This window comes from Astyanax mexicanus, chromosome 6, assembly GCF_023375975.1.
Source record: "Astyanax mexicanus isolate ESR-SI-001 chromosome 6, AstMex3_surface, whole genome shotgun sequence".
Classification (NCBI taxonomy): Eukaryota; Metazoa; Chordata; class Actinopteri; order Characiformes; family Acestrorhamphidae; genus Astyanax; species Astyanax mexicanus.
Genome location: NC_064413.1, coordinates 56,334,352 through 56,452,500, shown reverse-complemented (window position 1 = coordinate 56,452,500; position 118,149 = coordinate 56,334,352). Strand labels below are relative to the sequence as shown.

Sequence of the window (118,149 nt, the reverse complement as noted above, 5' to 3'; positions counted from 1 at the left end):
AGCTAGTGGGTATAACCAGGTCCCTGTGGCAGAGAAGGACCAGGCTAAGACTGCATTTTGTACTCCATTTGGTCTATTCCAATTTCGACGTATGCCCTTTGGGTTGTGTAATGCCCCAGGAACGTTCCAGTGGCTAATGGGGTCTCTGCTTCAGGGGTGTCAACTAATACATAAAAAAATCACTGCTGTCACTGAGTGGGAGGTACCATCTACACTAACACAACTTTGTTCATTTCTAGGCTATGCCTCTTACTATAGACGTTTTGTTGAAGGGTTCGCTAAAAGTGCAGCCCCTCTGCATCATTTGGTGCAAAATTACAACCAAAGAAGAATAGACCAATGTGTCTTACAGGACCATTGGGACGAACTTTGTGACCAAGCCTTTAAAACCTAAAAGGCTAAGCTTGTTTTGGCCACCGTGCTGGGGTATGCAGATTTCTTGAAGCCATTTATTTTGGAGGTAGATGCTAGGTCTTCGGGTTTAGGTGCTGTATTGTCACAGGAACACGAGAAGGGTAGGAAACCAACTGCTTATGCCAGCTGAGGGTTGAGGCCTCTTGAAAGGAATATGACCAATGTTCAGGCCTTGTTTCTGTAGGTCAGATGTATAGGACTGCTAAGTTAGTATATATGGATTTTTTTATTTAATTCCATATTAGTTAAATGTTGAGCTGGGTTTAGTCCCAGTGTAGATAGGTCACTTGTAAATGAGGGGGAAGCATGTTAGTAGTCCCATAGTTTGTCCTAGGAGGAAAAGTAATTACTATTAGCTGAATATGTGGATATGTGGTGTCAGCTAATTTATTTAAAGGGTTGTGATTTTGCTCTGTTCTAGTGACTAGAACCGAATTCTCATGCCAGGAGCTGGCAGATAGCCGGACCAGAAAGAGGGTATTGCGTTGCCTTGGCTACAGAGGTCTGCACATGTCCTGGTTAGCAAGGTACAGGCAGGTAAAAGTGTGTGTGTGTGTGTGTGTGTGCAAGGATGTGATCCATTCAGTGTGCAGACTGACCAAATTGTGACTGTTATCTGTTATGTGTTGCAGGTCATCTGTGGCTGTATCAGCCACTGTTTTTCCCATATTATAAAATTTGTATAAAAATCTCTTCAACTACATCATCGGCTCTTATTAGCGCTGAATATTCCTACATACGCTGTTTAAAGCAGTAGCCCTTAGTGCAGTTAAGAAAGGGTTGGATTTGTTTATGGTGTTTTAGTATTTGAATTTTAAATACCATAAATAATTGTGGAGTGAATTGTCCATAGTTTTGTCCGTAGCATTAACAATTATTTGTTTTCAATTTAGTTTAGTTTGTTTTTCTTTTTGTCTTATTTTTTATTGTTATTGTTATTATTAGTGTTATCATATTTTGTCTTTTTTTTTTCTTTTGCATTGTCACCTTAACTACGTTGAGAATCACTGGGCCAAAGAAGTGTGAGAGTGTAGTGCAGTGATTTGTTAGCATTTTTGAGTGGTTATTTTGAAGTATTATCAATATGTTTTTTTTTTTCTATTTCTTTGATTTCTTTGCTGTAAAGAGTACTATAATATTTGACCTAGAGCATGGGTTAAATGACTCCGGTTAAATGCTTGTTTGATTGTTTGTTTAATTTGTTTTCTTTTTTATTTATTTATTTATTTTTTGCTAAGTAAATTTAATGATATTGTTTGCTAGATATCCTACATTTAGGAGAAACTTTTTAAATCTTGTTGTTTTTCTAAATAAATTGTACCTGGTGTTACTACTTACATGCTTTGGCAGGGAAACTCCTGTAGTTGTGGTGTTGGTTGGTTAAGGGGGGGGGGGGGCAGCGTTGAGCACCCGCTACATATGTAAAACAGCTTTGAGTTTAAATATCGTCTAATCCAGATCTACTGTAGTTATACTCACCTTGTTCATTTAGAGTCTCTTCTGCTGCTGAAGGACCTTCCACTTTTACTTCTTTTAGTCCCTGTTCCAGTTGCTCTTCCGGTGTCTGATTTTTCTCTCTTGTATTGAGTTCACTTTTATTAAAGAGGTATTTTATACTTTTAAACCGACCAAACGAACGCCTTGCCTTTGTTTGCTCCAGAATCTTTTCTCTCTTTTCTACACTAATATCTTCTCTCTCCAGGTTGTTCTGTGATGTACTTGCCTTTTTTCTCCAGACTCTTTTCTCTTTCTTTTCCAAACTAATATCTTTTTTCTCCAGACTCTTCTTCTCTGACAGTTCCTCTTTTCTCTCCAGACTCCTCTCTCTCTTCGCTAAACTAATATCTTTTCTCTCCAGACGTTTTTCTCGCTCTTCCAGTCGAATCTCTCTTTCATCCACTCGTTTCTGTCTCTCCTCCAATCGAGTCTCTCGTCCATCCAGACATTTTTCCTTTTCAAACAAATGAAGCTCTTTCTGATCCAGGTGTTTTTCTCTATCCACTAAACGCTTCTCTCTCTCCTCCATTGTATACAGATGTGTTATCTTGGATATGCCATCTCCATCAGTCTGTACCAACAGAGAAAATAGCTCATCAGTCTGATTCCAGAACACTTTTCCACAGAATATTTTACCCACAATTTAAAGCCCTGGTTTAAAGTAAGTCTACACTAAAATACATTATGTTATTCTGCATATATTTCACTAAATCTATTATTGATTTGGAAATTAAATTCGGTAAACCCCTATTAAACAAATGATAAAGTCCTCGATTAACATCAAAAAATGCTGATATTAGTAAGTTTAAGTTGCAGCTGCGTAGCGTTCCTAATGAATTGGCTGAATTCAGCTTCAGATTATGGCTAACTAAATAACTAAACCTTTTTAAAGCAAGCAGGAGTGAATTCTCTGTGATGAGTTCAGTTGCAGCCTGAACTCATTCATTGTGAAAAGGATGAAACTGAAACTAAATATAATAATAAAATAAAAAAGCGCTGCTGTAACACAGAGCAGATCATGGGTGTTTCTAAGCCCCTAAAAAAGAAAGCAAATAAGTTGTACTTTTGATGTTTTTCTGATAAGCTTAAACAAACATACAGACCTTAGAAAATGTATAATTAAACAGAATTTTCAGAGTGACAATCTTTGTTTTTAGATCATTTGAGAGTTGTTTTGATGAGCCCATGATGCCACTCTTCAGAGGAGACTCAAATAGGAGAACAACTTGCAATTGGCCACCTTAAATACCTTTTCTCATGATTGGATACACCTGGCTATGAAGTTCAAAGCTCAATGAGGTTACCAAACCAATTTTGTGCTTCAGTAAGTCAGTAAAAAGTAGTTAGGAGTATTCAAATCAATAAAATGATAAGGGTGCCCATACTTTTGCACCGGTCACATTTTGGTTTAATGGATATTGCACATTTTCTGTTAGTACAATAAACCTCATTTCAATCCTGAAATATTACTGTGTCCATCAGTTATTAGATATATCAAACTGAAATGGCTGTTCCAAACACCCAAATATTTACAACTAAAAATGATTAAGATTAATAGGGGTGCTCAAACTTTTTCATATGACTGTAGTTTATATCACACAATCAGTCAGCCTGCATCAGTAAAAGGTTTATTTCCTTTATTCGTGACTGGAATTTATTACTGTATTTATGTTCCTTCAGTTACAAAAAACGATCTATAAGGCAAAATCTGGACACTGTATTATCTAACTGTAACACTAGTATGGAGCTAAATTAGTGCCAAAACTACGCAAATAAAGAAAACGTATTCTGTAAATATGATACTACTTGCAAACAAACACAACACGTTTTACAAATACAAAACTCGACTATCTAACACACACGGTGTGTTTTACAAACACAAAACCTGATGGTTGTAAATATATACGTAAACTTCAAATAAATACACAGCTGTTTTCTAATACATTGCTCTTTACAAACAAATATAACACGTTTTACAAATGCAAAAAGCAATAAATAAAACAAGTAAAACATTATTTTCAAACATTACCGTGTCATGATTCACGAACACGCACAGCCCATTTGTAAATCATGTGACTTTTGGCACAGTTTTAGCAGAGTCGCAAACTCGTGTTGAGATTTTCTCACAAATGCACCCAACCCTCGTACAAATGCATCGCCCCAGAACAGCAGGTGGCGCTGTGGGACACTTTACGAGAGGTGGCTGCACAGCAAAGCAAGCTCTCCTATCCAGCGCTCCCCAGAGCATTAATTTACACTGATTAAATTGTTTAATACATCTTTAATAATCACAACTCTACCATTTTATACCCGATTTACACACGGTTTGGTTTGTTACAAACAGCAGAGATGTAATTATGATATAGGACGCGGTTACACATCACAAATATGAGCTTTCATGCTGAAATACTTTGTATTATGCTCTTTAAAAAAGAAAGAAAAAAATATTAATTGGTGTTTCAATTATATAGATAGATAGATAGATAGATAGATAGATAGATAGATAGAGCATAATACAAAGTATTTCAGCATATTGTCAGTAAATTTGCAGCATTTATTTGCAGAAAATGAGAAATGGCTGAAATAACAAAAAAGATGCATAAGCTATTGGACCTCAAATAATGCAAAGAATTGTAGATTAGTTTCCAGAGGTTTTCAATTTGGTAAAATCAATGTTTTGTTTTTTTTTACAATTTTTAGGTGGTCTTTCCTTTTGTCCAGATCTATCTATCTATCTATCTATCTATCTATCTATCTATCTATCTATCTATCTATCTATCTATCTATCTATCTATCTATATTACAATTGAAACACCAATTAATATTTTTTTCTTTCTTTTTTAAAGAGCATAATACAAAGTATTTCAGCATGAAAGCTCATATTTGTGATGTGTAACAGCGTCCTATATCATAATTACATCTCTGCTGTTTGTAACAAACCAAACCGTGTGTAAATCGGGTTTAAAATGGTAGAGTTGTGATTATTAAAGGTGTATTAAACACCTTAATCAGTGTAAATTAATGCTCTGGGGAGCGCTGGATAGGAGAGCTTGTTTTGCTGTGCAGCCACCTCTCGTAAAGTGTCCCACAGCGCCACCTGCTGTTCTGGGGCGATGCATTTGTACAAGGGTTGGGTGTATTTGTGAGAAAATCTCAACACGAGTTTGCGACTCTGCTAAAACTGTGCCAAAAGTCACGTGATTTACAAATGGGCTGTGCGTGTTCGTGAATCATGACACGGTAATGTTTGAAAATCATGTTTTGCTTGTTTTATTTATTGCTTTTTGCATTTGTAAAACGTGTTATATTTGTTTGTAAAGAGCAATGTATTAGAAAACAGCTGTGTATTTATTTGAAGTTTACGTATATATTTACAACCATCAGGTTTTGTGTTTGTAAAACACACCGTGTGTGATAGATAGTGGAGTTTTGTATTTGTAAAACGCGTTGTGTTTGTTTGCAAGTAGTATCATATTTACAGAATACGTTTTCTTTATTTGCGTAGTTTTGGCACTAATTTAGCTCCATACACTAGACTAGAGCATTAATAATAAGCAGCAGGTAATACATGTAAATAACTGATGGGAATCACAGCAACTCTGTAACAGATTATGAGTGGAAAATGCTCCTTTCCCTCCCTCTGTGCTCTGCTCTTAAACTGCAGCCCAAGGAGTAAGAACTACATTTTCCTCAAAATACTACAACTTTAATCTTGTAATATTATGACTTTATTTAGTAATACTACAACCATAATACCACAACTGTTTTTATTTTTTTATATATAAGTGGCTATTGGTTGTTTTTTGTATAGATTTTTTTTCAATAAATACAATAAATACAATATGTTTACAATATGTTTCTGTCACCTGTAAGTAATAGTACATAATAATCTAATTTGAATCTAACTTATTCTATTTTATATGATATGACAAATCACTCCTTGGATCATATAGATAGTGGTTTTGCATCTGTAGTTTTGTTGTGTTGTTGCTAAAAAAAGAAAGCTGTGTGGCTGCTTAACAGCACCCCTAAAATCACTTCTGCAGACAATTCAGACAGATGTTATATTTGTTTAGAAAATCAGATTTGGGCCACTTTTACCTGCTGTGTGAATGTAGCCTTAGTTTTACTTTAGATTGCAGCTGAAGACTCTGCCTAGCGTGAACTTAAGGGACTCAGAAGTAGCAGTTTAACTACTGAAAAAACACCTTTCCCAAGAATCTTACTGAGAAAAGTAGTTAAGCTGTTAACATGGATATTGCGCAACACTATTCCGTACATAAAAGCCAACACCTGCAGGGTGTGTCATAATGTGCTGTGAAAGTTACCTTTGTAATGCAAGTTACCTTTTCTACCTGCTGTAAGATCTGCCAAGCTGATCCGGAACTTCAGAGTAAAATTCACTCAAAAAAGCAAGAAAAAAACCCCAACAAAAAACAAAACAAAACTGAAAAACTGCAGAGAATGAGAGAAGCATTCAAACAGGATGGAATCTGTTCCTGGTCCCGACAGGTAAACACACTTCCTGTAGTGACGGGTAAAGGGCGAAGTAAAACTAGTTCAGCCTGTTTCATGTAACTCTACTGAAAGTAATTTGAACATCTTAAATAAAACCATAATATCTAGTAATAAAATTATATCAAGAACTGAGATTCAATCATAGACAATACAGAAGTGGAAATGGCGAGCAACCAAACTGAAAGTGTTGTATTTAGAAAATAAGTTATTGAAGCCTGCTCAGCGTATTGGCTTCTAAATTAAAAATTTCATTCCACCTTAAATGCTGCAGTCGCTAATACTAGTTATGAAACCAGCTAAAATTGGTTTCTAATTTACAATTTTCATTCCACCTTAAATGCTGCAGTCAGTAATTACCGGTTAGGAAACTAGCTAGCGTTAGCTAATGTTGGCTTCTAATTTGAGCTTCTCAGCCCCCCTTAAATGCTAAGGGAGTTAGCATTAGCCAGCTAAAAATAGATACAAAGAATAACAGGATATAGGTAAAATTTACATCAAAAGTTACATCACATTAGTTTTCTTTCAAAGCACTCTGTGAAGCTATTTGGGCTGCATATATATGTTTTCAATTGATTAAATTGATTCAATTAAATCTGCTAATCAGAACAATAGTCAGTCGCTAACTGGTAGGTTATTTAACTAGCTAAAGTGGACTTCTAATTTAGATCTCATTCCACCTTAAATGCTTCATTTGCATACCATTGACATCTGCTAAAGTTGGCTTGTAATTTTAAAATTTCATTCCGCCTTAAATGCTGCAGTCGCTAATACTAGTTATGAAAACAGCTAAAGCTGGTTTCTAATTTACAATTTTCATTCCACCTTAATTTCAGCAGTCACTAATTCTAGTTATAAAACCAGCTAAAGTTGGCTTCTAATTTAAACATTTTTATTCCACCTTAAATGCTGCAGTCAGTAATTACCGGTTAGGAAACTAGCTAGCGTTAGATAAAGTCTGCTTCTAATTTGAGCTTCTCGGCCCACCTTAAATGCTAAGGGAGTTAGCATTAGCCAGCTAAAAATAGATACACAGAATAACAGGATATAGGTAAGATTTACATCAAATGATAAATATGTTTAAAATATGTACTATATTTCGAGAGGAAAACTGCATAACTGTAGTATTTTTAAAATACTTAGAATTTCATGATTTTACTTTTATTGCAACATTATAGCATCTTTCATGGTAATTTGCATTATTTTTTAGTTTTTTTTTGTTTTCTTTCAAAGCACTCTGTGAAGCTCTTTGGGCTGCATATATAAGTTATCAATTGATTAAATTGATTCAATTAAATCTGCTAATCAGAACAGTATTCAGTTGCTAACTGCTAGGTTATATAACTAGCTAAAGTGGACTTCTAATTTAGTTCTCATTCCACCTTAAATGCTTCGTTCGCATACCATTGACATCTGCTAAAGTGGGCTTGTAATTTTAAAATTTCATTCCGCCTTAAATGCTGCAGTCGCTAATACTAGTTTTGAAACCAGCTAAAATTGGTTTCTAATTAAAAATTTTCATTCCACCTTAATTTCTGCAGTCACTAATTCTAGTTATAAAACCAGCTAAAGTTGGCTTCTAATTTAAAATTTTCATTCCACCTTAAATGCTGCAGTCAGTAATTACTGGTTAGGAAACTAGCTAGTGTTAGCTAATGTTGGCTTCTAATTTGAGCTTCTCGGCCCACCTTAAATGCTAAGGGAGTTAGCACGATTAGCCAGCTAAAAAGAGATACACAGACTAACAGGATATAGGTTAGATTAACTTTAAAAACCTGACAAATATAACCCAACAATTTACTCCCTATAAAAGATTGAGGTCTGTAGCCTATAGTTTAAAAACAGTGATGGTTTGACAACCGCTAACTACCGCTAACTACCGCTAACTAATTAACGTTGGTAGTTAGCAGGCTAACTAGTGTAGTTAAGTAGCTAGATAACATCTGCTAACCAATGACAGCTTAGTTAAGTTATCTGTTCATAAACAGAAAGACTTCTGACGTATCAAACTAACTTAGATGCCATAAAAGACCATTTCCAATGTCAAATTCAAGCATTTTTCAAGCTCTTTCAATGTCAATTTTTTGAGCTTTTACCTGCAGTAAATTATATTTATTTATGCAAATACATATATACTCATAATAATTAGCGCTTTGCTGTACAATATATATTTGATATACCGTGAAACCGTCAGAATCTTGCAAAATACTGTGATTTGCATTAGTATTTAGTGTTTAGTCAAATAGCTGTTTGTTGTAAAAGACAGACAGCATTGTTTTCAAGTATTTCCTTTTGCACTTAATCCAAAATTTCAGCACTTTTTAGACCTGGATTTTTTTTTCAAGCACCCGTATGAACCCTGCCCCTAAACATGGAAACAACAGAAGAAAATACCCTAAAAACAACTTAAAACTGTCAAAAAGCAAAAAACGTCCACCGTGACTTTAGCATCACGTTTAGCATCACATTTATCATTATCAAACTGGAAACTAACTGGAGAAGATTCAACAACGCTTCACAATAAAAAAGGAAAAAGTTTCACAATTTTAAACAAACATAATAGATTTTTAAATATTTATTTGATGTGCGTACAGGTTGTAAATATGACCACAGGTAAAAAAAAAAAAGTAATAAACATTTTTTACATGCAATTGTACAAAAAAAAGAACAAAAATCATCTTAATAAGTCTGATGATAATTGACATTGAAAATAGTGACCATACTTCCTGTTACTCTGTAGTGACGGAGAGTAGTGAAGTTGATGTACTTCACCACTGGTTACTGTGTACACTAAACTACCTATTTAAGTATCTATACTTTAAAGTATTTCTGTTTATTTGCTAACGGATTTTTTTTTTAATACCATGATATTATATAAAACATGTAAAAGAAAAGGAAAGTTAAACGGCTGTTTAGCCGTGTACCGGTGAAACCTTCTCATTTTGTACGCTTTTCATAAGATATGCATTTTTACAGTTAATACTTTATGTATGTCAACACCATAAGGCACAATAAAAAGCTAATTATTAACTATTAAGCTAACTATATTATTCATATAAATTTTCGTGTCTAATATGTATTTAACGTTTCATTATTTGGCATATATGCTGTTAAATATTAAATGCTCACTTTTGTTTATTTTTTATACTGTCTGATGTATGTTCTTTTAAAAGATAAGAGAACTTTTACTTTAAGCTTAAATTTTTGACCATTGCACAAGGTTTAGGAGTGTGTTTATGGGAGTATTTATAACAGATTCCCGAACGGAGAAATGTGATTGGTCACTGCAGAGAACTCGTCTCCATTGCTTTAGTGTCTAGGTTCAGTTTTAGTCTCTGTTTTAGTGATGGCTGCCAGCTTAGTTTTAGTCTCAGCTGCAGGTTTAGTTTTAGTCTCGGCTGCAGGTTCAGTTTCAGTCTCAGCTGCAGGTTCAGTTTTAGTCTCAGCTACAGGGTTCAGTTTTAGTCTCAGCTACAGGGTTCAGTTTTAGTCTCAGCTACAGGGTTCAGTTTTAGTCTCAGCTACAGGGTTCAGTTTTAGTCTCAGCTACAGGGTTCAGTTTTAGTCTCAGCTACAGGGTTCAGTTTTAGTATCAGCTGCAGGTTCAGTTTTAGTCTCTGTTTTAGTGATGGCTGCCAGCTTAGTTTTATTCTCAGCTGTGGGTTTAGTTTTAGTCTCAACTGCAGTTTCAGTTTAATCTCGACTGCAGGTTAAATTTTAGTCTCAGCTGCAGGTTCAGTTTTAGTCTCAGCTGCAGGTTCAGTTTTAGTCTCAGCTGCAGGTTCAGTTTTAGTCTCAGCTGCAGGTTCAGTTTTAGTCTCAGCTGCAGGTTCAGTTTTAGTCTCAGCTGCAGGTTCAGTTTTAGTCTCAGCTACAGGTTCAGTTTTAGTCTCAGCTACAGGTTCAGTTTCAGCCTCAGCTGCAGGTTCAGTTTTAGTCTCAGCTTCAGGTTCAGTTTTAGTCTCAGCTGCAGGTTCAGTTTTAGTCTCAGCTTCAGGTTCAGTTTTAGTCTCAGCTGCAGGAATAGTTTTTGTCTCAGTTGTAGGTTCAGTTTTTGGTTCGGTTTTAATCTTAGTTGAGTTTTAATGTCCATTTTAGGGATGGCTGCAAGCTTAGTTTTATTCTCGGCTGCACGGTCAGTTTTAGTCTCAGCTGAGGGTTCACTTTAAGACTCAGCTGTGGGTTTAGATTTAGTCTCAGATGAGGGATCACTCACTGCAGGTTGAGTTTTAGTCTCGGCTGTGGGTTTAGTTTTAGTCTCGACTGCAATTTCAGTTTTAGTCTCAGCTGTAGGGTCAGTTTTAGTCTCGGCTGAGGGTTCAGTTTTAGTCTTGGCTGTAGGTTTAGTTTTAGTCTTGTCTCTAGGTTCGGTTTTAGTCTCAGCTTTAGGTTGAGGTTGTTCTGGATGTGTTGTTCTCTTTTCTCCTTTAACTGCAAAAAAACAAAACAAAAAAAAAAACATATCTCAGTTAGTGTTTAAACTTTCACCTTTCAAGACTAAACAGATCTACATGTGTGGATAATCTGATTCACATATCAGCAGATCTACAAAGCCAGACTACTTTAATTAATCTGCATTAAAACTCAGAATTAATGTGACTAAGCAGCAGCTTACCTGTTTGTGTGTTTTACATTGTATTCACACTATAAGGTGAACTTAAAATCATATAATTTTCCCAAAAATCATCAGAGCTCCTTATAATCCGGTGCTCCTTATGTATAAATTCTATCAGTCAGGTATTAAGGAGCAGTAAAGACACTCCACTGAAGTACAGAGTTATACAGGAGATTCAGTTTAGTTCTCCAACATCAGGACTGGAGCAGAGTTAGCATTAGCCGCTAACTGCACTAAGCGCTAGCTCTTTCACCGTTCAGAGGTGAGTATATCGGACTGTAGTCTGCCTGTTTACCATGTTAAAACAAACTATGTCGAACGATCCACTAGCTTATATCTCCTCGGCTTACCAGAATACTCAGGGTTCCTCGGTGTAGCGCTGTGGGGTGGCATTAGCTGCTAACCATGGCTAGCACTAGCGGTTAGCTGCCAATGCTAATGCTGCTGCACCCAGCCTTAGTGGAAATCTGGAAATCTAAGCTCACTGTAAATAAACGGAAGCGCTTTACTCACCCAAATAAACATTTTTTTTTGAGAAAAGTCTGTGTAGCAATTTTTTTTTAAGGAATACGGTTTTGTTTACTTATCTTAGCTTTACATAACTTAGTTAGCTACCCACCACCAACACCCAGAGCTGAGATCTGCTGAATAAGAAGGGCAACATGGTGACACCCTTGTTCCTTACTAGTTTCGCATAATGCACCTTATAATCCAGAGTGCCTTATGTATGAAAATAGACCAGAAAATAGATGTTTATTGACATTGCGCTTATAATCTGGTGTGAAAAATACAGTAGTTTCGGTTTCACAATGCAGTTAAGTGACTAAGCTCATTAAACAGCTTTACTGCATCATCATGGGTGGAGTCTCCCTATAGTTCACACTGATTGCTCTGTTGAATCGACAAAAGGGTGTATTGTCAATTCAGTGAGTTATCTTTCTAGGTGTTGTCCTCAATTCTGTCTCCCTGCCAGAATGTGTCTCTATCCTTCAAGTGCAGGTTTCAGGTCCAAAGTGTTTCTTTTTTATGATGAGAACATGTTCAGACATTGATCCAAATCACGTATCAAATATGCTCCTCATGCTTGAGCTAAATGGCTGTTCAGGTGCAGTTTAATCTGATTTATTACCCAGATAATAATTATAACAGCTATTAACTAATGCTAATCTGATCCAGCTCCATACTAAACTGTTTTCACACTAAACGCTGTCTGTGCAAAAAAAATACTACTTGTGCCCACGCATCTTCGTTTACTATAGGGACGTTTCATTAAAAATACTGTGTTTGGAAGTGAAGCAGCGACATTTTTTAGCATTCAGTGTTAAAGAAGCTTCACACTGCACAGATATACGCGCTTCTCTAGTTGCTACATTTAATTTCTTGCATGCATGGTTTGTTTATGTAATTTTTTGGTGCGTTTAGGTTTGTGCCTGTGTGAAAACAAACCAAACCAAGAGGAAAACACTCAAAATATACAAGCTCATTAACAGATGCAAAGCAGAGAAACAAATTACAGGTAAGCGCTCTTAAATGCAGTGTAAATTCATAACTAACCAGACAAAATGTTTACAATGTAACAAACACATCCATATTGGTTTCTTAAACTGTCACCAATCTCGTCTCTCTAAAGACACGCCCCCAAAATATTCGTTTATTAGCTTCAAACATCAATTATTAAGCAAAATAAACATGTTTGCTATCTATTAACGGATAAACCTATTTAACTATTTAATCTAAATTGAATGCTTCTATTCACTAAATAGTTTCTGCTTGTGTAGCCAGCTAGTCTCAGTTTTTAAACAACTGGTTATTTACAGTGGTGTAAAAAAGTATTTTCCTCCGTAGAGATTTATTTGGTATTTGCTTTTCTATCATACATTTTTTCCAGATTACCAAACAAACATTAATATCAGACAAATATAACCTGAGTACATATAAACAGCACCTTTTAAATTATGATTTCATTTATTAAAGGAAAAAAAGCTATCCAAACCAAAAAAAGTATTTAAATTTACTGTGATTAATCAAAGTTCAATTTCACTACTAACCACAACCAGGCCTGATTACTGCCAGACCTGTAGAATCAAGAAATCACTTGTATAATAGAAACTGTCTGACAACATGAAGCAGATAAAAGATCTCAAAAACAACAACATATTATTATTATTATTCTTACCCATCTGAAGAAATTCAACAACAGATGACTAAACAAACTCATTGATCATCTATCAGTCTGGAAAAGATTATAAAGTCATTTCTAAATCTTTGAGATTCTAAAGAACCACAGTGATTCACTAATATTATATTTACTAATGGAGAAAAAACATGGAACACTGGTGAACCTTCCCAGGAGTGACCGGCCGACTGAACAAAATTACTCCAAAAGGGCATAAACAAATGATGCTAATGATTAGGCTGAATAGTAATGAACTTACAGTCTGGGGGACTGTCGATGCTTTTTCTTCTTCTTAATTGGTATTTTAAAGGTGGAAAAGGTGGAAAAAACTTTTCTTCTGGAGGAAAAACAGTAGAATTAAAATCACAATAAGATATACAGCATGCTCTCTGCAGCCTGTAGCTCTAACTCTTTGCTCCAGTGAGTATTTATATACAATGTGAGATTACAACGGTATTCAGAGGAAAGATAATGATAGATTTAATGATAATTTTAGACTGATATGGGTTATATTTATTTATCTACACATACAGTAGTAGTGTGTAACACATGTGTAACGCTGCAACATGCCAGACGTCTCAGCATGTAGAGAGTTGTAGAGGTTCCTAATGTTCCTCCTCTGTTAATCCATCCCATAATAACTCCAGTGTTCTCTGTACACAGTAGCTGCAGATTGTGAGGTAGAGGTATAGGAGTGTTGATAGAGCGTCAAATAGAAACACATCCCACACATTTTCTATAATCAGGGATTATAGATCTGGAGATACAGCAGCTAGAGATGGTGTAGAATACATACATGCATTTACTTGTGTTATGATTTAGTGCTATATTATCCTGTTTACTGAAGAAAAAGCCTATAGTAGTTCTCTCAGTGTTTTATTAATGTCATCAACAACTGAAAGACTGAAAAATCATACTGTACAATATATGGAGAAATGTTTGCTGAACCGAAATATCAGCTTTAAAAAAAAAAAACAGCAGTTTTGTTTTATTTAATATTATTACTGTTAGTGTGTTTAATAAATGTAGTATTTTAATCTCTTTTCCTGGTGCGCACCATCTGAATCAGCCTTTCTCTCTTTATTCTCCGACTGCTGCTGAAGCACTGTGTACTTCTCCTGTGTGGCTCCGCCCTCTCGCATCTGCACAGATCTGATTGGCAGAGGAGAGCGTTGGGTGATCCTACAGCACGCGTGATTGGTCTGGGAGTTTACTGCAGTGCAATAAAGCACGAAAACCATAAAGACAATAAAAGCTTTAAATGAACACAGTCAGAATTAAACCCTCTCCTCCTATTAGTGACCTCTACACTAGAATATAAGAAATATATGCTTTACTGGAGCAAATGAGTATGTGTGTGTGTGTGTGTGTGTGTGCGTGTGTGTGTGATTATAAATAAATTCACTATTCTGGGACTGTTTACCTTATACGGACATATCGGTACTCACCAGGTGGAATATAAGTATGTCTATATGATGAACAACTTTTTATCATTTCCAGTTCTTTTGCTTTCCTTTCCAGTTCCTGCTCTTTCAGCTTTTCCACCTGAGACACCGGTTCTCTCAATTCTGCATGCCTCTTTCTCATGTCCACAAGTTTTTCTTTAATCGCCAATAAATTCTCTTGTTCATCCAGGTGTTTTTCCTTCTCAATCAAACTGCTCTGTTTTTTATCCAGGTGTTTTTCTTTCTTAATAACACTGTTCTGTCTTTGATCCAGGTGTTTTTCTTTCTTAATAACACTGTTCTGTCTTTGATCCAGGTGTTTTTCTCTTCCCTCTAAATGCTTCTCTCTCTTATCCAAACTAATCTCTCTTTCATCCAGGTGCTTCCATCTCTCCTCCGATCGAGTCTCTCGTTCATCCAGATGTTTTTCCTTTTCAATTAAATGCAGTTCTCTCTGATCCAGGTGTTTTTCTCTTTCTGCTAAACGCTTTTCTCTCTCCTCCATTTTTCAGATCGGGATATCTCACAGACAGGACACTCTAAACCCGGCCAATCTGTACGAATAAAACAGAAAAAAAAGACACAAATAAAAATCACATGTATAATCTTTACAAGAATTTGGTGTTTATCTCTATCCACTGCTGCTAATTTGGGATTGGCTAATGTAGTGGTTCAGATACATCTTTTCAAACCTGTTTTGTATTTTTATTTATTTTTACAGTTAAGGGAATAGAGGCGATTAAACCCTCGTTTTTGTTTATTTACTTATTTATCTATCTATCTATGTATCGTATTAACTTATTTTTTACAGTTAATGGAATAGCAGTGATTACAACCCGTTTTTATTTATTTATTTATTTATTGTAGTTAAGGGAACAGAGGAGATAAAAACCTGTTTTTATTTATTTATGTATTTTAGTTAAGGGAACAGTGGAGATAAAAAACAGTTTTTATTTATTTATTTTAGTTATGGGAACAGAGGAGATAAACACGTTTTTATTTATTTATTTATTTATTATGGTTAAGGGAACAGAGGAGATAAAAACCCGGTTTTATATATTTTATTTAAGGGAACAGAGGAGATAAAAACAGTTTTATTTATTTATTTTAGTTATGGGAACAGAGGAGATAAAAACAGTTTTATTTATTTATTTATCTAGTTATTATAGTTACGGGTACAGATAGATAAAAACACGTTTTTATTTATTTATTTATTTATTATAGTTAAGGGAAAAGAGGAGATAAAAACAGTTTTATTTATTTATTTATTTATTTATTTTAGTTAAGGGAACAGAGGAGATAAAAACACGTTTTTATTTATTTATTTATTTATTATAGTTAAGGGAAAAGAGGAGATAAAAACACGTTTTTATTTATTTATTTATTTATTTATTATAGTTAAGGGAACAGAGGAGATAAAACAGTTTTTATTTATGTATTTATTTTTTTTAGTTATGGGAACAGAGGAGATAAAAACACGTATATATTTATTTATTTATTTATTTGTTTGTTGTATTCAAAGGAATAGAGGTGATTAAACTCTCGTTTTTGTATTTATTTATTTATCTATTTACTTATTTTTACAGTTAAAAGGATAGGAGTGATTAGAGCTCGTTTTGTATTTGTCTTTATTGTATTTACCTTACTTTTATTTTTATCTTTCACGTGCACATTTAAAACAAATAATGAAAAGGTGCTCCGCGCATGCGCACTGGTGGGAAGAAGCACATATCGGTGGGTTGCACACTTCGGCAGAACACCGGATCAGAACCAGAACCAGCGCTGAAGCGGCGTGATTTATCTGTTACAGTTTCTCTTTTTTATTTATCATCCACAGAGAGAGAGAATAAGAGTAGTGAGTGTTTATTTTATTAATACAGTGTGTCTGAGTTACAGTTAGAACATCATCAGAACCGAACCTAAATGTTCTTTTAGATTAAAGATCCTTTCAGCAGCTCAGAACCAGAACCAGAACTCATTTACCCACCTTCCTCCTTCCTTTCAGAACCGGACAGACTGATCCAGCACTCAGAACCAGAACCAGAACCCGGATACTTTTTATATACAAAACAACCGAACCAAGCTAAAGACTAACAGCTCCTGCAGCAGAACTCAGCCCAGAACGCCTGCCGCACCCAGCACAGAATTTACTTTCACTTTCTCATTACAAAATAAGAGTCCCCTACCTGATTCAGGTATTTCTAAATGGAGAGTAGATTCTACACAGTGATCCAATGAGTTTTTTTTTCCCAACTTGGATTCAGATTCCCACAAAGTTCAGTACAAAACGTAGAAACTATATAAGATACACTATGGACTCCGGACAGATGTTCCCAAGGTATGTGTCCAGATGAATAAAGACATGAATTAAGATTAAACACATGTAGCTCTGGATTTTGTTTACAAAATAATAGTGACAAAATGAATTTCAAAAGTAGGGGCACATTGCTTTTTTTATTTTTATTTTTTTAAGATAACCAGCTGTGTGATTTTCCTTTATAAATTATTGGTTGTTTGGATTAGCAATTTCAGGTAAATATATCATATAGCAGATGAACACAGGGATATTTTTGAGAAGTGAAATTAAGTTTATAGGATTTACAGAAAGTGTGCAATAATTCTTTAAACAAAAAAAAAATAGTCAGGTGCATCAATTTGGGCTCCAACAGAAAAATGACATAAATATTTATTAGCTCCTCTTTTTGCAGGGATAACAGCCTCTAAACTCTTCCTGTAGCTTCCAATGAGAGTCTGGTTGAAGCTTCTGGTTGAAGGTATTTTGGATCATTCTTCTTTACTAATCATCTCCAGTTCAGTCAGGTTTGATTCAGGTTTCTGATCATGAACAACCACTTTAAATCACACCAAAGATTTTCAGTAATATTCAGTTCTGGGGACGGAGATGATCTGAGATGATCATTCCAGAATGCTGTACTTGTTCCTCTGCATGAATGCTTTACTGCTTTAGTAGATTTTGAGCAGTGTTTAGTGATTAGGATCGTTGTCTTGTTAAAGTATCCGCTTAACTTCAACTTTCTCACTGATTCTTCAACATTGTTCTGAAGAATCTGCTGATTTTGACTGGAATCCATGAGACCCTCAACTTTAACAAGATTCCCAGTACCTGCACTGATCACACCGCCCCACAGCATGATGGAACTGGCACTAATTTTACTGTGGGGAGCAGTAAAGTGTTTGTGTTGGAATGCTGTGTTCTTTTAACACCATGCATAAATAACGCCCTACAAATAACTCTATAATTTTAGTTTCATTAGTCCACAGAACCTTTTTCCAAAAATTCCAAAAGCTGCTCGTCCCAATGTGCTTTAGCTTTAGCATACCTGAAGCGATGCAGAAGCGGTGCAGAAAAGGCTTCTTCCTCTGCATTTCTCTCCCATACAGCCTCTCCTCGTGCGAATTGCGCTAAATATTGAATAGTGAACGATGCACAGTGACATTATTATCTGCAGTAAGATGTAGGTGTTTGCAGCTCTGGAGGTCTGTAGGTTGACTATAACTGTTCTCTTCATCCTTCTCCTCTGATTATCTGAGATTTTTCTTGTTCTGCAACTTATTTAGAACTGTAGATCTGTGGTTCTTCCATTTCCTCACTCTGTTCCTCACAGTGGAAACTGATGACTGACTCCGCCTCTTTATGAGCTGCTGCTGATGCTGTAGCATTGTCGAGTAGCATCACAGCGCTAACGCTCGGAGGAAAGCACAGCGACTCGGTTATGATACATCAGCTCACAGACGCAGCCGTGTGCTGATCCACATCACCTTAAAAGTGATGAGGGGAAAGAGAGAGCACCATCTATTGTACCCACCCAGAGAGAGCAAGAACAACTGTGCTCTCTCAGGGCTCCGGCAGCTGATGGCAAGCTGCATGACCGAGATTCGAACCAGCGATCTCCCGATCATAGTGGCAGCGCAATAGATTGCTTGACCAGCTCAGTTTAGTAAAGATCATTATATCTAATGATATATTATATCATTATGTGATGATATATTATATCTTATGTTTAACAAGGCTGAAGTTCAGATTCGTTTGGCTCCTTTTTTGCAGTTATAATTTGTAATTTATTCACTTCTTAAGTAGCACATATCCTAAATAAAGCTCCGACTTCAAGGAAAACTGGGAATAAACCTGGCCCAGATGAAGAGTTTTTTTAGTCTCCTTTTGTAAGGAAAACCTGGAATTAGCCTGGCCTAAGGTTTGGCTTCTTGGTTTGCCATGTTGCCAATTAATTTTATTATAAGTAAAAGTACAGCTTAGGACAAAATGAAGAGAGCACTTCAGTTTCTGAATCAGTTTCTCTGATTTTGCTATTTATAGGTTTATATTTGAGTAAAATGAACATTGTTGTTTTATTCTATAAACTACAGACAACATTTCTCCCAAATTCCAAATAAAAATATAAATAATATATATGTATTATTTAGAGCATTTATTTACAGAAAATGAGAAATGGCTGAAATAACAAAAGATGCAGAGCTTTCAGACCTCAAATAATGCAAAGAAAACAAGTTCATATTCATAAAGATTTTTTAATCACAGTTTTTGGCATCACGTTCTCCTCCACCAGTCTTACACACTGCTTTTGGATAACTTTATGCTGCTTTACTCCTGGTGTAAAAATTCAAGCAGTTCAGTTTGGTGGTTTGATGGTTTGTGATCATCCATCTTCCTCTTGATTATATTCCAGAGGTTTTTAATTTGGTAAAATCAAAGAAACTCATCATTTTTAAATGCTCTCTTATTTTTTTTTCCAGAGCTGTATATCTGGAGACAATAAGAGATGGAACATTGTGTATATACAATCAAATTTAATTATATATATATATATATATTTACAATGTTAGTAAACAGCTGTACTTCAACAAAAGCAGGTTAAACTTTTTAAAAACCTTTAATTTTAGATGAAGCAGTTGTTCCAATACTTTTGTTTGTCCATATAGTGTATGAACCTTTTAATTTACACTATTCTGTTTAGTTCAGTCTATGTGGTTTATTTCTACAGGGAGATACATCCGTCAGTTAATGCTGATGACTTTATTTTACCCCAGTTACAGAATGCTGCTTAACCTGTTTTTTACACACACACACACACACACACACACACACACACACACACACACACACACACACACACACACACACACACACTCCCAGAAACCAAGGTATCTGCTTCCTGTTGGGCCTCTCAGGATTATGGTATTACAGTTTTTCTCAATAGTTTCGGTGCATTTCCTGAAATTATGTTGAAATATATAATAATTCTCTTACTCATACTTGTATTATAGAAAAAATAATAGAATAAATTAGAATTAGTTTAGTGTAATTATATCAGGTATTATGGAATTAATGCGCAATACTCTACAGTAAAACAAACAAACAACGTAAAACAATTCACAAAAATAAAATATTTTGTATCTACAAAAATGAAAAAAAAAAAAACAATAAAAAGTGGCATAAAAATAAAATAAATACCTTTTATCACCCCTAATAATTTTATACTATGTAGCACAATCAAATATATTACCACCACAGAATGGTATGGTGTTTTTACCCCAGCACTATTTAGTCCAGTTTAATCAGATTCTGGTTTGTTGGCGCTCCTAATACAGTTTCGGCAGGTGTGAACTAAAAAAAAAACAGAAAAGAGAAAGTGATTTGATAGCATTTACATATCACATGTACTCCTCATGTTTGAGTTAAACAGCTGTTCAGATGCAGTTTAACCTGATTTATTACCCAGATAATAATTATTAAATCTATTAACTAATGCTAATCTCTGCTGCTGCTCCATATTGAACTACACCTGAATAAACTGGAACTAGTCTAGAACACAGAACCTTCTTCTTGTATTTACTGTATTAACCCCGCGCTAGCTCTAGCTCTGACCAATCAACAGACAGAACACATTTTGTTGCATTCAGACTTTTTGTGTGCAAACAAACCGAATTCAACCAAAACAAGCCATAGCAATCAAAGACAAACTAAATTTAAATGATGTAATTAAATGATCAGGAGAATGAGAAGATAAGGAACCTGCAGGTGGAATAAACAGTAAATATCTTATATAATTATTAGCTACTTTCAGATGGAGTTAATTTACTAATAGTTTTGAGTCTGAACTCAATATATATATTGTTGGCCAAACTGAGATTCAGGAGTAACAATGCTAGTTAGGAGAACTTTTATCTAAACTGAGGTGATTTAATTCAGACTCCTCTCTGAATCTGAATTACAGGACAGCGCTGATCAGACACACCTGAGCTCTTTATACAGCAGCAGGGTGATCAGTACAGGCATTTAGACGGGCGTCTGTCTCTACTGAAAAGAAAAGAGAAAAAGAAAAGAGAGCTGAAAAGAAAAGAGAAAACAAAAGAGCATTAAAATAAGAAAAGAGAAACGAGAGCAGAAAACAGAAGATAAACCTGTTAGAGAGGAAGAGACCTAAAGTTCAGGATTTTCTCCTTCCAGTAAAATCCACTGCTTCAGATCAGAGAGACAGACATAGAGAGAGACATACAGACAGAGAAACTCAATATGTATTGAGACAGACAGACAGAGAGAAAAAGAGAGACAGATATACAGAGAGACAGAGTGAGAGACAGACATAGATATACAGACATATAGAGAGACTCAATATGTATTGAGATAGACAGAGAGACAGACATACAGATAGATAGAGAGAAACAGACATACAGAGAGAGAGACAGAGTGAGAGAGACAGAGACAGACAGAGAGAGAGATAGACAGACCGAGACATACAGACATACAGAGAGACTCAATATGTATTGAGATAGACAGAGAGACAGACAGACATACAGATAGATAGGGAGAAACAGACATACAGACAGAGACAGACAGAGAGACAAATAGATAGATAGATAGATAGATAGATAGATAGATAGATAGATAGATAGATAGATAGATAGATAGATAGATAGATAGATAGAGATGGTAAATAACTGATCAGATCTCAGGGTCTGCTGAAATATAGTTATTAATAAATGTGTTTTAGTTACATCACTGCTGCCCCGCCCCCTCCACCAGTCGTGTTACTGGAATAACAGGTGTGGATCAACAGCAGTAGAGTATTTACACAGGTGAGATACCTCCAGCCTCCAAGCCCCACCCCTCCAGGAAACACCTTCATAATCCCCTGAGAGAACACCTGAGAACCTGCTGGAGCTCGTCACTCTACAGCCTGAGATAACGCTTCACCTGTACTACAGAGTTTATACTCATACCCACCGGCTCTACCTGTGAAAAACGACCAATCACCTTCATCTTCACACTCCACCTCTCTCTCAGGTAAGACCACTTCACCTGTTATCATTACATTCATACAGGTATCATTACTTTCTAATCAGAATACTGTAATCAAACTTTAAATTAAATTATAAATATCTATTTAAAATGAAAAGTAACCCTAAAAGTTAAAAGTTACACTGTATATCCAAAGATTTTTGAAGACCTCTTCTAATAAATTTAAGTTATTCAATTTAAGTTGCAACTATTGCTGACACAGACATGCAATGGCACACACACAGCTCGTCTATAGTTCCTGTAGAAATACAAATACTGCCAAAAGAATAGGACTCTCTGGAGCAGATGCAATAACATGAAACTGTTAGTACCAGATTAACTAACGCCAGTAGTGGCCTGGAAATATCCCAACAAATTATATAAACGTTTAGTAAGGAACACTGAAAAAATGATGAGTAAAATTTATTTTAAAAAAGTTTCGCAACTTTCTGCATTCGCTTTTTTAAGTAAACTTAATTTCAGATAAATTTAAGTAACTTCAACTCAATAAGTGAACTGAACTTCAGTCAATTCTTTCTTTTAGTAAACTTTACTTCATTTATTTTTACTGAATCAATCCTTTCTTTTAGTAAACTTTACTTCATTTATTTTTACTGAATCAATCCTTTCTTTTAGTAAACTTTACTTTACTTTTTAATTACCTAATTACAATTACTTAATTTATACAATATTACTCAAGTAATGTATGATACATAATATATTATAATTCCTGAAATTTAAATACTTTTATTAAAAAAACACATATTACATTGTCTCAGCACATGGATGGCATGAAATACATTCTTTTTAATATACTAAAAAGAATGTATTACATGCATCCATGTGTTGAGACAGTGAGTCTTGGTCTGTTTACAAAATAAATCTTTGAGATTATGTAAATATTTTAATGTGTGTTTTAACTAAAAATATTTAAATTTAAATGTTACCAGGAAGAGAAGTAAAGCTAGTGACGGGCTAGCTAACCTTAGCCACAATCTAGCTAACCTTAGCGAGGAGCTAGCTAGCCTTAGCGAAGAGCTAGCTAACACACTAATGTTATCGGGAAGAGAAGTAAAGCTAGCAATTAGCTAGCGATGAGCTAGCTAACTCTAGTGATGAGCTAGCTAACTCTAGTGATGAGCTAGCTAACCTGAGCAATGAGCTAGCTAACACACTAATTTTATCGAGAAGAGAACCAAAGCTAGCAACAAGCTAGCTAACCTTAGCGATGAGTTAGCTAACACACTAATGTTATCGGGAAGAGAAATAAAGCTAGCAATTAGCTAGCGATGAGCTAGCTAACTCTAGTGATGAGCTAGCTAACCTTAGCAATGAGCTAGCTAACACACTAATGTTATCGAGAAGAGAACCAAAGCTAGCAACAAGCTAGCTAACCTTAGCGATGAGCTAGCTAACTCTAGTGATGAGCTAGCTAACATACTAATGTTACCGGGGAGAGATCTAAAGCTAGGGAGTGATTAGCCCTAATTGAGTAATGTTATAATCGTATTGTTCTAACCTTCTAATTGTCCAAAATTCTAGTAGAAACTCTTCTCTGAACAGTAGAGACAGGTACTCCAACAAAAAAACAGGAGAAACTCTTTTTAATACTCTTGATTTCAGAAGAAACAGCAGAATAATCGAGCAGTTGTCTGATACTTTTTCCTGTATATTGTTTTTCCTGCACTCTTATATTACCTTATGTTCTGGGTACATTTCTCAGAGATGTGTAATAACTCTGTAATAAAGCTGGGAAATCTGATCTTGAGAAACAGACTGATTCTTGTCTTAGAACAGCACACACACACACACACACACACTTGATCCAGACGATGTTAGGACACACTGGGTGTAGTCTGAGCTTGTTCTGTGGTCTGGAGTCATTATAGAAATAATGAAGTCATTCCTATTGTCTGAACAGTCAGATCACAGAACCAGCAGAACAATGCAGACTTACATTAACGATTAACAAACCATTTAATACGTTTAATTACATTACATTATATTACTGTATTTTTCAGACTATAAGCTGCACTTTTACAATCCTTTAATTTTCCCAAAAATCATCAGAGCTCCTTATAATCCGGTGCTCCTTATGTATGAATTCTATCAGTCAGGTATTAAGGAGCAGTAAAGACACTCCACTGAAGTACAGAGTTATACAGGAGTTTCAGTTTAGTTCTACAGCACCCAGACTGGAGCAGTTTTAGCATTAGCCGCTAACCATGCTAAGGCTTTCATATTAGCAGCCTTTAGTCTGTGTGTTTACCATATTAAAACAAGATATGTGGGACAAACCACTAGCTAATATCAGTTAATATCAGCTAATATCAATTACAGTTTTGTCTACTTAACCTAGCTTAACTACCCAGCAGTGAGACCTGCAGAATTTAGAAGGGAAATATGGCGACACCCCTGTTCCTTACTAGTGTCACATAATGCGCCTTTTAATCTGGTGTGCCTTATATTTTGAAAAATATGGTACATTACATTACATTATATTACAATGCGACTTAAATATAATTAAGTACATTTAGCAACATAGGACGTAGAAGTTCAAGGCAAAAGGTAAAGATATTACTCAGGTCCTAAAGGAGGTCCATCATCACTGGTGTGCCTGTGTTTCCGAGATAGCGATGAACGTCTGACTGTTGGTGTCTGTCTAGGTTGTATTCAGTCAGTGGAGCTCCTGTGTTTTCTGTTACCAAGATAAACAAGAAAAACTCCAGAAATGTACCTGAACACACCTCATTTCATAACCAGAACACCACGCCCATCAGTGTAGATATATTCAGAAGCTCTGCTTTTACTGTTGGCAGGGTGTAAGATAGCAATGAGCATCTCAGCACTCCCATTGACTAGTCTATTCATAGTTAAGAAGTTTATTTAATGATGAATTATTTGTGTGTGTACAGATCAGGCCCGGGGTGAAGATGCCTCCTCCTGTCCCCGCTGTGAGGAGGATGAGCGCTGTCGGATCTCGGCTGAACCCGGAGAAGTTTCTGGGACAGGACTTTCAGCAGCTTCATAAAGACTTCTGCTCAAACAGAGCCCGGTACCTGGACAGCACCTTTCCCCCCAACGAGAGCTCCATCGGCCCGGGACTGCTGAGCCCCGAGGACATGAAGAAAGTGGAGTGGATAAGGCCAACGGTACGCTAGCAATTAGCTTAGCTTTAGCGCCATTAGACACACCCACTTAGAGACAAACTACCTAACATTCTAATGTTACTGGGGAGAGAACTAAAGCTAGCGATGAGCTATCTAACCTTTTTGATGTGCTAGCTAACACACCAATGTTAGCAAAGAGCTAGCTAACCTTAGCGAGGAGCTAGCTAACACACTAATGTTACCGGGGACCTACTGTATTTCACAAACAACAAGGACGAGGATTTTAGCGGAAGGATATCTTTAAAAGAACTGGGAAATATATTAACTGTATTAAAATGGTTTATCCTACTGTCCCTGCCATCCATAAAAAAGACTTTCTACTAGATTCTGAGAAGATTTTAATTCATTCAGAAAAAGAGCTCAGGTTAGTGAGGTCAGGATGTTTCATAGGATTCTTAGTCCAGTTTATGAGCTTTCAGGTTTGGGTTCCTCCATGTTTTGTAGACCTTGTTTCTGCGTACAGTAATACTCAGCCTGGACTAAACCCCTCCCTGATCTCCTCATGAGCTTCAGCTGATGCTTATTTTTTCCTATTTTCAGAAAATGATGAGCGACCCTTATCTCATTGTAGACGGGGAGTCCAGGTTTGACTTTGCTCAGGGAGACTTGGGTAAGATCCAGATCCAAAGCGTGTGATCAAATGATGCAGCATTTATAGATTTATTATTTATACAGTTATAAAATAAAGGTTTTTATTATTAAGGGAGAAAAAAATGTTCCTGTGCAAAAAAGTGTTTGCTTTCTAAATCTAGTAACTGGCGGGGCCATACTTCTTACTTATCTTTACAGAATTGTTGTAATTCGGACACATTAAAGGATTTTTTCGCATCTCAACAGGATTCAGGTTAAGAACTTTGACTAGGTCACTCCAAAGTCTTCACTTTGTTTTGTGTATTGGGTCATTGTCCTGCTGTAGAACCCAAGTTCATTGAGGTCAGCTAGCAGATGAACAGATAACCAGACATTCTCCTTCAGTACTTTTTGGTCTTCCAAGTCATGAAGCAGCAAAACAGCTCCAGACCATCTCAAAACTACCACCACCATGTTTTACTGTAGGTATAATGTTCTTTTTTTTTAAATGCGGTGTTACTTTCACACCACACACCTTTCAATAAAGTTCAACTTTTGTCTCGTCAGTCCACAGAGTATTCTCCTAAAAGTCTTGAGGATCATTAAGATGTTTTCTGGTAAAGTTGAGACGAGCTTTAATGTTCTTTTTGCTCAGCAGTGGTTTCTAGTCTCGGAACTTTGTCATGCAGGTTCATTTCACCCAGTCTCTTTCTTAAGGTGGAGTCATGAACTCTGATCTTAACTGAGGCTTTAGTGAGATCCTGCAGTTCTTTAAATGTTGTTCTGGGTTCTTTTGGGATCTCCTGGATGAGTTCTTCATGCCCTTTTGGAGTCATTTTGTTCGGCCAGTCACTCCTGGGAAGGTTCACCAGTGTTCCATGTTTTCTCCATTAGTGAATAATGGTGAATCGCTGTGGTTCTCTGGAGTCTCAAAGCTTTAGAAATGACTTTATAACCTTTTCCAGACTGATAGGTGATCAATTTATTTTGATATGGCAGGTTCTATTTAAGTAATTACCTGATTGAGAACAGGTGTGTCAGAAATCAGGTGTGGGTGTGGTTAGAGAAATTGAATTCAGGTGTGATAAAACACAGTTAAGTTATGTTTTAACTGGGGAGAAAACACTTTTTCACACAGGATCATGTAGGTTTGGATTTTGTTTATTCTTTAATAATAAAGGAATTAATTTAAAAACTGTATTTTATGTTTACTTGTGTTGTCTTTGACTAATATTTAAAATTTAAACATTTAAAAGTGACAAACGTGCAAAAAAATAAGAAATACACCACTGTATATGCAGTTTCTTGATGGTGGTGGATGTTTTTGGTGTTTAGGGAACTGCTGGTTTCTGTGTGCGATCGGAGCGATTACGTCTCAATCAGAAATCATGGATCAGATCATTCCTGCAGGCCAGTCCTTCACGAAGGATTACGCAGGAATATTCCACTTCAGGGTAAGTACATCCATCCCATAATATATATATATATATATATGGGCCATTCCACTGAATAATGTGCACACAAAATAACTTGAAAAACACATTTTATTATTAAGCGTAGTCTTAACCTAATTGTAAAAGTAAGATATGTAATTTAAAACATTAATAAAAGCTACTTTGAACACTGAAAAAATAGCATTAGTTAACAACTCTCCCCACTCTCTAACTATAAACTTTACCATGAAATATATAATTATAAAAATCCTTCAGAGATGTAATTTATTTTTTGCATTGTTGTGTGACTCCAAATCCCATCTATGCTTTAAAAATATATTAATTTTAAAATAAATCCATAATATTTAAGTTTTAAAAACACACATTTTAGTTTTAGTGTCCCTGTGTCACTCAGTCCTGTTACTGTAACACATTACCCTGATGATCTGAAACATCTGGAACATTCTACAACAGGAAGTCACATCTACAACAGGAAGTGACATCAGCTGGTTCTTTTGAAGATCATGGGAAGACCAAAATTCCCAAAAGTTCCCTCATTAGTTTTTTTCTGTATATTTGATCTTATTGTAACGATAACTGAGGAGCTCAATCTCAACACTCAGTCCTGTTACCTACATTAATTCTTACATCTTATTGGTTTATTTTTAAAATACAAATTTTAGGAAAATTACTAGAATGTGATCAGTGTCCTCTTGTTATTAGCATAGCTGCTATTTAGCTGTTTCTCATGTTTTTTGCTAATTCCGTGCTAAAAACTAATTCCTGTTACTTTCATTCCTGTTGCTCAAAACATAAAAAGTAACAGGAATGAGTTTCAGTAACAGGAGTGAGTTTCAGTAACAGGAGTGAGTTTTTGGTCATAAATATCAGTTATTTGAACATGCAGTTGAACATTTCTTTAAAATAAAGACTTTCTTGAGAGAAAATTAAAGGAATTAGTGGACTTGCCTTTAAACATGAATTTTAAATGTGACATGAGTTTTGTAAACATCTTTAGATTAGAAACCTTAGCCACTGTTGTTTTTTTTGGTTTGAGCTATTCTGTGCTCTGATTGGTTGATGGTAATTGTGATAATGTTCTCTCTCGCAGTTCTGGAGGTTTGGGAAGTGGATCGATGTTGTGATTGATGATAAACTGCCAACGATTGATGGAGATCTGATTTTTGTTCACTGTAAAACCCGGAATGAGTTCTGGCCGGCACTGCTGGAGAAAGCGTACGCCAAGTAGGTCCATATTTATGCTTAAATTAAATTAACTATACATATTTAAATACACTAACTACTGTATAATAAAGCCCTGTTTGGACGGGATTAGTATCTCAGGGGGTTTTGGGGTAATTTTCTCTTTTTCTATTTTTTTTATCCTCTGTGATTTTATTCCTGTCCAGAACGATCATGTAGGTGTTTTTCTCAGACGTCCTCTGAGAAAATTACAGGCTGAATTATCTACTGTTTTTCTCTGAACTCCGTGCTCCTCCGGTAATTTTAGTCCCGTCCGGACGCACATCTCTGAGTTTCGTCTCCTCGCCTTTAATAAAATAGCTATTAGATCATCACTACACACCTCCAAACTTCATGTAGGACTCTGTTTTTAAGTGTGTGATGTGTTTGTGTGTTGATTTTATAGTGTGTAATGTGTTTGTGTGTTGATTTTATAGTGTGTAATATGTTTGTGTGTTGATTTTATAGTGTGTAATGTGTTTGTGTGTTGATTTTAGAGTGTGTGATGTATGTGTGTGTTGATTTTAGAGTGTGTGATGTATTTGTGTGTTGATTTTAGAGTGTGTGATGTATGTGTGTGTTGATTTTAGAGTGTGTGATGTATGTGTGTGTTGATTTTAGAGTGTGTGATGTGTTTGTGTGTTGATTTTAGAGTGTGTGATGTATGTGTGTGTTGATTTTAGAGTGTGTGATGTATGTGTGTTGATTTTAGAGTGTGTGATGTATGTGTGTGTTGATTTTAGAGTGTGTGATGTATGTGTGTGTTGATTTTAGAGTGTGTGATGTATGTGTGTGTTGATTTTAGAGTGTGTGATGTATTTGTGTGTTGATTTTAGAGTGTGTGATGTATGTGTGTGTTGATTTTAGAGTGTATGATGTATTTGTTTGTTTTTACATAGTGTGTGAGATGTTTGTGTATGTGTGTGTTGATTTTAGAGTGTGTGATGTATGTGTGTGTTGATTTTAGAGTGTGTGATGTGTTTGTGTGTTGATTTTAGAGTGTGTGATGTATTTGTGTGTTGCTTTTAGTGTGTGTTGTATTTTTGTGTTGATTTTAGAGTGTGTGATGTATGTGTGTGTTGATTTTAGAGTGTGTGATGTATGTGTGTGTTGATTTTAGAGTGTGTGATGTATGTGTGTGTTGATTTTAGAGTGTGTGATGTATTTGTGTGTTGATTTTAGAGTATGTGATGTATGTGTGTGTTGATTTTAGAGTGTGTGATGTATTTGCGTGTTGATTTTAGAGTGTGTGATGTATTTGTGTGTTGATTTTAGAGTGTGTGATGTATGTGTGTGTTGATTTTAGAGTGTATGATGTATTTGTTTGTTTTTACATAGTGTGTGAGATGTTTGTGTGTGTGTGTGTTGATTTTAGAGTGTGTGGCTCGTATGCTGATATGGGTGGGGGTTTTGTGTCGGAGGCTCTGGCGGATTTCACCGGTGGGGTTCACATGACGCTGTTCCCGGAGTACGAGGAGCTGCCGGAGATGTGGAGGCTGATGTACGGGGCATCGCAGTACAGCTCTATTATGGGATGTGGAACTCCACAGGGGGTCTGTTTTAATCTAATCTAATATATTTTATACTGATTTTTATATTTTATATTTTAATTTTGATACCACTCACACGGCCCACTGCTGTGTTTTTTATAGGAGACCTCTGCTAACACAGTGTTACCCAATGGTATAGTGGAAGGCCACGCCTACACCGTTACCAAAGTTACCAAGGTAAGTCTTTACCAGATGATGTCATTTACCTGCAGCACTTATACTTATACTGATTTATTTATTTGGCTAGAAATTGTAAGCACTAGGTATGGATGTTTCTAATAAAGAGGCTATTCTGACTTTATCATAAAACTCTGTTTTCTTTACAGCTGAAAGTCAGAGGTCAGAAAGTGAGACTGGTGAGGGTCCTGAACCCGTGGGGTCGAGGAGAGTGGGTCGGAGACTGGAGCGACAAGTAAGAGTTTTAGCAGAGTAGGAGTTGGGTTGGCTAGCCGTGGTTGAGTAGCACTGCTAACCAGAGCTGAGTAACGCTAATCGTGGTTGGGTAACCCAGCTAACCACGGCTGGCTGTGCTGTTAACAGTTGTTATCCGCTGTTAATAGCGCTAGTAACAAGAGCTAAATAGCGCTGCTAACCATGGCTGACTACGCTGCCAACTGGGGCTGGCTACTATGCTAACCGCGGCTGAGTAGTGCTGCTAACCACAGCTGGTTAGCACTGCTAAGCGCAGCTGGCTATGCTGCTAACTGCGGCTGGCTAACGCTGTTAAACAAGGCTGGCTATGCTGCTAACCAGGGTTAGTGCTAACCCATGGACAAAATACTGTAAATCTGAGCTTACTGTAAATAAACAGAAGTGCTTTACTCATCCAAATAAAGAGTACACAGAAATCTGTGTAGATTAACATCCAGCACTCTTTTAACTTTGAAATAAAATGTTTTTTTTTAAATAACTATAGTTTTGTTTACTTACTCCCTATTAGAAGGGAAACATGATGACTCCCTTACTCAGTTTGAGTTCAGCATCCTTACTAATGTCGCTTAATGCGCCTTATAATCCGGTGTGCTTTTTGTATGAAAATAGACCAGAAATTAGATATTTATTGATAGTGCGATGTATAATCTGAAATATAAGGTACAGTATGAGTTTAGTACAGTAAAAGCTTTGGCACAGTAGGAGTATTAGTACAGTAGGAGTATTAGTACAGTAGGAGTTTTAGTACATTAAGGGTTTTAGTACAGTAAAAGCTTTAGTACAGTAGGAGTATTAGTACAGTAGGAGTATTAGTACAGTAGGAGTTTTAGTACAGTAGGAGTATTATTACAGTAGGAGTTTTAGTACATTAAGGGTTTTAGTACTGTAAAAGCTTTAGTACAGTAGGAGTATTAGTACAGTAGGAGTTTTAGTACAGTAGGAGTATTAGTACAGTAGGAGTATTAATACAGTAGGAGTTTTAGTACAGTAGGAGTTTTAGTACAGTAGGAGTATTAGTACAGTAGGAGTTTTAGTACAGTAGGAGTTTTAGTACAGTAGGAGTATTAGTACAGTAGGAGTTTTAGTACAGTAGGAGTATTAGTACAGTAGGAGTATTAGTACAGTAGGAGTTTTAGTACAGTAGGAGTATTAGTACAGTAGGAGTATTAGTACAGTAGGAGTATTAGTACAGTAGGAGTTTTAGTACAGTAGGAGTATTAGTACAGTAGGAGTATTAGTACAGTAGGAGTATTAATACAGTAGGAGTTTTAGTACAGTAGGAGTATTAGTACAGTAGGAGTTTTAGTACAGTAGGAGTATTAGTACAGTAGGAGTTTTAGTACAGTAGGAGTATTAGTACAGTAGGAGTATTAGTACAGTAGGAGTATTAATACAGTAGGAGTTTTAGTACATTAAGGGTTTTAGTACAGTTAAAGCTTTAGTACAGTACGAGTATTAGTACAGTACGAGTTTTAGTACAGTAGGAGTATTAGTACAGTAGGAGTTATAGTACAGTAGAAGTTTTAGTACGGTAGGAGTTTTAGTACAGTTTTAGTATATTAAAAGCAGAGTTAATGTGTGAGGGGATGTTCTGGTTTATCCTGCTGTCCTGCAGTTTCTTGGTCGCAGGTATTGAGCTGTGTAATGAATGGGAATGCTTTGTTATTACGCGCTTTATTCAGCAGTCTGGCGTTTACGTAACAGTAACGTAAAACCCTCAGGCAGCTCAGGACGTTCCACTAGTTCCAGTCTTTCTTCTGCATTGTGTAACAGCTGAAACACCACACACACACCTTCTATACACCTGAACCATACACCCTGTTCTCAACAACACATTTTTACATCATCAGTACATCTGTTTAAACCCAGAAGACACTCTGCACCCCCGCCACGAAAAGCACCCCCTCTCGGGAGAGCGTTTCTAATTAAAGTTAGCTAAAGCACTTATCTTTGCTTTTATCTACACTCTGCAGAGAGAGGGTGCTTATCATGGCGGGGGTGCAGATTTAGGCACTACTGTTATGCCGAATTCAGCAGCCCCACCATGAAAAGCACCCCTTCTCGGGAGAGGCTGCAGGTGACTTTTTTATTTATTTATCTTATTAGTCAGCATAGTTAATAACAGTATTGGGTATCTTAGGGGTATTTCCATTTTCTAAGTAAAGTTAAAGCCAAGAAGACGTGGGTGCGTGCTCCCGAGAGAGGGTGCTTTTCTTGGCGGGGGTGCTGAATTCAGAACAACACCAGATTTACACGCGAGGTCAGTGATGAGAGCAATGAATGTGTTTATATAAACTGCTGCCAAAAATCTCTATAAAACGTAAAATTACATTCTTTTACTAAAGAACACCACCATAAAAAGTGCTTTTAGAAAAAAAAAAATAGGACAAAACGCTACATTTTTTTTCAAAGAGTGGAGAAAATGTAAATATACAGCAGAATTGACATGCCAATACATAATAATAATAATAATAATAATAATAATAATAATAATAATAATAATAATCTCTTGTTATAAATCTGTCTATAGTTTTTGCAAGAAGCTGGCCTATACCACCAACCAGAGTTGAAGAGCTTGTGGATCTGGGAAAATAAAACACTCCAAGTCCAAGAATCCCTAGCAGTAATCTGCACTGACCAGACTCTGTTAAACCTCAGTTCTCTGTTGCACCTTTGTAGAGGTGTAGAGTGGTAATAATAATAATAATAATAATAATAATAATAATAATAATAATAATAATAACCAAATATTATATTATTTTAAATATTAGGTGATAACTGATCAGTTTTTGTCATATATGTATTTAATTCAGACATTACACGTGTAATGTGGAGTAACATGTTTAGGTTATAAAGTCACTTTTTTGTGGGTTTAACTAATAATAAACAGAAGTACAGAAAAAAATTATTTAGTTTTTTCTGATTAACTGTAATTAACTGTAATTGTTTTTCTAAGCCACTATAGGGGGGGCTTTGATTCATTTTAGCAAATGTACCCCCCCCCCCCCCCCAATATCAAACGCACTACTACATCTTTGGCCACACCAATAAGAGTCCTTGTGCTAGACTCCTAACTCTATACTGGTCCACCTCCATAATAGAAATAACCTTGTAAATCACTCTGGATAAGAGCATCAGCCAAATGCTGTAAATGTAATGTAATGTAATATAGTGTAATGTAATGTAGTGTAATGCAGTGTAATATAAATGTAATGTAATATAATGTAATGCAATGTACAGCTCTGGTTTATCTGGGGATCTTCTGTAGAAGTGAGTGAAGGCATGGTGTGAGAAGTTCCTCCAGGGGATGAATACAGTAATCCAATCCTCCTCCGCCTTATTACTGCTGTCAGTCAGTGTGGGTAGAGTGTGTGAGACGGTGTTTAGGAGTGTGTTGAGGAAGTGTGTGTGTGTGTGAGTGTGTGGAATGAGGACGGGTGAGCTGGCATGACTTTACACGCTGAGCTGAAACGTGTGAAAGGTGACTTTTTGTTGCTTTTAGTTATGTTTTTATTGGAGATCTGAAAAAAAAAAACATTGTTCTGACGCAAATGTGTGTGTACGTGTGTGTGTATGCGTGTGTGTGTGTGTGCTTGTGTATGTTTGTTTTACATGTTCTTCAGCTCCCCTCTGTGGAAGTCAGTCAGTCCAGAAGATCGCGCCAAGTGGCTGGGGAGTAAAAACGATGGAGAATTCTGGTAGGTGCTTTTTTTATTTTTATTTTTTGTAGTTAACATGTAGTTTTTGTAAGAAGCTGGTCTATACCACTAACCACCAGCAGAGGGCCCGGATTTGAAGAGCTGGTGGATAAAAAAACTCCAAGTCCCAGAATCCCCAGCGGTAATCTGCTCTGACCAGGCTCAGCTGTTAAACCTCAGTTCTCTGTCGCACCTTTGTAGAGGTGTAGAGCGGTGACTGGTAACAGGGTGTAACAAGAAAATAATTTTTTAAAAAGTGAAAAGAGGGCGTCGATTGGTCCAGCTGTCTAATGCGCTGCCACTATGAGCAGGATGTTGCTGGTTCGAATCCCGTTCATTTAGCTCTGCCATCAGCTGCCGGCGCCCAGAGGGAGCACAATTGGCCCTGCTCCCTCCGGGTGGGTAGATGGCGCTCTCTCTCCATAACACTTAAAGGTGGCGCAGGGTGGCACAAGTAATGGGGACACACAAAGGGGTGGAACAATTGGATAGCCAAATTGGAAGACAATTGGAAATAATTTGAAATAAATGTATATACAAAAAGTGAAAAGATAGAAAAAGAGATCTTAAAAGAAAGCTAAAAACAAGATCTAAAAAAAGGAAGCTCTCAAAAGAAAGCAAATTGATCTCAAAAGAGAAGAGAAGTCTCTTTCTTAGTCCTTGGTTTACCTTTCCCGCCTTTGTTCCACCTGCCACTTTTAAGACCTTAAATAATGACATATACAATAATCCCATATACAACAATATATATTCGCAAATACATGCAAATAAAACCAAAATAGAGTCCACCTTCCCACTACATCATAAATATTTTTAGCTAAACCTGCTGAACAATCCCATTTAATATTGAATAATGGGAGAGATATTAAGTGGATAGCCTCCCCATAAACCGGCTCTGCTATCGACACCCGTTGAACAATAGAAGAAAAAAAAGAGAAGTTGTGCTGAAATTCGACTCAATCCCTTGGTGATGTCTGCAGCACAAGGCTGCGTCTGTGAGCTGATGTATCAGAACCGAGTTGCTGCGCTGCTTTTCTCCGAGCGTTAGCGCTGTAATGCTACTCGGTAATGCTAAAGCATCAGCAACAGTTCTAAAAGAGGCGGAGTCTGACTTCACATGTTTCGGAGGAGGCGTGTGCTAGTCTTCACCCTCCTGGCGTTGAAGCATCACTAGTGATAGAGGAAGTCCTAGTGAGTGGTTTTATTTCACTGCTTTTTTCTATTTTTTTTATCCTATTTTCTCCAAATTACCAAAAAACCAAACATCTCATATTAACTCAGATTACATTTATTGTAAAAAACAATGTTTTATTGGAGCATTGCTGTAATTGTGAGCGTGATGAGTTCTGGTTCTGTGTTCAGGATGTCGTTGGAGGATTTCTGCAGTAGTTTTGTGAGTGTGGACGTCTGCTGTCTCACCCCTGCGTTCCTGGACGGCTCATCTCCAGAAAGCTGGACCACAAATAAGTATGAAGGCTGCTGGGATGAAAGAACAGCCGGGGGATCCATGGAAAACAAACGTAGGCAACTTATAATTATCTATTACAGTCAATATTGTTGTCGATTCATTATTAATTACTATTGTTATAATTAATTACATTAAAAAATACACTGCATCCAGATATCAATCATTTAAACAGTGTCTCAGACTTAATGTAGCTTCAGATTAGCTCAAGAACAGTAATCTGCTCTGACCAGGCTTAACTGTCAAACCTCAGTTCTCTGTCGCACCTTTGTAGTGGGTAACAAGAAAAGAATACAACAAAAAAGATGAAAAGAGAGAAAATAGATCCTAAAAGAAAGACAAAAACAAGATAATTTTGCCTTAATCTTCAAATAAGTTTAGTTTAATTTAAGTTTATAGTTACTAATAATAATAATTTGGACTTTTTATTTCGGTTGTGGCATAATTAAACAGTATTTTATTTATATAAATTGTGGATTGAGTTTAGTCATTCAGAATTCAGCAGAATTCAGCACAATACAGAATTCAGCACAACACCTGGACTAGCACCTCGACAAAATTAACAACATTCTATAAACCAATCAGTGTGAAGTATAGAGAGTCTCCGCCCATGTACGTGATGATGACAGGATGTAGTAAAGCAGTGGAGATGAGGGAGGAATTTCATTTCGCTTCTAGGTTCGCTGATTGCCAAAAAAACAGTTGTCTGATTGCATTGTGCAAAGTGTAAAGTTTGGTAGAGGGGGGATCATTATGATTATGCTGTGGGAGGTTGTTTTACAGGAGTTGGGCTCGGCCAATTAGTTTCAGTGAAAGGAACTCTTAATGCTTCCACAGATCAAGATACTTTGGACAATTTAACGCTCCCAACTTTGAGGGAACAGGCAGTTGGAACAAACAAAACCCCGGGTTTTTACTTTTAACTAGTATAAACAGAACTGTTCTACACATCTAAACACCTACCTATCTCAATTGTACTTGGCTGGTGGTGTTTTTCCTCCATAGACTAATTCTAACCATTTGTTTCTTAGCTCTGAATTACTGGGTAAAGTATATAAACACTGATGTGTTATTCGCACAAATAACACAGGAATGAACTGCATGCTGTTCCTAGCGCTGTTAGCTCCTATCTGACGAGACGACGTCGCTGCCCGGCTTCAACTCTGTCTGTGGGCGGTCCCGAGCCAAGGTGGGCGGGGCCATGAATACTAATTGACGGGTTGATGTAGACACGGTGCTTTTCCTGATCGAATCGTTTTGTTTTTCTGAATATTTTCTTTTACTAGCTGCTGCAGAGAATGGAGGTTGATCAGAAGGAGAGTGGAGACTGAAAGCCAAAACACACTCCTAAACCTTGTGTAAAGCCTTCCTAGAAGATTTAAAGCTGTTATATGTGTAAAAATTGGTCTGACATCAGTTTTTCTCCGCTGTAGAGAGTTTCTGGATGAATCCTCAGTATCAGGTGAAGATCCCGGCGCTGCAGGAGGAGGAGGAGGAGGAGCCGAGGCCGAATCTGCAGGTTTCTCTGATGCAAAAACCCGATAATAGACACCGACGCCTCGTCCGGCATTGCCACATCGGATTCTGTGTGTTCACGGTCAGTGAACCCCCCCAACCCCCCCCCCCCCCCCCCACCCTGAAAAAGTCATTTGAAAATAGTAATTTCCAGGCCTGAATAAGTTTTGAAAAAAAATTAAATATCCAGAAAGATTTGGAAAAGTCATGGAAATTTGTCTACAAATCTTTGTGATTCAGTTTATTGATGGAGAAAATTTATTTTGAGCTATGAAATACTTTAGCTCAGAGATAATTCAGTAATTTAGCTCTGCACACATTTTATTATTAAAGATTGTGTGTCAGATTCATTTTAGACCTACTATAATCAATTGTAATTATAGTTTTAGTTGATTTTTTAGGCTTATTGTCCATGTCTGCACTGATGTTTTAAAAATCGTATGGTCATGAAAGTTTGCTTGGAAAAATAATGGAAATGTATTGGTTAAAAGAGTATGAACCCTGACAATCAAACGTATAAAAAGTCTGTTCACTTTCTAAATTCATAAACTTCTATAAGCAACATAAGGAAATACTGATATATCAGAGTATTGTGATATTTTATTTTGTGGAACTGCAATGATTTTCAGAAAGATAAAGTATAAGTGTTTAATGATTAGTTTAGATGTAAATATTGGTGTCAGAAGTGGTAAAACCCACTAGACAGCAGTATAGCACTCGGCCTGTAATCGGTTAGGAAAGTTAAAAATATGTTACATACAACCAAAACAACATTAATCAGATTCTACCACATATAAACATTTCCTGTATCATTTACATCCCACACTAAACCACACCTCCTTCAGTTTTTATCACTCTTTCTTTAATCAATTAATAAAGTGTTAGAAATGAAACTGACTGTATCTTTATTCTCTCATTTCTTACAGATCCCACCCGAGGTACGTACAATTAACTTCACCTCGTTAGGACTATCAGAGTTCAGTATTAGAACCTTTATTAGTGTTAATTAATGTGAAATGAGAAATATATCTGCTGTTTGGGTCAGATTAACGTTTATCAGTTCAGGATTCTACATTTAAAAAATGGGTTTAAAACTTTCCAAAATTTCAGGAAAAAGGTAAAAATTATTTATGATTTTATATTTTATTATTATTATTTTTTTTTATCTTATAAAAAAGTGTAATGGTAAAATCAATCATCACTTTAAGCTGAAAACCTGTTTATTCTTTGCTAAACAGAAAGCTGAACAGAAAAGTGTAATTTTGTTTTACTCAATTTTATGGTACAGAATAACATTTATCAGTTCAGTTTTTAAATACAAAATTGGGTTTAAAACTAAAAAAATATATAAAAATATATATTTATCTTTTGATTTTCTGATTTTTCCATTTTTTCATCTTATAACAACAATCTAATGGTATGATTGATCTTACTTTTGTTCCAAGATTTGAAAATGTTATATAGTTATATAATATTTATAATATTATTATATTATTTTTTAAAAATGGTAAAAAAAATATTAAAAAGTATTTTTCTAATATTTTTTTTTCTTAAATTTTCTGTTAATGAATTTAACCTCAAATGGTGTAATTTTTTTTTTTACTTACCGTAACTGAGGACAGTGAGGCCTGCAGTTCTTTTAATGTGGGTGTGGGGTCTTTTGTGACCTCTTGGATGAGTTATTGCTGTACTCTTGGGTTAATTTTGGTCGGCCTGCCACTGCTCCACATTTTTGCCATTAGTGAATAATGGCTCTGACTGTGGCTCTTCCCTGGAGTCCAAAAGCTTTAGAAATGACTTTATAACCTTTTCTAGACTGATAGATCTTAATGACTTCCTCCTCATTTGTTGCTGAATTACTTTGTATATTATGGGTATGATGTTCAAATTTTGGGGATCTTTAGGTCTACTTGGCTTTATCAGGCAGGTTCTATTTAAGTGATTTCTTGATTAAAGCTGATGTCTGTAAGTTTTTAGGATTTAGGGGATTTAGCGCCTCTCTGGTGAGAGTGGGTAATTGCACTGAGCATGCGGAAGAATCATTTTAAACTGGGTGGGTGTGATGCGGTTGTAGCAGGTCCAAACGGATCAGGAACCCCGCCATCGTTTCTCTGCGTTGTGTTGTGTGTGGTAGGAAGAAATATACGAGACCTCTGTTGTTGGGACCAATCCGGGAATATTTTATTGTATACCTGGATGTACAAGATAGATAGAAGACATGTGAGAAATAGCATCCAGCCTCGTGTCTGCCTGCACAACCCACTCTCTCCAGCAGAGCTCTCAGCCAACTGACATAGTATATATTATTTCAGAGAATTAAGAGAATTTTACAGTATTAATTTGCAGTATAGTGACATATACAATTATCACGTATCAATAAAATAAGAAAATGTACAAAAATGACAGACATAGCCAATAGAAAAATATATAAAATAATTTCATCCACAGTATATAGGACATTTTAGTATGAAAATGACTACTTATAATACACATTCGACAAATTCACTTCATAGACACACTAAGACAAGATACTGATATAAAAATATAGAAATACACTGGGATATGTGCAATATTACTTATTTATCTTTTAACTTATTTTTTAACTTAACCTTTTATATAATATTTTTAATTAATTCCATTTTTAATACCAACTTTTTAATGTATTTTAACGTAAAACATATTTAAAACCATAAAAAACGATCAAAAGAGCTGAGTATTTTAGACTTATGAAACAATAAAAAGCATACCTGGATATTCAAGATAGAAGAAATGTGAGACATAGCATCCAGCCTCGTGTCTGCCTGCACAACCCACTGCATGATCCCCAAAACCACACAAAATGGAGGGGGTAAACAAAATAAAACCCGTTACACGGTCTCCTTTCAGAGTGGATGAATCCGATTCCAGGTTATGTTCAGTCAGAGAGAGCTCAGTCAGAAACTTCACTCCCCTTCTGAAGTCTCCATTGCTCCATCAGCCGCTCACGTTTAGTAAAACTCTTTTAGAGGCTGTATGCGTGACTTAAGTGCTATTAGTACCGTAAATACAACTGGTTCCATTAAACACTATATATTATCCATATTCTTCTCCACTCAGAAATGCTTCTGCTTTCAGTTTAGAAACTAAATAACAGAGAAATTGATAAACCACAGCTACGTTTTAGGTGTCTCTGTAGAGTAAGTGAAAGTGTGAACTCTCCTGCTGATGTTTGATATGTTGCTTGTTATTGTTCTTCAGATGAAAGATCAGAAAGTGTTTCCAGCCTCGTTCTTCAGCTCTAACGCTCCGGTCACTCGGAGCCAGCGCTCCTCCGACACCAGAGAGGTGATGCAGTCCTTCAGGATGAAGCCTGGAAGATACCTGATCGTCCCCTTCACCAGCACACCTAAAGACACCACCTCCTTCATCCTGACTGTTTACTTAAAGAGAGAATAAATAAAGCTCAGAACTGATCCTTCACTCAGGTAGCGATACAGATTACCTTCACTACCTGCTCACACCTCAGAACTACAGCTTAAATAACCAATACAAGGGGGCGCAAAGCGTTCCAGGGGCCTAAAGCACTGCCGCTATGATTGTTAGGTTTGATCGCTGGTTTGAATCCCGGTCATGTAGCTTGCATGCATCAGCTGCCGGAGCCCCAAAAGAGCACAGTTGGTCTTGCTCTTTCTGGGTGGGTACAGTAGATGGCGCTCTCTCTTTCCCCTTATCACTCCTAGGGTGATGTGGATCAGCACAAGGCTGCGTCTGTGAGCTGATGTATCAGAACCGAGTCGCTGTGCTTTCCTCCGAGCGTTAGCGCTGTGATGCTTCTCGACAATGCTACAGCATCAGCAGCAGTTAAAAAGGAGGCGGAGTCTGAATTCACATGTGTCGGAGGAGGCGTGTGCTAGTCTTCCTAACCCTCCTGATGTTGGAGCATCACTAGTGATAGGGGGATATACAGCGGAGTATTAGATAAATAGACTAAATCGATATATAAGACCACACCCAAGACTGATTTTGGGCTGATTTGGGGGAGGGGCGTATTATCTCTGGTTTGTTTTCACACCGTTTTCTTTCCGAACTGCGGATTGATTACACAATTCTATGCTTTACTTTTATGTGTGTAGTTTTGATAAAGCTTTTTTTCATTTACTGCTTTTTATTGGATATAAACACTCAAACGTTGAGAAACAGAGTTTCTTGTACTGTGCATGAGCTCCTCCTCCAAACCAGCAGCAGAAGTTTGGACACACCTTAAATTTAGTGTTTTTCATTATTTTAAAATGTTCTGCATTGTAGACTAATACTAAACATTGGGATTATTTACTCAACAAAAAAACTGTTAAACAAATCAGAATATGTTTTATATTTTAGATTCTTAGATGATGAGTTTTGAACATCTCTGCTGGATTTTCTCAGTCAGTTTTATGAGGTAGAGTCACCTGGAATTCAGGCTTTCAGTTAACAGCTGTGCTGAACTCATCAAGAGTTAATTACTTGAATTTCTTGTCTCTTAATAAAGTGTTTGAGAGCATCAGTTAAAGTAAAGTAGTGAAGAGGTAGAGTTACAGGTATACAGTGAATAGTGAATATTTGAGTAATGTTCTAATCCAGGTTATGAGAAGAAACAACTACTCAACTAAATAAAGAATTAAAAAATATTTTAAGAAAAAATGAAGATCAGTCAATCTAAAAAGAAGAATTTCAAGAACTTTGAAAGTATCCTCAAGTGTAGTCGCAAAAAAAGACCATCAATAACATTAGGATGATGAAACTGGCACTCATCAGGACCACTCCAGGAAACCACAAGTTAATAAACAGCTCCCCAGATAAGAGCGTCTAAAAGCTTCTTCACAGAGTATTTTAGTTTGTTTAACTCTGTTTTTAAGTTATGTAATTGAATAAAAACAAATTGATAAGAAGGTGTGTCCAAACTTTACTGATACTTGTCATATAACATATAACATGTACACAGTTATATATTAATGTAATAAAAACTGTATTTTGTATGTTTTTACAGGAATAAACAGGAAAACTGAGGGACCACACTGACTGTAGACCACTCCCCGTACACAGCTCTATTCCAGTATATCCAGAATAATGTGCAGGAATTATAATAGTCATTATAATTATTATAATAAGACATTTCTCTGAATGTTATAACTGTTATTAATGTGCAGAATTGAGTGTAGTTTTATTTTTGTTTTTTTATATTTTATACTCTTTTACAACTATTATGGTACATTTAATGTTAGAATAGTTATTTCTGGTGCCTAGCTAACAATTTTTATAAGTAGAAAATTCTTAGAATGTTTAATCTGTGAAGTTTTCTGGATGTTGTTTTTTATTTAATGTTTCACATGCTCTGGTAATGTTGTTGCAGCATCACTCATGTCAATGTTTTAATTTTTAGTTTGAGTACTCAGATTATACACATTTCTGGAGAATTCTTCAGGAATTAAGGATTTTATATGTGAAATATTGTGTTAAACTCAAAGAAGGAGTTGGAACAAAAAAAATCAGAACTAATTCATCATTAAAGAGAAAATCTGAAGAAACTGGGCTGTGAGTTCTGATATGTGAATATGTTATTTTATGATATGTTATTTTTATTAAAAAAAAAATAACTTAAATGAGTTGGAGAATGCATAAAAATGGTGGATTGTATCCAGATTCTTTCAGATATGCCCCCCAACCCCCCCCCTCCGAAAAAAATCGCCAAATTATGAAAGGCTATAAGCTATTACCTTTTTGTGTAATTTTGGGCCACTCATGTAAAATAACACAAAAGAGCAAGAAAATGTATAACTTTTTTTTATATTTATAAGTATTTAATCTAGATATTATTGAGACATTTTTTTTCACCAAAACACCAAATAATGTAAACCAATACTGATACATTTGTGCGCAATTTTGAACCATTAATTAAACTCAGTCTTTTCCATGAAAAATAACTCAAATAAGTAGAAAAAAAGCATAGACATGGTGGATTGTATCCAGACGCATTAATATTTGCCACACACAAAAAAGTTTAATTTTTCACCCAAATCACCAAATTATGTAAGCCTATACTGACACATTTTTGAGTAAATTTGAACCATTAATCAAACTGTTAGGGCTCAGCCAGTTCCCGCAGCGGCCACCAGAGGCCGCCATAAACCGGCTGAGAGTTCATTAACACAGAGTTCATTAAGGCCACCTGAAGGAAGGAAGGAAGGAAGGAAGGAAGGAAGGAAGGAAGAGAAAATAAAAGAAAAGAAATAAAAGAAGGCCACCTGAAGGAAGGAAGGAAGGAAGGAAGAGAAAATAAAAGAAAGCTTGCAAGGCTGAGAAGAAAAGAAAATCATTTTATTTTCTTGATTTCTGTTTCTACTGTCTTTATTTTATTTCAAACAGAGGCATTATTTATTTAGCTTTTTCAGGCTGAAAGGGCGTTCTCTTGATTATTTTACCCTTTGTCCTTTATGCACACACTCCCTTACTTAATAAAGAAAAAGGATCCAAAAATGATAGTAAAACCCTTTTGGTTATATCTCTCCCACACTCCTACCATGACACAAACAAAGTCTTTTTCATAGAAAAATAACTCAGATGAGGTGGAAAATGCATTGGGATGATGTATTTTATCAACTTTTATTCAGATATGCCACAAAAAAAACGCTTTTTATTTTTTACTAAATATAATGTAACATTATTTAACATTTATTTAACAGCTTTGATGTTTTTTTTTTTTTGTTTTGTTTTTTTTTTTGTTTTTTTTTTCCCCCACTGATAAAACATTTTAGTGATGAAACTCAGCTGTTATTCTTGTGAGCTTCAGTGGTTCAGTGGTAGAATTGATGCTGCTGAGATCAGTAGGTTGCTGGTTCTAGTCCTGGTTCAGGTGCTGCTGTTTGATTGGCTGCAGTATCAGTGTAAAGTTGGAGCACTGAGGTCTAAACTGATCTGAGTGAGATGTAGTTTGTTGTGGGTAGAAGAAACGTATTTATTAAATCAGGATTAGTTAGTTTAATCAGAGTTTGGATCAGGGATTAAAACTAGTCATAGACTGTAGTTTTATTTCAGTGGAAAAAGATTTAAAAATTCAGTTTAGTCCAAATTTAGGCTTAATCCCTGTTTATAAAACTCCAACAGTGGATCTAATTTTAATTAATTTATATAAAAAGGTCAACAGAACGTTTCTATTGGTCAAATCTTAAATATCATTTGAGCTACTTTTAAGTGAGTTTGACATTCATTGATATTTTTACATATTTTCTATTTTATCTAAAAAAACACATATGAAATATAACTTGGTGAAACTCTTCCCTTCTAAATCAGAACAGATGGTGGGTTTATGTTCTGCACACCATCACTGAACAACTGGAGAAGTCAAAGGCAAAAAAAACAAGGTTTTCTGTGATTCTGTGTTTTTTTTCCTTGACGTCGACAAAAACAGGCTGAAATCAGAGTTGCTGTGTTTGTGGAAAATATTTCAGGAACTTCTCAAACCAGACAAAAACTGAGGATTTTCACACTGCAGACCAACCAGATCATTGGTTTCTGAAAGCCTGAGTTTGTATTTGAGAGGTTTGAGTTGTGTATCTGCTGTATAAGAAGTCGGAGTCTGAGGAACATGCTTTCCTAAAGTTGTTCTTCTATAAAAATGCTCAAAGAACCTTAAATAAAGTTCTAGCAGAAGTCTGACTGGGTGGCTCAGTGGTTTGAGCTGTGGTCCAGTAACCAGTAGGTTGTTGGTTCAAACCCAGTTCAGGTCAGCAGGTTGAAGTTTTGCACAGCTCTGCCCGAAATCGAAGGTCAAGTTTTAAAAAAAAAAGTATGGTAGGTGTGAGATCCTGTGGCTCAATGGTAGATGCTACGCCTCCCGGTCAGGAGGTCATCGGTTCAAGACCGATCAGGAACTCCAGATCACGGTCGAGGACAAGGTTCAGGAAGACCTGCGGGCAGACCCCGAGGACGAGGGGACGTCAGAGGGAGACCCAAGAACGGGGGTGGAAATGATCCGGGCTCCCCCCGGGGCCTCTGGAGAGAAGAAAGCAGGGGGTTATGGAGAAAATAACTACATTTTAAATATAAACAGCATCATTTAAAAAACTACCACCCACCCATTTTTTTCCTCCTCTTCTTCTTCTTCTTCTTCTTCTTGGCCTCCTCTCTGGCCATCCAGCTGTCTCCATCCAACCTCAACCCATCACCACCTGAGACCAGACCAGATTTGAACCAGCAACCTCTTGATTACGAGGCAAGGCTTTTCCTCACAAAGCCACCAAGTCTCACATGAGAGTAATGCTTTTTTTTGGGGGTTTGTCCTTTAATTTAGGGTGGGGGAAGGGGGGGGGGGGGAGAAAGAGAGTGAGTGGACGAGCAAGAGAGAGAGAGAAAGAGAGATTAGTTGACTAGAGAAGAATCTGGAGAGTTGGGGAACTGGTAGACCTTATTGGGTTTTGATGAACACCAGTCTTTCAGTCTCCTCTAACTCAAGAGACTTTAATTTCAGATGATCCTGAACACTCTATCAAGTCTTAGTTGAAGGAAAGTGAGAAGTTGACTTGACTCTAGCGAAGAAACTGGAGAGCTGGTTTCTTGGACTTTTGGTTCTAAGTTGTTAATCTAGTAGACTCTACCTTACAGGATATGACCAACATCAAGGTTTTAGTCACCTGAGACCAGACTTCGTTCAGAAACCTGATACTTTGATTTCAGATGCTCCTAAACACTATCAAGTCTTGGTTGAGGGAAAGTGAGAAGTTGACTTTTGGTAGAGTGTGCCGTAGGGGTTTTGGTCAACATCAGATTTTCAGTCACCTCTAACTCAAATGCCTCTGGTGTCTGATGCCCCTAAACACTAGCATGTCTTAGTTGAGGAAAAGTGAGCAATTGATTATAGTTGACTCTAGAGAAGAAGTTGGAAAACTTGTTTCTTGGATTTTTGGTTCTAAATTCTTGAGCTCATAGACTCTAACTTAAGACTCTTAATCAACTTCAGTCCTTCAGTCACCTCTAACTCAAGTGACTTTGATTTCAGAAGCTCCTAAACACTCTATCAAGTCTTAGTTGAGGGAAAGTGAGTAATTGACTTTAGTTGACTCTAGAGAAGAAGCTGGAGAGATTTTGGTTTCTTGGGCGTTTGGTTCTCAGTAGTTGAGCTGGTAGACTCTACCACCTGTAAGAGGAAGAGGAAGAGCATGTACTGAATGATTTATTGTGGGAGATGATCAGTGGATGAGTTGAATGGAGCTGAATGGAGATACAGTTCCTCACAGATACCCAACACTAACACATTTAGTTTAATGTAGATTTAGGTGCTACAAAGAGATCTTTGAGAACGATTCCACAGACGTGTTCACTCTTCTCTGTGAAGAACTGATGGAGCTGTAGGTTTTTGTTCCAGATAAACAGAAGATCATGTGATCAGTAGTTTAAGACCATCTGATTGGCCAGTTGATTAAACTGGCATAACCCTGAATGCACTCTTTATAGATAAGATCAGTTCAGCTACTGAAGAAAATCCACTTTTCCCACCAAACACCACACTGTAAAACATTTCAAGTTGTTTAAACTCAGCAACATAAGTTCCCCTGCTGCCTTAAAAATTTGAGTTAACTCAACTTGATAAAAACATTTGTATCAACTCAAGATGTTAAGTTTAACAAGTTTTTAAAAATGATCTGTTTAGTCAAATAAACTAACAATTCATCTTTATTTTAACACACATACTCAAGTTAATAAAACATTAGCAATATTTAGATAACGTATCATTTTAAGTTAACCATAGGTATTCTCAACATATTTAGTATATTATTATTTAACTGCCAATACTGACAGTATAATAATGGAGCAGTACAGGAGTAAACTCAGCAAAGAGTGAACTCTGTAGCTCAAAGCCAGCATACTGTGATCACTAGAAACACAGAATAAAGATACTGTAACTTGCTCTTACAACCTACAACACTGAGGCCTGGCAATGAACACATATACTTTAAAGACTGCACGCCCAGGATAAGGTAGCTTTGGGCAACAGACAACACAAAGACGGTAAGTAAGGGAGAGGCCACACCCAATATGCAAATATATGGTGACAGGAGCCTATAGGAAAGCTGCATGAGCCAACACTGTAGAAAGAGCATTGTAGACACGTGTAGTGACAAAAAATTGGTTGAAATCACATTTTGTTTTTTATTGGCTCAACAAACATTTTTCTCTGAACTCATTTTATTGAGTTTTACTGACTGATAAATTCACTCAAATTAATAATAATATTAGTTCTCCTGATTAAAACACAGACTTTTTAGAGTGTTGGTGACTCACACCACACTCATGACTTTTAGTCATATATTTATTAAATACAGGTAATATAGACTATCAAAAAGTTTGATTCGTCAAGCTCAGGCATCAAAGCAGTTTTTTAAATTAGATTATGTAATATATTTGGTAACTTACAGTAACAGGGTTGTGAGTAACAGGGTTGCGAGTAACAGGGTTGCAAATCTAGGCTAAGTTGTGGTTTACCCCAGGAACAGATGCTAACTGTAAAATTTAGCTATGTATACAAGATCAAGCACAAACATGGTTATATAAGTATATAAAGTAAATTATGACTCTACTCATTATTAGTCTTACAATATGAGTAACAGGGTTGAGTTCACTGAGAGACACACACAACCTGGACAAACATATTTGGAAAAAAAACTTGTTATAAAATTGTTAGAGCACTTACTCTTGGTCTTGCCATGTGGGCAGAAAATGTCCTTGTGATGTCACTTCCTTTGTGTCAGTAGACTAGAATATTTTAACTCTTTCTCTGCAGGTAAAATTCCTTATGGTAACAGGGTTGAGCGCATGTTGTGGGACACGACTTAATAGCATAAAAAAACTGTAACATGCAAAACAGTGTAGACCAAAGAAATTGTTTTCATAAGTAAAGGAGATGCAGATCAACAATATACAAGAGGAAGTCATTTATTTAGAGATTATTTTAATTGTTAAATTTGCCAAAGGAGTTGGTCACCCAATGAGTGGGACAAGAGAAAACGGCCATTTTTTGAGGTGCTCCAAAGGTATTCGGTCTTTTGAATAATATCTAAGGAGCTTATTTTTCCACCATATTTTACAGTTTGTCTTATAACAAGTACATTTTTCACAAAAAATAGTCATTTAGTTTTTTTTTTTACCAATAACTTAAAAACTCAAGTTAAATAAACTTGGGCAAATTTGAATAACTCACAGGAAGTTAAGACAATATGTTATTTTAAGTTATTTTTATATAAAATGAAGGAACTTGGGTTCAACATCCTAAACTTGTCATGTCAACTGGAATGTAAAAGAACAAACGAGTTCACATAACTTAAATATTTCTGCACTGTAAAACATTACAGCCACATTATTTTAATTAATTGATTATATTTTGGGCTAAATCTGGTCATTTCTTTCCTTCTTTTTTGTATGGTCTAAATTTATCTCAGGATAAACAGCTGTTTCAGATCACATTAATCTCAAACTCAATTCCACAGAGATTTTTGTTTTTTTTAACTAAATTACCGAAAGTATTTACTTACCCTCTAAATCTCTGAACTCAGGTGTTTCTGAATCTCCTCATGATCTACAGGTGAGCCTCGAACCCACAACCTCCTGAATACAATACTAATCCCTTCACCACTAAACCACCAGAACTCAGACACTGCTGCACTTTTATACAGGATTAATCATGAAGATTCAGCACAAGCTTAACGAATCCTGAACACACTAATTTAGTTAATATTTCAGGCTTTAATAGGGAATGTAATTAAAAGTAGATTTCACTGCATTAATATTAGAGCTTGTGGAAACAAATATACTTAATTTATGCTGAAATAAATCTGTACTTAAGTTGTTTTACCTCAAAACCACTAATTTGTACTTAATTTCTGCTTGTTTAATTAAAATTATATTAGATTTTATAAGTTGCACTAAATTTATACTGAGTATACTATTTATATGTTATTTTTAACCACTATTTAATATACCTTAAGTATATGTGGGTGAGCTGTCCAACAGAACATTAAAAACATATTGAAAAAAAAGTGTGATTAAAGTATAGATTTAACATCTAAAGTAAACTTTAATCCTTCTTTTCAATCAATCAATCAATTAATTAATTAAACTCAGGAATACATTGAGGGTGACCCCCATTTACAATGTCGCCGAGCATTTATAGTATATAAAAGGGATTAAAAACATTTATTAAGAAATTAAGTAAAAAAAAAAGACAAATAAATAAAATTAAACCTAATTTTAAGTAGACATTTAATATAGATGAATAAAATATATATGTAAAAAGAGTAAAAAAAGAAAGAAAAAAGACAATAAAAACAAATTGACACATATAAAGTAAATAATTCATAAAATATAAAATAAAGTAAAATAATAATAATGATTAGAAATGATAAAATGAATAATAATGAATTAAGAACATAGATATAAAAAACATAAAATAAAAAATAGTAATAAATAAATAAATAAATAAATAAATATAAAACAAATGATAAATTAAAATATTAAATATTTAAATAATTAAAATTAAAAGGAGAAAAAATAAACTCTTTTTTTTTAGTATGAAGTTTCTTCTGCTTGCCTTAATCAGTGTAACTAATTAACATATAATATGAAAATGAGAAATCAAAAAATTAAATAAAATTACAACTATTGTTTTATATGTTGCTTTTTTAAAGTAATAAATTAGTGAAACATGTTAAAAGTTTGAACATGTATATTTATGTTAAACAAGTGAATTATCCTAATTGATTATTACCTGTTAGAGGTAGGGAACACTATTGCACTAAATATTGAAAGAATAATTAGTAATGGAGTTAGTAATGCAATATTTACAGATATTACAGATACAAACTTGCTTTTTAGATTTGTTTGGGGGGTTTTAGGCATCTTATGGATAAATAAACACCATTGATTTTCCTGATAAATGTACATAACAGGAATACTATAGTTTTAACACATAATATGATCACCAGCACAGTTTAAAAATGTTATGACTGAAGTAGAATTTTACTGCAGAAATTTCAGCTCCTGGGACACATTTGGTAAAAGTAGAGTTTTATCATAAAAAACACAGTTTTATAAAATAACACTAAGTATATTTTATTTTTATTAAGTGCTTCCCCAGTACAGAATTAGCACAGTCAAATAAAGCACACTTCTCAAAGTAAACTGAAATACAGATTAATATGGGTAAAAATATAAGTAGAGAAAGTATAATTTAATTATTCTGCATATAGTTCAAGTTCACAATTATTATATTTAATAAATGTGTGTGTTGTGTAATCTGTGGTAAGTGTGTGTAGAGTGCAGGATCACTATCAGTGTATCAGACAGTCATAGTGAGACAGTGTTATCAGACTTCAGTAGAGCAGCACTAGGAAGCTTCAGTGATGAAGGAGCACAGAGTGACGTGTTGATTTACACGTTTCTGTTTATTGAAGAGCTCGTACTTCTGTACAGTACGAAGCTGTGAAACTGAAATAATGCAGTAAAATAACAGAAGAGAGAATGAAATATAAACACAAATCATTTCTAAGAAGCTGGATGAACTGAACTACTCTCAATCTAAACTTCTCCAAGATTAATACAGACAGATGGAGCTCGATTAATAAAATTACTCACACATGTGCTGCTCTAGCATGATGGAGGAAAACAAATGGCCAATGAGATCATGTGATTAACGACCATGTGACTTTAAACAACCAATGAGAAAATGAAGCTAAATCTAAATACCCAGGACATGCCTGCAGCTGCCTTACTATGGCAAGATTTTAATGTTTTATGTCTTCAGTTCACTTCCTTTAGTTCACGGCCTTTCAGTATAGTGCTATCTGCAAATAAGCAGCCAATTTCAGCCTCAATCTGAAATCTGGGCTGCGTCCAGAAACCCCAAAAGTGTCTCCTTTTCTCTACCGATCCTCCTCCTCTCCTCTGTGACCCGGAAACTGATTTTTTATGACGCCATCTTGCCACCTGTCCGAATACCGTAGGAGATGAAAGAAGCCACTTAAAATCCTCCCCAATAGGCTTCCAATGGAGGGTACATGAGAGCATCCTACTCCGGAAGACTTTTAAGGATTTTTGAATGACATCACTGCATCCACGCCCACAGAGCACGCGAAAATGGAGAAGGCAACGCCTTTGACGAACATACGTCATATGCATATTAATTAACTGGGTTCCTTATCTAATTAAACAGCCAGTAAAGCAGTAATGTATGTATTTATGTAACATGTTGTACATGTACACGTCACTTCAACGTGTTTGCAAAATATAATATTATTTATTTTCTTTATTATTTATTAATATTAGTTTTTTGTTTTATTACATTACATTATTAAAATGTAATATTTACATATGCAACCTTCATCAATAGCAAATTAGGCTGTACTTTAAAGCTTAATATGCTTGTTAAAGTTATGATCTCTAGAACTTGTAATTGTGTTTATTGATCTCTCGTTTTTATTTTTGTATGGGGAGCTCTATCCAGAAGCTGTGATTGGCTCAGTTTATCGGTAGTCAACGTCCTATCTAAAAGGGATCAGCTGTCCCATTTCCCCAGTTACAGCTCCTTCCCTCCATTCCTCCTCCTCCTCTCCTCTCCTCGATCCCTTCACCTTCTTCCGGGGTAGGAGAGGAGGAGTAGGAAAGGAGGCGTAGCAAAAGTTTCTGGACGCAGCCAGTGACACCCTGTGGTCTCCTCCAGTCAATTAAACATGATAAAAACCTCCAAAATAAAGTTATTTTAGAACAAAGCTCCACCGTGAGCTCTTTTCCAACCAGAGTCCACGACTGCTGCCACAAGCCCAAACTACTTCACTCTATAAGACGTGAACCTTGAAGCCTATAGGCTTTATTCACTTTGCAGCCATGTTAAAACGAAAGCGAGGCTGGGGGGTAAAGTCCTAAACCGGAAGTTCCAGCGCAGCGAGGGAGCCGGCAGAATATACACCAGTTTAAATAGACAACTAACCTTAAGCACCTCCCTGAATTAACAGTGAAAGCAGTCGAAAAATAGGCCAAAAATAAGTGCAAAATTTACAGCCAGTTTTACTAAAAGGATACTGCAGCTGGATTAAAGGTTATATTCAGGACGTGGAAGGTAGATAGGTAATCAGCTTTGTTTACTGTATTGGAAATTCACGTGTTAGCTAGCTTGCTAACTTAGTGATCGTGGAAACACACTGTTGCACATCTGCATTTATGTTCTTCATGTTTTTACTGACTGTTAAACGCACTTATGTTTAAATTATAGGTCAGGCGTGTGATTGGGGAGAGCAGGGTTGAAGAGCTCTGAGTGTGTGTGTGTTAGAGAGAGAGAGAGAGAGGCTTGCTGAGTGTGTGTTCAGCCCGAGTGCTAGGTTAGCTTGTTAGCTTTAGCTTTTGGGTTATTTTGGTATTTAGGTGTTGCGACCACCAGCAACCACTGATTCAAGTTCAGCAATAAAGTGAATTTAAACGTCTTTCTCTGTCATTCTTCCAAGTATGTATTGCTGCAGACTGGAGCACCTCCAAAGGGGAGGGTCTTAGCTCCAAATGGGAAGTCCCCAACTCCAAAGGGGAGGGGCTTACCTCCAAGTGGGAAGTCCACCAACAGTATCTCACCACGGCTCCGGCGAATGTCATAATAAAAGCCTTCCGCGATTATTATTATTACTATTATTCTGTTACATCAAATTTAATGTTATATAGAATGTACTATCACATTATATTATATTATATTATATTATATTATATAAAAGTCTACATCGTAAGGCAGGGAGACCTCACTCAACACAGCTCCATTTCTCTGCTGAATGCCACAAAAAAAAGTCTTCCGTGATTAAAAAGCTCATGGATGTCAATAAATATATTAGTCAACAATTAATGATTATTCATATTTCTTAAATGTCAATATAATAAAATACGTGTAGTGTGTATGTATTTATAATTGTATTGGCTATGAATAAACAACTGCCTTTATTATTTAGATCTTTACTATTTTATAATTTGAAAAATTCACAGCATGGCAAAAGTTTAAACGTTTTAAATAAATAAAATGTGGTTGCAATGTGCACAACATGCAACAACTCTTAGAAAATGCATTTAAAAAGAAATAAACATTTAATAAACAAAATTGATTCATTAATTATTCTTTGGGGTTATTTACAAGCACAAAACGTCGTGAAAAACACCATACCGCTTAACATCAAGCACCATCCTACTTGGAGGTAGGCTCCGCCTGTTTGGAGGTATGTTCCTCCCCTTTGGAGGTGCTCCAGGCTGCAGCTATACCCTTCTCCATTCTTCTAACGTGTCCAGCCGGACGACACAATATCCTGTAGTTCGTCTAATTTTAAGCCTCCTTACAGGCTTTACTGAACTATCTGTCCAGGTAAATAACGTGGGCACAGCATACTTCTCTCTCTTCAACCTTTACATTCCAACCAGTGTCTTAATGAAACACTTTTATAAAGTGTTCTGAACTTAATTTTGTGTCCACGTTAATCTGTAATATCAAATCAGACATGAATTAATGTTAGCCCTACTGTTAAATGTTAAATACAGTCCACCCTTATGCCTGTAAAAGCAGGATCCCCACTGTAGGATAGTAACTAGCGTTAGCTAGCTAAGCATGCTACTCTAAAGAGCTACGACTTGACAAACATTTCTTCCCCTCTCGTTTTAAGATTAAACTGAGACAATAACCACTTCAGGGTAATAAGTTCTAGCCGGAAAGCTTGCTGTGTCTCTGCTAACGTTCATCTGGCTAGATTGGCTGGCTGGGTAATATTAATTTGGCTAGCCTTAGCTAGCTAGTGCATCTCATACATCTTAAACTGAAATGGTGATCTCTACTGATTTATTGAATCCATTCACAGTGAAGTACGGGATCTTTGGGGAAACTATGCTTTGGTTTGACCTTTTGAAAATGTCTTTCTTTTTGAAGAAGTGCATTTGGGAAGGCAGCAGTAAGGCAGCATTGCTAGTAACCAGTGGTCCAAAGCTACTTCCGTACACCACAGCCTCGCTCAGGTACACGATGGTGACGTATGTGAATAAAGCCTATTATCCGCCATATTGCACCTGTCAAAATAAAAGTACTGCCTCTACAGCAGTGGCGATTTCTCTAAGACTGCAAGGGAAGCTCAGCTTCCCCTAAAATGTAAAAAAATAAGTGATTAAATATATACTGTTGTGTGTACATGTCACTGATTAAATATGCGCTACACCGCGCTGAACTTAGTTCAGAATCAGCTTCTTATCACTGGTAACACCGCGGCTTTCCTCTCACTCATTCCCGCAGCTTCACAGCGCTGCTTTAAACAGTGCACAGACTTCAATAGCGGAGCAAAGCGCGCGGCCAAACCAGACGAGTCATTGGATAAACACTGGGCTTTGTCCCGCCCATCGGACGCTCAGCGTCTCTGGGGGTCTATGGAGCAGTGGGCTGGCCTCGGCCGGCCCGGATGCTCAGCTTCTGCATGATGATTGGATGATCTGTCTGAGGCGGAGTCCCTTTTTGATTGACAGCGAAATGAGCGAATCAGCGATCTCTGGGTGTAAACATGCGCGCTGGGAGCATTTTCATTCTGTTCTGAGTTGAACTGGAGACTTTCCTAACCCTTATAGCGGCATTTTCTTTATTTAAAACTTCTATCACTCTTTCTGACTTCTATCACTCTTTCTGACTTCTATCACTCTTTTCTATCGCAGTTTCTGTCCAGCAGGTGCTGCTCAGCCCGTCACAAAGCTCTCACAGACGGACACACTTCACACTAGCCTCGCGCCAGTGCAAGCTGAGCATAATGTCAGACAGTTTTAAGGTTGTGGACGGATTTTGGTGAAGCCATTTGATAGTCTTCCTTACAAAGAAAAACTAAAGAGTTAAACAGCAGCAGGGCAGATCAACTGCTCAGATTAATTTAGTGTAAAAGGTGGGAAAAGTAACAGGTATTTTCAGCTGCTCTGGTTTGATAAAGTGAGCTGGCTGACTGGAAGTGCTGTAATAAATAAAATGTACTGATGGCCATTCCTCTTGATGAAACTATCTCAGGACATAAATGAACAGGGGCCAGTAGTAAGTATTGTGTTATCATTAAAAATAATTAAAAATAATAAAGGGATTATTCAAGAAAATTAAAACTGTTCAAAAAGGAAATAAATTTATCTGCATTTTTTCCTTTACCAACTTTACCAAAGATTTTACAAAATGTTTTTTTTAATGATCATTTTATGTTTATTCATGTCATAGCGTCTTTTTTATGTTATTGTTCAATGTAAAGAATGGGTACCTTTTTGTTGTGTAGTGAAAACCCAGGGAGAGTAGAATTTTTGTATAAATAAAACTACATATGTTAAGATGTAGGCCGAAATTGAGCTTCCCCTTCTTGAAAGACCAGCATCCGGCACTGATATACAGCTTACCTTTGGGGATATTGTGGAAAAACAACTACACTCGGACAGCTATTTTCAGAATAAAAGTCTCACATTAAAATGCACCATGCCTCCACCCGCTACATAAATAGTAACAGCCCTAAGGTAGATCCTTGTGGAATTCCATATCTCTAGAACATAGCAACACAGTTAGTTCCATTTCACATTTTCTATCGTTCCAAACCGTAACTAACACAAATCTTCCTGAACCAACTCCAGCCGAACTCGGATCTTTGACAGAATGCACTATAGCTTGAGCAAATGTGGTTAGAACCGGGTCCAGGATCAGTGACCATCTAGAATTTAGTAAAAATGATAACATTTCTCTTCTAGATCCTGTCTTATTCTGTCTATCTCTTCATTTTTCTCCTCTAGATCCTGTCTTATTCTGTCGATCTCTTCATCTTTCTCTTCTAGATCCTGAGTTAGTCTATATATCTCTCCAACCTTCTCTTCAAGATCCTGTCTTATTATGTCGTTCTCTTCATCTTTCTCTTCTAGTTCTTGTCTTCTTTTCTCCATCTTGTGATCTAGCAACTGTCCCAGTCTTTCAATCTCTTGATCCTTCTCTAATATTGTTTCTTTTTTCCCATCAAGTTTTTGCCTCAATCTCTCCATTTCTTCATCCTTTTCTTTCAGTTCTAGTCTCATTTTCTCAATTTCTTCATCCTTCACTTCCAGTTTTTGTCTTTTTCTCTCTATCTTGTGATCACATTCCTGCCTTATTTCGTCCTTCTCTTCCTGTTCTTCTCTCATTCTCTCGATTAATCTGTTCCTCTTCTCAAGTTTACGTGTCATTTTCTCCAACTTTTCATCCCCTTCCTCTAGTTCCTGCCTCATTCTTTCAATCTCTTCATCCTTCTTTTCTAATTTTTGTCTCTTTTGCTCAATCTCATCCTCTCTTTGCTGTAGTTCTTCCCTCATGAACTCCATAAGGCTCTCGGTCTCCTCTTGTAGAACCCTCTCAATCTCATGATCCCTCTCTTGCAGTTTTTGCCTCAGGTTTTCTATTGTGTTCTCCATCACTTTATCACTTTCTATGCAGGAGGAAATCCTTTCTCTCCGTGTTTCGCTGAGTGAATATTTGGTGTCTGTAAGCAAGAAAAAGACAGTAAACCTTATGGACTTTTGGAAAAAATACAAATTAAAAGCACCATTGCTTTAATTGTTCGAATCAAACCCCACAGTCTCACCGGTTGAAGCTCTGTGCTCTTGTGGGGCTCAGAATCATACGTTCCACTCTATCATCAGGTAACAGTGTTACAGGTTTTACCCACCACAGTGAAGGTGGTGTGCTGCTGGTGTTTTCCCTCTTCTCTACTGTGATAAACATACAAAGAAAATAATACAACAGTTAGTTCTGACCCTGCAATGTGATTGGCTAGGAGACATTGTAATGGCACTGCAACCAAATCTCTCTAACATATTGCCATTACTCCGACATATATGCACGTATCCTAACATTAACACCAGTGCTTACAAGCCAAAACCGTGCCACCATACACACAGTAGCATTATAGATAGAGGTAGAGATATACCTGCTGTTATGTACTGTAGTCTGCATCAGTTTGGAGTGTTGGTTGTGTGCATCCTCCCGAAATTAACACGAAGTTTACGTAAGGTGCAGTACACACAGAACCACTAGGGGCAGTGCAACACTCAGCAGCTTGTTGGGAGTTTTGATACTTATCATTATTACTTCGTTTTATTATTATAAGATGTTTACTATAGTCCGAAGCGGGCGGTCGGCCGAGGGTGATCGAACAGAATAAACCTGCTTTTCTCTGTACCTGAACTCCTGATACCTGAAGTATTTGTTTTGTTTGATAAAGTATGATTAGAGAATCCATACTGTCAAGGTCAACGGCGAAACAAAACCCAACAAGCTCCTAAATGGTTGCTGCTTTTTGTGGAGCAGCTGTATGAAGTGTCCTCGATGCTGAGAGATCAGTTTTAAAAGTCGATGTGGAAACGTTTTAATTAGGGCTGTAAACAGTAACGTTAAAACGTTAACCCACGTGATTCATTTGGAATCAGTAACTTGCCAATCATGCCAACAAGTTTGCCCCCATATTCTGCCATAATCTGCCACACTCAATGCACAGATTTTTTTTTCTGGAGTGGTTCGCTTGTGGTGAGAACGTGATCAGGTCTCGATCCTGTAGCGCCACAGACGGGAGTCAGACGCTCGCGGTAAAAACAAAACGAGGCTTTATTATAAAGCACGTAAGCAGATAGCGTAGTCAGATAACAGGCGTGGGTCAAAGCCAGAAAAACAACCAACCACAACATCAGAGCCGAATCACAAACCGAAAACGAAACCATTAACCAGAAGCAGAGTTCAATAAACCAGAAAATCTCAATACAAACAGAACAAAAGGATAAGGCAGAAAATAGTCGAAAAAAACAAAACAAGGGTCATACACGGGTAATACAGACAGGAAAATAACGCTCAGTATATCGCTGGTGAACAGGGAAAATACCTCGCGAAAAACGAGACAAACAGACAGGTATTTATATCTAAACTAAATTACTAACACCTGAACACAGTCTAGAATTCCGGTGACGTAGACCACACGAAAGAGCCACGGTTGGCTGAGTCTGAACACGTGGTGTTGTCAGGAGCATGCTGGGAGGTGTAGTTCCGGACCGGGGATTGTCCATAGACGGGAACGGCAGAGTCAGAGATGGGAACTACAGAGTCTGTGGTGGACGTGACAGATCCAACCAAATATACTCTTTTTTAATTGAGCTAAACTGCTGATAAAGTGTGGTTTAATCTGATATATTAGCCAGATAATATACTGCTATGATCAAACGCTGTCTCTGCTGCTGCTGCTCCATGCTGTTTGCACACTTAGTGCAGTATGTGCTGCGTTCACTGCTCATATCTGCCCTGCACGTCTCATTAAAAACACTGTTTAAAATAAAGAAAACGTATCAGGTATGATACTACTTGCAAACAAACACAACACGTTTTACAAATACAAAACTCGACTATCTAACACACAGTGTGTTTTACAAACACAAAACCTGATGGTTGTAAATATTTACATAAACTTAATGTACATATACATAAATACACAGCTGTTGTCTAATACATTGCTGTTTACAAACAAATATAACAGGTTTTACAAATGCAAAAAGCAATAAATAACAAGTAGAACATGATTTTCAAACATTACCGTGTCATGATTCACGAACACGCACAGCCCATTTGTAAATCATGTGACTTTTGGCTCACTTTTAGCAGAGTCGCAAACTCGTGTTGAGATTTTCTATCTATCTATCTATCTATCTATCTATCTATCTATCTATCTATCTATCTATCTATCTATCTATCTATCTATCTATCTATCTATCTAATTAAACTGGTTATGCTTTAAACACAGCTTTGCTGCTGTTGAATAGATAACTTTTTATTCATGCTGAAATATGGATTAAATCTCTCTCTTTCTCTCTCTCTTTTTCCAGGTTGTTGAGTGTGGAATATGGAGCTACACTAGCATTTATTTCCTCTATCCTCTCTGTTAAACTCATATTAAAATACAGTATAATGTCTCTAGCATGTTTGCCAGACCTAAACCCCACCACACTATCATTACTGACTCCCTCCCAAACATACAAGGCAATACCAGCTTTTACATTTATAATCATGGTTTCAATCATTATTATTTACATAATATTTGTAAGATTGATACAATTCATAGAATAATTGTCAAGTGATAAAAACATTAATATAAATATGAATCTATTTTGAAAATCAAATACTTTTGTTTTTTTAATATTAATACTCATGTTTAAAAGCTTAGTTCTAAGAAAAACAACAAAGTGTGTGATTAATTGTGATTAATCACAGACTTTTGTTGTAATTAATGCAATTAATTAATTAAATCGATTGACACAAAAAAAATCCATCATCCTTTTTTTTGCAATTTGGCTTCATTAATTTCTCTGCCTTTTTAAGATAAAAATCATTTTGCAATATTTTGGAATTTAATTTTAAAACCTTTTCCGTTATGTTTTTTTTTTGTGCATTACATCATTTTGTGCATATACATGTAAAATATTAGAGAATGAATATCCATCTATATTAGGTCCCCTCCTCTAAAGTGTCCCCAGACTGAATATCTTTTTAAAAATATGTACAAATATGCAGCATTAATGATAGGAATTTGAAACCGTTGATTAAAGAACGACATATTTGTTTACCAATATTAATTTACATTTTCTTATGCTTTGAAACATTTAAATGGATTTACTTGCACTTTCACTTCTACACATATACAAATCATCTACTGCAACCTGCCAAGTACTGCAAACCTGCTGGGAGGTCTTTATGCTACTTTGTCACTGGTAATAAAAATGAATTCAAGTGAGAAAATGTAATTATTAGAATATGTAAAATAAAATATAATCTATGTAATATGTACATTAATTTGTATAGCACTTTTAACTAAATCTATCTAACAGTAATCTTCTAATATAAACCTATTATAAACCAGAAGTCTCAGAAGACAAAGCATGCCCTGCTAATTTTAGCTAGGGAAATGCAGCACCACCCCACAGCACACTGAGCAGATTTAAAGCACCACAAACTCATCCCACTATAAATACAGGCCAGATTTTCTGTATTATGCTTGATTTTAAATCTTTTGAAATGGTGTACAGTGGCATATATCTATGTTAGATGTTTCCCTCACCATTAGCACACTGATGGCAAACATATTTCTCTAACAAACATGAGATATTTCATATTTGAGACTTCTTTTGAGAATATAAAAGGTAATTTTTTTTTATCAGGCGTGCAGTTTTAACACTATAAACACTGTAAATAATATTTCAATTAACAAAATCTATATATATATATATATTTAATCACCATATAAAACTATTTCTACAGATTCTGTTTATCAGTTTCTGTTCTTACCTGTGTTGTGTCTTGCTGTGTTGTGAGTGACTCATCTGAGGGAGTGGCTTCAACTTTCAGTTTCCTTTTATTTAAATGAAACTCTAAAACTACATCCTGGAACAATCTGAATGAGCTAGGTAGGGATCGTATTACAACTTGGGATGTACTGCAGGGCCGTGCAGAGACCTTCAGAGGGGCAGGTGCTCAAAGGCACATCAAAAAACATTTGAAACACTTTACAGAAACACACCTTAAAATATAACCGGTTGATTGGCAGTGTTGGGCACGTTACTTTGAAAAAGTAATTAGTTATAGTTACTAGTTACTTCTCCAAAAAAGTAACTGAGTTACTAACTTAATAAAAGTAACTAGTTACTAGTTACCAGTAACAGTAACTATTGCGTTACTTTTGTGTTACCCGCCCCGTTATAGTTACAGTCAGAGTAATTAGTTAGATTACTCGTTACTGAAAAAAGTAACAGCGTTAGTAACGCCGTTTATTTCAACGCCGTTACTCCCATCACTGTTGATTTGTGGTCTTACTGTGGTTTTACTGTAAACTACAAATGAACAGAGGTCAGGTTAGATCAGTGTTTCTACACCCTGTTCATGAATACTCTACTGCATACTCCCACTGTTCTGCATATTCTACAGCTTTCTCTGCTTTAAATGCACTTAATTAATTAACTGATGTATGATGTGTCTAATTAATACACTGCTGATTTATATAATGATTAATTTATGACCCATAGGGGGATAAGAGATTTTAACAGGTAAACTCAATAAATTATTGTTTATTAGATGATCCGCTGGAAAACACAATTTTAGTTCAGTGATCAGGGTTAAGAAACTGCTTTAAACTACCAACATAAAGTACTGTACTAAATTCTGAATATCCCCTACATCCAGCTTCTAGATAACTAGTTAGCTAAATTAATTTTCGTTCATTATATCTTACAAGACCTGCGATCCTAAATTAATAAAATAGATATTGGCTGATCAGGGCAAGTTAAACAGAGATAGTCAAGGTTTGAGAATATAAAATTATATATCTAAACTAGCTGATTCCAAAGTTAAGCTGCATTTTATTAAGCACACAGTGGGTTTAATCTTTGTGTTTTGATTTTTGTCTTTTTAAGAAACAGCTCCAGAAACAGTGTCATTACAGTTTACATGGTTAGCTCCGTTACCTTCTTTTTAAAAATCCACAAAACCAGCAAGCTGATTGGCTGTTTTTCCTGAAAGGCGGGACTTTCTCCTTAAACCGGCTCCATGATTGGCATTTAAAGATTTCTCGTTCACACGCTCCTGATTAATACTTTTTAATTTAATATAATACGGTAAATTTACAGGAAAATGCTAATACGTGAAGACGACAGGAAAGATGGGTAAAATACGGTAGATTCCCGGCCAAAACGGGTATGACTTTCACACAGATACTTACAAAAAATAATAAATAAATTTGATAAAATGGCACTTTGGGCAGTAAGAGCCAAAGGGGTAGGTGCTCCAGCTCCCTCCGCCCCCACACCCCCTCTGCACATGCCTGATGTCCTAATTGTCACGGGAGACCCAGGAAGGGAGACGAGGAGACGAACGCAAGAGCAGGTAAGGGCGAAATAAATAATTTATTAAATAAATAACAAATAAACAAAGAAACAAGTAAACACGTAACAAAGATATTAAACCAAAAATAAACGAGGGAGACTAGAGAACATAAACAAACTAGAGATAATAATAATAATAATAATAATAATAATAATAATAATAATAATAATAAACAAACAGGGAATATATACAAGGAGCTAAACTAGAAATAAACACAAAGCAGGGTATATACAGGGAGCTAGGGAACACGGAGCTAAACAAGAAACTAGAAAAAAACAAACAAGAAATAAACAGAGGTAAACACGGAGCAAATAAACGACTAGAGCAAAGAGATACGAGGAAAGACAAAACAACAGGGGAAGGTGCAAAGACCGACGGAGGACAAGTGACAGAGGAGGACTATTTATACTAACATGAAACACACAAGAATTGGAAACACCTGGGGAAGGGGCGGAGCTACAAATGAGACACGTGGTGGAAAACTACTGAGACGGGAGACACAGAGGAGCACAGGTCACGTGAGGAAAACACAGAGAAACATGAGACAAGGCCAGGACGTGACACTGATCAGGTCATTTTTGACAACAATCCTTTCTAATATTATCTCAAGTATCAGTTAATAACCCACAGCTGCTAATTAATACTGAAGTAAAATCACTTCATTTTCAGTATCAGTTTATATGATCAGGAATTCTCGACTGATTTATTTAGTTTAATTGAGACTTTTTTTAATGACTGGTTTATAAAGTGTTTAATTAATGCACTGCCCAGCCAAAAATTACCACTTGATAATAAAACACAGTGGATCAACAGCAGCAGATGACAGACATGTCTCTCCAAACCATCACTGATTGGTGGAAACAGTTTGGACTGTGTGTCTCTCCACTCTTCCTCCAGACTCTGCTCCCTTGATTTCCTTTAAATGAAATGTAAAATGTACTGATGATCAGTGATGGTTTGGATGCTTTATTTTCATCCTATAAGATAATAACAAAAAAACGCTTATGAGAAAAAAGGCACAAAAAATATATTTATTAAATGTGTGTTTGTATGAAATATGATCACTAAAGATCATTAAAATGGTTATAAATAAATTGATTTTAATAAGACATGATGAATGTTTCTTGTATATTTATTATTTATTTATTTATTCAACAGGGACAATGCACATATATATACATCTCAGTTTCTACATCAATGTAAATATGCCAGAATTAGCTAAAAAAAAAAAAAAAAAAAAGCTAATTTTCATCTGTAGTCCCTAGGCAGGTTGTTATTGACACCCAGTATCAACAGCTCAATGACAATTACAAAACACAACCACTGCAAGAAAAAGTATGTGAACCCTTTGGGATTATACTTGGATTTCTGCATAAATTAGTCATTAAATGTGTTCTGATCTTCATCTAAGTTACAACAACAGACAAACACAGTCTGGTTAATCTAATACCACACAAAATATATATGTAAACATTCACAGTGAGGGGAAAAAGTATGTGAACCCAGAGGCTGTTGATAATCTTTTCTAAGAGCTAATTGGAGGCAGGATGTGATGAGATTAAAGGATGTTTTGGTTAAAGCTGTCCTGCCCTATAAAAACCACAACACACCAGTTTTGAGTTTGCTGTTCTTAAGAAGCTTGATTGCTTGATGTGAATCATGCCTCGCACTAAAGATCAAGCTCTCAGAAGACCAACGATCAAGAATTGTTGACTTGCATGAAGCTGCAAAGGGTTACAAAAGTATCTCTAAAAGCCTTGATGTTCATGTGTCCACGGTAAGACAGACGCTCTACAAATGGAGAAAGTTCAGCACTAGGCGTGGTAAAGTCCTGTAAAGATGACTGCAAGAGCACAGCACATGCAGAATAATCAATGAGGTGAGGAAGAATCATAGAGTGTCAGCTGAAGACTTACAGAAATCTCTGGCACAGGCTCACATTTTTGTTGACAAATCTACAATAAGGGAAACATTAAACGAGAATGAAGTTCATGGGAGGACAATACGCGGAGGAAACACTGCTGTCCAAAAAAAACATTGCTTGGAAGGAAAACACACAACGCTATGTGTGGAGAATAAAAAGGCACAGCACACCATCATCAAAACCTCATCCCAACTGTGAAACATGGTGGAGGGGGCATCATGGTTTGGTGCTGCTCTGCTTTGCTGCCTCAGGGTCTGGACGGATTTGCCGTCATCAACGCAAAAATAAATTCCCAAGTTAACCAAGAAATTTTGCAGGAAAACTAAAGACCATCTGTCCTCCAACTGAAGCTCAACAGAGGACGGATGATGCAACAGAACAACGACCCAAAACATAGAAGCAAATCAACAACCGAACGACTTCAACAGAAGAAAATAAATAAATCCTCCTTCTGGAGAGTCCTGACCTCCTGAACCCAACTGAGATGCTGCAGCATCATGACCTCAAGAGAGAGATTCACTCCAGATATCCCATAATATTATAGCTGAACTGAAACAGTTTAGTGAAGAGGAATGATCCAGAATTCCTCCTGATCGTTCTGCAGGTCTGATCTGCAGCTACAGGAAACCATTGGTTGAGGTTTTTGCTGCTAAAGGAGGATCAACCAGTTATTAAATCCAAAGATTCACAAACTTTTATTTACTCTCACTGTAAATATTAACATGCTGTGTTCAATAAAATCATGCAAACATATAATGTTTTGTGTGGTTTTAGTTTAAGCAGACTGTGTTTGTCTATTGTTGTGATGTAGATGAAGATCAGAACACATTTAATCACCAATTTATGCAGAAATACAAGTATAATCCCAAAGGGTTCACATACTTTTTACTCTTGCAACTGTATGAGGAATCGCTTGGCCACGTTATTCTGGAGCTATGACTCCTGGGGCCTCATGTACTAAAGGTGCGTACGCACAAAAACATTGCGTACGCCATATTTCACGCTCACGGTCTGATGTACTAAATTTGACTTGAACGTGTGAAAGTGCGTTCCCCCACGGAAGTTTTGTTTTGGGCGTACGCCTTTTTTTTGTGCGTATGTATTGTGTTTTTGTCATTTGGCGACACTTAGAGGCGATGCATTGAAATTACAACTATTAAGATATCCTTTATGCACACATTGAAGTAAGCATTATTGGGTAAAATAAAGTAAATTAATCAGACAGTTTCATTGTCTTACAGAAATAATCGTTTAACGTGTTTCCACTTAGCCTAGATCAGGTTTGCGCTGGAGTTGTTGGAGATGCAGCGTTGGCATTACTGGAAAATACTGCTAATGGCCGAATTCATTGAGCGCGCATTTTCCGTGACCATTATGTTTTTTTTGGCCCATGATGATGACTGGCTTATAAGCAGTTTTAGATTTCCAAAAGCATAAGAAAACAAGCTGAGTGCGTGACGTGTGTCTTTTTGGTAGGCAACTCATTTAAAGCATTTAAATGAAAGCATTTATCTTAGAATAATAAAACTTAAAACATGGGTAATTATACGCTATGCGTATATAATATTATTATTATTAATAATAATAATAATAATAATAATAATAATAATAATATAACATTATACTCTGCGTAATTGAGGGAGGAGTCGTGGCAAGTGTGCTGCTTTCGTGCATTTGCGCTTGATTTCAAGTTGATTGTGATGTACTAAGAGAAAGTACGTGGAATTCTGCCTACGCACGGTTTGATAAATCCGGATTTTTTTGTGCGTACGGAACTTTTCAGATCTGAGCGTACGGAACATTTTAGTAGGAAGTCCACGCAAGTCTTAGTACATGAGGCCCCTGATCTTGGAGGTTTCTGTGATTTTCCTGTGCTGGAAACGCAGCCGTTCCCAAAGTCCATGTTTTGTTTGCGTTGGTTTCAACGAAATGCAAAAAGGAAACAAAAGTTCAAAGACCTCGAAACACCCTTTTATGTGACCTTTTTATGAGTCTAAAGAAATTCTTGTAGCGGTTAATCTGGTGAAAGAGGTTCTTCAAATATGAAGACAATCTCTTAATCTTGTATCTTTGAAATGGAAATGAATCTCAAGTAAGGACGAGGGGCCTCATGTACTAAGACTTGCGTGGACTTCCTACTTAAATGTTGCGTACACTCAGACCTGAAAAGTTCCGTACGCACAAAAAATACGGATTTATCAAACTGTGTGTAGGCAGAATCCCACGTACTTTCTCTTAGTACATCACAATCAACTCGAAATTAAGCACAAGTGCACGAACACATCACACCTGCCATGACTCCTCCCTCAATTACGCAGAGTATAATGTTATAATAATAATAATAACAATAATAATAATAATAATATGCTAGAGTATAATTTGCTCATCAAGAAAGTGTTGCAAGGCGCATAGCGTAGCCGCTGTCTTATAAGTAATTTAATAATTGCCCATATTTCAAATTAATTATTCTAAGCTGGATAATATATGCTTTCATTTAAATGCTTTAAATGAGTTGCTTCTTACCGAGAAGCGACCCGTCAAGTACTCAGCTTATAATCTTATCCCAACCCAACCATGCTCTTGGAATCTGAAACGATTTACAAGCCAGTCGTCATCGGATTCGGCCATTAGCAATATCTTTCAATAATGCCAACGCTGCATCTCCAACAACTCCAGCACAACATTTCATCATGTTTATATAATCTAGGCTAAGTGGAAACACTTTAAAAGATTATATCAGTAAGCCAATGAAACTATCTGAATAATTTACTGTTTAATTGTCTGATTAATTTACTTTACTTTACCCACTAATGGCTTACTACTACTGTGTGTGCGTAAAGGATATCTTAATAGTTGTCATTTCAAGTGTCGCCAAATAACAAAAACACATTACATACATACAAAAAACATACGTACGCCTGAAATGAAAGTGCCGTTCAAGTCACATTTAGTACATCTGACCGTGAGCATGACATATTATTTGGTACATGACTGTTCCTGTATTTTTTTATTATTTATTTTGTTATGTTGCACATTGCTGTTTTAATAGTGCACACTGCTGCTACCAAAAAAAGCCACTAAATTTAACCATTAGTGCATAATGTGGTGTATTACAAATCACTTGTATCACTTTGCATCACTTATATCAAGCCCACCTTTTGAAATAAGCCTCTCTGCTGTAAAAAAAAGAAAATCGAGAATCGAATCGTGACCCTAAAATCGAAAATAAAATCGAATCGAGGATTTAGAGAATCGTGACACCCCTAATATATACCTTTAGTACATGAGGCCCCAGAGCTCTATATCTACCTTTTTTTATTTTTACAGACCCCATCTAATTCTGTTTATCATTTTACCCTTTTCCTCCAGTTCTAATCTCAACATCTCCATCCTGTAATCCAGCTCCTGCCTCAATCTCCCCATCTGCTGGTTCTTCTCTCCAAGTTCTTGTCTCTGTCTTTCAATCCTGTAATCCAGCTCCTGCCTCAATCGCTCCATCTCTCCACTCCTCCCTCCCAGCTGTGTGATTATCAATACCCTGAAACTCAACTCCTCCCTCAGTCTTTCCATCTCTCCATTCTTCTCCTCCAGTTCTCGTCTCATTATCTCCGTTCTGAAATCTAATTCATGCCTAAACTTTCCAATCTGTTCATTCTTCTCTCCCAGTTCATGTCTCAATCTTTCTATACTTCTATCCAACCCCTGCCTCCAGCGTCCGGTCTGTGTCTTCCTCTCTCCCAGCTGCCTCATCATTTCTATATGATCTACCCTTTCACTCAGTTCTTCAATCTCTCTATTCTTCTCTTCTAGTCCTTTTTCCATTCTGTCTAACCTGTCTTCTAGTTCCTTCCTCATTCTCTCCATCTCCTCTCCCTTCTCTTCCTGTTCTTGTTCCATTCTCTCTATCTGGTTATCTAGCTCCTTCCTCATTCTTTCCATCTCTTCGTTCCTGTAGTCTATTTCTTTCCTCATTCTCTCCATCTCTCCATCCTTCTCTTCCAGTTCTCGTCTCATTCTTTCTGCACTGTATTCTGATTCTCTCCTCATTCTCTCCATCTCTCCATCCTTCTCTTCCAGTTCTCGTCTCATTCTTTCTGCACTGTATTCTGATTCTCTCCTCATTCTCTCCATCTCCTCTCCCTTCTCTTCCTGTTCTTGTTCCATTCTCTCTATCTGGTTATCTAGCTCCTTCCTCATTCTCTCCATCTCTCCATCCTTCTCTTCCAGTTTCTGCCTCTTTCTCTCAATCTTGTCATTTAGTTCCTGTCTAAGACTTTCCATCTCTTCGTCCTTTTCTTCCATCTCTTGTCTCATTCTTTCTGTACTGTATTCTGCTTCCCTCCTCATTCTCTCCATCTCTCCATCCTTCTCCTCCAGTTTTTGCCTCTTTCTCTCAATCTTGTCATTTAGTTCCTGTCTGAGACTCTCCATCTCTTCGTCCTTTTCTTTCAGTTCTCGTCTCATTCTCTCCATCTTGTAATCTTGCTCCTGCCTCAGGCTCTCAATTTGTGTTTCCTTCTCCTCCAGCTCTTCTCTCACTCTGTCAATCTCTTCACTCTTCTCCTCCAGCTCTTCTCTCACTCTTTCAATCTCTTCACTCTTCTCCTCCAGCTCTTCTCTCACTCTGTCAATCTCTTCACTCTTCTCCTCCAGCTCTTCTCTCACTCTTTCAATCTCTTCACTCTTCTCTTTTAGTTCTTGTTTCATTATCTTGGTCCTATAATCTAGGTCCACGTCTTGTATAAAACTCACTGTGCTGATATTTAGCTCCCGTCTCAGTCTTTTCATCTCTTCATCCCTCCATATCAGGACACGTCCCATACTCTCTGTCATGTCGTTTATCTCTTTCTTCAACTGATTAATCTGTTCATCTTTCTCTTCCAGTTTCTGTCTCTGTATTTCTGTCTCCTGTCTCAGTGATTTGATTTGTTCGTCCTTCTCTTCTTGTTCTTGTCTCATTCTCTCAATCACTCCGTTCCTTTTCACGATCTTTCTTTTCGTTTTCTCCACCTTTTCATCTCCTTCCATCAGTTCCTGCTTCATTTTTACGATCTCTTCATCCATCTTTTCTAATTTTTGCCTCTTTCGCTCAATCTCATCCTCTCTGTGCTCTAGTTCCTCCCTCATGATCTCCATAAGGCTCTCAGTCTCCTCTCGCTGCAGCATCGTTGTCTCTTGGATCTTCTCCTGCAGTCTTTGTCTCAGGTCTTCCATTATGTTCTCCATCATGTTTGTGATGAAATCCCTTCCTTTCTTCTACACTGCGAGTAAGAAAAGTACAAAAACATCATACTATAAATACAGTGGATGTAAAAGCCTAGTCTTGGTCTACAAAGCAATTTGAATTGAGATTTTCTTTTTAAAAGAAAATAATGTATATTCTAAACAGTGAAATATAATATATAGTGTTAAAATCACAATGTAAACATGTTTTTACTCCCTGGGTGTTCTCCTAACAACTCTCAGTGTTCAGCTGTTCATACACTACACAACTTTTTAGTCACAGAATAATCACAGACTAAGATTTTGCAAAGACTGCAACTAGATTCTTTCTGAGATTATTTCCTATCATGCTTCTGGTGGAGTTTACATACAATACAAATTACATATAATTAAATTACAGTCACTACTAGCAAATAATCACACTTCACTGCTGTACATTTGCCTTTGATTTAGATTTTAGAATTAATGCAATAAAGAAAATCATTCTTGCTAAATATGCATTTATTAAACTTGTTTGTATTAAATATAACACTACATCACAATAAGACAAAGTAGTGCAAAATAAAATAACTATAAATATAATGATTTTAAAGTGCTGTCTGTGTTTAAAATAATGTACATATTAAAGTAAGAACCATATAAAGCCTATTAACTGCAAAATGTGTTCTTTTTTAATAGTTTGTACGTGAACAGTCACATGAAATATATTCCTGCCTCTTCCTGTAGCTCTTCTCCTATTGGTTGTTGACATCGTTCTCATCACTATTTGCATGAGTGGAGTCTCAAGACTTAATAATATTAAAAAATAATAATATTAAACACGGTTGATTTTATCAGAGCTCAGGACGTGAACTCAGCTGACTAAAACTTTCAGTCGTAACCATCCTTACACTGAACGATCGACGCGAGCGCGACTCGACTGCAGCTCGACTCTAACTCCGATTTGTCTGCGACTGAGAAATCGCTTGAAAATCGTTAGGTGTAAGGCCAGCATTACAATTCATATAAGCGATAGCATCAGGTGTCTTTTTTTCCCCTCAAACTCTCGAATTTGATAAGTAGTGACATTAAATATATTTTGTATTGTTTTACCGTGTATTAAATGTGTTTTTTAATTCTAAATAGTGTTTAAATGCATTAATCCTGTTTATTTTAAATTTTATTAATCCTGGTTAGTTTGTTGGTTAGTTAGCTAGCTAGCTAACCTATCTAACGCTAGCTGAGGTGAAACTGGACATTTCTCACAATAAACTGGCTAGCTAAGCTAAGCTAGCTGAGGAGAAAAATTAACCTATGTTCTCTTAAACTACTAAACTTGCTCAGCTAGCTGATGTGAAATAGGGACTTCTTAAAAATAAACAAGAAACAGCTAATGTAGCATTAGCTAGCTTTAACTTGGGTTAAATTGTGAACCTCTTACGAGAAAAGACTAGGTTAACTAACCTAGCTAGCTAACCTATCTAACGCTAGCTGAGGTGAAACTGGAAATTTCTCACAATAAACTGGTTAGCTAAGCTAAGTTAGCTGAGGAGAAGAATTAACCTACATTCTTTTAAATTACTAAACTTGCTCAGCTAGCTGATGTGAAATAGGGACTTCTTAAAAAGAAACAAGAATCAGCTAATGTAGCATTAGCTAGCTTTAACTTGGGTTAGTTGGGAAACCTCTTACGAGAAAAGGCTAGGTTAGCTAACCTAGCTAGCTAACCTAACTAACGCTAGCTGAGGTGAAACTGGAAATTTCTCACAATAAACTGGTTAGCTAAGCTAGCTGAGGAGAAGAATTAACCTACATTCTTTTAAATTACTAAACTTACTCAGCTAGCTGATGTAACATAGGGACTTCTTAATTAAAAGAAACAGCTAATGTAGCTGGTTAGCTAACTGACGTGAGGCGGAAGAGTTCTCACAAGTTAAACCTAAGCGTAGCCTCAGCTAGCTTTAACTTGGGTTAAATGGGGAACCTCTTTCCAGAAAAGGCTAGGTTTGCTAAGCTAGCTAGCTAGCTAGCTTTAGCTTACGTGAAACAGGCAACTTATCGCAAAAAAACAACCTAAAGTTAACTAGCTAGCTGGCTTGCTGAGGTGAAATTGAAAAGTTCTTTCAAGAAACCAGCGCTAGCTATCCAGCTAAACGGCACGGCCGTTAAATGCTGGTGTTTGAATTCCCAGCATATAGGCTAGCTAGATAACTTTTGTTAGCTACCATTTAAGGTGGATTTTTTTTCTGGTCCACCTTAAACCACCTTAAAATTACTCCTGTTGTACCCTACTGCAACTTGATTCATATCTATGAATGTGTTAAAATGTGATGCATTTTAAATAAAAATACCAAGAACCTGAACAATAAAAAAGGATATGTTTTTGTCTTTATTTCATTTTTTTTCACTATTCAATACCATTAATATTAAGTTTAATACTGTAATATTTACATTTTGTTGTGTGGGACCATATATACTCCACAGTAGTGTAAAATTAACAATTTACGTGTTGCTATAACACTAATGAACACTAGCATGAGTAAATGGTACACTGCAGAGTGTCAATATATTAACACTGAATATTTAACACTGCTATCAGTGTAACTTTTACTCTCTGTAGAGTGGGACCATATTTACTCCAAAGTAGTGTAAAATTAACTCTTTACGTGTTGATCCAGCACTGCTTATTTGACTGTGTATGACTAGGCTGCTTAAAAACAGCTAACAGTGAAGTTATACAAATATTTAGCAATGCTTTAAAAAGGTTTCATAAAGGTTCGCCTGTAAAACTACAGAAATAATATTCCTGAAACTTAAAAAAAATTGTGTGATGCAATAATGGTTTACACCATAACGCCATTAGAACGTTTCTCACATTTTGTTCGCAGCTAGATTAATGCTAATGTTATGGAAACGTTAGAAGTAACATTCCCAAAACAAAGAAATTTAACTCTAACCCTAGCTTTGCAGCGCCGTTTCCAGAATGTTTAAATACGCTAACATTAAATAAAAATGTTCTAAAAAAACCCAGAAAAATGTTCAGAAAATGTTTTACTCACCAGATTCTACTAAAAAAGATTGTTGGCTGGGATTCCAGTCTGGGAAACTGAGCGTAAATTATCTAATCCAAAAGCCTAAAGTCTTACCTGATGATGAAATTCAGGTTAGCTGTACCCAATTTTTACTGTACTTCAGGGAGGCCACAGGTCAAAATGATTTTTTTTCTATTTTGCAAAATAAAAAATGATTCTAATATACAGAAAATGTATACAGAAAACTCATGATATAAGTGTACCGTAAGTGTATAAATTATGATATAAGTGTATCGTAAGTGTATAAATGTTGTATTAATGTTGTATAAATGTTGTATAAGTGTATCGTAAGTGTATAAATGTTGTATAAATGTTGTATAAGTGTATGGTAAGTGTATAAATGTTGTATAAATGTTGTATAAGTGTATGGTAAGTGTATAAATGTTGTATAAGTGTATTGTAAGTGTATAAATGTTGTATAAATGTTGTATAAGTGTATCGTAAGTGTATAAATGTTGTATAAATGTTGTATAAGTGTATGGTAAGTGTATAAATGTTGTATAAATGTTGTATAAGTGTATGGTAAGTGTATAAATGTTGTATAAGTGTATTGTAAGTGTATAAATGTTGTATAAATGTTGTATAAGTGTATGGTAAGTGTATAAATGTTGTATAAATGTTGTATAAGTGTATGGTAAGTGTATAAATGTTGTATAACTGTTGTAAAAGTGTATCGTAAGTGTATAAATGTTGTATAAATGTTGTATAAATGTTGTAAAAGTGTATCGTAAGTGTATAAATGTTGTATAAATGTTGTATAAATGTTGTATAAGTGTATGGTAAGTGTATAAATGTTGTATAAGTGTATGGTAAGTGTATAAATGTTGTATAAATGTTGTATAAGTGTATGGTAAGTGTATAAATGTTGTATAAATGTATGGTAAGTGTATAAATGTTGTATAAATGTTGTATAAGTGTATGGTAAGTGTATAAATGTTGTATAAATGTTGTATAAGTGTATCGTAAGTGTATAAATGTTGTATAAATGTTGTATAAGTGTATCGTAAGTGTATAAATGTTGTATAAATGTTGTATAAGTGTATGGTAAGTGTATAAATGTTGTATAAATGTTGTATAAGTGTAGTGAAGTGTATAAATGTTGTATAAATGTTGTATAAGTGTATCGTAAGTGTATAAATGTTGTATAAATGTTGTATAAGTGTATCGTAAGTGTATAAATGTTGTATAAATGTTGTATAAGTGTAGTGAAGTGTATAAATGTTGTATAAATGTTGTATAAGTGTATCGTAAGTGTATAAATGTTGTATAAATGTTGTATAAATGTTGTATAAGTGTATCGTAAGTGTATAAATGTTGTATAAATGTTGTATAAGTGTAGTGAAGTGTATAAATGTTGTATAAATGTTGTATAAGTGTATGGTAAGTGTATAAATGTTGTATAAGTGTAGGTTCTTACCTGTGTTGTTGTTTCTGGAAGGTGTTGAGTGTGCGCTGCTGCTGTAACGGACTGATCTCTGTTATAAATGACTCATCTGAGGAGCGGCTGCTATAAAATCCAGCCTGCAGTTTCAGTTTCAATTACTGAGAAACTCTTCAGCTTAATAATGTACAGCTTATTACAGATAGAATAGAACTGAAAAATAGTCCACTGGCCTCATCTGCTGGGTTTAGGTGTTACTGCCGGTGGGAAAGTATTTACAGTGATTTATTTATGTATTTATTTATTAATTTATTTTTATTAGTGGTGTCAATCGATTAAAACATTTAATAAAATTAATCACAACAATATTTTCTGATTAACTGCGATTAATCGCACTTGTTTGATTAATCCTAATTCTAAATTAAAGAATGAATGTAAAAATGTAAAATCCAATTATATTTATATCATGGAGCAGCAGCAGAGACGGCATTTGTTCATAATATAATTTCTGGCTAATATATATCAGATTAAACTGCATCTTATCAGCAGCAGATTAGCTCAATTAAAAGGAGTATATTTGCTTTAACATTGCCAGCCCTCATTTTTATTTATATATTTACCTGTATCTCAGGGTGTTATTGGGGTAAGTGATTATTGAAAATAATGATTAATGAAAAAATTAGTAAATGATATGCGGCATGTCTGGCCATGACCTATAAGCGTTTACATCCGTTTGGGTAAATAAAGGGGTAGCTGGTGTGTTTGGTATGCGTAGGCTTTAAAGAGCCACTAAAGCCTAAACCAGCGTTTCTCAACCTTTTTTCTATCACGACACCCTTTAAATATATGCGAGAAGTCAATGCACCCCAGTTTACGGTGGGGTGGGGGGGGGGGGGGGCGTGGGGGGGTTTGCTGGCGCAGTACTTCAGGTGAGAACGAGGGGTGTTGCTGGCGGAATATGAAACAAGTGAAATACTCTGCTACACTCACTGCTGAACTACCACTGGATGAAGAAGTTAATGGCTCTGATTCAGAGTTATCTGAATCTGCAGTCTTCTTTTTAAAAAACGTTCCATGCTAGCCTGAGTGCTTCACACAACTCTCGCAGTGCATCGCGTGGGGGACAAAAAATTTACAGTGTGTCCCAATTTAGGGGCTGCATCCTTCAGAGGCTGTATTCGAAGACAGATGTGGGCTGCGTCCGAAATCGCGTACTTCCATACTAAACAGTATGCAAAAGCAGTATGCGAGATCGGGTAGTGTGTCCGAATGCGCAGTAGGCGAGTTTGAGTACGCGAAAAGTTCCCGGATGACGTACTGCACCAGGAGAGATTTTTAAGTATACAAGCCCAGCACACTCCACCCGCTAATATTTCCCACAATCCACCGGGAGCCGCGCTGAGCTGAGTGACCCGTCAGTGAGCGGCGGAGCGGCGGAGGAGAGGAGTGGAGAGAGAGAGAAGTTTATGAGGTGAGGAGATTCAGATATATAAACTGTTTTGGTTGTTTGTGATATCAGGCTGTAAATGAAAGATTTATGAGGGTTAGTTTAAGTTAAAGTAGCGAGTTATAGGGGTGTGGGTTTGTTATTAATGCTGTTGCAGACAGAATATCTTTAATTTCGTATCTGAACTGCTTTACTGAGCAGCGTTAGCCCTGTGCTACTGAGATCAGTTAGCTTAGCTAGAGTTATCAAACTTATCACAACTCTTTATTAATCTTCTGTTCTACAACACCAGCGATTACTAACTCACTACAGCCCTGTATGCTGCTGCAGTGCTGAGGAGCTGGGGCAGTTTTAACTTAATACTGATCAGTCTGTATAAACTCATCTGAGACAAAAGGCTGCTGATATCAGAGAGGCTTTTCAACAGACAGACAGACTGTCTGCCAAAAATCACATTAATAAATTATAACCAAAATCTGACCATTTCATTTAGTTTTATTAAATAGCTAGCTAACCAGCCAGGATGGTTAGACTTTTATCTTGTTCTGAATTTATATTATATTTGTTTAATGCCCAAGCTAAACTGTTTTAATCTGTGTGTGTTTCAGATTCAACTATCCTTCCTACTCGAGAGGATGAAGATGAAGAGAGGGAGAAAAATGAACAATAACGAATAAAACAATAAATAAAATCACTTAAATGACTTGTCATTCTTGTATTTTGTGGGAAATGTATTTGTGTAAATATGCACGTGAGGGAAAAAATATTAAATAAAATTACTAAAAAAAAATTTTAATTTACATTTTATTGCCAAATCTGACTGCTTCTAGCATATTTTATTTAAATCAGTAATGCATATATGTTGGCCTTTATGTTTAATGCAGTCAGTAAAAGATAATGTATAACAATAAGGATCATGTGTTTAAATATTTATGCTAGAAAAGGAAATTCTGAGGTGAAATGGAAAAGCAGGAATTAATTAACATTTTGGTATTTATCTTTGAAACTTTTTGATAGTTGTTTTGTTGCATAAGCAAGTATTATTAATATACTTCATGAATGTTAAACAATCTGTTCATATTTATTATTAAATATTTCACATTTGAGGAAATATTAAGTTTTATTTACAATCAGTGTTTATTAGATAGAACTGGTTGGGGGTTTATTTATTAATAAGAGCTGATTAATTAGGTGATTTTAATGAAAATAATTTGAGTAAAGCTCTGTAAAGTGTGCCGCTGGTAGAGAGGGGTGAGAGGTGAAAGGGCGTCTAAGGTAAGATGGTGGATGTAGTGCGTCCGAGGCTGCGTGCGTACTGCGGTCTGGCGTACTGAAAAAGCGTACTGCTTTGCCCGGCGAGCAGTGCGTACTCACCCCAATCCAGTACGTACTGCTTAAGTACGCGATTTCGGACGCAGCCTGCGTCACGGCTGCGCAGTAATACACCGCCTCTGTGGGTCGCATCCTTCAGAGTATGCTGCCTGTGAATTGGGACACACCCCGACACGAGCTGACTCTGGAAAGGAAATATGCACGTGAGGCGCAATATTATGACGGCACCCCCGATGAAGCCAGACGGCACCCTGGTTGAGAAACACTGTTCTAAACCATATTATTTTAATTAATAGCTAAAATGTGTTACTTTAACAATTTTATAAACTTTTCCTAACCTTTATAATGTGTATTTATGTATAAATATATTATACACACACACACAAACACACTCACGCACACATATATATTTGATGGCTGAGCTTTCAGAACTCAAATAATGCAAAGAATTATAGATTATATTCCAGAGGTTTTCAATTTGGTAAAATCAAAGAAATTCATCATTTTTAAGTGCTCTCTTATTATTTTAAGATCTATCTATCTATCTATCTATCTATCTATCTATCTATCTATCTATCTATCTATCTATCTATCTATCTATATATGTGTGTATTTAAGTATATATGTGTATGTGTCTACATATAAATATACAATTCATTATTTATACACTTATTAATATGCTATCTTTGTTAAATTTATGCTGTCTTTGTTAAAGAGTATAATATAAAGTATTTCAGTATGAAATTGTATTATTACTACATCTCTGCTGATTATAACAAACCAAATCGTGTTGAAATCTGATAGAAATTGGTAGAGTTGTGATTATTATTATAGTTTTATATATTATTAAATATTAAAATTTAATATTAAACTCTTTCCTCAGTGTAAATTAATGCACTGGGGGCGCAGGGTTGCCTCCTCCAATATGGCGGCATGTCTATGACGGCTCCAGCTCTCTTATATCATAATAAAAGTCATCCGTGATTAAAAGGCACTTAAAAGTCTACGTCAATAAAAATATTAAAGTCAATAATTAATGACTATGTATTATAAAATAAAAGGCATGTAGTGTGTATGTATTTATTAAATGATTATGATTTTGAATAAATAACTACCATTACTATTTAGATCTTCACTACTTTCTAATTTGCAACTTTTTCCAGAGGTATTTTAAACATTTTAAGTAAATGAAATGTGGTTGCAGTGTTTCACTTTTGATATGTTTCATTCATACTGATTAATTATTAAATATATATTCGAATTAATGAAGCCTACTACATTTATTACATTTAATGTTCACCCATATTGAATTTTAATATTCCTGTTGCAAGCATTCTGTGAAGGACTTTTTTCTGTAAATTTGTATGCACATTCAATTAAATGTAAAAAAAAAAAAAAAAACATGAAAAAAAAACAACTAAATTTTTTTTTTTTGTATAATCTTATTTCTAATTTTCCTTTTTCTCAAGGCCAATTACCCAACCTACCTATTAGGACTCCTCCTATCACTAATATCGCTCCTTTAACACCAGGAGGGTTAAGAAGACCAGCACACACCTCCTCCGATACATGTGAAGTCAGACTCCGCCTCTTTTTTGAGCTGCTGCTGATGCAGCATTGCCGATTAGCATCACAGCGCTAACGCTCGGAGGAAAGCGCAGCAATTCGGTTCTGATACATCAGCTCACAGACGCAGCCTTGTGCTGATCCACATCACCCTAGGAGTAATGAGGGGAAAGAGAGAGCGCCATCTACTGTACTGTACCCACCCAGAGAGAGAGCAAGGACAACTGTGCTCTCTCAGGGCTCCGGCAGCTTGATGGAAATGCTGCATGACCTGCAAACCTGCAAAAACTCCTGCTCACAGTGGCAGCGGTTTACACTGCTGGACCACTCGGCACCCCTACTAAATTATTATAAAGATGTTGCACATATTGTGCATCTTTTTATGTTTGTTACTTTATAAACTTAATAATTTTAAACACAGGTGGAGAGCAGCTGTGAGTGGGTGGGATATTCTGCATAGCTAAATTTGGGGAAAACGCATTAAAGAAATTAATGAAAAATGTGATAAGAATGAATGTTCATGGGAGAAATCCTGATTTACCATGGCAATGTGTTTCAGAATGATTTGCATGTGTTTTAGCTTGATCTGATATTAAGGTGTAAAAATTACCTTTCTAAAATATAAGGGCCATTCCACTAAATGGGGGCCATTTGCTTGTTGTAACTTTTGCAAATTAAAACTTTTATTACATACATTAATTTTTTTATACATACATATTTTTTTACTCTAAATCTAATAACACATATATTTAACTATTAAAAACATGAACTGGTGAATCTCAGGCAGCTTTACTTCATTTTCTACAAGGTTTCTAATCTGAAGAAATTTTAAAAATCATGTTTAACCCTTTCATGCATAGAGGTCACTACAGTGTACAGCTGTTTAAAATTGTTTTTTCTTTAAATATGCTTGCAATTTTGGGCACTGCTGCATATAGTCCACTGTAGTGGAAGCTATTGCATCATCCTGTACAAACAAATCCCATTGGTTGGTCATTGTAATGGGAAAAAGAAGTCAATGAAATCAAGATGGCCGGCAGACAGGGAAAACCACCAAACACCTTGGCTATTTTTGTTTCTACCTTTTATAAAATTATATCACTGCAGGTAAAAAAATATATAATTACATCAAGTAACATCTAAGGTGACATATTATGTAAAGATTTTCGAAATTTTGATTTTATATTTGAGGGAATTGTAGATTAATCATCTGTCCACTTAATTGTACATCATGCATCATTAGCTATTTTTCAACTTTAATGCAATGTCAATTACTTCCAGTGTTGTTTTTAAAATAATTCATATTGTTTAATGTTTTGGCTGTAAATCAACTTCTTTAATTGAGGAATGTCTGCCAGTACAGACAGTTGCAAGCAGAGAAGTAGGGTCAAGCAGTGATAGTGAAGGTGAGTCTGGAAATGTTACTGAGGGAGTTGAGGCTGAGGAACGGAGATGAAGGAGATGAGGCTGTTGAAACTAAGGGCACCCCAATATCCAGTATGCCCCTGGAAACCACTGGCCCCAGCTCAAGAAAGTATAAAATGCCAGCACACGAAGAACCAAGTACATCTGCATGCAGTGTCTTGTAGCTTTGTGCCCTGTATGCTTTGGCAACCATCATAGAAAATAGTCTCAGAAATTAGCAACAAGCATGATTTGACAGGAAATATGATACATGCTATAAAATACTATAAGAGAATATGCTCACTTAACAGTCCAGAGACTTGACAAGAATACAGTATGATAATACCAGTCACAATCAAGATTCTATAAGGTTCTACGGTTCAGAGACATTTTCTTGTGTCACAATATCCTCCTCAGTTCCACTATTCCAACAGAATACCATATTACAACTGTATAACTGAATTACATTTGTGTTTTTTTTACAACAAAAAATGCATGAAGTACACTTGAGTGGACAGATAAATATTTCTTTATCGAATAAAGATAGAATATATATTTTTTTCAAACCTTGTTTTACATCCCTAAGGATGTATAAAAACACTTAGAAAAAAATCCTGACTGAGTTTATTATAATTCATGCATGAGAGGGTTAAAGCAAGTCCACTAATTCCTTTAATTTTCTCTAAAGAAAGTTTTTATTTTAAAGAAGACTTTTGACTGCATGTTCAAATAATTAATATTTATGACAAAAAAAATCACTCCTGTTATTGGCACTCATTCCTGTTACTTTTTATGTTTTGAGTAACATTACTAAAATAACAGGAATGAGTTTTTAGCATACAATTAGCAAAAACATTAAAAATAGCTAAATATCGGCTATGCTAACAGCAAGAGGACACTGAGCACATTCTAGTGATTTTCCCAAAATTTGTATTTTAAAAATAAAGAAATAAGATGTAAGAATGAATTTAGGTAACAGGACTGAGTGTTGAGATTAAGCTCCTCAGTCACTTCCTGTTGTAGATGTCACTTCCTGTTGTAGAATGTTCCAGGTGTTTCAGATGATCAGAGTAATGTGTTACGGTAACAGGACTGAGTGAAGCCACAACACAGGGACACAACTAAAATGTGTATTTTAACTTACAGTGCCCTCCATAATTATTGGCACCCCTGGTTAAGATGTGTTCTTTAGCTTCTCATAAATTGAGTTTTGTTCAAAATAATATAGGACCACGATGGGAAAAAAAAGTAAAGTCCAACCTTTAACTCAAGTAAATTTTAAGGGGGAAATAAAATCCCTGACTAAGAAATAATTATTCTTCATAAAATCACCTGTTCCACAATTATTGGCACCCCTAACAATTCTTAGGAAATAAATTTAATAAAAGTATTTCTGTCACTTCTACAGTAGTTTACGAAGTTGATCAGAGTATGTAGGAACATTTAATTAGTAATTCACAACTTCCTGTTTCCCTGGGGTATAAATATGACGTGACACAGAGGCCATTTATCTTCAACATGGGAAAGACAAAGGAACATACCATTCAAGTGAGGCAGATGTGTGTTGACCTTCACAAGTCAGGCAATGGCTACAAGAAAATCGCTACTCGCCTACACCTGTCCATATCTACTGTCAGAGGAATTATTAAGAAGTTTAAAACAACTGGAACAGTGGTAAACAAGCCTGGACGAGGACGCAAGTTTATTTTGCCACCACGCACAGTGAGGAGGATGATAAGAGAAATAAAAAGTTCTCCAAAGCTCACTGTTACAGAATTGCAACAAATGGTAGCTTCTTGGGGTCACAAAGTCTCCAAAACAACCATCAGGCGCTATCTACATGCCAACAAGCTGTTTGGGAGGCATGCACGGAAGAAACCATTTCTCACTCACAATCATAAACGCAAACGTTTGGAGTTTGCTAAGCGGTACTGGGACTTCAACTGGGACCGTGTGCTTTGGTCAGATGAAACAAAGATAGAGCTTTTTGGCAACAAATGCTCTAAGTGGGTCTGGCGTAACACAAGAGCTGAGTATGCAGAAAAGCACCTCATGCCCACTGTGAAATATGGCGGGGGATCAGTGATGCTGTGGGCCTGTTTCTCTTCTAAAGGCCCTGGGAACCTTGTTAGGGTGCATGGCATCATGAATGCTCTAAAATACCAGGACATTTTAAAACAAAATCTGGTGGCTTCTGCCCGAAAGCTGAAGATGGGTCGTCACTGGGTCTTTCAGCAAGATAATGACCCTAAACATGTGGCCAAATCTACACAGAAATGGTTCACCGCACACAGAATCAAGCTCCTCCCATGGCCATCTCAGTCCCCAGACCTCAACCCCATTGAAAACCTGTGGGGTGAGCTGAAGAGGAGAGTGCAGAGGAGAGGACCCAGGTCGTTGGATGATTTAGAGAGAATGTGCAAAGAGGAATGGTCAAAGATCCCTCTTTCTGTATTCCCCCATCTTGTGAAACATTACAGGAGAAGATTAGGTGCTGTTTTGTTGGCAAAAGGGGGTTGTACAAAGTATTAACATCAGGGGTGCTAATAATTGTGGCACACATGATTTGATGTTAAATAATTATTTCTTAATGTGGGATTTTTTTCCTACTGAATAAATTCACTTGAGTTAAAGGTTGTATTTTACTCTTTTTTTCCATCGTGGTCCTATATTATTTTGAACAAAACTCAATTTATGAGAAGCTAAAGAACACATCTTAACCAGGGGTGCCAATAATTATGGAGGGCTGTCACGTGGTCCCTGTCTGTTCTCGTGTTTCTGTGTTTATTTACCTTTTCTGTGCCTGTCTCTGCTTGTGACTGTGAGTGTGTCTCCCACGTGATCCGTGTTCCTCAGTGTTTCTTGCCCTCACCTGTGTATCATTTGTAACTCCGCCCCTTAGCCCCAGGTGTTTTCTGTTTCTCGTGTGTGTGTTACACTATTTATAGTCCGTGCTCACTTTCCCTCGTGTCGGTTCTTGTGCTTTGTTAGCCTGTTATGGTTGCGTCTCTGTGTCCCGTGTTTCTTGTTTTCAGTTTAGTTTCAGTTTATTTGTTTATTTTTGTCTTTTGTTATTTATGTAATAAATTCACTCGCATTTGCATCCGCTCTCCTCGTCCCTCCTTCACGCACCCTGACAAGGGCACTGTATATATTATTGTGGATTTATTATGGAAATTATATTTTAAAGCATAGATGGGATTTGGAGTCAAACAACAATGCAAAAAAAATAATTACATCTCTTTTTTTTTTTTTTTTTGGCCCAACCACCACCCCCCCTCTTCGGAGGACAATTAATACTTTATTTTTATTTATTTATTTATTTTATTTTTTTTTATTATTATTATTATTATTATTATTATTATTATTATTATTATTATTTTATATATATATATATATATATATATATATTTTGTGTGGATATAGTTGTAGGAGTTCAGGGTTGGAAGGATCGGAGTGTGAGGTACAGGAGGGGGGTACAAGAAGAAGAAAAAGAAAAGAGAAAAAAAAAAAAAACTAAACAAAAAACAAACAAACAAAAAAAAAAATAATAATAATAAAATAAAATAAACATAAAATAAACAAACATACATATATACACATACTCACATATCTAACTATACATATGCTTATACATATACACACATACATAAATATACATACATATTAATACATACACATAAATACACACACACACACGCACAGTTACTTCTATTGTTTTTTGCAAAAATATGTCATGTGTTACGGATTATGTCATGAAATGCCTACCACAATGGAGGCAAGAAACCGCCACCATGCCCCTGCGATCCAGAGGCAGATAGGGAAGAACCCAGTGGACCCAGACCATCCACAGCCCATTAGGAGCCCAGAAGACCCGCGGCCACACATCCCGATGGTAACCATGTGCACACCCCAGATGAGGACGGGGGAGACTCCAGACGAAGCCCCCATGGCAAAGAGCAAGAGTCCAGAGAGCCAAAGGAAGCGAGCAGCCCACCCCCCCCGGCAGGCCAGCACCCCCTGCACGAGCCGAGCATGTGGCCCCCGAGATCCCCAGCACCCGGGAACAGCCCGACACCCGGCAGGCCCCCCCTCCCACACCAAGGGGGCCCAAGCCACGGCCACCAAGGGGGCGGGCCAGAGACCACATTAGGGCATCCGGCCACGCACCCATGGACCCACGGACGCCCACCCCCCCAGGAACGGCAGTGACGATCGGCGGAGAGCAGCGTGGAGCGGTAGGGAGGGCAAAAACCCGCCCTACGCAACCATGTCCCACAGGTGTCCATGCTCAATCAGCCCCAAACCCAGGACCAACTGTTCACGCACACATGCACATTCACACACCCGTCACACACACATCCGTCACACATACACCCGTCGCACACGTGCACATTCACTCACAGACCAGTCACGCACACCAGTCACGCACACCAGTCACGCACACCAGTCACGCACACCAGTCACGCACACCAGTCACACACACCAGTCACGCACACCAGTCACACACACCAGTCACACACACAGAACATACATAGACACCTAATGCGGGCATGCGGGCACCAGTACCGAGCCAGCGGCAACCTAGGGAAGCAGCCAGCCCGGCCCCGAACAGCCACCCGACCCACACCCCAGGCAGGGTGCACGAAACCAGGGTGTGAGAAGACCTGACCCCCCTCCTCCCCCCACCCAGCATGTTGCAGTGATATGAATGTGTATAATGAGAAGAATGAATGAAAGCTACAGTGCTATTAAAATTGGAGGGACAGCTGTAATATGAGAACTGAATAAAAAATAATTACATCTCTGAAGGATTTTAATAATTATATTTCATGGTAAAGTTTATAGTTAGAGAGTGGGGGGACAGTAGTGGTGTAAGTAGTTTTTATTCATGTTTTTAATTAAATTAATCTTACTTTTACAATTAGATAAATGTACAAAACACTATGCTTAATAATAAAATATATTTTAAAGTTATTCTCTGTGCACATTTATACATGTAATTACCTATTTACAATTATAACGTGGATTTGTTTCATCATTTCCTCTAAAATAGGAACATTTCAGAGAAACTGAAACCTTTCTGAAATTGAAAGTTCATCTAAGTGTATCACATCGCTTTTGTCTGTCTGTCACCAGGAATTCATGTATAGAGCAGCTTTTGTAAAACGTCAAACCAATTACAATGATGGATCAGTGAAAAGACTGTGGAGAACACAAAGGAAAAAATGCAGTTTCACCAATATACAAAAATATTCCTCGTTCTTCAGATCAGGTTTTGGGACATTTTTCAAAACCGGTTTTAAAAAAGGATCTGCATGAAAATATATATATATATATAAACGCAATCCCACCCCCTGAGCAGGACCTCCTCCACTGACTGAGAGCTCATATAAATATGGAGGTTTTGCTTCATTTTCTGCACTGATTTTTATAATAAAGCAATTTTTCATTTTCATTTTTGAGTTTTTGCAGATTTAAAACATCTCAGGTAAGAAATATGATTTTGGTTATGCAACTATAATTTAATATCAGATGTAACTTTAAAAGAAAATCACAGAGCACAGTTTTATGTTTTAGTTTTCTGACTTTTATTAAATCAAATTAGGCTTATTTTTACATTACATACGTTATATTAAGTACAGACGTAAGTGTGGTGAAAAGTTTGATCACACCTTAAATCCAGTGTTTTTTCATTATTTAAAAAAATTTGTTCTGCATTGTAGAAAACCATATGGAATTATTTAATAAACAAAAAAGTATCTCCTCTTGTTTAGATGATCAGTTTTGAACATCTCTGCTGGATTTTCTCAGTCAGTTTTATGAGGTAGAGTCTCCTGGAATTCAGTTCTTTCAGTTAACAGCTGTGCTGAATTCATCAAGAGTTAATTACTTGAATTTCTTGTCTCTTAATAAAGTGTTTGAGAGCATCAGTTAAAGTAAAGTGGTGAAGAGGTAGAGTTACAGGTATACAGTGAATAGTGAATATTTGAGTAATGTTCGAATCCAGATTATGAGAAGAAACAACTACTCAACTAAATAAAGAAAAAAAATACTAAGTAAAAATGAGTCAGTTAATCTGAAAAGTAGAATATTAAGAACTTCGAATTTATCCTCAAGTGCAGTCACTGCAAAGGTCATTAGAAAAGTTATGATGGTGAAACTGGCACTCATCAGGACCACTCCAGGAAAGGATAGAAGAGCGAGAGTTTCCTCTGTTGTACAGGATAAATTCATCAGAGTTTCCAGCCTCAGAAACCACAAGTTAGCAAACAGCTCCCCAGATAAGAGTATCTAAATACTAATTCACAGAGTATTTAGGTTTGTTTAACACTGTTTTTAAGCTACTAGAGGATTCATTATGTGTTCCTTCATAATGTGGATCACTTTACTATTCATTATTCATTATTGCAGGCAGATGTCCTTCCTGTCCATAAATAACTGTCTAGACCAATTTCAGTCAGGTTTCCGGCCCAATCATAGTATTGAGACTGCGCTTATTAAGGTTATCAATGACATTCGTTTAAACACAGACTCAGGAAAATGTCTATTCTACTACTGCTTGATCTCAGTGCTGCTTTTGACACCATTGACCACAACATTCTCATAGATAGACTTGAGAACCGGGTTGGAATTTCTGGAACTGTCCTAAAATGGTTCAGTTCATACCTTCAAGGAAGGAAATACTTTGTGGAAATGGAAAATAATGTTTCTGAGACTGTGCCAGTGACCTGTGGTGTACCCCAGGGTTCAATTCTTGGGCCCCTCTTATTTAATTTATATATGATCCCTCTGGGAGAAATCATGCGTGACTATGGGATATCTTACCACAGCTATGCAGATGACACTCAGATCTACATGGCCCTCTGCCCAAACAACTATGGTCCCATTGACTCACTGTGTAAATGCCTTGAGCAGATAAATAAATGGATGGGACAGAACTTTCTGCAGTTAAATAAAGATAAAACAGAGATTATTTTATTTGGGAATAGTAATGAGAGGCACAGACTAGCTGCCTATCTGGATTCAAAAAGCCTGAAATCTAAAGAACTAGTGCGTAATCTTGGTGTACAAATGGACTCTGATCTCACTTTTAAAAGTCACGTCAAAGCCGTCACCAAATCAGCATTTTATCACCTCAAGAACATCAATAAGATCAGAGATTTTCTGTCTAAGTCAGACCTGGAGAAACTCATCCACGCCTTTATTTCTAGTAGGATTGATTACTGTAATGGACTCCTAACTGGACTCCCAAAAAAGACCATCAAACAGCTTCAGCTGATTCAGAATTCAGCAGCCAGAGTTCTGACTAGAAGTAAAAGAAGGGAGCACATCACCCCCATCATTAAATCCCTACACTGGATACCAGTGTGTTACAGAAAAGACTTTAAGGTTCTGTTACTGGTCTATAAATGTGTTAATGGTGCAGGACCAGCATATTTATCTGATGTGCTCCAGCAGTATGAGCCGAGCAGAACTCGTCAGAAACTGCTCAGTTAGAGCCGCCTAAAGTAAAAACTAAACATGGAGAGGCAGCGTTTAGCGTTTAGCTACTACGCTGCTCTTAAATGGAACCAGTTAACAGAGAGCATTAGAAGAGCTCCAACACTAAACATGTTTAAATCCAGACTGAAAACCTACATGTTTGATCAGGCTTTCAGCTCAGCTTAAAACACTGCAGCTCCGCCCACTTTTATTCTGTTATATTATGTTTTATTCATGCTTTATTCTTATTTTATTTTTATTAAGTTGGAAAAGCAAACTTATTGTTCTTCGTAATCTTCTTATTATTATTATTCTTCTTCCCCACTTTTGTTAAACGCATCAACGTAGAATCACGAAACTTTCAGGGATCGTGGGACCTATAGTGAATTACGTTGATTTTTGAGATACGAAGACGAAATTCGGATGATCTATAGAACTTAGTGAGTTCTTTCTGAAAATATGCTTTACGAAACGATACGTCGTACGGATTTCGTACAAATGTCGTACGAAGTTGCCCCATAGAAATGAATGGGGGGCCCAGAGTTCTAACTCACACACGAGCAGCTCTGCGCACGGAACCCCTTCTCTCCCCTGCTCCTCCAGTACTGTGAGTGTATGGAGGAGCTGCTGTATGGAGCAGCTATCAGTCAAAAGTTTGGACACCCCGGCACCCCAGCCAGGGTTTAGCAACCACCTATTAACTGCTAAGCAACCACCTTAGCAACCACCTGGAAAACCTTAGCAACTGCCTAGCAACCACTTTAGAAATGATGGCAACTGCCTAGCAACACCTTAGCAATGACCTGGAAAATATTAGAAACTTCCTAGCAACCACATAGCAACCATGTGGAATACATTAGCAACTGCCTAGCAACCAGTTAGCAACACCTTAGCAACCACCTACAAAACGTTAGCAACTGCCTAGCAACTGCTTAGCAACCACTTTAGAAATGATAGCAACTGTCTAGCAACCACTTAGCAACCATGTGGAATATGTTGGCAACTGCCTAGCAACTACTTTAAAATGATAGCAACTGCCTAGCAACCAGTTAGCTACACCTTAGCAACCACCTGGAAAATGTTAGCAACTGCCTAGCAACCATTTAGCAACCACTTTAGAAATGATGGCAACTGCCTAGCAACCCGTTAGCAACACCTTAGCAACCACCTGGAAAACGTTAGCAACTGCCTAGCAACCACTTAGCAACTACTTAGCAACCATGTGGAATACATTAGCAACTGCCTAGCAACCAGTTAGCTACACCTTAGCAACCACCTGGAAAACGTTAGCAACTGCCTAGCAACCACTTAGCAACCACTTTAGAAATGATAGCAACTGTCTAGCAACCACTTAGCAACCATGTGGAATACGTTAGCAACTGCCTAGCAACTACTTTAAAAATAATAGCAACTGCCTAGCAACCAGTTAGCTACACCTTAGCAACCACCTGGAAAATGTTAGCAACTGCCTAGCAACCATTTAGCAACCACTTTAGAAATGATGGCAACTGCCTAGCAACCAGTTAGCAACACCTTAGCAACCACCTGGAAAATGTTAGCAACTGCCTAGCAACCAGTTAGCAACTACTTAGCAACCATGTGGAATACGTTAGCAACTGCCTAGCAACCAGTTAGCAACACCTAAGCAACCACCTGGAAAAGGTTAGCAACTGCCTAGCAACCACTTACCAACCACTTTAGAAATGATAGCAACTGCCTAGCAACCACTTAGCAACACCTTAGCAACCACTAGGAAAACGTTAGCAACTGCCTAGCAACCACTTAGCAACCACTTTAGAAATTATAGCAACTGCCTAGCAACCACTTAGCAACACCTTAGCAACCACTAGGAAAACGTTAGCAACTGCCTAGCAACCACTTTAGAAATTATAGCAACTGCCTAGCAACCACTTAACAACATCTTAGCAACCACCTGGAAAATGTTAGCAACTGCCTAGCAACCACTTAGCAACCATGTGGAATACATTAGCAACTGCCTAGCAACCACTTAGCAACCACTGTAGAAATGATAGCAACTGCCTAGCAACCAGTTAGCTACACTTTAGCCACCACTTGGAAAACGTTAGCAACTGCTTAGCAACCACTTAGCAAACATGTGGAATACGTTAGCAACTGCCTAGCAACTGCTTAGCAACACCTAAGCAACCACCTGGAAAATGTTAGCAACTGCCTAGCAAACGCTTAGCAACCACTTTAGAAATGATCACAACTGCCTAGCAACCATTTTAACTTTTCAACGTTATTAGCGTACTTTTCCAAGCCAACTTAAAGTTCGTTCACGAACTTTACCTTTTCTAGTTTTACTTGTTGTTCTTTTACATGTTTTTAATTTAATTCTTTTTGTTTTAATCATGTTTGAATCCTTGCTTTATTCTTATTTTAGTTTTTATTTCCATTTTTACTGTTAATCTTTTACATGTTTTTTTATTTGATTTCTCTGTGTATTTTCTAGTTTGTTAAGCACTTTGAATGACCGTTGTGTATGAAAGGTGCTATATAAATAAACTTGCCTTGCCTTAAATATAAATTATTAAATGAGGTTAATAGAGTTATTGCAATTATTACATAATTGTTTACAGTTCAGTTGTCAACTTTCACAATTATATATTTACTGCTTGTTTGAGGTAATATTTTTTTTCCATTAATATCTGTAATGTGTTCGGCTAAAGTAATAAAATATATCAGTCCTGCTTTCATTTTTATAAACATTTCCTAACCTTTAAAAATACTTTAATTTTGAAAGGTTAAAATATTTTAAATATTAATTTCGGTTTTATTTAATTAATCTCTAATATTTTCTGAATTTCTCTGATATAACAGCTCAATTATATTTCTTCAGGTTAAAGCTATAACATGTATTTGTATCAGGCTACACACAGGGCTGCTTTATGAATTCATGCAACGCAACTCTGTCTTAAAAGCATTTGACACTGTTTTACTCTTATTCAGTGTGGGCATACCTTTTGCTAATATTACTTTTATATTTTTTACACTTACTTTTTAAGTTAACTGATCATTTATCAGTTTTAACATCTGTTATTTCACTTGTTTTAGGGCTTTTAAAACATGATGATCCACAGCATAGAGGCTACAAAACTCAAACTATGCAGCCTTTCAACACAGCTTTAACCTAAATATCTAAAAAAAAATGATGTAGCCTAAAATATACACCTGCTGCTCATTCAACACTTCTCATTCTTCACCGTTTGCTGTTTTTATCAGCCATTGCTCATCATTCTCATGTAATAGAGCCAGAGGTGTCAAGTAACGAAGTACAATACTTTCGTTACTGTACTTAAGTACACTTTTTAGGTATCTATACTTTACTCCATTACTTATTTTTCTGCCTACTTCTGACTTCTACTTCTTACATTTTCACACAAGTATCTGTACTTTCTATTCATTACATTTTTAAACAAACGTTACTCGTTACTTTGTTACTACTACCTACCTAACTGTGATAATTGATATATTTTGCTGCAGCTTGGCTAGCATAGGGACAGACATGCTGAGACATGCCCAGGTAGCAGCTAACAGAAGGCTTTTATTCATATGATGAGCAATAATATGAACACAATCGGGACCCATTTGAATATCGTGTGCCAGCGATTTAACCTTTTAACACGCCTTGAAATCCGCATAAATTATTAAAAACGTATTTGCTTGTGTTTATCTGAGTAACTGTTGGGTCAATATAGACAAGCTATATACCATTTAAAAGCTTAGAATCTCATCTAGGTATTTTTTTCTTTATATATTCTCAAATATTAACTAGTGGCATCTACCCTTTTTTTAATGTTACTTTATACTTTTGTACTTTAAGTAGTTTTTGGAACACATACTTTTTTACTTTTACTTGAGTAAAGAGGTCAAGTTGATACTTCAACTTTTACGAAAGTCTTTTTAAACTGCAGTATCTATACTTCTACTTAAGTAACAAATGTGTGTACTTTTGACACCACTGAATAGAGCTAACGTTACCTCCATCACCTCAAAGTCCCTGTGTTATCCTAACTTTACTAATGTTACTACCTGTTTATGCGCTAAACATTCCTGCTCAGTCTGTCCCTCGTTTCCTCCGTCTGCTGCTGCTGTCAACTGCGCCAACGTACCACCCAGAGCGGACACGCTCGTGCTTTCTCTTGTAAACACGCGGGGGTACACTGGCAAGCCCACGCTTTCTTCTTCACACACACACACAATGCAAAGTAGATAGGTTTGAGGAGAAGGGCGTGACTAATTTGCGATACAGAGAAACCTGGAATGGAGTGGAATGGAACGGCATGGCAATTCTAATCACAATGCACTGTACTGTGGGCAGTCAAACAAAAATGTAGCCGGTATGTAGCTAGTGCTACATAATCTGAAGCTTTTTTACTAGTGAGAATGATCATTTAAGACTATTTTATTGACTTTGTCGAGGTTCCAGCGTTTTTTTTTCTAAACTAAAATTCTAAATTGTATCCATTGACATTAATGCATAGTGGCAACTCCATAAATTCAGTTCCAATTATGGCGTCCACAACAACAACAATCACGTAACTGAATCCCTACAGTAATGCTTTTACAGGGCAGCACTGAGTGATGCTTGTTTTTATCATTTAAATCTAAGACTTCAGATTTGTACTTATTAGATTAACTAAAATACAACTAAATGGTTGAGCATAATAATTAAATGTTAATATAATATTCCATGATCTTTTAGCATGTTCATCCAATGAAACTCATTTATTTATCTTTTCAGGAGCTCCAATCATGTTCCAATTCCCATTTTTTACCACACTGATCCTGCTGTCCCTCACGCCTCAGCTCAGGATTCAGGCTTTTAACATCATTTCTGCAAGTTCCAACACCCACCAGAACATCACCCTCACCGCCATCCTGCAGAAATCAGCAGAGGTGTGTCAGGTGGTGGTTCTGAAGCAGGGGAGATTCTTCGTTCAGGTGAGACGACACCTTCTTTCACCAGGAGGATCATGATTAAAAAACTGTGTGAGCTGATCTGCTGTGAAAACACACCAGAGATAAAGAAAAGAATATGCTGTAGATCAGATGATGGAGGAAGATCATCATCCTCTGTGTTCTGATTGGCTGTATAAAATAATCACTATATTTCAGAGTACGTTTGCGATAATGATAAACTTGATATGACAAACACTGAAATATCATTTGGATATTACAACAAAATTAAGTTTATTAAGTTTTTGAAACAACAGAAAAAAAACTGAACAATGCATACACTTTTGACCAGTAATTTACTAAAATTCTAAGTAATTGATATAAAATAAAGTAACAAAACAAATTATTTAAAGTTCTCCTTCCACTAAAATCCTCTTGTTTTTGTTGTTTGTGAAATACAATAGGTCTCTGAGTTGTTTATGATGCTGCACATGAAACTCTTCCTCATTGTCTGCAGTAACTAGTAAAAGAAAATATTCAGAAAAAAGAGTCGATCAGGAAAACGCCGTGTCTACATCAACCCGTAAATTAGTATTCATGGCCCCGCCCACCTCGGCTCATGCCGGGCGGCAACGCCGTCTCGTCAGATAGGAGATAACTAACAGAGCTAGAAACAGCATGCAGTTCATTCCTGTGTTATTTGTGCGAATAACACATCAGTGTTTATATACTTTACCCAGTAATTCAGAGCTGAGAAACAAATGGTTAGAATTAGTCTATGGAGGAAAAACACCACCAGCCAATTACAATTGAGATAGGTAGGTGTATGTTTAGAACAGTTCTGTTTACACTAGTTAAAAGTAAAAATCCACCCTTAGTTGTATTTTTTATTTTCTGGACCTGGACTCTACCCACCTCTGTGTGTAACTATAGGTTTAAATAGGATCTCCAGTGGATTTGGTGTTTTACAGAGACCCTAAGACTGGGTCAGTGGCTGAACTGCACTTAGCAGGGCATTATTACACATGTTGTAAAGTAACATATAACATTGCCAAGACTGTTATTAGTGTATAAATGTCTTTATTATTACTAGCATGTGGGAGAAGGAACTCTCGATATGTGATTTAAATTGGGACTGGATTTGGGATGTCATTTCCAAGAGCAGTAAAAATCTAGCACACAGGTTAATTCATTACCAAGTTATCCACAAAGCATATGCCACCCCCTACACTCTATATAAAATGAAGCGTATACCCAGTCCTACTTGTCAGAACTGTGAGGTGAAAGTCATTGGTACCTTCATGCATATGTTCCTTGAATGTGAGCCATTTTAAAATTTTGTATACGGCCTTAACAGCTGCTAAAAAAACATCCTTAGACTTTGGTTTGAGTTAACTACCTCTCTTAACAAGATCCGGCTGGCAGAATATAAACACATTATCTTATTAGAGCGCTTAACAGCAAAGATTAATAAAGCCAAGTCAAGAACAATTAGAGGCTGGACAGACATATTTGAGAGTCTTTCAACATTGGACTTATAACTATTGTATGTAATACTGATATAATATAAGCTCTGGAGACGGACTGTAGAAATTAATAGTCTGCGATGGGTAATGGAAGCATTTGATGTATTGTGTGTGTGTGTGTATATATGTATATATATATATATATATATATATATATATATATATATATATATATACATATATACATACATACAGTCATATGAAAAAGTTTGGGCACCCCTATTAATCTTAATCATTTTTAGTTGTAAATATTTGGGTGTTTGTAACAGCCATTTCAGTTTGATATATCTAATAACTGATGGACACAGTAATATTTCAGGATTGAAATGAGGTTTATTGTACTAACAGAAAATGGGCAATATGCATTAAACCAAAATCTGACCGGTGCAAAAGTATGGGCACCCTTATCATTTTATTGATTTGAATACTCCTAACTACTTTTTACTGACTTACTGAAGCACAAAATTGGTTTGGTAACCTCATTGAGCTTTGAACTTCATAGCCAGGTGTATCCAATCATGAGAAAAGGTATTTAAGGTGCTTTTGCACACCTCAGGCGACTCTGTTTGTGGCGTGCTTGCAGAAATGGCTTCTTTCGCATCACTCTCCCATACAGCTTCTCCTTGTGTAAAGTGCGCTGTATTGTTGACCGATGCACAGTGGCACCATCTGCAGCAAGATGATGCTGCAGCTCTTTGGAGGTGGTCTGTGGATTGTCCTTGACTGTTCTCACCATTCTTCTTCTCTGCCTTTCTGATATTTTTCTTGGCCTGCCACTTCTGGGCTTAACAAGAACTGTCCCTGTGCTCTTCCATTTCCTTACTATGTTCCTCACAGTGGAAACTGACAGGTTAAATCTCTTTTGCACCGGTAAAATTTTGGTTTAATGCATATTAAACAATAAACCTCATTTCAATCCTGAAATATTACTGTGTCCATCAGTTATTAGATATATCAAACTGAAATGTCACCCAAATATTTAGAACTAAAAATGATTAAGATTAATAGGGGTGCCCAAACTTTTTCATATGACTCTATGTATGTGTATATATATATATATATAGGTTTTTCTTGTCCCCTACTTCATATGGAGTTCAGTGTAATTTATGTCTATATACTAATATGTACTGATGTATAACCTATTAGTTTTGATTTGTGCTTTCCCTGGCAGTCCCTGGCTATCTATATAGTAAAAAAAAAAAAACGAGATGTGTGATGTATAAATTGATGATGAAAGTTAAAAATAACAAAAAAATATTGTTAAAAAAAGTCTTTATTTTAAACCATTTCTAACTGTTGTCCGTCTTGCTACCTCGCACTGCTGTTAGCCAATCAGAGGCGATATATTTGCATGTATCAAGTCAAGTCAAGAGGCCTTTATTGTTATTACATCTGAGTACAGGTACTCTTACACTATTGTCTTCTGTCTCACGTATGTCTATCTGTGTCCTTGTTGTATTGTAAATATACTGTCTCCCATTCTTTTATATTTATAATCTTATTTTCTGAACTTGCTGTAATTTTTGGGAAGGAGAGTAACATAATTTAAATTCTCTGTTTGTCCTGTACATATGCAGTACTGACAATAAAAACTACTTGACTTGACTAAACTAAAGATCAGAGCTTCATGTGAAGTGTCGTTTTCCTCTTCTCCACAATCAGAGGACCTATCTAGCAGATCCATCGGCTGCAGTGTTGAAATTCTAAGCTTTTTATTTTCTTTCAACGCTGCGGAACTGTGTTATCTGCAATGATCAAGTTCCATACAACACTATCAGCATGTTTTTTAAGTTGTTTTGTATTTAGTCCTGGATCACTGCCACAGAATTTCAGCTTGAGTGAATATCACTGTGTTCATAATCTTACAGAATGTTAAAAACGCTAAGAGCTATCGTATCTCACTCAGCAAAACCACAAACTACATAATCCTTCTATTCACCAAAACTGAAAGTATTTCTGAATGTATATAAACTCAGACAGACGGTTAACAGAAGAACTGGGACGGCCTGTAAATCCGGACGCTAGATACTTTTACTTCCACTCTCTGTTTTTCTGGACTGTGGTGCGCTTGCCCTGCAGGTTCTACTCGTTTACTGAAGTGTGAAAGCTGTTTCTGAGCTTCAGTACTGATTTTGGTCCTCCTAAAATCTGTGGTGTTAAGTTTTGTTTTAGTTGGACTCTGGTACGGTCAGTTCCTCTGCAGGTGTGGAAGCTATCCACTCCTGTTGCTTATTGTGAGGTCACCTGATTGGTTCATTTTGTAACGTGATGCTTCCACTTATTCCTGTTCTTCATCACTCGAGTGTTTATATCAAATAAAAATAATGAAAAACTACTGAAGCTTTAGTGAAACTATATGCAGCTTGTGTTCACACTTTAGGCTCCTACTAAACTCCTAGAAATAGTCCTGGTTCTTTTTAAGAGAGTTTTCACACCTGAAAGTCCAGATCAGAGTGTAAAACTCCTGCAGCAGACTGAGTTTAGAACAGATTTCCCCTCGTATTCTTTCTATCTGCTGCCTCTCCTCCTCTCTATCTGCTGCCTCTCCTCCTCTCTTTCTGCTGCCTCTCTCACTCTATCTGCTGCCTCTCCTCCTCTCTATCTGCTGCCTCTCCTCCTCTCTATCTGCTGCCTCTCCTCCTCTCTATCTGCTGCCTCTCCTCCTCTCCATCTGCTGCCTCTCCTCCTCTCTATCTGCTGCCTCTCCTCCTCTCTATCTGCTGCCTCTCCTCCTCTCTATCTGCTGCCTCTCCTCCACTCCATCTGCTGCCTCTCCTCCACTCCATCTGCTGCCTCTCCTCCACTCCATCTGCTGCCTCTCCTCCTCTCTATCTGCTGCCTCTCCTCCTCTCTATCTGCTACCTCTCCTCCTCTCTATCTGCTGTCTCTCCTCCTCTCTATCTGCTGTCTCTCCTCCTCTCTATCTGCTGTCTCTCCTCCTCTCTATCTGCTGCCTCTCCTCCTCTCTATCTGCTGCCTCTCCTCCTCTCTATCTGCTGCCTCTCCTCCTCTCTATCTGCTGCCTCTCCTCCACTCCATCTGCTGCCTCTCCTCCACTCCATCTGCTGCCTCTCCTCCACTCCATCTGCTGCCTCTCCTCCTCTCTATCTGCTGCCTCTCCTCCTCTCTATCTGCTACCTCTCCTCCTCTCTATCTGCTGTCTCTCCTCCTCTCTATCTGCTGTCTCTCCTCCTCTCTATCTGCTGTCTCTCCTCCTCTCTATCTGCTGTCTCTCCTCCTCTCTATCTGCTGCCTCTCCTCCTCTCTATCTGCTGTCTCTCCTCCTCTCTATCTGCTGTCTCTCCTCCTCTCTATCTGCTGCCTCTCCTCCTCTCTATCTGCTGTCTCTCCTCCTCTCTATCTGCTGTCTCTCCTCCTCTCTATCTGCTACCTCTCCTCCTCTCTATCTGCTGTCTCTCCTCCTCTCTATCTGCTGTCTCTCCTCCTCTCTATCTGCTGTCTCTCCTCCTCTCTATCTGCTGCCTCTCCTCCTCTCTATCTGCTGTCTCTCCTCCTCTCTATCTGCTGTCTCTCCTCCTCTCTATCTGCTACCTCTCCTCCTCTCTATCTGCTGCCTCTCCTCCTCTCTATCTGCTGCCTCTCCTCCTCTCTATCTGCTGTCTCTCCTCCTCTCTATCTGCTGCCTCTCCTCCTCTCTATCTGCTGTCTCTCCTCCTCTCTATCTGCTGCCTCTCCTCCTCTCTATCTGCTGCCTCTCCTCCTCTCTATCTGCTGCCTCTCCTCCTCTCTATCTGCTGCCTCTCCTCCTCTCTATCTGCTGCCTCTCCTCCTCTCTATCTGCTGTCTCTCCTCCTCTCTATCTGCTGCCTCTCCTCCTCTCTATCTGCTGCCTCTCCTCCTCTCTATCTGCTGCCTCTCCTCCTCTCTATCTGCTACCTCTCCTCCACTCTATCTGCTGTCTCTCCTCCTCTCTATCTGCTACCTCTCCTCCTCTCTATCTGCTGTCTCTCCTCCTCTCTATCTGCTGCCTCTCCTCCTCTCTATCTGCTGTCTCTCCTCCTCTCTATCTGCTGCCTCTCCTCCTCTCTATCTGCTGCCTCTCCTCCTCTCTATCTGCTGCCTCTCCTCCTCTCTATCTGCTGCCTCTCCTCCTCTCTATCTGCTACCTCTCCTCCACTCTATCTGCTGTCTCTCCTCCTCTCTATCTGCTGCCTCTCCTCCTCTCTATCTGCTGCCTCTCCTCCTCTCTTTCTGCTGCCTCTCTCACTCTATCTGCTGCCTCTCCTCCTCTCTATCTGCTGCCTCTCCTCCTCTCTATCTACTGCCTCTCCCACTCTATCTGCTGCCTCTCCTCCTCTCTGTCTGCTGCCTCTCCTCCTCTCTGTCTGCTGCCTCTCCTCCTCTCTATCTGCTGCCTCTCCTCCTCTCTATCTACTGCCTCTCCCACTCTATCTGCTGCCTCTCCTCCTCTCTGTCTGCTGCCTCTCCTCCTCTCTGTCTGCTGCCTCTCCTCCTCTCTATCTGCTGCCTCTCCTCCTCTCTATCTACTGCCTCTCCCACTCTATCTGCTGCCTCTCCTCCTCTCTGTCTGCTGCCTCTCCTCCTCTCTGTCTGCTGCCTCTCCTCCTCTCTATCTGCTGCCTCTCCTCCTCTCTATCTGCTGTCTCTCCTCCTCTCTATCTGCTGTCTCTCCTCCTCTCTATCTGCTACCTCTCCTCCTCTCTATCTGCTGCCTCTCCTCCTCTCTATCTGCTGCCTCTCCTCCTCTCTATCTGCTGTCTCTCCTCCTCTCTATCTGCTGCCTCTCCTCCTCTCTATCTGCTGTCTCTCCTCCTCTCTATCTGCTGCCTCTCCTCCTCTCTATCTGCTGCCTCTCCTCCTCTCTATCTGCTGCCTCTCCTCCTCTCTATCTGCTGCCTCTCCTCCTCTCTATCTGCTGCCTCTCCTCCTCTCTATCTGCTGTCTCTCCTCCTCTCTATCTGCTGCCTCTCCTCCTCTCTATCTGCTGCCTCTCCTCCTCTCTATCTGCTGCCTCTCCTCCTCTCTATCTGCTACCTCTCCTCCACTCTATCTGCTGTCTCTCCTCCTCTCTATCTGCTACCTCTCCTCCTCTCTATCTGCTGTCTCTCCTCCTCTCTATCTGCTGCCTCTCCTCCTCTCTATCTGCTGTCTCTCCTCCTCTCTATCTGCTGCCTCTCCTCCTCTCTATCTGCTGCCTCTCCTCCTCTCTATCTGCTGCCTCTCCTCCTCTCTATCTGCTGCCTCTCCTCCTCTCTATCTGCTACCTCTCCTCCACTCTATCTGCTGTCTCTCCTCCTCTCTATCTGCTGCCTCTCCTCCTCTCTATCTGCTGTCTCTCCTCCTCTCTATCTGCTGTCTCTCCTCCTCTCTATCTGCTGTCTCTCCTCCTCTCTATCTGCTGCCTCTCCTCCTCTCTATCTGCTGCCTCTTCTCTCTATCTGCTACCTCTCCTCCTCTCTATCTGCTGCCTCTCCTCCTCTCTATCTGCTGTCTCTCCTCCTCTCTTTCTGCTGCCTCTCCCACTCTATCTGCTGCCTCTCCTCCTCTCTATCTGCTGCCTCTCCTCCTCTCTATCTGCTGCCTCTCCTCCTCTCTATCTGCTGCCTCTCCTCCTCTCTATCTGCTGCCTCTCCTCCTCTCTATCTGCTACCTCTCCTCCTCTCTATCTGCTACCTCTCCTCCTCTCTATCTGCTACCTCTCCTCCTCTCTATCTGCTGCCTCTCCTCTCTATCTGCTGCCTCTCCCCTCTCTATCTGCTGCCTCTCCTCCTCTCTATCTGCTGTCTCTCCTCCTCTCTATCTGCTGCCTCTCCCCTCTCTATCTGCTGCCTCTCCTCCTCTCTATCTGCTGCCTCTCCTCCTCTCTATCTGCTGTCTCTTCTCTCTATCTGCTGCCTCTCCTCCTCTCTATCTGCTGCCTCTCCTCCTCTCTATCTGCTGCCTCTCCTCCTCTCTATCTACTGCCTCTCCCACTCTATCTGCTGCCTCTCCTCCTCTCTGTCTGCTGCCTCTCCTCCTCTCTGTCTGCTGCCTCTCCTCCTCTCTATCTGCTGCCTCTCCTCCTCTCTTTCTGCTGCCTCTCCCACTCTATCTGCTGCCTCTCCTCCTCTCTGTCTGCTGCCTCTCCTCCTCTCTTTCTGCTGCCTCTCTCACTCTATCTGCTGCCTCTCCTCCTCTCTATCTGCTGCCTCTCCTCCTCTCTATCTACTGCCTCTCCCACTCTATCTGCTGCCTCTCCTCCTCTCTGTCTGCTGCCTCTCCTCCTCTCTGTCTGCTGCCTCTCCTCCTCTCTATCTGCTGCCTCTCCTCCTCTCTATCTACTGCCTCTCCCACTCTATCTGCTGCCTCTCCTCCTCTCTGTCTGCTGCCTCTCCTCCTCTCTGTCTGCTGCCTCTCCTCCTCTCTATCTGCTGCCTCTCCTCCTCTCTATCTACTGCCTCTCCCACTCTATCTGCTGCCTCTCCTCCTCTCTGTCTGCTGCCTCTCCTCCTCTCTGTCTGCTGCCTCTCCTCCTCTCTATCTGCTGCCTCTCCTCCTCTCTGTCTGCTGCCTCTCCTCCTCTCTGTCTGCTACCTCTCCTCCTCTCTATCTGCTGCCTCTCCTCCTCTCTATCTGCTGTCTCTCCTCCTCTCTATCTGCTGCCTCTCCTCCTCTCTATCTGCTGCCTCTCCTCCTCTCTATCTGCTGCCTCTGTGTTGGTCCAAAAAAGCACAAGCAACATAGATGTAGTTTAGTTGATACAATCTTGCAAATTTTCACATTTCCATAATAATAATAATGATAATAATAAGATTACGAAGAACAGTAAATTGGCTTTTCCAAGCCATCTTAATAAAACAGGTGTGAAACATCCCTAAGTTTTACCTGTATCTCCACAGCCCAAGGTCCTGACTGCAGAGTCAGTGGCGCAAGCCTGCCTCTCTCCTGCCTCGGCCTCCTCTCTAAAGGAAGCCATCAGCGATATAAAGAACAGAAACGCCTGGACGGACTTGATACACTTTAAGGACCCGGAGTACCACTTTGATAATGAGGAATTTGCTGCAGGACGTGGCGTCATCACGCAGGGCCTGTCCGTGGTGAAGGCCAGTCTCAAACTGAAGAACTACGAATCAGCAAGAGAGCAACTGGGTGAAATCCTGCACACTCTACAGGTAACATACCAGCTCCAACATTCAATCCTAACACAAGCACCACATTAAACACTCACTGGCCACTTTATTACACTATACAGGGTTACAGTTACAGACTGTATCCTAATATTCAGTTCCCTCCACCCATGAAATCATGGGTCAGTTTCTCCATCCTCTGGTTCTTCATCAGTAAAGGACGGGTCTTAGTAACTCTCAACCTTCAAAAAACGCCTACACTGATCACCATTGCTCACTGATGAGTTGCACACAGATGGGATAAAGAGAAAAGACATTGGAAGACACTGGACGATTGTGTTCCGGAAAGATGCGTCCAAGTTTGATACTTTTGGCTCAAACAGATCGACATTTGTAAGGTGCAGGAAAAATAAAAAGATGCAGGACCAATGCTTAAGGCCATCTGTAAAACATGGGGGAGGTGGCATGATGAAATAAATCCATTCAGGTTTTTAGGCACAGTCTTAATATTTGCAAAAACGTACTGTATAAAAATATATTTTTCTTTGATTTCTGTCAATTGCAGATTGTGTTCATGGTAATCTGACATTTAATCTTCAATACTACCAACGGGACAAACAGCACAGACTAAAAGACAAAAATTACAACAAGAGGATGTAAAAGTGCTTCCTCCGCTGCCCTGTAAAATAGCTCTCAGAGACTACTTTTTGGACGTGCACTTCTTGGTGAGAAACCCTGGACTGTTAGATATCCCTCCACATGTCATTTCTTGCCACTTTTCCATAAAGACCAGATTAGTGGAGAGCAGGAATTAAATTTGTCCTGTGGACAGATTCTCCTGATCTACCTGAGCTGTGGATCTCTGCAGCTCCTCCAGAGTGATCATGGGTCTCTTGGTCCTCCAGCTTCTCTAACCGGTGCTCTCCTTGCTGGATTTGTCAGTTTGGGTGGAGCATGGCCATCACTTGGTAGGTTTGCAGTCAGGACCAGGAATGAGAAGACTTTTAATTTCCATTTGCTGAAGGACATTAGGAAGAAAGAGAAAAGACATTGGAAGACACTGGACGACTGGACGAAAGGTGTTGCGGAAAGATGTGTCCAAGTTTGAGACCTTTGGCTCAAACAGAACAACATTTATGAGGTGCAGGAAAAATTAAAAGATGCAGGACCAACGCTTAATGCCATCTGTTAAACATGGTGAAGGTGGCATGATGGATGCTGGGGATGCTTTGGAGGTGGTAAATAATTATTATTAAGATTTACATAAGGGAGTTTAAGGGATCTTGGAGAAGGAATTCTACCACAAGATTTTGTAACATCATGCAGTACCCTGTGGACAGTGCCTGATTGGTGCCAGTTTCATCCTACAACAGGATAATGACCTTCAACATGTGTCAAACACACCTTCAACATGTGTTGCCAGCAATACATAAGAAATAAGGAGTCAGACGGAATTCTCTTTGAGATAGACTGGTATATGCAATTAATTAGACTGAATGAATAAAGTTAAAGTGATTCATTAGATAAAGAATTCAAAGTCAAGTGAGATCAAATAATGTGTTTAATTCTTAATTTCTAAAGCTGCTGTTATTCTGCTTTTGTAGGATTTCTACAGTCACAGTAACTGGATTGAGCTGGGAAACAGATCTCCATACGCAAACCTCATAAATCCAAACCTGCCTCTGACAAACCTTGCAGGTAAAAAGTGTGTGTAGATCAATCTGTGTTTGTGTGTTTTTAGTATGAAATAATAATGAATGCAAATAAAACAGTTTAATTTTTACTTCAGATAAGAACATGCCAACATGCAGCAGCTGCGATGATAACTGCACAAACAACATCCTGGATACAGTAACCAGCCAGAAGCTACTGATCTCTGGATATGTCAGCGGATTGAAACCTGCTGGTACAACACTACTGTTTCCATATTTATAATATATATTTTATATATAATATATATTTTGCTATTTATAGGTTTATGTTTGAGTAAAATGAACATTGTTGTTTTATTCTATAAACTACAGACAACATTTCTCCCAAATTCCAAATAAAAATATTCTCATTTAGAGCATTTATTTACAGAAAATGAGAAATGACTGTTCAGAAAGTTCAGAAATCAATATTTGGTGGATTAACCCTGGTTTTTAATCACAGCTTTAGTTCATGCATCTTGACATCATGTTCTCCTCCACCAGTCTTACACACTGCTTTTGGATTACTTTATGCTGCTTTACTCCTGGTGCAAAAATTCAAGCAGTTCAGTTTGGTGGTTTGATGGCTTGTGATCATCCATCTTCCTCTTGATTAGATTCCAGAGGTTTTCCATTTGATAAAATCAAAGAAACTCATCATTTTTAAGTGCGCTCTTATTTTTTCCAGAGCTGTACATATAATATATAAATTATATACAGAATAGACAATGCTAACGTATGAGTACTAGAGCTTCATTTCAGAGCATTGTGCTAACGGGGTCTATTAGCATTAAGCTAACAGAGTGGTTAGCTTTTCTAAAACTGAGTAAAACCTTGTTTGATGAGGACTTGTTTTCAAGGTATTTGACATTACAAAAAAAGCCTACGCAGGACTTAAAAATGTAGCTTGCATAAATATTTTTTCTAATTTATTTAGCAAAAACGTACTGTATAAATACACTTTAGTTTGATTTCTCTGTCAGTTCCTGACTATGTTTATGGTTAATATGACAATTAATCTTCAGTTCTACCAATTGGACCATCTGGATATTCTAAAAGACAAAAGTTACAACAAGAGGACGTAAAAGTACTTCCTTCACTTCCTTCGAAGTGCACTTCTTGGTGAGAGACCCTTGATTGCTAGATATGCCTCCACATGTCATTTCTCGCCACTCTTCCTTAAAGATCAGGTTTTTGAAGTGCAAAACTTATAGTTTTTCCCACCTGAGCTGCGGATCTCTGCAGCTCCTCCAGAGTGATCATGGGCATCTTGGCTGCTTCTCTGATCTGTTTGGGTGGACAGCCATGGCCATCACTTAGTAATTTTGCAGTCGGGACTAGGACTGAGAACCACTGCCCTAGAAGACCCTTTATTTCCATTTCTTAACATGTGTTCCTCTGCCTGACTGAAAATCAACAGGGAAGTGCAGCCATGGAGGACTTGTTGACTCGACGAGTTCTCAAGAGCCCAAAGGCGGCATCAACAAGGACAATTCCAAGTCCCCTCATGGCTACCTCCACCTAGTGGCAGCAGACGTAGCTACAGCTGCCACCAGGGACCTGCTGGAGGACATCAGGAAGTCAACAAATGACACTGAATTCCTCAGGTAGCCTATCAGATTAAGATAAAGGACTTTAGTCTTGAACTCACCTGGTGTATGTAAATTATTATTTTCTTCTTTTTTTATCTACCAGGCTGTTGGGAATCTCGTCCACGTTCTCGGTGCTCTGTATCGTGATTGACACCTCAGTGAGCATGGCTGATGAAATTGCTGAAGTGAAACGCGTTACCTCCTCCATCATCGACAGTAGGCGGGGCACTACGGACGAACCCTCACTCTACATCCTGGTCCCGTTCAATGACCCAGGTGGGCTGGGTTACCTGTAGATTATTTTTATGTATTAATGCAGTTTACACTTTAAATAAGATCATAATATTCTACAGTTGAGTGTGATTATAAACACATTTTATATCCATTAAATTATTTATCACATTTCACCTACAGGTTTTGGACCCGTGACCAAAACATCAGACGCTGAGATATTTAAAAGTAAAATCAGCGCTCTTTCGGTTGGTGGAGGAGGAGATGATCCTGAAATGAGTCTCTCTGCACTTTGGGTATGAATAAATTAATCCTTATGAACGGGGGGAAAAGCAATCTGTTTGTAAGCTTTCTTGTGCGTCAGCTTCAGAAGAGGCTACCTTCTAGGACAGTTCCATGCAGAGTTACAGGGTTGATGCAGTGTGTATGCAGGGCGTATAGTCTGAGCATTAACAGGCTGCCCTTCCATTTATTCATCCTCTGCATCAATACTGCAGCACTCATACCTCTATTATTTAAAACAACACACAAACACACACCAACCGGTCAAACCAGATTCCGATTGTTTTTGCTGAGCAGACAGTCAGAGAGCCGGCGGCTGTTTTCATGTTTTATTTGGATGCAATTTTAAAATCTTGTTATGCAAACAGTCAGGTTCTCAGACACACCAGATAGAGGTCAGACATAAAGTGGCTTGCAAAATGATTTATACCTTTTGAAATGTTTTACATTGTGCCACACTACAACCACAAACTTAAATGTATTTTATTAAGATTTTAAGTGTTAGACCAACAAATTGTGAAGGAGACCAAAAACGATACATGGTTTTCAGATTTCACGGTTATCAAAACTTAATAAGTTAATAGAGTTAGTCCAGCTGTGTGTAATTTAGTCTCAGTATAAATACAGCTGTTTTGTGAAGACCTCAGTGGTTTATTAGTGAACACTAGTGAAAAAACATGAAAACCATGAAGACCAAGAAGGAACTCAGCAGACAGGTCAGAGATAAAGTTTAAAGTGGAGAAGAAGTTTAAAGCAGGCTTATGATATAAAAACATCTCCCAAGCTTTGATCATCCCGAACAGCTCTATTGCCCAATCCATCATCCAAAAATAGATGTATGGTCCATTTGATGATGCTCAACTGACATGCATGTTTATTAAATGCAATTAAACTAAAAGGTAAAAGTAAATGATTCTCTATTGAACGTAACCAAACATCCCACTCTAACCCAAATTCCAATCTTAACATGTTAGCATTGGGTTTAGAGTTAGATTTAAAGTTACCCTACTGGAAAAAACAGCTTTACCAGCTTAAGCTGTGTTTTGGAACCTGGTAACTGGTTTCTAGCTGGTAACTGGTTCATAGCTGGTCAGAACATCTAAAACCAGTTACCAGTTACCAGGTACAGACCAGCTACAAGCTGGTTTTAGATGTTCTGACCAGCTATACACCAGTTACCAGGTTCCAAAACACAGCTTTAGCTGGAATGAGCTGTTTTTTTCCAGTAGGGTAAGGTGTAGGTAGGGTTAGGGTTCAGTCTCAGTCTTTAGATGATCAAAGCTGGTAATTGCAGTGAGAAGTGGATCTACTAATTATTGATATAGGGGGGCTGAATACACGTCACACTTTTTATTTTTATTTTATTTCATTAAAAGTTCATGTATCATTTTTATTACACTTCACACTTATGTGCTACTTTGTGTTGGTTTATCATTTAAAATTTAAATAAAATACAATTCAAGTCTGTAGTTCATACATCACTTACCTGCACTCTCCTACATCATCACCTGTCTCTCTCTCTCTCTCTCTCAGCTTGCTCTCGCAGCAACACCTGCAGCATCCAACATCTTCCTCTTCACTGATGCAGAGCCAAAAGACGTGGAGATGAAGAGCACAGTGCTGGCGCTGATCGAGAGCACCAAGTCCACGGCAAGTTTTACATTCATTACAATTAAAGTATGATTTATATATGTATATTTTTTTTCCCTGGAAATGTGTAACAGTACAAGATAAGCATAAAATCTTGCATCCAGAAAGAAATGTGGGATTGTAATGCTGTCATTACATAGACTGATATGGGCAAAACGTATTGAGCTACACGTACAGGTAGAGGTTCCTAATGTTCCTCCTGTGATAATCTATCCCATAATAACTGCAATATTCTCTACACACAGTTGTGCAGATTGTGTGGTAGGGGTATAGGAGTGTTGATAGAGGGTCAAATAGAAACACATCCCACACATTTTCTATAATCAGTGGATTTTTATTTTCTGGACCTGGACTCTTCACCTACACATGTTGTAAAGTAACATATGACATTGTAAAGACTGTTATTAGTGTAAAAATGTATTTTAAAACGTTTCTAAATGTTGTCCATCTCGCTAACTCCTGGTGTCGCAGTGCTGTTAGCCAATCAGAGGCGATATGTTTGCATGTATGAATATTCATGAGCAAGAGCTGGAATCCTATAGTTTCTCCCCTTTGCCACTCCTCCACCGGACTAAAGCAGTGTTATACCGGATCACCAGAGCACACTTTTTTCACAAAAAACAGCACATATAGCATTCATTCATACTAGAGACACAAAACTACATATGAATGAAAAACAAAGGAATGAGACTTTAAAGCATAAAGCATATGCAATATATTGTCCTGTTAGAATAGAGCACCAAAGTGTGTTTTTAGAAAAAAAAATGCAATATATGACAATAAACAGTTCATCATTGCTATTACTGACTATTCGGACATCATTGGCTATCCATTCTACACACCTACCACACAATCTGCAGGAACTGTGTGAGAATATTGGAGCTCTATGGGAAGGATTATCACTGGAGGAACATTAGGAACCTCTACAACATCTCAGTTTAGTCCAGGATATAATTCTCTTTGTATACTCCACTCACCATATCTGCGTTTCATTTATTTCTCACACAGGTGAATGTTATGCTGACCAATCCTCTGACCAACACGAGCCGCAGCCTCTCCAACCCCATCAACCAGCTGTACCAGGATTTAGCGCTGGCCTCGGGAGGACAGGCCATCGAGGTCTCCAAAGAACTGCTGCCCAACGCTACCAGCCTGATTACCAACTCAACCATCTTCGGCCTGGTAAACCCCCATGCCTGATTCTTATACACAGGGTTCCCTCGGGTCCTTAAAAAGTCTTAAAATGTCTTAAATTAAAATTTGGGTAACTGAGGTCTCAAATTCTCTCAAAAGGTCTTAAATGTACTGTAATTTTGCTGTAGGTATTATTAGTATTGAGTTTAATGTAGGTGGAGAAGCACATACTAACTTTAGCGGCAAGTTAGCTAACATTACCAGAAAGAGAATTAAGGTTAATGGAGAGCTAGTTAAACATTAGCAGCGAGCTAGCTAATGTTATCGACGAGAGTCCTAAAGTTAATGGAGAGCTAGCTAACATTAGTGGTAAGTTAGCTAATGTTACCAGGGAAAGAACTAAGGTTTACGGCGAGCTAGCTTTCATTACAGTTGAGAGAACTAAGGTTAAGAGAGAGCTAGCTAACATTAGCAGTCAGTTAGCTAATGTTACTGGGGAGAAAACTAAGGTTAGTGGGGAGCTAGCTAACATTAGCAGTGAGCTATTTAATGTTATGGGGTCAGATTAAAAAAGAAGCTAGCTAACATTAGCGGTGAGCTAGGTAATGTTATCGGGGTCAGAACTAAGATTAAAAGAGAGCTACGCAACATTAGCGGTGAGCTAGCTAACATCAAAGAGGAAAGAACTAAGGTTAACAGAGAGCTAGCTAGCATTAGTGGTGAGCTAGCTAATGTTATTGGGGACAGAACTAAGGTTAAAAGAGAGCTACATAACATTAGCGGTGAGCTAGCTAACATTAAAGAGGAAAGAACTAAGGTTAACAGAGAGCTAGCTAGCATTAGCGGTGAGCTAGCTAATGTTATCGGGGACAGAACTAAGGTTAAAAGAGAGCTACGCAACATTAGCAGTGAGTTAACTAACATTACTGAGGAGAAGCTAAGGTTAATGGAGAGCTAGCTAGTATTAGTGGTGAGCTAGGTAATGTTATCAGGGTCAGAACTAAGATTAAAAGAGAGCTACGCAACATTAGCGGTGAGCTAGCTAACATCAAAGAGGAAAGAACTAAGGTTAACAGAGAGCTAGCTAGCATTAGTGGTGAGCTAGCTAATGTTATTGGGGACAGAACTAAGGTTAAAAGAGAGCTACCTAACATTAGCGGTGAGCTAGCCAACATTAGTGGTGAGTTACCTAACGTTACCGGAGAGAGAACAAAGGTTAACGGAAAAAATGTTATACCAGCTTCCATGCTGCAGCACCGATCACTTGCTGTTGTGTGCTGTACTGGCCACCAGCAAGAGGAGTCAGTGCTTTAACTCAGCATGTTTCCTTAATATCTGATGATACATCCTCTGATGATCATTTTATCATTTACTACTGAAAACAAAATTCTTATTGGTCCTGCGAGTTGGTTTGACAATGGCCTTAAACTTCAGTTTTCACATGTTTTGATGAAAAAATTTAATTTACGCCCAAAGAACCTTACTGGCACCGCTAGTTTGTAAAGTAAAGACAACCTATTATACAACTTACAGATACATATAAAGGCCTGAAGATACTGTTTACAGATATAAGATAAATATCTGAAGTTTTCTCTGCTTTTTTACCACAGGTGACCATATTTCAGGCGGTGAGGGACCCCGGGAGATCAGAGGTCTTCTCTTTTTTGGTGGACTCAACTGTAGGAAACCTGACTTTCTACATCACAGGAAACTCAACACAGTTCACCATCACGGCTCCCTCTGGTGAATAAATATACATTAATCTCTAGAGTTTTTAAAATGAAAGAGTTTATGTTTCCTAAGAGCATTCACTAATTTAAAACCATACCATATATTCCACAATGTTACACTGATGGGCGTGGTGTTCTGGAAATGAGGTGTGTTCAGGTACATTTCTGGAGTTTTACTTGTTTATCTTGGTAACAGAAAACACAAGAGCTCCACTGACTGATTAAAACCCTGACAGAAGCCAACAGTCAGACGTTCATCGCTATCTCGGTAACACAGGCGCCGAGCCGAGCGTACACCCCCACTTATTACACACACATGAACACACAGCAGCACAAACCCAACTTTTACATCAACAATAAACAGAATAGTAAATAAAATAACATTGCTGTTCCCGTAAATGAGCTGCTGGAGCTCCTTCACAGCGTCAACCAGCAGCTCAGTTTCCTCTGCTGAGAAGAGTTTGTTGGACACGTCCAGGTAGCTGCACCGTTAAAATAGCAATCCACCAAAGACAGAGCTCACCTGATCTACTCTTAAAGAGAATGATGAGCAAGAGACACTCTGATTGTTTTTTTTTGGTTAGAGAGGGAGGGGGCAGGTAACAAATTCTATTTTTTTAGTGTTCTAAGCTGTTTTTACTGATTGTTCGTGAATATCTCAGGGATAAACCTCATGTTGTTGATCTCCACAGGTCAGTCTCAGTCCAGTGTTCAGTCTGTCGGTTCTTTAGGGATCATCCAGTCTGTGTTTAACCTTCACACGGTCCTGATCTCCACCTCCAGCCCAGCAGGACAGTGGAGCATCAGCATCACCTCAGCTCAGCCCTACACACTCAAAGTATCTGGTAACAACCTCTCAACTTTATTCAACTCAAACGGGGGCAGGACGACAACTGCTCCTATTGGTGCACCATTTAAAAAAGGCATTTCTATAGTCTATAGTGCGCCTAGAGAACCAAAAAATACACAAAAGTGTTGTTCTGCCTGCATTTCTCACAAGGATGCCGCTAGGATGCTCTTTCCTGCAATAAATGATGATCCATTACATATTACACATAAATATTTTCTTTATTTTCAAATGTTATGTTGTTTATAACACTATTTGAGAGCTGTTGTCCATCAGAATAGACCACGAATCAGCCAATCAACAAGTTTATACACAATCCAACAGTAACTTGGCCCCGCCCACTGCAAAAACACTGCAAAAACACTGAAAAAACAGTAGTACAACCCTCGTAAAAGAAGTATATATTTTTTAAAAGTATACTTAATACGGAAAAATACGTACTTTTAGCATTAAATACATTAATACATACTTAAACACATACTAAATTTACTTTATAAAACAACCTATGACAACTTAAGTATATTTAAATAGTAATTAATGCCTATTTAAATATAACAAAAGCATTAGGTTGTTTTTTTTTGTTTTTTTTTTTCATTTTTCTTCTGCGAACTTAAAGCTCACCTTCCGTCGTTTTTTCTTTCATTTTAAAATGTCTAGTTGTGGTCTCTAGTATGAATGAATGACATGTGAGCCGTTTTTGTAAAAAAAAAAGTGCTCAGGTGTCTCTGTATAGCTCTTTTTTAATGGACTGTTTTAGGGGTGTGTCCAAAATGACCGGATTCCAGCTTTGCTCATGAATATTCATACATGCAAACAGCATGCAAATATCTCTCCTCTGATTGGCTAGGAGCACTGCGACGCCCCTCCGCCGCTCTGCCGCTCACTGCCTCCCACCTCCTAACTGATGAGCGGTGATGTTGCGTCGCTTCAGCTCCGCCTCTGGGAGTTTCTCGAGCCAAGGTGGGCTGGTCTGTGAGTTTCTGCCTACGTAGGCAGAAAGATAATTCAAAATTCACCCGTTTTTCGGAGGGGGGGAGGGGGGATTTCTTTGCTTAGCTCCTGCAGACAATGGTGTACACATTCAACTCGGAGAGACCTACTGTATTCCACAAAAAACAAGAAAAATCGGATTTTCGCGGAAGGTGAGCTTTAAGGTAGATTTTTTTTTTATGCATTTTTAATACACTTGAAGTATATTTTAAACGTACTACTTTGTGTTTTGATGCACAAATTGTGTATTTTAGTTTGTTTGCTGAAAAGAATTTACAGTTAAAATACATTATTGTGCAAAGGTTTGTGCACCCCAGTCAATTTACTGTTTATTCGAATTCCTAAACAGAAAATTGTACAAGTACAAGAAAACATAAATATAATAATTTTATGGATTATAAGGTGCAAATTAATGTCTATTGTCATACATAAGGTGCACCAGATTATAAGGTGCATTATGCGACACTAGTAAGGAACAGAAGTGTCGCCATGTGGTGGTGGGGGGCGGTAAGTAAGTTAAGTAAAGCTGAGTTAAGCAAACAAAACTGTAATTCTGAAAAAAAAAAAACGAGTGCTGGATGTTAATCTACACAGATTTATGTTGATTCTTACAGGCTAATGCTAATGCTGCTGCACCTAGCCTTAATGCTGGAGAAACTTTACTGGCTTTACTGCTCCTTAATACCTGACTGGTAGAATTCATACATAAGGAGCACCGACCATGTTTGGGGAAATTACAGGATTTTAAATGCGCTTTAAAAAATAAAAAATATGGCATGCACTTTTTAAAGTGTATTTTAACATTTAATGCTTAAATGTTGTTTATTTGCTATATATGTTTTTATATATTTTTTTTTTCTTCCAGGTAAAAGTCCAATAAACTTTAAGTATGATTTTGTGGAGGTCATCCAGAACCCTCAGCCGGGCTACGCTGTGTATAAAAGCAGACCTCCTGCAGGTAAATCTACACTCAACAACATAACAGACACTTAATTGCACACACACACATATATATATATATATATATATATATATATATATATATATATATACGCTCTTGTTCTTTTTAACACAGTTCTTTCACATTTATTTCTATTAGTGGTGTTAATTAAAATGCTCGTATAAACTTGAATGTTTGAGGGGAGATAAAGCCGTAATGTAGGGCTCTGGAATAAAGAATGCATGATAAACTGGACAGAAGAAACTTTTTTACTTTATTATATTATCTTAGATTGATTGTAAGGATTTCTGAATTATTAATTTACTTAATTTACTTAATTAAGTATAAAAATCTCAGGAAGTGTTTGGTGTCGCACACATGCTCACAAAAGGGAGATGACCATTTAAATGGCCTGGGGGAAATACAGTATATAACAGCCCCCTGATGGGTGACTTTATTATCTCTCAGCTGTTGGGTGGATGTTTCTGAAAGTCTAAATGTTGTTCTACTGCAGGAGGGAATGTGACTCTGCTGGTGTCGTTGCTGGGCTCGGGGTCGGGTCTGATCTCAGAACTGGTTCTGGTGGACTCGTCGGGCTCCGGGCTCTATAAAGGCAGTCTGGAGGATCAGGGCAGTGGAGATTATCTGGTGACGGTGGAAACAGCGCCGAAGGGAGATTTCTACATACGGATCACCGGCCAGTTCAACTCCTCCACCAGCTCCAAATTCCAGAGACAGTCCTCCACCCAATACAGAGCCTCCAACATCTCCATCACTGTGAGTCTTTACCACCTAACACTACTAATCCCTCAGAGTTCAGAGACAGACCTCCACCCGATACAGAGCCTCCACCATCTCCATCACTGTGAGTCTTTACCACCTAACACTACTAATCCCTCAGAGTTCAGAGACAGTCCTCCACCCGATACAGAGCCTCCCCATCTCCATCACTGTGAGTCTTTACCACCTAACACTACTAATCCCTCAGAGTTCAGAGTGCTCCACCCGATACAGAGCCTCCACCATCTCCATCACTGTGAGTCTTTACACCTAACACTACTAATCCCTCAGAGTTCAGAGACAGACCTCCACCCGATACAGAGCCTCCACCATCTCCATCACTGTGAGTCTTTACCACCTAACACTACTAATCCCTCAGAGTTCAGAGACAGTCCTCCACCCGATACAGAGCCTCCACCATCTCCATCACTGTGAGTCTTTAACACCTAACACTACTAATCCCTCAGAGTTCAGAGACAGTCTTCCACCCGATACAGAGCCTCCACCATCTCCATCACTGTGAGTCTTTTACACCTAACACTACTAATCCCTCAGAGTTCAGAGACAGTCCTCCACCCGATACAGAGCCTCCACCATCTCCATCACTGTGACTCTATTACACCTAACACTACTAATCCCTCAGAGTTCAGAGACAGTCCTCCACCCGATACAGAGCCTCCACCATCTCCATGCACTTAGATCCACTGTTTCAGCTATGGTGGCACCAGGATGTGGTTCTCTCATATCTCTCTCTCTCTCTGTTAGAAGCTTTTCTTCACTCGTTGACTCTGTTTCTGAAGATCTGGATAAATGATCTGTTCTCTCTCCTTCTCTTCAGGCTGTGAGGAATGGATCGTGGTTTGCAGGGCAGAATTTCAGCGTCCCGTTCACCGTGGTGGCGAACAGCAGCCTGAGGGAATACGCCGTCACCGTCAGGAACAGCGGCCTGTACAACATGACCTTCCCCACCTCCCTGACAGCAGGGGGCAACAGCACCGCTAACGGCACGGTGATGCTCAGCGCCCCAGCTAACGCCACCGCCGGCACAGAGGTCATCCTCACCATCGAGGTGACTCAACTGGGCACCAACGACACCAACTACGCCTTCCTGAGACTTGCTGTGTCCGGGGCAGTGGCGCCCCCTGCTGGCCTGGAGCTCAGTCTGTGGATCAGTGCGCTGACTCTGCTCATCAGCCTCCTCAATCAGTAGATCAGTAGAGTTTTAATAGCTGGAAAGTGACTTTATTAGTGTCTTTATTTTAGTTAAAATAGATTAAATAGATGAGTAGAAATGCTCTAAAAGGATTTGGAGTTGGATTGCATAATTTTAAAACAACTCTACAAAACAATGCACTGCAAACTTTGGTAAATCCAAAGTTCTTTTAGCATCTTTTACCAGATTAGCATTCTTTGAGCTTATAACCTTACTGAACCTAGACCTGCATACCAACTGCAGCAACCTCAGATTATCATAGCTCCGCCCCCACAGGCTTGTACAGTAGCACTAGGGGCATGATGGGTAATCACTTCTTAGTACAGCCGCCTCACTTTTGACCCTTTATAATCTCTAGTAAACTGAAGCTGTTTTTATTGATTAATCTCACTGATAAGATCTTTTCTAAAAGATACACAGCTTTAGTTTAGTCCCTTAAATCCCTTCAGTTCCTTCACTGCATTGTGTGCGAGTGGTAAAGCTCTTACCTTCACTATTACACAACATATCCCTGAGGAGTTCTAGTGCTGATATTCTACCATTTGTATGATTTCACCAAATGTTTAAGTGATCATGTGCCGTTCAGTATCATTCAAGATTTTTTTCCCGATTACATTCTTTCCCGGAAGATGATGTTTCTCCACTGTTTTTTCACTGTTTAATAATAATAAAGCGTTGGACAGCTCTTAACCTGATTTTAGCAGATTCAGCTTACATCTTCATAGAGGTTTTCTCTGCTTTATTAATGCATGATGATAATTTGACTCTTTTTCTACATTGATTAACAGATGAGAAGCTACTCCCTGCATCAGTTCTGGTTACATTTAAACCTTTTGCCAGATTAACATATTATTCACGCCTGCAGGAATTTTTATCCAATGGGAGGCTCTTATCTATTTGCTTAGTTTAATCCAGGTGGTGACCTTTATTTTTCCAGGCTGTATGTAGGGATAGATGGATGGATAGGTTTACAAAATTTATCTGATTCATAAACTGGATGTAAGCAATATTTTTTGTTCATTGTTTTCAACAATACTCCACAATATACTATGCATTAATGTTAGTTAATAACCTACAAAATTATAACCTCACCTTAAAACAAAACATAGTGAAGTCTATTCCTCTCTATTTTCATTCTACAGATGTTATTCATATAGTAAATGGAATTTGCGTATTGTATTTGCTCAGTTGGTCTTGCTCTCTCTCTGGGTGGGTACAGTACAGTAGATGGTGCTCTGTCTTTCCTCTCATCACTCCTAGGGTGATGTGGTTCAGCACAAGGCTGCGTCTGTGAGCTGATGTATCAGAACCGAGTCTCTGTGCTTTCCTCCGAGCGTTAGCGCTGTGATGCTATTTGCCAATGCTACAGCATCAGCAGCAGTTCAAAAAGAGGCGGAGTCTGACCTTACATGTATCGGAGGAGGCGTGTGCTAGTCTTCACCCTCCTGGTGTTGGGGGGGCATCACTAGTGATGGTGGAGGAGTCCTAATGAGTGGGTTGGGTAATTAGCCTTGTTAATTTGGGAGAAAATGGGATAAAAATTGTAAATAAATTTAAAAAATACATCCGACAGGCAGGATAATCCTTTTCTTTGCATGTTTATAATTCTATAAATAATACTCTATATATAATAATGTTCTGTGGAAATTCATGTTTTGTCATTCTGTGTGTTTGAATGGGTGGATGTTGTTCTATAGAAATTATAAATCATATTTGTGCATCTGTATTCTTCCTTTAAATAAAAAAAAATTTTAAGGTTGTGTTTTTACTCTGTCAGTATGTCACAGTATGTGTGGAGTATTAAATGCGGTGGAATAGTGTGAAAATTTAGCACAAGGCCACAACATAACTCAATGTGAAAAACTGAATAAGTCTGTAGACGTTACAAATATATTATTAGGGCTGTCAATGTTAAAGCGTTAAAGCATGAAATTAATTTAGACCACAACTTGACCACAATCCAGATATCAAATATACTCTTTTTATTTGAGCTAAACTGCTGATAAGGCTCAGTTTAATCGGATAAATTAGCCAGATAATAAACTGCTATGAACAAACACTGTCTTTTCTGCTCCATGCTGTTTAAACACTAAAAGCGCAGTATTTGCTGCATTCACTGCTCACATCTGTGCTGCACATCCCATTGAAAAAACTTTATTTTCAGAGTTCTGTGTTAAAACAGCTTCACACTGCACCACAGATATACAGATAAACACACTGGAACACAGAATCTTCCCACTATATTTACTTTCTTACTCCTGTGCCAGACAGCTCTGACCAATCTGAGGTGACGATGTGCTCGTGTGGTTTATTGGTGTGTTTGCATTTTGGTGCGTTTAGGTTTTTATGCCTGTGTGAAAACAAACCAAACAGAGGGAGAAACGTTAACAAACTCCAAATAAACTTATAAACTCATAAATAAACTCATTAACTGATCCGGATCATAGAAACTTTCACAACTACAGGTGTGAAAACGCTCTTTTATACTCAGATAATTAAGTTCTAATTCAGAAATCCTTACAAACAAGCTGAGATGTTTATAATAAAGTAAAAAAAATTGGCTCACGTTGGCAATACTGCAAAACACAAAGACTGAAAACGTGTTCTCAAAAGCAGGAGAAATATTTTGTAAACGGCACAAAGATGTTAAATCATCTGATGTTTCTAAATAAAAACGAGTAAATTAACCTTGTTCAGTCTGTTTCCTTCTGTTTCTTTTAAAGTTGCCTGCAATGACTTTTAAATTCAGCAGATGTCGCCATTAAGTGACACAGCAACACAGTTTCAACACAGTGTCGACACAGTTTGGAAAATATCCAAATATACCACACACCCAACAAGGCCTTATCTGACCATCATTACTAATTTAAATAATACCAAAACATATAAAACACTAAAATACTTCATCAAGCCAAACAACATTCCAGTTCATTTATAAAGATAAATAAATAGCAGCAGGTAACAGCAGACCTCACCTGTCCTCTTCTTCACCTGTAGTAAATTTAAAAAAGCCTTTAATACTCCACTCTGCCCCCTGGAGGCTGAAAATAAAACAGCAATCAAACAGTGACTGCATTTTAAATCTGTTACAACAACCTTAATACAGTTCCAGTCAAAAGTTTGGACACACCTTTAATCCAGTGTTTTTATTTATTTTTTTATTTAATTTATACATGTCTACATGGTAGATTAATCTTGATTAAAGACATGAAAACAGTTAAGGGATCTAAACCTGATGAACTGAGATGGTGATTTGAGGTGATTTAATTGGGATGAGTTGGAGCTTCACAGCGTGAAGGAAAAGCAGCAGCTATTGTTCAGCACCTCCAGGAACTCCTTCCTTCAAGATGCTGAGAAAACTATTCCAGGAGACTCTCCCTCATGAAGACACTGAGACTAAAATACTCTCTCAGACTCCGGCTGCTGATGGAGAAGCAGCATGATCTACTGTACTCTCTCTCTCTCTCTCTCTCTCTCTCAGACTCTGGCTGCTGATGGAGAAGCAGCATGATCTACTGTACTCTCTCTCTCCCTCTCTCTCTCTCAGACTCCGGCTGCTGATGGAGAAGCAGCAGCATGATCTACTGTACTCTCTCTCTCTCTCTCTCTCTCTCTCAGACTCCGGCTGCTGATGGAGAAGCAGCATGATCTACTGTACTCTCTCTCTCTCTCTCGCTCTCTCTCTCTCAGACTCCGGCTGCTGATGGAGAAGCAGCATGATCTACTGTACTCTCTCTCTCTCTCTCTCTCTCTCAGACTCCGGCTGCTGATGGAGAAGCAGCATGATCTACTGTACTCTCTCTCTCTCTCTCTCTCTCTCAGACTCCGGCTGCTGATGGAGAAGCAGCATGATCTACTGTACTCTCTTGCATAACAAGATCATATGTTATACTTTATCAAAATGTAAATTTTGCGGGCTACTTTCACTTTCTATAGCAATACTAGCACTCTATGGGCTAGACTCATTGATATCTTACACCCCGCCAATAATCTATTTTCACACCTTCCCTCTGCGCTGTTAAATTAGCGACGGAGTTTAGGAATATATCTACACTGATGGGCGTGGTGTTCTGGAAATGAGGTGTGTTCAGGTACATTTCTGGAGTTTTATCTTGTTTATCTTGTTAACAGAAAACACAGGAGCTCCGCTGACTGAATACAACCTAGACAGACGCCAACAGTCAGACGTTCATCGCTATCTCGGTAACACAGGCGCTGTGCCGAGCCGAGCGTACACCCCCACTTATTACACACACATGAACACACAGCAGCACAAACCCAACTTTTACATCAACAATAAACAGAATAGTAAATAAAATAACATTGCTGTTCCCGTAAATGAGCTGCTGGAGCTCCTTCACAGCGTCAACCAGCAGCTCAGTTTCCTCTGCTGAGAAGAGTTTGTTGAACACGTCCAGGTAGCTGCACCGTTAAAATAGCAATCCACCAAAGACAGAGCTCACCTGATCTACTCTTAAAGAGAATGATGAGCAAAAGACGTTCTGATTGGTTTATTATTTTACGTTACGCCCAAAATTAACTACACCCATGACTAATTAAGCTGTACTTTTCCACTTTTCCAGTCGTTATGATAGCAAAGACACACTGACACACCTTAAATCAAGCTCGCCTATAGATCAAGTTAGTAGTTCCTAAACTAGGTCAGAGGTCGTGTTGTTTTTTGTTTTGACAGTT

At 37.7% G+C, this 118,149-nt stretch overlaps 7 protein-coding genes and 1 long non-coding RNA gene across 18 annotated transcripts in view; 3 read left to right on the top strand and 5 right to left on the bottom strand.

The window, feature by feature from the left end:
* The window catches only part of LOC111197030 (uncharacterized), a 34,142-nt gene extending 27,650 nt beyond the window's left edge, over positions 1-6,492 (bottom strand). For 4 of the 7 annotated variants that reach the window (XM_049480316.1, XM_049480317.1, XM_049480318.1 and 1 more), the window contains exons 1-2: positions 6,240-6,491; positions 1,894-2,482 (exon numbers count right to left, since the gene is read on the bottom strand). In XM_049480316.1, the coding sequence (XP_049336273.1) occupies positions 1,894-2,440 (547 nt within the window). In that variant the 5' untranslated portion in view covers positions 2,441-2,482; positions 6,240-6,491. Of the gene's footprint in view, positions 1-1,893; positions 2,483-6,239 lie in introns of all 7 variants that reach the window. The other 3 variants (XM_049480315.1, XM_049480320.1, XM_049480321.1) reach the window with 2 other exon arrangements.
* Positions 1-10,465, top strand: part of LOC125802395 (uncharacterized) — a 51,738-nt gene extending 41,273 nt beyond the window's left edge. The window contains exons 2-4 of one of the 3 annotated variants that reach the window (XR_007439517.1): positions 9,747-9,854; positions 10,208-10,279; positions 10,376-10,465. This is a non-coding gene — a long non-coding RNA (uncharacterized LOC125802395). Of the gene's footprint in view, positions 1-9,746; positions 9,855-10,159; positions 10,280-10,375 lie in introns of all 3 variants that reach the window. The other 2 variants (XR_007439515.1, XR_007439514.1) reach the window with 2 other exon arrangements.
* The window catches only part of LOC111197032 (involucrin), a 58,165-nt gene extending 41,426 nt beyond the window's left edge, over positions 1-16,739 (bottom strand). Inside the window, exons 1-4 of one of the 3 annotated variants that reach the window (XM_049480325.1) lie at positions 16,650-16,739; positions 14,666-15,216; positions 13,477-13,551; positions 10,342-10,857 (exon numbers count right to left, since the gene is read on the bottom strand). In XM_049480325.1, the coding sequence (XP_049336282.1) occupies positions 10,592-10,857; positions 13,477-13,551; positions 14,666-15,167 (843 nt within the window). In that variant the 5' untranslated portion in view covers positions 15,168-15,216; positions 16,650-16,739 and the 3' untranslated portion in view covers positions 10,342-10,591. Of the gene's footprint in view, positions 1-10,341; positions 10,858-13,476; positions 13,555-14,665; positions 15,217-16,649 lie in introns of those variants that run through there. The other 2 variants (XM_049480324.1, XM_049480327.1) reach the window with 2 other exon arrangements.
* A 5,087-nt stretch (positions 16,740-21,826) lies between these two features.
* Positions 21,827-42,602, top strand: zgc:162184 (CysPc and Calpain_III domain-containing protein). Its single transcript, XM_049480077.1, has 14 exons — positions 21,827-21,986; positions 24,896-25,132; positions 25,691-25,760; positions 27,056-27,174; positions 28,265-28,398; positions 29,771-29,948; positions 30,048-30,122; positions 30,272-30,357; positions 34,001-34,075; positions 35,438-35,595; positions 36,974-37,137; positions 37,982-37,993; positions 40,293-40,519; positions 42,061-42,602. Exons 2-13 carry the CDS (start codon positions 24,914-24,916, stop codon positions 40,488-40,490), a joined length of 1,488 nt encoding a protein of 495 aa, XP_049336034.1. The 5' UTR covers positions 21,827-21,986; positions 24,896-24,913; the 3' UTR covers positions 40,491-40,519; positions 42,061-42,602.
* A 12,896-nt stretch (positions 42,603-55,498) lies between these two features.
* LOC103047150 (golgin subfamily A member 6-like protein 6) lies at positions 55,499-56,539 on the bottom strand. Its single transcript, XM_049480087.1, has one exon. It carries the CDS (start codon positions 56,508-56,510, stop codon positions 55,791-55,793), a length of 720 nt encoding a protein of 239 aa, XP_049336044.1. The 5' UTR covers positions 56,511-56,539; the 3' UTR covers positions 55,499-55,790.
* Positions 56,540-65,773: 9,234 nt separating this feature from the next.
* On the bottom strand, positions 65,774-68,137 carry LOC125802542 (golgin subfamily A member 6-like protein 7). The gene has a single exon (XM_049480925.1). It carries the CDS (start codon positions 68,135-68,137, stop codon positions 67,253-67,255), a length of 885 nt encoding a protein of 294 aa, XP_049336882.1. The 3' UTR covers positions 65,774-67,252.
* Positions 68,138-68,209: 72 nt separating this feature from the next.
* Positions 68,210-69,246, bottom strand: LOC125802541 (golgin subfamily A member 6-like protein 6; the record flags this gene model as incomplete). Its single annotated transcript, XM_049480924.1, has 1 exon — positions 68,210-69,246. A coding segment is annotated over exon 1 (951 nt), but the record flags the coding sequence as incomplete, so codon positions are not given.
* Positions 69,247-84,807: 15,561 nt separating this feature from the next.
* Positions 84,808-115,203, top strand: LOC111196137 (von Willebrand factor A domain-containing protein 7-like). Its single transcript, XM_049480071.1, has 15 exons — positions 84,808-84,846; positions 91,606-91,805; positions 100,147-100,419; positions 101,979-102,072; positions 102,164-102,280; positions 103,486-103,672; positions 103,761-103,933; positions 104,072-104,184; positions 105,704-105,820; positions 106,829-107,002; positions 108,565-108,697; positions 109,377-109,529; positions 111,387-111,479; positions 111,976-112,238; positions 113,080-115,203. Exons 2-15 carry the CDS (start codon positions 91,617-91,619, stop codon positions 113,449-113,451), a joined length of 2,451 nt encoding a protein of 816 aa, XP_049336028.1. The 5' UTR covers positions 84,808-84,846; positions 91,606-91,616; the 3' UTR covers positions 113,452-115,203.
* Positions 115,204-118,149: the final 2,946 nt, after the last annotated feature.

Bases quoted from the DNA above. Each gene is read 5' to 3' on its own strand.
- zgc:162184 (XM_049480077.1), top strand. From the start codon at position 24,914: ATGCCTCCTCCTGTCCCCGCTGTGAGGAGGATGAGCGCTGTCGGATCT. The intron at 30,123-30,271 runs GTAAGTCTTTAC...TTTTCTTTACAG, and splicing joins CCGTTACCAAAGTTACCAAG to CTGAAAGTCAGAGGTCAGAA. The intron at 35,596-36,973 runs GTAGGCAACTTA...TCTCCGCTGTAG, and splicing joins GGGATCCATGGAAAACAAAC to AGAGTTTCTGGATGAATCCT.
- LOC103047150 (XM_049480087.1), bottom strand. From the start codon at position 56,510: ATGGAGAACACAATAGAAAACCTGAGGCAAAAACTGCAAGAGAGGGAT.
- LOC125802542 (XM_049480925.1), bottom strand. From the start codon at position 68,137: ATGGAGAGAATGAGGAAGGAGCTAGATAACCAGATAGAGAGAATGGAA.
- LOC111196137 (XM_049480071.1), top strand. From the start codon at position 91,617: ATGTTCCAATTCCCATTTTTTACCACACTGATCCTGCTGTCCCTCACG. The intron at 103,673-103,760 runs GTAGCCTATCAG...TTTATCTACCAG, and splicing joins AATGACACTGAATTCCTCAG to GCTGTTGGGAATCTCGTCCA. The intron at 105,821-106,828 runs GCAAGTTTTACA...TTTCTCACACAG, and splicing joins TCGAGAGCACCAAGTCCACG to GTGAATGTTATGCTGACCAA.